The 132361-nt window shown below is 38.7% G+C and overlaps 10 protein-coding genes, 1 non-coding gene and 2 pseudogenes across 25 annotated transcripts; 9 read left to right on the top strand and 4 right to left on the bottom strand.

Annotated features, from left to right (window-relative positions):
• Positions 1-5101: 5101 nt before the first annotated feature.
• Positions 5102-5172, top strand: TRNAG-GCC (transfer RNA glycine (anticodon GCC)). Its single transcript has one exon. It is a non-coding gene; the product is annotated as a tRNA-Gly (tRNA).
• A 3240-nt stretch (positions 5173-8412) lies between these two features.
• Positions 8413-10897, top strand: LOC103714362 (zinc transporter 5-like). Its single transcript, XM_008801574.6, has 3 exons — positions 8413-9341; positions 9514-9663; positions 10141-10897. Exons 1-3 carry the CDS (start codon positions 8733-8735, stop codon positions 10444-10446), a joined length of 1065 nt encoding a protein of 354 aa, XP_008799796.4. The 5' UTR covers positions 8413-8732; the 3' UTR covers positions 10447-10897.
• An 8173-nt stretch (positions 10898-19070) lies between these two features.
• LOC103714363 (zinc transporter 8-like) lies at positions 19071-22588 on the top strand. The gene is made up of 3 exons (XM_008801575.6): positions 19071-19722; positions 20674-20823; positions 22079-22588. The coding sequence occupies exons 1-3, from the start codon at positions 19135-19137 to the stop codon at positions 22382-22384; spliced, it is 1044 nt and encodes a 347-aa protein (XP_008799797.4). The 5' UTR covers positions 19071-19134; the 3' UTR covers positions 22385-22588.
• Positions 22589-28503: 5915 nt separating this feature from the next.
• LOC103714364 (putative xylan O-acetyltransferase 10) lies at positions 28504-33809 on the top strand. Its single transcript, XM_008801576.6, has 6 exons — positions 28504-28804; positions 28886-29099; positions 31787-31958; positions 32040-32239; positions 32327-32485; positions 33367-33809. Exons 1-6 carry the CDS (start codon positions 28597-28599, stop codon positions 33704-33706), a joined length of 1293 nt encoding a protein of 430 aa, XP_008799798.4. The 5' UTR covers positions 28504-28596; the 3' UTR covers positions 33707-33809.
• A 6212-nt stretch (positions 33810-40021) lies between these two features.
• LOC103714404 (abscisic acid receptor PYL4) lies at positions 40022-40841 on the bottom strand. Its single transcript, XM_008801643.6, has one exon. It carries the CDS (start codon positions 40785-40787, stop codon positions 40155-40157), a length of 633 nt encoding a protein of 210 aa, XP_008799865.4. The 5' UTR covers positions 40788-40841; the 3' UTR covers positions 40022-40154.
• An 8783-nt stretch (positions 40842-49624) lies between these two features.
• LOC103714405 (protein trichome birefringence-like 34) lies at positions 49625-54658 on the top strand (annotated as a pseudogene). Its single transcript, XR_015968393.2, has 4 exons — positions 49625-51603; positions 51765-51967; positions 53120-53278; positions 53943-54658. The product of XR_015968393.2 is annotated as a protein trichome birefringence-like 34 (transcript).
• A 2943-nt stretch (positions 54659-57601) lies between these two features.
• On the top strand, positions 57602-63403 carry LOC103714366 (protein trichome birefringence-like 34). The gene is made up of 5 exons (XM_039124939.3): positions 57602-58660; positions 59538-59709; positions 60668-60870; positions 62142-62300; positions 62912-63403. The coding sequence occupies exons 1-5, from the start codon at positions 57900-57902 to the stop codon at positions 63258-63260; spliced, it is 1644 nt and encodes a 547-aa protein (XP_038980867.2). The 5' UTR covers positions 57602-57899; the 3' UTR covers positions 63261-63403.
• A 3857-nt stretch (positions 63404-67260) lies between these two features.
• SLP1 (Calcineurin-like metallo-phosphoesterase superfamily protein) lies at positions 67261-88721 on the bottom strand. 6 transcript variants are annotated; one of them, XM_039124941.3, is made up of 11 exons: positions 88393-88721; positions 87327-87752; positions 85899-85999; positions 82850-82963; positions 81076-81288; positions 77839-77974; positions 74887-75062; positions 74692-74780; positions 74486-74555; positions 73600-73707; positions 67261-67450 (listed from the first exon to the last, which is right to left on the bottom strand). In XM_039124941.3, exons 2-10 carry the CDS (start codon positions 87631-87633, stop codon positions 73621-73623), a joined length of 1293 nt encoding a protein of 430 aa, XP_038980869.1. In that variant the 5' UTR covers positions 87634-87752; positions 88393-88721; the 3' UTR covers positions 67261-67450; positions 73600-73620. The 6 variants fall into 6 exon arrangements, with proteins under 6 accessions (XP_038980869.1, XP_038980868.1, XP_088559587.1 ...); XM_039124940.3 differs by lacking the exon at positions 67261-67450 and adding an exon at positions 71791-72166; XM_088703461.2 differs by lacking the exon at positions 67261-67450 and adding an exon at positions 71791-72166 and having other exon boundaries at positions 87327-87715; positions 88393-88680.
• Positions 68288-71033, top strand: LOC103714365 (protein trichome birefringence-like 34). The gene is made up of 5 exons (XM_008801577.6): positions 68288-68826; positions 69462-69633; positions 69722-69918; positions 70169-70327; positions 70511-71033. Exons 1-5 carry the CDS (start codon positions 68345-68347, stop codon positions 70857-70859), a joined length of 1359 nt encoding a protein of 452 aa, XP_008799799.5. The 5' UTR covers positions 68288-68344; the 3' UTR covers positions 70860-71033.
• A 16273-nt stretch (positions 88722-104994) lies between the features above and the next one.
• Positions 104995-113614, top strand: LOC103714367 (MATE efflux family protein). 4 transcript variants are annotated; one of them, XR_003387037.4, is made up of 13 exons: positions 104995-105369; positions 105464-105573; positions 105801-105959; positions 106050-106219; positions 107094-107229; positions 111227-111323; positions 111458-111558; positions 112009-112172; positions 112285-112356; positions 112485-112606; positions 112688-112783; positions 112871-112992; positions 113068-113614. XR_003387037.4 is itself a non-coding variant. In XM_008801580.5 (13 exons), exons 1-13 carry the CDS (start codon positions 105056-105058, stop codon positions 113135-113137), a joined length of 1728 nt encoding a protein of 575 aa, XP_008799802.4. In that variant the 5' UTR covers positions 104995-105055; the 3' UTR covers positions 113138-113614. The 4 variants fall into 4 exon arrangements, 3 of the variants coding, with proteins under 3 accessions (XP_008799802.4, XP_038980865.3, XP_088559583.2); XM_008801580.5 differs by having other exon boundaries at positions 112485-112601; XM_088703457.2 differs by having other exon boundaries at positions 105090-105369; positions 105456-105573; positions 112485-112601.
• A 1862-nt stretch (positions 113615-115476) lies between these two features.
• On the top strand, positions 115477-119454 carry LOC103714369 (uncharacterized). 5 transcript variants are annotated; one of them, XM_008801584.6, is made up of 4 exons: positions 115477-115672; positions 116230-116283; positions 116552-116749; positions 118222-119454. In XM_008801584.6, exon 4 carries the CDS (start codon positions 118373-118375, stop codon positions 119162-119164), a length of 792 nt encoding a protein of 263 aa, XP_008799806.4. In that variant the 5' UTR covers positions 115477-115672; positions 116230-116283; positions 116552-116749; positions 118222-118372; the 3' UTR covers positions 119165-119454. The 5 variants fall into 5 exon arrangements, with proteins under 5 accessions (XP_008799806.4, XP_017700067.4, XP_088559584.2 ...); XM_017844578.5 differs by having other exon boundaries at positions 116549-116749; XM_088703458.2 differs by having other exon boundaries at positions 116549-117985.
• A 2570-nt stretch (positions 119455-122024) lies between these two features.
• LOC103714370 (exocyst complex component EXO70B1 pseudogene) lies at positions 122025-125840 on the bottom strand (annotated as a pseudogene). Its single transcript, XR_016396292.1, has one exon. The product of XR_016396292.1 is annotated as an exocyst complex component EXO70B1 pseudogene (transcript).
• Positions 125841-130445: 4605 nt separating this feature from the next.
• Positions 130446-132160, bottom strand: LOC103714371 (uncharacterized). The gene is made up of 2 exons (XM_008801587.5): positions 131287-132160; positions 130446-131197 (listed from the first exon to the last, which is right to left on the bottom strand). The coding sequence occupies exons 1-2, from the start codon at positions 132135-132137 to the stop codon at positions 130558-130560; spliced, it is 1491 nt and encodes a 496-aa protein (XP_008799809.1). The 5' UTR covers positions 132138-132160; the 3' UTR covers positions 130446-130557.
• Between the last annotated feature and the right edge of the window lie 201 nt (positions 132161-132361).

Genomic DNA, 132361 nt, shown 5'->3' with positions numbered 1-132361 from the left:
ACTTCGTTTTTGTCTTTCTCCTTCGTTCTTTTTGAGGGATGGGCAAGCAAACCCAACCTTCTCCTGAGAGATTGAATGCCCCTTACATCTTGTCCACATCCATCTACTAGTTTGAGCTAGTGAAGACAAAAGGAACACCTGACTCGAAGATTCCTCCATTTGTTTTTAAGCCTCCTTGCTCAAGCTTATCTTGCCTCACTGTTTCCGCATGAAAGTTCAAGCGTCCTTCTATCATCCCTGTATACTGATTGAACCATGGCCCACCATACCGGCCTGGCACCGATCCAAACCCAACATACTATACTGTACCAATTCAGTGTTTGTATCTCGTACAGATGGCGTACTACAATATCGGTATCCAATATGGATGGCGTGTACCACGGTATCAGTATCCAATATAGGTGGGGTACCAACACTCGGTACGTCAAAAGATTTCGTACTGTGCTATACTGACACAATATTAGCATGGCATCTGCATGGAGTCCGGTACCAAGACGATGAACTTTAGATTCTTCACTTCTCCGAGCTTGTGCCTGTGCATCCTCAGCCTTTTCATTGGACAACATTGCACTAAATGTCAATGATATTTTCTTCATATTATTATGACAAATTATAATGCCATTTCCACTGTCGGCAATCAATTCATTCTCCTAACCAATAATAATAACATGTCAAAATTATTCTGAGCGCTGGTTTCCTCTCTGCTGGTTTGGCTGAATAGAAATCTGAACCAACCCAACCTTGTAAGTCTTGCTTCACTTTGTACACTCCAACTACTACGCTCTTGTAAATAGCTTTCATTAATAAAATCGGGTGGCATGACCTCCCTTTTGGGAAACTTGTGTCTGAACGTAAGTGTGAATCCCGGTACAGGGTAGGTTTGTATGATCCAGTGGTCCGCCGTAGGAGTTTCATTGCATGTCCTTCTTCCCAAGAGTCTCCTTGGCCAGAATTTCCATAAATTAGAGGGGATTCTCAAACCTTGATATTACTTTGATTTGTAGAACTAATCCATTACATTGGGGAAAAGGATTGGTGATTGAGATCGAGAATTCATAGATATGTAATGTCAAGAAATGATGAGTTAATAACTTTTTCAATGTGATTTTAAAAGAAACTTCTCAAACCATTGCATCAAGGCAAAGAGAGCTACATTAGGAGGAGGTTCTGCATTCGAACATGAGGAATTTCCACCTAGCGTTTGATACTATTTAAGTCCATCATTCCCATGATACGAACGAAGAATACAACCCATTTATTCTTCTAGTGTCCCTTTACAAAAAGTATTTGATACTCTCTCAAAGTATACCTAAAATTTAGAGGATAGCTAACTAGCTTTCAATCCCTTTAGTTATAATGGAGAAAAATGAAAATTCAGCCCAGAAGAGCTAAGTATCAATTGATGATTGCACTTTGCTAGCAGATTTAGCATAAAAGAAACTCCCGTATGTTTCTCGAAAGAAACTCAACTATTCATGCGGTGCTTTGGTCTTGTCGGAGAAAAGAAAGATTTTACTCACCTGCTTAACTCGAATCTCTTAAAAAAAAAAATAGACAAAGATGGAAGAATTGCAAAAGTAGGGCTTAAGTCCTTTTTTTTAATTGATTGGTAAAAAAAACGAGTTACATAGCTTCTATTGATAATGGTGAGATACGGCCCTGCACAATTCAGGTCAGTTTCCTTTTTTTAATTCTAATAGAATTCTTTTTTCTAAAATAGACATCATTAGCAGATATAAACTTGAAAAGCTAAAATTCTTTTGCAAGTAGATCTCGAATTCTACATCCATTCGGTCTTCTGCTGCTCAGCCTGATTCTTCTTAGATGGAGAGATACATCCGACAAAATCTTACTCGAAAAGAAAATTTTGGATTTAATCAGTCGTTTCAGTTTTTAAATAATGAAATTTGGATTCGATCGCTAAGTATGCTATTCCTTAAGGTAGGATGCCAACATCGTAGATCTCAAAAAATCGTCAAATTTGAAAAAAAATAAGATCATCTCAATTCAACGTTGTATGACCAAGTTATGGCTTTGGAAGTTTGGTCTATGATTCGGTATCTTAATATGGTAGGTCTTGCTTCTAAATTTTGTCCATTTTTACTTTTAATGGCTAAAATAGTACGAGTCTGAAGATGTTTTTAGATTATACTTTCCAAATACTCCACTGTCGAGCTTTGGGAGAACATCGATGGAAGTAGCTGGAAGGCCGCAAGAAGCTCATATCCATGCTCTCGCCTACAGTGGTAACACCTTAGTGATCCTCTTGTACTTTTATTACTACACTTTGTACTTTTCCTGTACATAAATTTTTATATCAATATATTTTGGGGGGGAGCGTTTCATGCTCCCTCCGTTACACCTCAAAAACTAAAAAAAATTAAAAATCATTCCCATGAAACGAAAATGATTGATATGCTCTCCAACCATTATCCTCCATATTTTCTGCCAATGCCGCTTCACTAAATCAGTTCTTCTGTTCAAGGCTCGACTAAATATCTCTGGCTGCCCATCTTCTCTGTTTTCTGCTTGGTCTCAACGGAGAAGCACATGAGTATCCAAGTAATTTAAAAGTGGCTAGGATCTTGTCATGTTGGCAGCACGGTGGCTCATCTCGGAAGAAAAAACCGTATATTTAATGGCAACAGCTGTGACGCTGATGAGATTATCAGGCAAATTAGCAGCAGCTGGACTGAATGACTGAACTCCACCTTGGAAAAGAAAGCTTTGTCTTTAGTTTCTGTTAAGTCTTTATGTTTTCCTTAATCCCTGCTTCTTTCTTGTTTTTTTTTTCCACTTGAATCTATTCAAGTATACATGCATATATGTTTTCCTTAGTTCTTTCTTCCTTAGTCCCTTGGATGTATTTGAATGGTGCATTTATATTTGGTTCTACTTTGGTATGCATAACCTCTCATTGGTTCTCATGAGCTTTTGCGCCGATTAAAGACGACTTTCCCCAGTTAATTGGCTTTTGGTTTTACTGGAGTTTGTATGTTTGCATGAGTAAAAAACTTGTTGCTAAGATCACATGAAGTAGAGTTGCTGTGAGTGCCTGCGATATCTTATAAGGGTAGTTGCCTTCTTATTCTTCATCTCTCTCCAAAGATTTTGATACGAGGAAACCGAGACTTCAGTTCTTTTAAAATCGGTCAACTGCTGCTGGTGACCACACTATATTCTATCCATATGAGTTGCAAAGTAAATTTATGTGGTAATTTTTAATCAAAGTCAACAATCTAATCTTAGCATAAAAATATGTACTCTTATGGTAATGTGTCAGATTCAGTATTAAACATACCATCTGAGAAAGATTCCTAATGGTGGACTTTATTCAGCATTGCATGTTATGCTTGCGTGGACAGATTTGAACTTGCATCCGCTTATAAACATGTATTCCCAACATGCCTCTAAATAAAAAATATATATTGTCAGTGTTAATAATATAAATTATGTTCTTTTTTGACGTAAATCGGAGGAAGCAAGAAACTTCCCCCCTTCATTAAATAACAAAATTATTTACAAAGTATTTGCAGGAGAGCAGAGGAGTAGTGATTAAATTGTTACGGTGGCTGCGGAGATTCTACCCAAGAGGAAAGTGAAAATGAAATAATGGAGATAAGGTACCAGGGACTTTTCTATAGTATTTAACTTATTTATCGGAACATAAATTTCTCCAAAGATTGAAGGTATGAAGGGTCTCGTTAAGAATTGAGTTGATCAATGATCTTTTTTTTTTTGAAAAAACAAATTTTATGTTTCTCTCATTCCAAATCTGCCAACAAGCTGATCCTGATATATATATATATATATATACAAATTTTTTTGGCCTAGTTTCTTTGTATGTCTTGAAGGTACCCCTTGCATTCATTTCAAAATGTTTGAAGGATCCACTCTCCTTAAACGGTATATTCACTTTGGCGAGAAAGCTCGGTCTCTATATACAGCATGAAATGGTGACTACTTATTATGCTGATTTCATCCTCCTTTCAGATAGAGGTTTATGGGAATTTCAATCCAATCTATTAAGATATTAGAAAAATAAGTTGTGAATCTTGATCTTAACCTGGTTTTGGCAGCAGGGTTCAAACTTATGTTCAAATAAATATTCAACTTTGGATCATTTTTGACTAAAGGCTTGTTGGGTTGCTTGTAATTGGGCATCCAAACTAAGTTAGCATCACGGAGAGTCTTCTTGGCTCAAAGAGTAGCCCAGCTGAGTTTCCATTAAAACCAATGAAGGGCAATGTACAAGTCTCAGATGGTCGAAGCCACTTCAGTGGTGTGCTCTCACACAGCAGCCCACTTACACCAAATGAGCCCTGTTATAATCAGACCGAGCTAGGCTAGCTAACTCACTAAAACTAAATGAAAATGCTATATTACTTTTTACGGGATAACATGCAAATTAAGAACAGATAAAAATTTAAGTTTCTGTTTTTTTTCTTCAATATTTTCGTATAATGAACTTGTAGCTTGAAAACTTCTCTTCTATCACATTTTTCCTATAGCTTAATTTCCTCACTCGTCACTCAAACATTTTTTTTCTCACCCATTTTTCATTGACGTAATGAAAATCTTCAAAAAGAGGTCAAGCCTCAAAATAACAAAGAAAAGGCAAAATTCAGGTACTCAACAAGTCAGATTTGTCACTCTTTTTCCCAGCTTGTAGTTTTCAAGTATAATTTCAGTTCTAAAATGCCTACTCTTCCTTTCTCTTCATATAGACTGTTTCCATGTCAATGATGCATCCTCTTCTTCACTCGCAACCAGCAGCATTGAGCAACTAATCCCTGAATGTTGAAAATTATCAGGATAATTTGGGAAAAATGATCACTCAAAGAAAGTCATGGAGATTATTGTTTTTCCCTCTCAATAAAACATAATTACAAGCAGTATTTTTCTCTTAGTTCTTTGCCATAATGAATCCAGCACATTTCATTGTCCCTATGGATAGAATACATATATTATAAAAATTGGCTACTCCTGGTTCAATCTTTTAATGTATTTTTTTACTAAAATTTAGTCAATCCTGATTCAATTTTCTAAAAGTGGGACTAAAACGCACTCTTAAACATTATTAGCGAAACGCCATCTCATGGCACCAGTGGTCTAGTGGTAGAATAGTACCCTGCCACGGTACAGACCCGGGTTCGATTCCCGGCTGGTGCAAGGTTAATACCGTAGTTTTTTAGACTTTTTGCTGAGCACGAATATTGGCAACATGACGACCGCATTAAAGACTCCGAATACTAGCTGCATTCACACCTTGGTAATTCTATGAAACTCTGGGCATGACTAAAATAAATGCAGTTTTGGAGACATTTTAATAGCAGAGCAGATAAAGGGAGAAACCTTCCCCGTCTCTTGAAATTTCCATTATGGCAGATAAAGGATATAATTAAAGGAACCAGATAAAGGGACAATATAATTTCCATTATCTTGAAATTATAACATTTAACAAATAAATGGATGTTAAGTAATGGCTAAGTAACTTTCCACTATAACCCAAAATTAGGTATTCAGCTAGAGCTATAGTAATAAATTCTTGAATGACCAAGCGATTCTACCAATTATTCTTGAGTGGTCAGATAGATCAAGAACTACTCTGCAAGTTATTCAAAGCTTTTTAGGAAAAACTGATGGATTACAATTTAAGGACTTAATTGGAATTGTTGCCTCAAGTGTTTTTCACCAATGCTTATCACTTGTTCCACTGCTTCATGTTTGCTTTTACATGAACAAAATGCACCATTATGTTATATAACCTTACTTTTTTCATTTTCTTTTCCATATTTCTTTTGCACTTTTGATGAGTTTTCTTTTTGCATCATTTTTTTCTGAATTTTAGATGTTCATTCCGAGCCATATCACTCCCAAATGCCAAATTATTGCTTGACTGGATCACATGTTTTCAATTTTTTAACCATCTTTTATGCACAATCTCATAACATTATTGTCCGATTTCAATTCTTATCTAAAAAAAAACAAAAAATAATTTGTTAAAAAAGAGAGCAAGAGAAGCTTTGCTGCAATGATTGATGGAAAGAGTATAGTCCCATCTTGTTCATCATCCGATTCATTTGGTCTCTTCTCTCTCTGACTCTTAAATGATGGAGATCATATAACCCTTTCCTTTCTTTCTTCTTTGCTGCAAGGAAAAATTTTGGAAGGAGAGAAGGATTCTTCTTAGACTCAAAGTCGTCCTAGACGCGGGCAAGGGGATCTATTGTTTTGTTCCAAACAGCGCACCGTTTGATCATATCTTATTAGCTGTTTTGCCGTGAATCCAAGGCCATGCTGTGCGGTCAGGACATAATAGAAGGGGAAATCCGTTATAAGATGGTCGATTTTAGGATGAGGGCTAGAATTGAAAGCAGTACATGGAGCCTAAAACCCTAATAACTTTTCTTTTTTTTCTTTGACTAAAAAATATGAGACAAGTTATTATAATCCTGGATTCCGCATACTAGCTTTCATACAAATTATGTTTTGACTTAGATTAGTATAATGATTATTAAAACATATGTGCTATATCAGTTGTTGTGTTCCAAGTCTAACCTACCCGATGCTGAAAGATACAGTATTTTGGTGATGATATGATGACAAACAGCAACCAATTTAATTGTAATATTCAATTATATATAGATATCTGTATAATTTTATACCTTATATGTATGACTCCTTTTGCTAATCGAGCACCATTCATCCTTTGAAAATTCAATCTTTAATCTAAGTCTCCTTTGCTTTTAAAATTTATGAACTGTTTTTTCAGTTGATTTTTGTTCATTTATAATACTAATTCATTTCTAATTGAACCATATTTCCTCTATCCGTGTTTAATTTAATTCCGATGAGGATATTTCATGTTTCTTTTTGCAAGTCTATGTCCAAACCAATTTGCTTATATATTTGACTCATCCTCTAAAGCACTTTCACATTGATAGCAAATTTAGAGCATGATTTTTTTTTATTTTTTTTTTTCAAAACTCAGCAGTGCAGCTTTCTGCTCTATGTTTGACAAACTATTCTTTGAACGAGTGACAATAATGTGTTAGCTGACTAAAACTTTTTGCAAATTCACCATATACGCTATGATGTAAGAGCCAAATAGACTTTTCTTAAATAATTATCCAATGATCTATAAATCAAAAAACTAATTTAGATTTAAATCAAATGGATAAAGTCATAATTTTTGTTGTAATAAAGAGGAGCACTGTTACGGGGCATCATCTCTATGGAAACCTTAGCTCCTTTATTCAAAATGGGACCGAATCCTTCGCATATGATATGCTTCCCAGTGGTTGAACCTCAAAAGTCGTTCTAATCTCCCCTCCACCTGTAGATATTTGTGGGGTCGGCACCCCTTTCGAGCACACGTCTGTGTCCTAAAGGCAAAGGTGGGCGCATAAAGTTCGTCACTTCCGGATCCCCATGAGGGTGCTTGTTTTTTTTTTTGAGCTTAGGCATGATTGAGAGCCTTCCAAAGGGCTGACTAGATGTCCGTGCACCCGGGTGGGACCGTGGACCCTGAAACAAAACGGCCTTGGAATTAATTTGCAATTAAAGTTTGAAGCCACTATTAATTTAATTATTGTTTTGATCAGAAAAATATTATTTAGATTTTTTAGAATTATTATAAAAAAATACTAATCATAACAAACACAAGCCCTTATTTCTTTTAAAAAAAACTAGCTGAATGGTATTAAACACAAGTCTCCACAAGTTTTCTCCCTTATTTTAAGTTTCGGCATCTTCACCAAGTTAAGAGTCCTCACGTCCTCTCCTTTCAAGCTCAAACATTCTCACCAAACTAAGGATCCAAATCTATTTATAAGCACCATAAATTCAATCATAAATATCATAGTCAAGTTGTGGTCAATCTACGAGGGCTAGGTTTCATATCATTTGTAACAATTTAAGATCTCATCCAAAAAATTAATTGCAAGATATTATTTAGATTTTTTAGTATAGTATGAGTACTCAAATTCTATCAAATATAAAATCGATGTAGGGCTAGACATATGCTCATATAGGCCATATAAGATAGATGTGAACGAAGAAGAGATAAACCTACATGCTTGTTGAGGCATGGCATGGGCCGTATAAGCCTTTTTTTTTTTTTTTTCCAAAGAAGACCCTGCATCTAACTCACAATGAATCTTTGGCGTTGTTCACATTACACGCTGTGCGTAGGTTTATTATTAAAGATAAATGAAACGTATTTAATTGAAAGGTAAGAGTAGATTTTCCGAGATATATGCTAGATCGAAGTTTTTATTTTTCTTACAAAAATGAGAGGATGTTATTTCGGAAGTAGGGTGGTTTAATCGGAAGAATAACTATTTCCTTACTCCCTTTTTGAAAACAAATCCATTTGGTGGGCATAAAGTTTATTCCAAGACTTATCCCTGCTCGACACCCCGCGGCCAGCCAATGCGATTCCTTTGGTGTGCGGCCTCCGTCGCCGGTGTCGACATTGTTTCGACACCCTTCCATTCCTTGGCATATAAAACACCGAGACGACGCCACCATCGAGGCATTGACTTCCTACATAAAGAGTTGAAAACTATTCCTCCCCTCCAAGCTCTGCTATTCCCACCCTCCTAAACTCTCCAAGCTCCAAACTCGAACTCAACCCTCCTACCCTACTATTAGCGTAGTTACTCCCGTCCTCCCCACATCGTCTCAGTCCCTATTCTAATCCCCCGCCAAACTCGTCTTCCCTTCCGATGACCAAAACGAGTGCTCTTCCCCTCCTTCTCCTTCTCCTAACTCTTCTCCTCCTCCCCGTCCTTGCCCGGGGCGGAGACTGCGAGTGCTCCGCCTCTGAGGATGAAAACCGGGACAAGGCTGCGGCCAGACCGCTGAAGATCGGCGCCATCTTCGCCATTCTGGTCTCCAGCACCGCCGGAGTCCTTATACCAATATCAGGCAAGTGGGTGCCGTCTCTCAGCCCAGAGAAGGACGTCTTCTTCGTGATCAAGGCCTTCGCCGCAGGAGTCATCCTTGCCACTGCATTTATTCACATCCTCCCTGAGTCCTTCGAGCGCTTGACCTCCCCGTGCCTCAACGAGCATCCATGGCAGGAATTCCCCTTCGCGGGGTTCATAGCGATGGTCTCGGCCATCGGGACGCTGATGGTGGATGCTGTGGCAACGGGCTATTTCAGTCGGTCGAGCATTTGGAAGCCAGATAGTGGGGTGAGCGATGAGGGGATAGGGGACGCGGAGCAAGGAGCTGCCCGCGTCCACGCCATGCATGGTCATGAGCATGGTCCGGCCGCCTTGGTGGTGGATGACGGCCCGGATGAAGCCTTGCGCCATCGCATCATCTCGCAGGTGAGTTTATCTTCTAATATAATTCGTGAAAAATTTGAGTTTTCTCTCTGTGTTTTTTTTTTTTTTGTGTGTGAGCGAGATAACTTAGTTCAGATTTTAATGTAATTTTCCCTCTTAAGATTTCAACAAGGTGGAACTATATATGGTTGAGGATTGGATGGATATGATGCAGGTTTTGGAGTTGGGCATTGTTGTCCATTCGGTGATAATAGGAATAACTTTGGGTACATCAGAGAGTCCATCTAGCATAAGGCCACTTCTGGCTGCTTTATGCTTTCATCAGTTCTTTGAGGGCATTGGCCTCGGTGGATGTATTGTTCAGGTATGTTTATTTCAGATTCAACTGAATTAGCTTATCTTTGAAAAGAAATTAGTGAGAGTTATGTTTCATTAATATATGGAATATATATATATATATGTAGAGTGTTTGAGTTCATGAGATCGTACTAGAGAGCCTGCGCCTAGTAAAAGTTTCTTGTGGTTGTACCAGATATCCAAGCTCAGTTCCCTCCTTCATTCATTAAATTGCACCACCTCTGAGTTACAAACAGGCAGGCAAAAAAAAAAAAGAAAAAAGAAATAAAACGAATATTTTCATCATCCAAATATAAATGCAGATATTCAAGAGACCAATGAACTGATCAGAAGAATAATGCATGCAGTCAATTTCATATAGCAGATGATGCAATACAGCTACTATGATATTTCCTATAATAAATAATGCAATCAAAACTACGTAGGAGTTTACTTCTAGAGTCCCTTATCTATCATCAATTGGTATGTCATCTCTCTATTGCAGGCAAATTTTAGAGTTAGGTCCATGGTGACGATGATGCTTTTCTTCGCCCTCACAACTCCCGTTGGGATAGCAGTGGGCATCGGAATATCATCCACGTACGATGAGAACAGTCCAACCGCGCTCACCGTTGAAGGGGTTCTCGATTCTGCCGCTGCAGGGATTCTAATCTATATGTCTCTTGTTGATCTCCTTGCTGAAGATTTTAGGAACCCAAGGGTGCAGAGCAATTGGAGGTTACAACTTGTGATAAATGTCTCTTTGCTCGTCGGAGCTGGTTTAATGTCTCTCCTTGGTAGATGGGCTTAAAAGGATGGACCATAGATAGGGCAACTTGAAATTCATAAATGTTTCTCTCTCTCTCTCTCTCTCTCTCTCTCTCTCTCTCTCTCTCTCTCTCTCTCTCTCTCTCTCTCTCTGCGTATATGCATGCGTAGGTGCAAGAATGTCTTTTTAAGACTTTGTGGAAATATTAAAATGGGCTCCTTGTGGTTGGTTTTGTTTTTTTTATTTTTGTTCACTACAAAAAGGAAAAAATTTCATCGTCTGTAACCTGCCAATGCTAAAAAGAATCATCAATAATTTAGTCACTGCGCCGAAATTTGCCCACACTTTTTAGTAGCGTCGCTAGAAATTAAACTGAGATGATGCTTATAAGCGCTGTCGGAAGCCAAAGTAATGGAAACAGAAATTCCACATCAAATGGCTAAAAGAAAGAAAGGCGATAGAAAGATATCAGATTTTTTCATCTCTCCACTTTAACTAGAAGATCAGCCAGAATTAATACAATGTTTATTCATAAAATGTTCATTTCGAGTCCTCAGATGAATTTATAAAATGTTTGTAGTTGGTTTTGGTTTTTCTTTTTTCTTTTCTTTACGAGGAAATATTTTTTCTTCTTATATAGGAGGACATTTAAGACTATTATATTTTTATTTCAACCAGAAAACTTTGTTGTAAATTTTCATTGATAATTTTGTTATATGTAGGTGCAATTTGGATTAGGCTCGATCTAAACCTGCCTGACCAACTCGCTCGATCATTAGACAGGACTGGGCTAAGGATTTAATAAATTAGAGGCTTAGGCTCAAATTTCCAACTTGGCCTTCAACAAAGTGTGGGTTGAGTTGGTCCTTGACCCAATCCACAGCCAACCTAAATCAATCTAACCTAATTTAACTCGATCCAATCCGATAAATAAATATATCATATTTATATTTATATAGTTGACTGTTTCGATAAAAGGATGCCAATGTTCTCACCATTTCATGCAGGAAATGAAATGATCAGGGAAGAAGTTTATAAAAAAAAATGAGAGAAGGCGAGGAAGACACCCAAAAATAGCTGTTAGTTCAGTGGAAGAAGATCAAATGCAAAACCGCAGCCAATTCCGGGGGCAGATCTTAATTTTCTCTTTCCAAAACTACTAATAGATAGACCACAGATTTTTCTCTTTTTTCAAAGGACAACTTTTATATTGTATAGGCTAAGCAACCAAGTTGGTGGAGGGTGCTTGGGTGCGTTCTGCGTGCTATAGCCTATAGATGAGGGGGAGGAGACGTGTTCGTGCCGTTTCCACCAAACGACTTCAGAGCAGCGGTCGCCTTGTGCTATATATATATATCTCCATACCCTTTTTAACTTTTATTTCCCCTTTCAGATCACCTCCAAAGAAGGGATTCATTTCTTCCGGTCCTGCCAACTCTTTCGTTCTGATTCGTCCAGTCCACGGGAGATTCTTTGGCAGTGTTTTTTTTTTTTTTTTTTTTTTTTTTTTTTTTTTTTTTAATGATGAAACCTTGACAATGTTAAAAAAAGACTTCGTCATTATCCGATCTTTAACTTCATTCAAAAGAAAAGTAAAATAATGATTATAATAAAAAAAAATCTCTGTTCTCTAACCAGCAGATGAGCTTTTAAACGAGCCGACTTGGTGGAGCTCCTCACTGGCCTTCACTTTGGAATTTGGATAACTAAACGAGCACTGCTCCCATGCTGACGCTTTAGCGTTTTAGATGTGTATCAGAAATTTAGGTGGTAAAGATAGGAGCATTGACTAGGAATAACGGGGAAGAACGGTATCATGGAAGTACGGTGGAACACATGGAGAGCAAGAATAAAAGGTAAAGAAAAGAAAATATAGAACAAAGAGCGAAACAAAAGAATCGATCGTGGATATTTGCAATACTGTTACAGAAGTAGCAAATGAAAGCCTACGTGCATGGCTTTCATAATGTGCAGAAGAAAATAGAACAAAGCACGTTACTTGGGAAATATGAGATAATTGACGTCACAAATCCACAAACTTGTGTCTTCGGTGGGTTTTTTGTAAGGGTTGGGGATTTGTTCTTTTCTAATTCTCACCTAGATCCTTACATCATCTCTTGGCCAACATCATATCGCTGATGAAGCAATCCAATATGTACACAATTCTTATTTAATAAAACAAAAAGTGGCACAGCATCCCATTCAATCAAAAAAAAAAAAAAATCAATGGTGCCATTTAAGAGTGCTAAGGAGTTGAAACACAGAGTTTTTGCTTGGAGATGGAAAGAAAAGGAAAAAATCATTCATGATGAATTAAAAGAAAAATATCCTTCATGCTAAACTGACACAGATCTTGCTCTAACTCTCAATATGTTCGTGCATGAATCTCAAAATTTCGGTATCGCATTCACATTCAACAAAAATAAGAACTTTTGTTTCTCCTGCATTGCAAGCTTAAAAAGTGCATCAAGATAAGCACGCATGAGGTGCAAGCTTCAAGCTCCCAATAATCAAATAGTTAACAAGGATTCAATTCTACTGGAGCTTTAGGCATGGATATAAGGAAACTCCCGCTGTACATATTATGTTTAGCCACCAGAACAACTTTTTTAGTTACAGCCCAAAAACAATTTGGTGTTGAGACCCACTCAAAACCAGATTAGTAGTTTTCCATCCACTTTGTACAATAATTTTAGCCTATTTTCGGTCCTTTGATTAGTTATACATGAGCAGCTTTTAATTGCCCTGAAATCTTTTCTGTTTGAGTCCAATTTTTTCCCCGGAATTCGATCTAGCTCCCAACATGAGCCACCTTTTACTGGATAACTTCGATTGCTCGGGACCCATTTTGGGTGCACTTTTGGATGGAGTACTAAGTGCAAGTAATGTTTGAGCGGAGCCAGGATTTTTTTTTTTTTTTTTTTTTGTAAGATGGATGGATCATAAATATTTAGTATGAATCCGTTCAACATAATCAGAAAATAAAATATTACAAAGAACCAGGATTCAAAAAAAAAAAACACAAGTTCCAACTTTTTTTTTTTTTTTAAATGTGGTGCTGAACAGGGCAATAGATGTGGTTGGCTTGCCTAACAGCCCACAGTTGCACGGCCCCATTCTGTCAACTCCCAACCAAAGTTACGGAGGAAACATCCCAAGAGATTTTATCAAGATCCTATCTAAAATTCCGCACTCCTTTTCACATATAAGTGAAAATGTGGAGGTTTTAGTAGGTAAGAAGAATCCGTGGATTTTGATATACCATGTTAAGATCCTAATTAAAAATCTGTGTATTTAGATGAATGATCTCAAAAGGCTATAAACACCACAAAAAGTCCTTAATCTATCCTAAATGAGATTATTATTCCTCAACAGATTCAGCAATTAATCAGGATGTTTATACATCCTATAACTACTCTGCTTTTTTTTTTTTTTCTCCACCCTTTCATGCAGAGAAATTAATATTGTCATTCAAGTGAGTCCTCCTTGGCCTCGTGCAAATGATTTCTTTTCTAAAATAATAGCTTTGTGTGAATTAAACACAACACAGAAGCTATGATCATTTAGTTTATTGCTGAAGTCAGAATCATTACATAATCTTTGAGACCAAGGACTTCCCTGGAAGAATCAGAAAGTTGAACGGCTGGGTGATTTTTCATTTAAAAACACCTAATCAGAATAAGTTGAAATTAATTTAAAAATAGAAAAATCTTAAGTTCGATTTTAATCAAAGTGGCTGTTGGTGGTCAAAAGGTTAGCCTTTGGGACCCTACCTAGGGATTCCAATGTTCTAAAATATTGAATAGAGCAACGGAAGTTTTCCTCCAACCAGCCTTCGGTCGGTCCCCACCATCTAATGGCTGTTATTTTCGGCGTGCCTCGGTGTGATCTTCTCCAATTCCATTTTAGAGGGACGGATGTCCAATCATAGGCGTTTCTGATTTGGATGATAGTTGTGATTAATGTTACAATTGAGCCGAATCGAGCCGAGTAGCTAGAAGTTTGAGCTCGACTCGATTCCAAATATTTGAACTCGAAATTTAATTCAAGAACAATCAAACTTTGGTGTCTAAGATTAAATTCAACTCAATAAAAAAAAAGTAATACTCGGGTTTGACAAAAATATCAACCGAGATACAATTAATTGAGCCCGAGTCCGGACTCAAATTCAAACCCTAATCAAAATATAATAAAATATAATATAGTATTTTTTTAAAAAAAATATTAAAATAATAGAATAGAATAGAATATTATTAAAAATAAATTTTTTTGATCCAGCTTGTGTGTTATCGGGTCGAATATTTTGCTATTCGAGCTAAATTTGAAAAATTGTTCAAACTATTCGAGCTCAACTGGAGTGTGGTAATAGCAGAATAGAGCTCCTCCAGCTTGCAGATTGCTCGGCTCATTTGCATCCCTAGTCATGATTGGATGGAAGGTGCCCCGCCATACTTAAATAGATGCGAGGTAATATTTTGGCAGTGGCAGTTTGTGGCCCATTGGATCCATTACACCAATCGGATTACCTTGAAAAATTTCATATGTTTAACTATATAAAAAATTCTCGCAGTACCGTACCCACCGCGAAGAGCATCTCCTTTTGACGTAAAGCGAGGGACAGGAAGCCATTGAAGGGAACCCGGACCACGAACCATCCATATGATCCTCGGCTGTCACCTCTTTCGCTCGGCACCACTCTTTCTGGGTCTGTACGAAACTTCCAACACTCAAAACGCCAAGGGGGGGGGGGGTGCATCCCTCGCGCGAAAGAAGGATTCACCTTCCTTCGCGCCCTTCCACCGTTGGATCACCCGTTGCACAGCTCTCAAAGCGATCAGCCAATGATCCAACGGTCGATGGGCGCGAAGGATACAACTACGATCCGGTCGCTTGCACCTACCAAACTGCGGCAGCATTGTGCTGTAAGAGTCTGACGTGATGTGATGACCTCCACCGCGTGGGTCGCATGGCTCTCACGCGGCGTTCACACTCTCACGTTGACATTCCCTGCCCATTTAAACCAGTGCTTAATTGTACCGAGGAGAAAACTACGTAAGATGGAAGACTCCGTTATGCTTATTCCTATACGAAATCATACCCTCTAGAGTTTAGACATATGCACACGCAATAAAATAACCAAAGAAATCATAAGTATGGAATATCTTTTTATATTTTCAAACAAATCAATGATAATGTTATCGCCATCCCATGAAGACTGCTCGTAGATGGACGATGAGTTTGTTTAAGATCAACGTTTCAAGTGTGCAGCCGAAACCATCCAAGTTGGCAGATGCGTTGATTCCACCAGACGACTTTGACCAGGTTACCTTTTATCTCCCCCTTCACACCATTTTAAAGAAGGGAGGAGCTTCGTTTCTTTCTGGGCCCCTCCTGCCACTCCTGTTCGGATTCGTTGAACGAGAATATCTTTGGGAATGTTATCAAAAGACTTCATCATTGTCTGAACTCAGTGATAGAAACAAAATTCTCTGCTTTCTGAACGCAAGATGAGGTTGAAAAAAAGCCCACGTATTACGTGGGGCTCGGCACTGACCTTTTCCTTTCGAGTTCGCTATTCCACCGGAACTCAGTCTAGTTGCAAACGTGACCCACCGTTTTTTACTGGATAATTTCCTTCACTTGGAACCCATTTTATGCGCACCTTTTGGGTCGAGTTCGGAGTCCAGGTAATGCTTAAAGTGGCGTCTCGACTCGAAAAAGAAACACAGCGTTCCCTCGGGGCCGGCCTATGCGATCGGCGTCATTAGCGAGCCACGGTTTTCGTGGCGACATTATGTCGACACTCTTAAACTTAGGAATTCTATACCGACTTCCACGATTAGTTCAGAAATTTTAGACCTCCTATAACCACTCTCCTTTTTTTTTTTTTTTCTATTTTCCCCGTCCGCCCTTCCATCTAGGAAAATTAACATTGCCATGAGCGTGATTCCAACTGAGCCTCTTTTTTTTTTCCCCCCTCTCCACCCTTCCATCTAGAGAAATTGACATTGCCATGCGCGTGATTCCCTCACCACCCTTCCATCTATAGAAATTAACATTCTCCCTCCACCCTTCCATCTAGCGAAATTAACATTGCCATACGCGTGATTCCTTCTGAGCCTCTTTTTTTTTTCCCCCCTCTCCACTCTTCCATCTAGAAAATTAACATTGCCATGCACGTGATTCCTACTGAGCCTATCTGCATATAAACGGACCGAATTGATACATGATTTTCAATTAGGTAAGCTATGGATTTCATAAAACTGGATTCGAATGCAATTTTACTCGATCAAATATCTTTTAAATGAGACTCTCTTAAATGTAAATACAGCAAGCGATATTTTGGTTGCATGTCTCACTCACGTACCTGAAATTAATTAGAATCATATTGAGGTCAAGCTAAACCTAGACAAAATTTATCATGATGAAAAAATGTTGGACATCTCAACCTTAGATTTGACTGATCTCCTTAGCTTCGGTATTAATCGAGGTGAATAACTTCAATAAAAATCGAGGAGCCACTCCACTCGTACTAATAAAGACCAATAGCTATGGAAATACTGCAGTTAACGCACGATTAGCGTAATTATTGCGCATACTGTTCACGTGGGACGGTTTCCACATTATAAACGTGCCACTGATTGTTGTCTTGCAATTAAAGCACGTCGCATCAATCAGATAACGGATTGGTATGCTATCCTATATAAAGAGGTGGCCCTGGAGTTTCCAAGTAAGCTCATTCGGAGACACTACTCTACAAAATTTTTCTCTTCTGCACTCTTGCCCTACTATTCTGACTTAGGTATTGGAGGATCCTCATTTAGAATTTTTTGGCAAGTGGATTTCTTGCAAAACATCCTCGAAGGCAATCGATTCTTTCTTACCTCGGTCAACTCATTCAATTCGATTCTCTCCGACCTCAGAGCAAACCGAGCAGCACTCTGACCTCGGTTCAGAATTTAGCAGTAACAGATTGGTACTAGAGGAAGAGCAGCTATATCGACACCAAATGAAGAGAGAAATCAATAAGTGCGCTTTTGGGGTCCTCAAAAAAAATTCGGGATTCATGGTAACACAATGAGACATCAAGATAAATTCGGAGAAAATCCGAGCAGTATAGAAAACATAGCCACCAAAGATTGTCAAAGAAGTTCGATGCCTAGTTGGTCAAATCGTAGGACTTGAAAAATTTGTGTCCAAATCGGTGGAGTGAGGTTTGAAGCATCTAAAGAATTTTCAGTGGACCGAGGATTGTCAAGTGGCCTTTGACCAACTGAAGGAATATCTCAGCTCATCACCTCTGCTTACAAAGCCATAGGTAGGAGAAATGCTTTATTTATACTTAGTTGTTTCTCCTTCTGCTGTAAGCTTAGTCTTGGTACGAGAAGAAGAAAGATGTCAGAAAGCAATCTAATATACAAGTCGGATTCTGCGAGTTGCTGAGACATGGTATTCCAAGTTAAAAAAGATGGTCTATGCCATCATTATCTCAGCTCGGAAGCTCCGGCCATACTTTTAGTTTTATTCAGTCACAATCCTAACCAAACAATCAATGAAGCAAATTTTATAAAAACTTAAAAATGTAGGTCGGCTGGCAAAGTGGATGGTTAGGTTCAAAAAGTTCGACCTTGAGTATTAGTCTCGACCATCAATCAAAGTGCAATTGTTGATAGACTTTCTGGTAGAATGTACCATTCTCGATGTATATCCTTCCGAACTCTCAAAAAAAAAGAAGACTACTGAACATCCATGGATCTTACAGTTCAACCTCAAAAGTGGGAGGCAAGTGATGGGAGAAATGTTGGACATCTCGTCCTCGGATTAAATCGATCTCTTTAGCTTCAGTATTAGCTAAGGTGAACAACTTCGGTAAAAATCAAGAAGCCACTCCACTCGTATTAATATAGACCGGCAATTATGGCAACATTGTAGTTTACGCACGATCGACATAATTATCGATGCATGCTGCTCATGCGGGACTATTTTTACGTTGTAAACGTGTAGCTGACCAGTATCTAGACCACATGGCGCCAAATCAAATAATGGATTGGTGTGATACCCTATATAAAAAGGTGGCCTGGAGGTCCTTACATAAGTTCATTCGAAGACTCTATTCTATAAAATTTCTTCTTTCAGCACTGCTGCACTACCATTCTGACTTAGATATCGTAGGGCTCTCTGCCGGAAATATTTCGGCAAGTGGACTTTTTGTAGATCATCCTCGAAGGCGACCAGTTCTTCCTCACCTCGATCATCTCATTCAATTCGATTCTCTCCGATTTCTGAGCAAACAAAGTAGCACTCCGACCTCGATTTAGAATTTAGGGGCAACACATCTAGATAAATATTATTAAAAACTGTATTATAATAAAGCAAGATAATATGTACCTATCAAAATTCAAAACCCAAAAATATAATTCGACTTTGCCAAATCCAAAGTCGACCTAGCCCTTTTGCAGCAAATTATCATGGAAAGACACGGAGAGGGTGTAGATTAAAACCTGATGTAGTACCATATCAGTCTCGCCGAAAAATCAGCACCACACAGCTCATAGTTTCAACGCTTCCGCACGTCCCCCCGGCCCGAACCACTAAAATGTGCTCATCCCAGCGATATTTCCAAATAATAATTTCGAACCTCTCTCTCCTATAAAAGACCCCCACCCCCCTGCTCCACTCTATATTCCAACTTCTCCGCCTGCCTCGCTTCTACCCTCTTTCCAATCGACGATGAGACCCCTAGCCCTTCTCTTCTTCCTCTCCCTCCTCCTCTTGCCGCTTTTCGCCGTCGCCGGAGACTGCGAGTGCTCCCCCGATGACGAGGGCCGCAACAAATCCAAAGCCCGGCCGCTCAAAATCGCCGCCTTCTTCTCCATCCTCATCTGCGGCGCCATCGGCGTCTGCCTCCCGATCTTGAGCAAATCCATCCCCGCTCTCAGTCCGGAGAACGATATCTTTTTCGTGATCAAAGCCTTCGCCGCCGGCGTCATACTCGCCACGGGCTTCATCCACATACTTCCGGACGCTTTCGAAAACCTGACCTCCCCGTGCCTCAGTGACGACCCATGGGGGAAGTTTCCGTTCGCCGGATTCGGTGCCATGATTGGTGCCCTCGGGACGCTGATGGTGGATACTCTGGCGACGAGCTATTTTAGCCGGTCGGCGAGGGCGGTGAACGATGAGGCTAACAAAGGGGATGCGGAGATGAATCGCCCCGCGGGAGATGCTGTGATCCACGTCCACGCCACCCACGGGCATGCTCATGGCCCCGCCGTCGATGGCTCCGATAAGCTCGTGCGCCATCGCGTCATCTCCCAGGTGCGTTTTCCGCGCATTAACTAGCGGAAAATCATAACCGCCCAATCCAAAATTATTTTTAAATATTTATACATATAAATTTAATTTAACCTATAATTTTATAATTTTGTTGGTTGTATTGACCTAATATAAAATATTCAGAACAGACTCTAATTTTTTTTTTATCTTTCTAGTTATTTTTTATATTACGTAAAAACTCCTTTTTTTTTGCACGCTACGCCTAGAATGGAGGATCGTGATGCGGTTCTCTTTTTTTGTGGTTTAAAAAGGTTGCCAGTTTTGTCTGACAGCTGATATTTTTTAGTAAGTTGAAAGTGGGATTGGAAATGCCGTCAGCTTTGACAATTATATTAGAATCAATACAGTTCAATTTTGAATTTTTTAAATTATATTTTTTATACTAATCATATATTTTTATATATATTTAGTTTTTATATAATTTTATTATTATTATTATTATTATTATCTCATATTTTATACACACATAATATATACATATATGTACATATATCTATCTATATATGTACATATACATATATGTACTTATATCTATCTCTATATGTACCTATACATATAGACATACATATATCAATCTATATATGTACATATATATGTATATATATACATAAATATTTTTTAGCTAAAATATATATATATGTGTGTGTGTTCTGATAAATTGTGGGGGAGAAGCCAGGTGGACTGTAAATTATGGTCCATCTAGATTTCCTGCATCATCCTCAAAAAATAATAAAATATATGGAAATATACTCTTATAAAGTTAAATCAACTGTTTCCTAGACCAATTTTTTTTATAATCTTTTTTACTGAATTTGTTGAAACTATAAAATTGTATTGCCTTTGAGATTCAATTGCAAAAAGTAATACTTTTTAAGAAAGATTTTCTATTGTCGCGGTAAGGTAACTTGCAAGGATTGGATGCATGTGGTGTAGGTACTGGAGTTGGGCATCGTGGTCCATTCGGTGATAATTGGGATATCTCTTGGTGCATCAGATAGTCCCTCTACCATAAGGCCCCTGGTAGCTGCTTTGAGCTTTCATCAGTTCTTCGAGGGCATGGGGCTTGGGGGATGTATTGCTCAGGTATGATTTATTTGGATTCAAATCTAACAAATTATTTTTTCAAGCAAATTTCAGGCCAATAATTATTATTTAAAATATAGAGATTAATACTATATTAAGTAGACCACAGTTATTCAAATTCTTATCTAGATTAGGTCTAATTGATCCCATTTTATTAATCAATAACATGTATAGTAGATCCCTCCTAGTTTGCTTTAAAGAAGTGTAAAGCTTTAGTAACTGAGGATATGCTCAGTAGCCTGCTAGTTGAGTTGATTGGACTTGTTCCAAGTAATGCTATTTGGCTCTCATTATGACCATGTCTAAGTTTGCCAGTTATAGTTGTTGAATTATTAAAATATTATTATCTAACATTGGAAGATAGTATTGGGGATTTCAACCAACTTGCAATGCCCAAAGCTTTTGCAAGGTAACTAATTAGCCTAGTAACTAATCTTGATGACTATTAGTAGTTTTATAATAGCTTTTGGAGGTCATGCTCCTATTTGCTGTAGTATTACGTTTTCTTTTTATTTTGAAGAATGATGACGGGATAACATCAACAATTTCATTCAAATGTTATCTAAGTCAAATTCTTGGAAAATAACATTGGAACATGGAATTTTAACCCCCCCCCCCCCCCCCCCCCCCCCCCCCCAAACAAAAAAAAGCAAATTTGATAGGTCATATGGTAATTGATATTGGTTGTAACATTATATATTTTATTGATTTACTAAAACAAGAGGTTGGGATGCCTGCTGATATTGCCCTTTAATTTGGAGAGGAATAAAATTTGGCACAAATTTGTTATGTTATATCATACATTCATATAAAGCAAGTGGCATAAAGGTTTTCACCATTAAATAAAGGCCGAATATTGTGGTCCCTAGATTTGCACCCATGCTTTTCATTTTTCTTCTTTTACTCAAATTCAATGTGATAGATGAAATATTAAAAAGCTTAGTTGCAATGACCTCGCATGTTAGATTCTGCACCTTAGTTAAAAAATTTATTCTTGCTCCTTCCCTATATGTTTCTAAGCTTTTTAGAGCACTGAAAATTGTCTAAAGCTACCATGCCTTTGCTAAAGGTTTGTTTTTCATTTGATTATGTAATGCGTCAAGAAAATTTCTCCATTGGAGCTTTAGTTTATGCCATGATTTTATTCAAGAGCCTATCAAAAAACAAAAAAATTAGTTAGTGCTACTTGTGGTATCCTGTATTACCATCCAACTTTTACCTTTTACCAATAATACTGAACTATTTTATATTGCAGGCAAAATTTAAAACCATGTCAGTGGCAACGATGATACTCTTCTTCTCGCTCACCACTCCTGTTGGAATAGCAATAGGTTTTGGAATATCATCTGTTTACAATGAGAACAGTCCTACTGCTTTAATTGTCGAAGGCATTCTCAATTCAGTAGCCGCAGGAATTTTGATCTACATGGCTCTTGTTGACCTTCTAGCTGAAGATTTTATGAACCCAAGGGTACAGAGCAAGGGAAAGCTACAATTTGCGATAAATGTCTCATTGCTTATAGGAGCAGGCTTAATGTCTCTTCTTGCTAAATGGGCTTAGAGAGAATTGAATAGATGGGGAGCTGGAAGCAGATCTGATCATAAAATTTTTCTCCTAACTCCTTTCTTTCCCTCCTCCCACCCTCAATTTATGCTTCTTCCTTGATAACAGGGGATATTTTCATTTTTTTTTCCTCTCTTTTCATGTGAAGCAAGAAGATTGACGTCTTTAGTTTAAAATAAAGGTGTTTAGACCATTTGTGAATGCTTGGTTTTGAGATTTTACTAATCTGATATGTACTTGCAAGATGGAAACATGCTTACATTCGGGGTCCAGTAGTTCTAGATCAAAATTTGACAAGAAATTTATAAATTGGATCCATATGGTACATACATACACACATACAGACATAATGTATGTATGTATGTATGTATATGGAATGACAATATGTATGTATGCATGTACATATGTGTGTAAGTGTGCGTTTACATTTGTGAGTGCACACATATATATCCGTATGCATATTCATATATACATACATACATACCTGCATAAATAAATGTTGCTATATATATAGATACATGCCGATGAATATATATTTTTATATGTATGTATGTGTGTCATTATTGAAAAAAAATGGCATAGAAAGAACTTTCATATTGTTAAAATGACAAAAGGACTCTATTTTAGTAAAGAAAATATGATTACGTTGGAAGAATATATTCCATCAATACTTCAAGATGGTTCTTCTTAGATGTCATCACCACTTTCTACGATCGCCAAGAATGCCATGATTGCAATTGTAGCCTCCTCGCTTCTCATAACTTCATGTTCATTCTCATTGCTACCCTCGTTTTGCTTGCTGAGAACCTTAGGTAGAATTTAGTCTCCTTAGAGTTGTTTCCTTGATCTCAATTTGCAATCTACCCATGAACACCAACATGAGAGAGAAACCCAAAAAAAGGGACTTGGTTGAAAAATAATTCATCTAAGGTTTTGGAGGAAAAAGAATTGAGGCATTCTTGCCATAAAACAGAAAAGTATTGTTAAAACCAAGGAAATTTGCATGAGTTATGAACGGTGATCCTTCCTCGTTTTGTTGCCATGATGTGATCTGAAGCATTTTGCATGGTAGGCCTGTAGAGCTGAACCAATGGCCTTCCATATCAAGGCCCAGCCTCACTTTAAGTTGGACGCTGGTATGCTCCATTATTGGGCTTAATGGTCTGGGCCATCCTATTAACACTGCGCCAGCTGAATTCATCTCTCAATCTAAATTGGAAACTACCCAGCAGAAGAATAACATAAAACAACAAAATAATCAAATATTAAAGACTAATAAAACATCCTTCTCTGAGGATTAAAGAGAAAATTCTACAATGAGAATGGTGCCATGCCCCTACTGACTCATGGGCCTAGAAGATTAAACATCATGCTAACTCATTTCTTTGGAAGAGAGGAAGGTCATCTACTCTTGCATCTATTCTTGCATCAGGCACAAAAAGTATCACGCCCCCAACCCAAGTACGCGAGCCAGAGGTCACGGCAGCCACCGTATATTTATAAAAAACTCTTTCCACAAGAATGTAAAGCATCTCAACATGATTTCATATACAAATAGCATAATAAATTTAAATAATTAATATACAAATTCTAATTTAAATAACAAAATTAAAAATCTTACAAAACTAATAATATTTTAAAATTATGCATCAACACTAAAATAAAATTTAGTCTAAAAAAAGATGTCGAAATCTTATCTTTAATCACTCTCCCATGATAAATCTCCGAGTCAAACTAATTCTTTGGATCTCTAAAAACAATAAGAAATCGAGTTAGACAACTAATTAAGTAATAAATATTTTAATTAGATAATTTATGTAATAACATATGATATAATAATACAACACAAATTACCACGAATCAATATAAAGACATAACCAATTCTGTTTCAAAAAACAAATCTATTAAGATCCATATCTTTCAAATATTTATATATATAATCATAAATCTGATTTGAAACAAATCATATTCAATTTAACAGTTTTTAACTATGTCCACACTTATACCTAGTGGCTAGGCCAAAAATAGAAACACACTTATACCCTGCAGAGTGGGACAGAATATTGCACTTATATCCTGCAAAGTGGGCGAGAATACCACATTTATACCCAGTGGCAGGGCCAGAAATATAATCAATGAGCTCAATAATTATCGAGGTAATAGTGTATAACCACCAATTGGCAGGTCCACACCATAGTCAGCTGAGAGTTCAAATTTGATACATGTCAAAGTTCTTTTTACAAATAATATCCATATCATAGTCTACTTAAAATATGCATATAGGATGTAAGATCAGTAAACAATATATTAATAGTTCGAAACATATTACTTCAAATTACAAATCTATTTTTTACGAAAACACCATCTCGTAAAATGCATAAATCACATATAAATTGATTAGCAATTTCTTTGATGTAAAAGTAATATTATATAATAAAAAATCTAGAAAAAATAGATCATTACTTATCTTGCACGAACAACGAGTAGGCAATCCAACTAAACCTGAGATCCTCCTTCAGAACCTAATATCCAAAATTGTATTATTATTTTATTAAAATTTAGCATGATTAATTTAAGAATAAAAAATTCTAAGTTCTGATATCCTTATAGGGCTAACTAAGCAAAAGTGTTAGACATCCTTGTTGGTCCAATCAAAGCAAAATTCATTTGATCATGCTCAGATTAGGTTATAGGTGGTTCAATAGAGATCAAGGATGATCAATTCTAATAGTGTCTGTAAAAGGCCAAAGGGGGGGCTGGCGTGCTATCCAATGACCATGGATTAGGACCATTCACTAGAACATATCCAAAATCACTAAGAGAAGTACCTTATAGATCTATCATCTCTAAAGAGAGTAAAAATCAGCAGAGAGAAACAAGAGAGAGAAAGAATAAAAAATTCTAAGTTCTGATATCCTTATAGGGCTGACTAAGCAAAAGTGCTAGACATCCTTGTTGGTCCAATCAAAGCAAAATTCATCTGATCATACTCAGATTAGGTTATAGGTGGTTCAATAGAGATCAAGGATGATCAATTCTAATAGTGTTTGTAAAAGGCCAAAGTGGGGGCTGGCGTGCTGTCCGACGACCATGGATCAAGACCATTCACTAGAAAATATCCAAAATCACTGAGAGAAGTACCTTATAGATCTATCATCTCTAGAGAGAGTAAAAATTCAGCAAAGAGAAACAAGAGAGAGAAAGAATGGGGAAGAGAAAAAAATAGAGAAAAAGTGAACATATCCTCTCTCTCTCACTAGCCAAGGAAGAGAGAAAGATGGAGAAAGGGAGGCTGTAGTGGTGCCTAGGATCAGGGGACCTATGGCTGACTGCTGTGGACAACAGCCGATGGTAATCGGCAGCTAGTAGCGAGGGAAAATAAACTAAAAACAGGGTTCCAACCTCCTTAACCCATGAAACCAAGACAGGGTCAGGGGACCTATGGCTGACTCCGGCCTTCGCTTTTAACCACTGCGGAGAGTCAAGGAAAGGCTCGGGCGACGAGTGCTGAAGGAAACAATGATCAGAGAAAGAGAAGGTCCCGACTTCCAAAAATAGGAAAAAACAGGGTGTTGCCCTTTTCAGCCAAATTCCAACGATCACCGACCAACATCAGGGCCCCAAAGGGTCCAAAAGGAAGAGGAGAAAGGTAAATCGAAGATGGCTGCATTTTTACCTGGTTTTCGGCGGCAATTAGATGCAGCTATGGCATGAACGATGATCGGCGTTCGGAAAGAAAAAAATGAAGAGAACGCTGACGGTGGGCTCAAATCGGGTTAGATCTCCGGTGGGATGAGAGAGGAGTCGGTGAAAACCTCTAAATAAGCCTAGTCGCGACCGGAATCCAGCTTAGAGTTGGATTCCTTCCGACCATCTCGGAGATCGGGAATCTTCTTCCTCCGTTGTTGCACGTGCGTGGCATGCATATTCCTTTTTTTTTTTTTGGTCCAAAAGGATTGGGCCGATAAAGTGGACTAGGCCCAGTTTACTAGATCTCACATTGAGGTAGATAATTTAGAGAAGACCAAAGAAATAATAACACATCTCTATAGTTATTATCTGCCCTAGACAAAAGCCCCACAACAACAGATCGGACAACTTAAACATTAGTAACTTTGAGATTCTTATAATCTTGTCACGTGTAGCATGTCCCTGCAATAATTTAACAATCCTTTTTTTTTTACTTCATAGACAGACATGCTTGACCTTAATAATCTACGCTCAGGTCCTATTGATTAGTGGATTTGGTCGCCCCTCTTTTTCATTAAAATAAACTCTAGACTAAGGTCTCGTCCAGCCAACAGCTAGACACAATAAATAAATAAAATAAATTTTCATTCAAACATAAGACATCATGGCTCTAATGTAACTCCTATTTGGATGCTTAATTTCTCCATCTTCATGGTATGTGCCCAAATGGTTGGAAGAGTTGAGGAGAATGTAAGAGGCACGAGGAGGATCCGTTTCATTCAGCAACCTTAAGATTTTAAGGGCACTATTATGATTTCAAAAGATAGTTTCTGATATTCCAAAATTGTTATGACTGTTTTACTTGAAGTTATTAATTAGGACCGAAGATGCTGTAGCCTCCCCCATTTCGTTCGTACCCTTTTTTGTTTTTGTTTTTTTAATTCTGATTGCCTCAAGCTTGTGTAAAGGATATTAAAATAAATGAGGGATATGAGATCCAAAACGAGCTTCAAAATCACACCATTCACCGCTAATTATATATTGGATTGAATAACTTAACTTTTAGGATGCATTTGGTTCTCAACTAGAATCAACATCGAAATAAATTATAATGAAATTAGGAAAGGGTATATCGTCTGATATATTTAGTTTGTGATTGGAATCGAAATCGTAATAAAATTTAAATACTAAAAGGGAGTAGGAATTAAATTTTGAAGAATCAGACATTTCTATTTCCTTCTGAAATTATAATAAAAATAAAATTTTCTTGAACCAAACGGCTGGAATAAGAATTACACATTTTCATTTCTATTTCATAGTTTCATCCCTTCCAACCGAAAATGCTCCTAATTTAGCTACTTATCAGGCTGCGCATGTTGAAAAAAAAGAAAATTACCTATTATTTAAGTCATAATGGCCAAGTATCACCTTCCTTTTTTTTCTTTTTTTTTTTCCACTTAGACAGAGGGTCGGGTCTGATTCCATTTAGAGTCCACGTTTGGAAGATGATGAGGTTAGTGCAAGATAATAGAAAGAAACTAGGTAAATACTAACCATAACTTGGAAAAAACTAATATAAGAAAGACATTAGTGTGGATAGAAAAAGGATATAGGTAATGAAAGCATAGTAAATACTTAAACACTAACCATATCTGACTCTCATATATGAGGCTCTAATTCAGTTTTTTTATTTGAGGATTTGGTATAACGGTTCCATTAGCTTGCCGAGCCCCTGCACATCTCCAGCTCTTCCACTCGTCAAATCATTATGGATGACCCTACTATGTTTCAAATTTAATATGCATATGCTTTTCTAAAGCCAGCGAGCCTAGGAAGACAGCTTTTGATGACTGCATGTGTCGCCACAGGATTAGGTGGTTGATGGAAGGAGTAAAAGATTCTGGTATAAAATAAAAGCCATGAAGTCTGCGATCCAGCTCCATGTTAGGAGACCCATCTTTTCCCAACCTCTGATGCTGAAAGCCCACCAAATTCCCCATTAAATTTCCCCCCCCCCCCCCCCACACACACTCTCTCTCTCTCTCAAAACCTCACCCAACCTTTTCTTTTTGCCACCTTGCGTCTGTCCCACCGTCCCAGAGAGAAGTCTTGGAACCAAAGAAACCCCACTTCCTTGTTCCTCCTTCCATGACGGTCCCACCATCACCTGTAATTTACTTCGTTCTCCTTCCATCTCATGGCGAGATGTAATGTAACCAGGGTAAACAGAGGGTGTTCTGGAAGCAAACCAAGTAAAAAATTTTTAACAGCGTGGGAAGAATACATTTGGACCGGCCAATTCATGCTGGGTAAAAAAAATTATTTTTTCCATTCCATGTGAAACCGACCGTGGTGAAACTCGTGATATCCAATGGAATGAAGATAAGATTTTGCGACTTACCCTGACTCCTTCTATTCAGCAGGAAAATTCCAACAGCGGTGGACGCGGTTGTGTCCTTCTTAACATAAGGACCGGACCTCGGCTCGTTTGTCTGCCATCCCGGAAAAAGTCAATCGAGATGAAGTCCTCCTCCTCCTCCTCCTCCTCCTCCTCCTCCCATAGAAAGTGCCCCTTCTCCTCCTATCTCATCACCTTCTCCTTCATCATCTTTGTGGCCATCCTTTATGGCGAGGACTTCAGCTGCATCCTTCGCCAGCATTTCCTTCAATCCCAACAGCTAGAGGATTTCGAACAACAACAACAACAAAACATTCCAAAGCCAAAAGGTAAAAATGAACCGAAATCTTTTCTTCTTCTTCTTCTTCTTCTTCTTTTTTTGGTACTTGGCTGACTTGGTGTTGTATTAGAGAAGGATGAGGTGGTGCCATTTGCAGTGGGGGAGACGGCGAGGGGCTGTAACATTTTCGAAGGGGAGTGGGTGTACGACGAGGAGAGGAGACCGCAGTACGAGGAGAAGGAGTGCCCTTACATCCAGCCCCAGCTGACTTGCCTGGTCCACGGCCGCCCGGACACCGGCTACCAGCACTGGCGATGGCAGCCCCATGGCTGCTCTCTTCCCAGGTATGCATCTCTCTAGCATTATTTTTCTTAATTAAAGAGAGATTATCTTCTCAACCAAATCGGATTATTAATTACTGCGCGTCTGTTTGTGTCTCACCTCCACCATCACTTCCTAATTCAAGAATTTTAGCTGCCAATTATTATGATTATTATTATCTTTTAAAGATATCCATAGATTCATTTCATGATATGAGAAGTGAATATAGGATTAGAAATTCCGAAATCGGCACAAAAGTCTGGAATTAAAGAAAAGATTTTTTTTTTTTTTTTGGAATATAAGAACTTAATCTGGGATGTCACACTTTTATGTAAATAAGATTGGCAAATTGGAAAGATTGATATGGATGGGTTTATCTTTTGATAACAGCTGTTTGTGGTTGGCAGGGGAGGCAGTTTTCCAAGGATTGGTGTCAAAGTTAGGTACCGAAGTAGCCTAAGTTTGGGTAATGCAAGGGGCTGTATTTTTTTTGATGAAGAGGGTAATGGAAGGGGCTGTAGAGCTCGAAAGAAGGGGAAAGGGAGCAATATATGATGACAACTTGGGTGACGACAAATCATCTCGAAATGACTTGTTTAATGGTTGGGAATCACGAATGATAAGAAATGCTGCTTTCACTGCTTTCTTTGATAACTCTGCCCAAATGCTTTCTAAATAATTTTCATTGAGATTTGGTAGGGTGGTGAGGACTGAGGAGTAGATTTCCAGGGACCAACTATGAGAGGGACGGTTGCATTAAGATTTAAGAGTCACATAAATGGTCTTTGTGACATATAGGCGTGCAGATAACTTCCTCAACTTTAATTGGGTCCTGACAGCCATAGATGTAACCAATAATCGCCACAGTCTCCCCAATTCCTATGTGGTAAAGCAGCTGGTTGCATTAAGAGTCACATACATGGTCTTTGTGACGGATAGGCATACTTTCTCAACTTTACTTGGGTCATGACAGCCATAGCTGTAACCAATAATCACCAGAGTCTCCCCAATTCCTATGTGGGAAAGTAGCTGGTCCCAATTGGAAGGAGCTTGACAAGCTGATTTAGAGGAATGATACAATCACATGGAGTCTGATGACATAAATTTCATTGGCAAATTAAGCCATGTTTTGATGGAAGGTTTGTGTCTATGGAGATCATTGGCCTCCTATTTAGAGATTCTTCATTGGGATGGATCAATTGAAGTATTTACAAAATAATTTTTGAGCAGAATATTAGTCTCAGAGTTTTTGCCAAAATGGAGAAGATGTGAGAGTTCCTATAGGTGGGGTTTGCCATATTGTTAGCTCTTTTTCCTTAGGCAAAACACACAGCTACTTTACCCTTTCATCTCTGCCATGGAATTTTTCACTAAAATTTATACCATAAAAGCCATTGTTACATTTTCAGCTTTTGATGTGGCATAATGCTATGGATCAATATGGAAGTTTCTCGGCCTCATGGTACAAGCAGATTTGTGTTGAGTCACGGGAATTAGCCTGATATATGGGAGTGGTAGAGTAATGAATTGCCATGTCAAGGCTAGCAGTCATGGGTTTGAGACCATGGCAGCTTTTCATCCGCATAAAATGGATGCTTCATAAATATTTTTTAATTTAGTAATTAATTTAAGAATAATATTTTGAGGGGAACAACTAGGATGGAATTAGCATGCAGTTCTTGCAGCGTCGTTAAATGAAGGCTACACTTAGAAGTTCATTAACAATTTGTAGGTAACAATTCTCCTTAAAAATGATTTGTACGTAAAGGTAGAAAATATCTTGGTAGTCTTATATAACAAGGGTTATATAAGAAGTAAAATGAGAGAGAGAGAGAGAGAGAGAGAGAGAGAGAGAGAGAGAGAGAGATGGCTCTTTTTATCACCAAAAAGAAAAAAAAAAGAAAGAAAGAAGTAAAATGAGAGAGAGAGAGAAAGAGAGAGAGAGATCTAGAGAGAGAATTAGGGGAAAAGAACAAGAAATCTTATCTTGTAATTAGAAGATGTTAGCACGTAACATATACTTGGAATGTGGGATGTCAAACAGTCAAAGTAATATACTACAAGATTTACTCCATACTTAAAAGAATAATTATAAGCAAGGTGTTAGCTTATGAAGCTGCTAAAGTCCTTAGTAGTTGGATTAAGTGATTTCAAATTAAATCTTGCCTTCACTAGGATTTTGAAGATTGAGAATCTCCTTATGTAGCTTACTACCTACAAGCCCTTTTATTAAAAAGAAAAGAAAAATAATCATATGATAATAAGCAATTTGGAAAATACTCGTGGGAAAACAAGAGAATTCCCCTTGCATTTTAGATGCAATTTACCTGAAAAAGTGTTCTTTTATCCAAGAGGATCATTAAACCTGATATGAACCACTCTAGCTATTACGGGCAAGTTTGGAGAGTGGGATTCATCATATTAGAAAGTCGAATAATATGCCAATTTTTCATAGACCCTAACCAGCCCATGTAAAGGCTCTCTTGAGTAGGAGCTAATTGTGCCCTGGTATGCCTCAATGAGAGGTCCGATGACTAATAAGTATTGTGATACACAATTGGCCTAGAGGATTTAGCAATGTAATTGTCTCCAGCAAATAATAAGATGAAAGCATGCCCAGAGGTTTTAGCAATGACATTGTATTTTCGATCATACTGCTGATTATTCCATCAACTGCTAATTGCAAGCATGGGCTTGCCGCAATTTACAGCTTCAATGCCACTCTAATGCTCGAAATGCTCCGAGGGAAGCGGATGATGTTTGTCGGGGATTCCTTGAATCGCGGACAGTATGTATCTTTGATCTGTCTCCTGCATCGAATCATTCCTGAGAGTGCCAAATCCATGGAAACTTTCGACTCACTTACTGTCTTCAAAGCTAAGGTAATATCTCAGAAACATCTTTATAATTATCTAGCTTGCAATTTACTGCATCATGAACTAATAACCAATGGATTCTCTTAGGATTACAATGCTTCAATCGAATTCTATTGGGCTCCTTTTCTTGTTGAATCCAACTCCGACAACGCCGTCATACACAGGGTTGCAGATAGAATTGTTCGAACGGGGTCAATCAACAAGCATGCTCAGCATTGGAAGGGAGTTGACATCTTGGTCTTCAATTCTTACCTTTGGTGGATGACAGGAATGAAGATGAAGATATTGTACTTTCTTCCTCAGCTCATTTCCTTATTATCATCTCTTGTTAGCAATTGATCCTTAATGTTGTAATTTATTTTGGCGATTCGCAGGCGAGGGTCCTTCGAAGGTGACATGAAGGAAATTTTAGAGATGGAAACGGAGGATGCGTATCGGTTAGCATTGAAGAGAATGGTGAAATGGGTGGAGAAGAACATAGATACTCACAAGAACAGGGTATTCTTCACCAGCATGTCGCCTACTCATACGACGTGAGTTATCTTCCCTACACTACTCTGCTGGGGCCCATCCATCTCAACCTCTTCTTACATAAGTTGCATTTCTAACTCCTGGTCCTCCAATGCACTCAAAACACTGTTTCAGTGGAAGAGGTGCTCACCTCCCATTCCCTCCTACGTTCACACAATATTTTAATAAATACAAGTTTCTATATAAATTATGATAAAGAGAACAAGAGTATGTTCTGCTAAATCAATATATATATATATATATATATATATATATATATATATATATATATATATATATATATATATATATATATAATTCATTTTAAATAAATTGATCGATGATGATCGATGCTTACCATCAAATACTTTCTTCTTTTAGATAAAACACATGCACGATATATCCAGAATATTCACGGCACATTAATGAGAAGCAATTTAGAGGGTAGGTATGCCTCTTAGCTCTTAGTGGTTTGGATCAAATGTAGCCAAATGATGAATTTATTTCAACAAAAAAAAAGGGAGACCCATTGATGATAGGTAAGAAAACAGGGAATAGACAAGAGTAGCCCTTGCCTAGATACCCCTAACCCCTAAAACTTCTTTGTTCCATGGATTGCATTTCCTTTCTTCCTCCTATCATTAATTGGTCATCCACTGGATTGCATCCTAAACTTTTTTTTCTTCTGTTTTTTCTCTAAAGAAAGAACAATATGCACTGTAATTTTCTTTGCACCTGGGAATTAGATTGATAGCTGATTTCTTAATATGCGAACTTGACGAGGAGGTTTGATATCCTTGGGCCCATGAACAAGTTATAATTCCTGGTTAATAACCCTTGAGGTTCATGGACAAGTTATAATTCCTGGTCCTCATTTCAAAGTCTAATTGAGGAGGTTTGACAGGAGCAAGGAATGGGGTGGTGAGCCAGATGGGAACTGCTACAACCAGACAACTCCAATCAAGGATCCAACCTATTGGGGAAGCAGTTCAAGCAAAGGCATAATGCAAGTAATTAAGGAGGTGTTTAGTAAAGCGAAGGTGCCCATAACTCTCATCAACATCACTCAACTATCGGAGTATCGCAAGGATGCACACACACAAATTTACAAGAAGCAATGGAGTCCATTGACACCAGAGCAGCTTGCTAACCCGAAAAGCTATGCTGATTGTGTGCACTGGTGTTTGCCTGGACTGCAGGATACATGGAATGAGCTCTTGTATGCCAAGCTTTTCTTTCCCTGAGAAGAGAACAAAGTCATTTATACGAGTTATGCTTCCATTTTTCTTGTACTTAATATTTGTTGCATCGATATATTTTAAGTGAAACTAATCGTGGCCTTAAAAATGTGTAGCTGATTTTTTTTTTCCCCATGTTATTTGGTCTTCTCTATCAGTTGAGAACGAAACACCTGCTATATCTTCTCTATAGTAAGTAAGAAGAGAACTAGGAAATTTTCACTTGAACACAAAGGAAAAGTAAATATCTTATGAAATAGTTTCGGAATGAGCAACATGATGCCACTGTAATGAGTCGGCCTTATAAAGGGTCATGTCTTTGTTGAGAGATGGAAATCAACACCTTCTCTGTCCTTTAAGTATCCCTCTTTATTACATATAACACAATCTAGTAAAGTGGAACCTGTTGTGGTTAGCATGTTTCAAAATCCCGAACCTGGATAATTATAATGTAGATGGATCTCCCTCTTTTACTCTCAAAAAACGACACTTACCTGTTTTTTTTTTTTTCGAACCATGCTGATTTCTATTTTCTATCTCATTCTTCTTCTTGCCATAAAGCAGGTCACCATGTATTCCTTTCTTAGGATATATTAGCAGGATTATTCTTGAAGAAAATTATGAAACCGTGGGTTCCCGCTGATCCATTAGCTTCGAAAGGTCAATTTTCTAATTTTTAATAAACTGGGTGGGCTTTGCCCTCCCCTTTCATTAAAAAAAATCAAAGTGTCAATTTTTAAATAGTAAAACATAAAATTTGCTTAAAAGAAAAGCATATATCCATATTATTCTGTAATTTCTACGAAATATTTGCCTTCATTTTCTTTCTTAGATTTTTTATTCTAGGATTTGAAAAAAAAATAACACATCTTCCTTGAGCTTGGGCTGATTATGTGCCAATTTCTACTCTGTTATGAAAAGTCAAACAAAAGTTGACCTTGGACATCTAAAGCAAGAAAATATAGATGGTCACCATGTATGGAGTCGTCATCAGGCAAAAGTTTTTATTAATTTTGTTAAACAACTTTAGCTCTAGTGCATAATATGCTAGCTAATTACCTTAAAAAAATAATATACTAGTTAAGAACTCCAACATGCAAGCTTTTTTTTTTCAAAAGAAAGATTCAGAATGGAAGCTTACTTTAGGCAACTTGATATAAGCTACTTCTAGAAGATCGTAACATTGGATTTGGCAGAGAATGGTACTAATGTTGAAGGCAAAGAAAGAAGTGCCCATATATGCACTTGATACATCTGACAAACAACTTATCAATTTTATAATGAATTATTCTACTCATGTTTCACATACAAACATGGAGTGAACAGGTTGACTACGATTCTTTGGATCTGAACTCTTATGGCCACTTGCGGATCCTCAGCTGTAGTTGCCTACTGGTGGTCCTTATGTATGGAATTTAGACAAGATTGAGCACCAACTTCTATTAAATGCTGCAACAGAAAATTCAAAACTTGTTGAGACTAGAACAAAATCAACTCACTCTTGCAAATTCCCTACATTTACCAAGGTGACTGCTTTGATTACTCTTTCGACCTAGGCCCCAGAATGACACTTGGTCATATATGTACTTGTCATGTTATGAACTGCTTTCAGCCTAGTGTCCACACTCAAAATGTAGTCAAGGACTTAAAGTCATCTTTCTGCAGAAATGCAGATATTGGTTAATTCATGTAAACTTCTTTTGGTGGTGAAAAGTCCTATCAAAATAATCAACTGTCCAACCAAAAAAATAGTAAACCTTATATATCCTAGAAGTTCAAATCTTTTCCTAAACTTACTAGCACTAAGATTACTAATCATGAAAAACATTAGTCAAATTTAGAGTAGGTGCTACGTCCAACACAGCGTACGGGTTTTTGACTATCAGAAATATCAAGGGAATGCCTTCTTTTTGCCTGATCGAGCAGATAATACATAGCTCGAGTCATGCAGTGACCTCTTAATTCCATGGTGTTTAGGGTAGTTTTCAGCATTCATATTTCAACTATCTGGTAGTCTGTTGTAGGTTCATTGGTGCAACCACCAATGTCCAATATCTTCTACAATTTTGATGATGGGTTAGGATCTGAAAAAAAAGTCGACTGTCCACACAAAGAATCCATCATTCAATAAGTTCAAGAAATGAATAGCTTCTTCAGTATTAGTTCATTAACAGATGGGTGACATGAACTTCCATGCAACAACAATAAGGATGGGAAATTATTCGGAAAATTGATTTCTCATGCTACCTTAACATGACTATCCAAAAGCTTATTTTGTGATCGAGGAAAAGCATCTTTAAACTCATCCAAGAGTTGCACTGAAGATCTTCAAACTCATCTAAGAGTTGCATTCGAAAAGTAGGTAAGACCAACTGGAGCTTTTGGGTGAGCCACCACCACAAGTATATAAAGTTCACAATACGACGTGCATTTTTTGTATAATTCTATTGGACTTACCTTGTTGAACTGTAAGAAGAATTAATAGTTTCTCGAAAAATACATTTTTAGGTATGTAATGTTTTTTGCTCTAAGTTCATGGTGAAAGATTAATTAGTAAGATCAGTTACATAATCAACTTCCTCTAAAAGAAGAAGAGGTTCTGTTTCAACTACTGTCTTAAGTGGAATCAGATGCAAGAAGCTTCCAAATTGCACTTGATGATATCGAACTGAAATGTGTTAAGCACGATGTGCATGATGACGTTATATTTGTCGATTAATGTAACCACTAGGGAAGAGTCTCCTAATCTCATTCATGAAATGCCGAGGCCTTCTTTCCTGGTCTAAACTGATGCAACTTGTGTTTGAGTTTTGTCGTTCGTGAAACAAGACTAATTTCTCATTTAGTGTTCATCATACCTGCCAAAACTACGTGAGAACGATCGCAGGATCTCGGTAAACAGATGTAGCCTTTCTGATAAAGTAGCATAACGTTTTTCTATGTGCAACAAACCTGAAAGGATAACCATGGATGCGAGAGTTTGATGAGGAATCCTAACAATTTTCCTAAATTTTTCACAGTGGTGATATTGTCCATCACATGACAAGTCTAAACACTCTTTGTTTAGAGAAAGTCAGCGTTGGACTCAATAGTGGCATCAAGTGTAGATTCATAATAAATCATCTGCATTAAATTCGTATCCTAAGTAAGAGCATAATTTCCTATTAGGAAAAGAGATGTTAGCATCCTAAACTGAGTGCAAAGAGGATTTCTTAAAATCAGCAAATGTGGAAAGAGCATATAATACTCAATTGTAGAAGTCAAATGTTGATAGAAAGTTCTTGACTTGATCAAATGCATTTTTTTATACTCATTAGCGTGAGATACGAGTTTCTCCTGATAAGTATATCGAGTATTCCCTTGCTTATGCAATCTGTTAGGGGAAAAATATAAGTCGTCACGACTGCGAGACCCTCCGACCTGGAGGCGCCGAGCATACCCTCCGACCTGGAGGCGCCGAGCATACCCCCCTGACCCGGAAGCGCCTGAGCAGCCCTACTGACCCAGAGACGCCGGACTCGCGCTGTGGTCACATCCCCCCGTAGCGCGACCGAAAAACCACGCTTTGCTTTCGTCAACAATCAAAGCGTATGGCTCCTGCAGGCACTCAGCTTACTCAACAATTAAAGCGTATGGCTTCTGTTGTCTACGGACATCAAGCCTCTTACAGAAAACCTGCTTGGCTATGAATGATGGTATGACTCCATGATGACTTGAGAGCTTCGGCCTAATCTCCTACAGTAACGGCATTGATTCACACGATCGAGCATTGATTTCTACTGCATGCCCAATCGTACTACAGACCGTTTGCCCCGTCACATCACAGGTAACCCAGCCCTCTCTATAAAAGGGGAACTTTCCCATTTTAGAGAGGGAGGAAGGAGGAAAAACTCTGAACATTGACTACTCCCGTTCATACACTTGCCCCCTCTAACTTAAGCATCGGAGCGCCGGCGCCGGAAACCCCGGCCACCGGCTTCTTACAGGTTTTCCAGAGGACGTCGCGCGCCAGCCAGACCGCCGTTCGTCGAGTCTCGCCAGAGCTCCCCCTTCCTCAGCCGACGGTCGCCCCCAGATCCAAATTCCAGCAACACAAGCCATCCCCTATCCAAAATAATCATCCATAATTTCTCTGAAGCAGGAAAAGAATGTGTGGTCTGAAACTAACCAGCCAGTTGTAGCTAAAAACATCGGTGAACTATAATCCACCGATGTCTTATATTAGTTTACTCTGTGTCTCTTTCATCATTCGCTGTATGTATTCCTGAATCCACTAAGTATCCTGGAATCATCCAACTGAACCATGAATTAATTAGTTTCACATAATAAACCACGAGCAGTGCATGCAGCCCTAGCAAGAATTGTTCTCCTACAAGGTTGGTATAGGGTACTCATAAAACTAGCTCAGATTTTCATTTTTAATGGAAAAATAATTAGATTTTTAAGCATGGCTTCTAACCTGAACCATATTTATCCAAGTAAACTGGTGTGGTCTAAGTTCAGAAATCAAGACTGAAACCTTTTCTTCTTATTTTCCTTCTCCTTTTCTTTTTATCCGAGGAGAAGACTGAAAAACTTTTCCCTTCCGGTGTTAGTCCTGCTTCAAACAAGTTGCAACCCTGTCTTAGAATAACAAATGATGAACCAAGGACCAGGCCTAGAATAATTTTTGGTGGTGAATGGTTATATGGTCAATTCACTGCAAAGTTTCAGAAAGATACAGAGGGAGGGTTGAAAAACTGGGTGGCGTGAGAAGATTTGGCTGCAAACAAAGCTAACACGGTGGGATAATCAAAAGCTTCCCTGCCAAATTGCTGTCCAACTCGTGAGCCATCCTCTTCATTAAAAATCGAAAAAGGAAAACAAAAGGATGAGGATAGAAGAGAAGACAGGGAAAGGAAGGCAGAAAGGCTTCTAAAAAAACTAAAAACCATATCAACTTGGCATTTCTTTATACCACAAGTTGAAGTAATTAAAGGTCAAGTTGCATAGCCATCTAGAAGCTGATTCCACATCACCAGAAAAAGATATTTCAATTGCAACAAGCACCAACATGTGCTTAACTTACAGGGGCACCCATAATATTTCCATTATAGTGCCTAAATCTGAAAAGTTCCATTTCAGAAACAGAAGCGAGCCATGGTACTGGCAGATTGAGAAGTAAACAAGTAAATTAAAAAGAATTCATCTGCCATTGCACCCTTTTGAACTATGAGCGGGGGGATGGTTATGGATCAGCCACTAATGTACCAAGAAATATTGTTTTTAGCCCCCCATCATGCATCAATATTCAAGAATTTATGGTACATGGCAATTGACACAGCAAGCATCATGTCATAATTAATGACATGGTTAATTAGTCAGTATCAAGAAAATTAATGAAGGTGACTAGGACGAAGTCATGTTGCAGATGTGATATATAATCTTTGGCTATGACCTAATGTATTATTATATTAGTCAATTCCTAGAGATTCTTGCCTCATAGATATTTGGGGCTAAATTGAAATAAGAAGAATGTCAAAAGATGAATTATTTTAAAGGATTCTCTGCACATCACCCGCTTACTAGAAGTTATCAATATTTTCTGTTCTCTATTACTCAAAAAAAAAATCTCTCTTAAAAAAAAAATCCTAAAAATTGATTCACTTCCACAGTGATATTTAATCAAAAGAAATCATGATGCTATTTACCTTGCATGGTGTTTTCAAGCAAGCATAGCTCAGCGCAACCACTGGAATAGGCCCCACATTCAATCTGGACGGTGGCATTCCACCATATTTCTCAAAAGCAAGAGAGAAGGAAAAAAAAAAGAAGAGGAAAATAAAGGTGGTACTCTAGGCAAAGAAATGACAACCATGGAGGCAGCTTGCATCAAGGAAAGGCATGTCGAACTCAAAGAAAACAAGACCTGATCTCAATCTAAAAAGAATGGCCTCTACCATGATTAGAGGCTCCAACATCCCATATGCTTGGCCAAAGAGGCTAACCAGGTGGTGCATCAGCCTTGAATGCTACATATAAAATGGATGGACAACACAACTCATCAGAAGCAATTCATTTTTTTTGGTAGAGCATCAGAAGCAATTCATTGCCAAACCACATTGATCAAAACCAAGAGGCACATTCACTAAAGACAAACAAAAATAATAAAAGTTATGTACTCTATTAATATATAAGTAGATAGAGCATAAGAACATTTATAGGATGTATGAACAAGCTAGACTAAGAACTATGATATTATTCACAATGGGGTTTGCATCACTATAAAGCAAAAAGAAAGAAAGATGGAAGAAAAGAAAGATATAGATGAACTATATAATGCTTAGAATAGGCTTGTTCCGATGAGCTCAGCAGTACTCTTTTCTAGTCATCGCCGTTGTCGTCTCCTTCCATGCGGGTGCGGGATGGCGGAAAGCGGGGAAGAAGAAAACGACATCGAGAGGTTGGGAGATAATTACGCCGGTGCCCCTCCGTTGTTGGCCAGGTTCTCGGAGGTACGGGCCAGCGACCGGAGGTTGAGACGGACGATGGTGTCGACGAAGACGCGCGTGTCGTCCCTCGTGTTGCCGTCGGGGATGTCGACAACGTAGGACTCGACGACCACCGTGTGGTCGGCGGCGGCGGGTGGCGGCGAAGGCGCGGGGTGGAGGGTGGTGACGGAGCGGTAGTTGTTGAGGCGGTGCTCGCCGCCGATGACCCGGAAGCTGAGGACGTGGCGCTCGTCGTCGAGGATCTCGAGGCGCTCGCGGCTGGTGACCGCCGGGAGGCCAGAGACGACGCGGACCTCGCGGAGGGTGCCGACGTCGCCGTCACCGTCGAGGACGTTGCAGCTCTTGAGGAAGCGCTTGTAGACCTGGGGCTGGTCGAAGCGGCGGACCACCGACCAGACGGTGGCGACGGGGGCGGCGATGGTCTGCACCACCATCGAGCAGCATTGGTGGGGGCCCACGAAGTGCTCGTGGTGACGCGCCACCGCGTCCGGGACGTCGTGAGAGGTGCACCGCTGGGAGGAGGCGGCGCCGCTTCCCTCCGGCCGACCGCTGACGCGGTACTGCAGGGGGGAGGGCCTGGGAGCGGGGTGAGGCATCGTCGCCCCTTCCTCTCTTTCTTCCCACCGAAGGAGAAGAGATGGAGAGAGAAAGAGAGGGGTTTAGGAAGAGGATAATTTATTGCCGTGTTGGAAAAAAACTATTTATTTGATATTCTCTTTTCTTTAAAAAAAGAGAGATATTATTACTACTTTTGTTGTTATGCAACTTGTGCTCGTTTATTTCAATATGATATTTTCACTTGGAGGGTGGTTGTGGGAAACAAAGGCTGTGAGATTGGTTAGAATCTATTAAAAATTACACTGACAAAGAGCTAATTGCTTGCATCAAGATTACTTGAATACCCTTTTTTAGGTGAAAAAATATTACATTTGCATTGTTCTAGAGATAGCTCTTATAAAATATATAGAACTATGTTTTTCATTCAAGAACTATGTTCTATAAATATTTAGGAGGTTGTTGTAATCACTAAAAGTTTGGATACTTTTTCATTTTTTTTCTTGAGCACTATAATATATTAATTTTTTTTTTGTTAGATCTGATTGATTTTTTGTTTAATAGGCAAATGGCACATCATCGGGTCAAGAATGCACGGCTATATAGAATTACTATATTTAAGTATATATGAAGGTATCTATATATATATATTTATATGCATGATTTGTTGTCCATGCCATTTTCATAAAAATTGGTAGATATGTTTTTATATAACATCAGGCATTCATTATCAAAAAGATAATGAAATACTTCCAAATAGACATGCTTTTCAGGGCATGCCTAGAATAATTGTAAAATTCTGGCTTTCTATAGGTTAATTTTAAATATATATATATATATATATATATATATATATATATATATATATATATATATATATTATTAGGGAAGAAATGAGTTTAATGATGATAATCAGATGAGATTTTTTCAGACATACTGTCACAGCTATATATCTTTCTTGGTCAATAGTCAACATGCTCCTTCCATCTAGACTATAGTGTAATGGATACATGATATATATATATATATATATATATATATATATATATATATATATATATATATATATTGTCTAGTTTGAAGATTATTCTTACAAAACTTTGCGTGAATCTAAATTCTTAGAATATATCATCTCAACATTAAAAAAATAGTAATGATCAATATACCAAACGGATATATCTATGATTTGATATCCGTATCGTTTCCATGACAACCATTGGACCCATCTACAAATGATGTCACTCCATTTTTCTTATAAGGGGAATGATGTAATATGCATATGGATAGACATGCTTTTGGAAGGAGATATCAGAGTAAGTATGGAATTATAAAATTTGCTAGTTAAATAAAAGAAAATAAATATAATTTAATAAAAAGAGAATTGATGACGCTAATCGAATACGACATTCTAGGTGTACTGCCATAGATACAACTGTACATCTTTTATGGTCAACGGTCAGCATAGCGGTTCAATCGTATTTGAAATAAGAGAAAAATATCGCTATGCATTTGAAATAGGGGAAAATTAATACTCTTTGATAGGGGTATGCAAAAAAAAAAAAACCCAGCCAAATGATGGATCCAACCTAAACTATTTTTTTAAAAAAAATATATTTGGTGTCGGTTTGAGAAAGGCTTGAACCAAAAAAATTTAGTTTAGTTTCGATTTGAATTTTCAAAAAATTGATTCAAGCCAATCAGACCCAACCAATATGTATCTATATATAATATATATTTAAACCTACCTAACTCAATCCAACCTATATGTCTGTGTATATATTTCAAATTTTATTTTTATATTTTTTCTTATATATAAAATAAATTTTTTATATTTAGATTTAGTCCAATCTATTTAGTTCAATCCATTGAACACCAACTCGATTAACCGAACCAAACCAAATTAAATATCTCGAGCCGGTTTCAAATGGTTTTTATAAATGGTTGGTTTGATTTTAGTTTTACAAAAGTATTTTAAATTAGTTCACTTCGAGTTTATCTTTGATCTGACTCGTGCATACCCCTACCATTTGATTGTGATTTTTTACTCATACATAACGAAAAGAAACTACAATTTAAGAAAAAAAAAGTAATTAATGACGTTAATTGAATGGGACATTTTAGGCATAACTGCCATGGATACAACTGTACACCTTTTATGGTCAAAGTTCAATACAGCCCTTCAACATATTTGAGATAAGGGGAAGAAGACAGATAAATTTGAGATAGGAGGAAAACCTTGATACTCTTTGAGCAGGATTTATAGTCATATACGAAAGAAAAATTTATAAGTTTAAAAAGGAGGCCAATAATAGGAATCAAATGCGCCATTCTAGGCATACTACGATGGATACAACCGTCAATGTTCTATGTAGTCCTTCAACATATTTGAGATAAGAGAAAACTTTAATACTCTTTGGATAGGATTTTTTTGTTATGTATAACAGAATAAAATCATAATTTTTTTAAAAAAAAGATTACTGATGCCAATCGAATGCGACATTTTAGGTATACGACCAAGGATACAACTATACACCTTCCATGGTCAAATATTCAACATAGTCTGTCAACATAATTTAGATAACAAAAAAAAAAGTAAAGCATACATAAGATAGGAGAAGACCTTAATATACAAAGAATAATCTACAATTTAAAGAAAGAAAAACAGATTAATGATGCCATTTAAGAGGAAAAAAGAGAGACATTTGAGATGGGAGAAAAATTTTAATACTCCTCGAGCCTGTAGATGTCGTTTTGAGGGCCAGGCTTGCATGTAAAAGTTGGACGGCTGAAGTTGCCACCAAGGTGATAGCCTAGTGGTATTTGGGTGGGATTCTAATCTCATGGTCCCAACTTCGAGTCGCTGCGGCGATGATTAAAATGTGGCTTTGGCCACTGCTTGGACATGAGATATAGGATTGCTCTTGGACCGCTAGTAGCTAGGGTGGTGTCATGTGTGACGTACTCACATGTGGAACTCGAGCCAGAGCTCAGAGGGGTAGCTGAGCCGGGCTCACGGGTGGGGAAGGCATGAGTAAAATCGGTCAGGGTGCTCAACATACGGACATTTTTGTCCGCATCGAGCATTCTCCTAACGGAATGGGGGTCCAGTGGGGGCTGTTACATGGGGGTGGGCTTGTCCATTCCTTTCCCTACTCCTCTCAAAAAAAAAAAAAAAAAAAAAAAAAAAAAAAAAAGAGTAACCGAAGTTCATGTGGAGGCGTGAAGACGCCTGCGCAGCGCCTCGCGTCCAAAAGTTGGTGGAGCGAGAAGAAAACTGCAGCCTTCCTTTCGTGCGCCCTTCGGCTTTTCTCTATTTTGTCCTCTTCCTTCCTTATTATACACACGTGCACGGTGGTCCCATCGCGTTTATTAAAATTATTATTATTATTATTATTATTATTATTTACATCGGCGGCTCGCGAATATGAATGCGGCCGAAAATCTAAAATCAAAAAGCTGCATAAGGACTGCATAGTTCAGTTATTATGTTAGAAGGACTCATGAGATTGAGGTTTAGTTGAATTAAGATTGTAATTATGGTTTCTGTTTCTATAAACTATTTGTGGGGCACAATAGTTAATTATGAGATCAACTTTTCTTTGATCATTTTCATCTCATGTAAGTAAGTTGAGACAATTAGAGATCAACTTGACCTTTGTCTTGATCTATTTCAGTTTATGCACTTGAAATGGGGCACAAGAGGTACGGCCTATTAAAATTGTCAAATATCTAACACATGGAACGTATTTATAATTTAGGCAATAAGAAAATTGGTATTATCCATAGTTTTCCGGTCTTAATTTGCTCAGTTCTTCCTAGAAGTATCGACATCTTAAAACCATGGATTCAATTAAGCTACATTTAGCGACCAAAGACTACATTATATCATTTTAAATTATGCATGGAGCAGTTTGTTATATAAATAAGATATTTTAGTTAGAATTCAATATATTTTTTTACTTTTCTACTTTTTTGAATCATTTTAGAAGTCATTTTAGACTAAAATTTCTGCAAACGCTAGGCTTGGACGTTATGAGGCTTGTTAAAAATTTGGCTTTAACAATTCAAGCCCCAAGGCCGGATTTTTGGGCTAAAATCTTTGGGCCGAAACAGACACCCGATTGGCAGCCCAAGAAGGATAAAGGAAAGGCTCATTTGCTATGAAATCACCCTAAAGTAGGCCCAACGATCACGTCTAATTGTTAAAACAGCCATTCAATCTACTTCCAACCAGGTCTCTAAAACTTGGTTGGCTTTAATCTATGACCTTTCTAATATCTAATAGTAGCCATACAATATATGTAGAAGAATGTATCTGTTGCCATTAGGAACCAGTCCAACTAGGGTGCCAAGCTAATGGGTCGCTGAAGTGCTTAGCTCGCTACTGCCAATATCAGAAAGGTCGGCTAGAGGTCGTTGCGAGCTTCCATGGCGACGGTCGGTTAGTTGCTACACTCGGATAGCGATGGCTCTAGCGTCACATAGTTTCGAGCTGGCGATAGATGGCGGAGGTCTCGCTTAGAATACTAGTCCAATGCAACAAAAAATAAGAAAGTCCACCTACCAAAACATATCCAGCAGCAAATTCTTTGATGCCTAAATCAGATATGGCTCTCAGGGTACAGAAAGAGGCTTAAGACAAAGGCAGAGTGGCAGCGTATAAGAGTTAAAAGAAAACTTACCTAGAGAATCCTTGAGAATCCATATATATATAGACGAGGTAAGTTCGCTACCAAGCAATTCAAGTGTGGGTGTAGGCCATTATCACCACTCTTCCCTCAGCTAGCAATAGTGAACTATAGGACATGCTCCGATTGATGGACTTTCTTGTTTTTGTTATTTCAGGTCAGACCTAGCGTCGGAGCAACATTCCGAGTGAGACTCTACCATCTATCCCCAGCCCTAAGATGTATTGTGTCAGAACCATTACCACCTAAGCGTAGCAACCACCAGGCCGTTACCATAGACTCTTGCAGCAAATCCCTAATCAACCTTTCCGATCCAGGCAATAAACGAGTCGAGCACTCCAACAACCCCATCAACTCGGTGCTCTAGCTGGATCAATTCGTAGCGTCAACAATATCCATGTTCCAATCAGGAGAAAACTTCTGTATGTCATCAAAAGAACACTTTGCTTTTGGGGTGCATGCTCCATGTACTAGCAGGCGTTATCTATCAACTAGAATTAGGAAAACCAATGCAGATAAGAGCAACTGTCGGTAGTTGTGATTTGGCTGGGAGCCAATGTATAGTGCGCAACAAGAGGTGATGTGAAAGAAAATATGATCTTTTTAGGCAAGTGGCAAAAATGTGGAGGAATTTAGTTTTTTGATGCGGATATCCCGAGGCCTTACTCCAAGCATTTCTGATATTAATGGGTATAAATTTGGCATTCAAAGATAAAGAAAACTAGATGCTTTAGGTCCGGTCATTTACATTATGGATATGAGACCATGAATTCATTCTATAGTGGATAATGCAAAAAAAACGAAAATAATTATATATATATATATATATATATATATATATATATATATATATATATATATTGATGAAACGGGATACCAATGATCATCCAGATAAAAAAATAATAATATTTGTCAAAATAAACTTGTGCTTATAAAATATAAATATTTACTATGATAAATTAATTGTACCTCAGCAAAGTCACTCAAAAAGTAAACTTGTCTGAGCAATGTATTGATTTCCAATAAAAAAAACAAAATGAAGGAATCAGCAATCCACTCCCCAGACCGTATCTCATGACCGCCAAATATTTACGTAATCTGGAGTTAGCAATGCATGCGCCTTCAAAAAAATAGCCACAAAAATCCTAACACAAGCATTAATGGGCCTCTTCCTACCATCGAAACATTAGTGTGCACACGTCATGGTCACCCCCCTCCCATTGGCTCACTCATTTCCAACGCAAACGCCATCACCTTTGGGTAGTAAACATGGTGACTGGGAGGAACAAGCTGGCATCCCATGGACCATGGCGTTTTTTTATTTTATTTTATTTTTTTATTTTTTTATTTAAGAGTACCGTGGGAGTGACATGCTATATAAACAGCCATCTAATCTGCAGCCCCATTGGCTTCACGATATACATACTTGGTCTGAAAGGCCTCTCCATCCTATGGTGTTTTTTGGGTAGCTGTTTCAAAGCCCTCTTGGTTGCCTTCTTCTTCTTCATCATCTTCACCGTCTCCTTGCCATCGAATAGAGAGAACCAGATCAGCAGCAATGATAGAAGTCGACAACTCGGACGAGATCAAAGGACGAGCAGTGTGACTTGTTATTTAGGGCGGTGGATCTATGATAACTTGAGCGACCCCTTATACACTAGTTTGAAATCCTCGTTTATGAATGATGAAGTCGCTTGCGAGAAATATGGGAGGAGCGATCTCAGGTATCAGAATTGGAGATGGCTGCCTCATGGATGCAACCTTCCAAGCTATGCACTAGGAACTTCTTTTACCATTCTCATTTCCTCACCTAGAAGGGCAACCACAAACAATTCTTGTGGTGTTTACTTAAAATTAACGGAGGACGCAGCTGTCTTGCACTGTAGAGAAAGTCGAGTTCCAGAATGGAAATAAGAATGGGTGACCCTACTCCAACCATTTGGATGGAAAAGTTTCATTGCAATGCCGATTTCAAAAAAAAATAGAATTGCTCCAAACTCTTAAATTTCAATTCTAATTCTTTTTTAATATTCAAATCTTATTTTGATTTTGTTCTTGGTTCCAATCACCAACCATGTGCATCATGAATATGGCCATTCTGTACTTTGATTTTGATTTCGATTCTGATTTTGTTGGTGAACCAAATGCATTATGGGGATCGAGGTATTTTCTGCTATGTCGGTACTGCGGCCAAATTTGGCGGTGGCTGCAATATAGAGTTGATCACGGGCCTTCTGGCCTGCACAGCCCATCCAGCTCGGTCCGAAATTTTTCGGGCTTGAATATTAAAAAAAGGCCCATGGGTCGGGCCTGGGCAGGAAAAGCGGCACGACTAAAAAAATCAGGTCGGGCCTGGTCGGGCCATTCTGGCCCATTTTCAGATTCCAAACAAAGAAAAAATCGAGCCTGTCGGATCGGGCCGCGCTAGACAGACCTAGGACCAGATTTATAAAATCGAGTCGGGCCTGGACAAAAATTTAAGCCCGACAGTCGGGCCGGGCCGGGCATGGGCAAGGCTATTGGGCCTAATTTCTGTTGTAGAGTCCGGCCTGAGCCCGATCCAGCCCGAATTTTGATCAGCTCTACTGCAACAGCGCGCCAATAGTGTCTGCAGGCTTGTGCAAAAGTAAGTTGGCCAGCAGTTACCGAGCGTTGCAATGTTCGGTTTGATGACGCGACAAATCTATGTTTATATCTCCCGTAAAACAGCCCAAGATTCTTTAGCAAAAAAAAAAAAACAGCCCAAGATCTAATTACGCCACGGGGGATGTGCCTTTAAAAAATAAGAATATCTATTGATATTTTTTTGATAGAATATCTATTGATATTTGTAGCGAGGAAGTGCGAGAATGCTTGCTATTTCAATCGAGAAGTTTTGTACGGCATTTGGTCCGCGAACAGACCACCGGGAGCTGTTCCGCGTTTCCACAACACCTTTTTAAATATACAGCCTCTTAGCACGTGCCGTGCACGTGATGGATTCCACCGAGTCGCGAAGAGCGCCGCCCCTCTTCCTCGCCTTCTCCAAATCCCGATGGCTGCCCCCCCTCCAAATCCTCTCTCCTCCCAAAACCCTAGCGTTCAATCCATACCGAGATCCTTCGACTATGTGCTCCTCGACGAGTTCTGACCCCTCTCCGGTTCCCGACTCGCGGATTAGCGTCGATTCCGGAGATTGTAGGAGGCCGAGGGAGGTGCTGGATTGGATCAATAGCTTGGAGGCCGGGAGGAGTTTTAGTGGGCCGTATCACGCCTTTGTTTTGACCGGTAATTAGGAATCTCTCGAGCTTTATATCTTGCCGAAGAATTGCTTTTGTTTTCCGTGCTTTTCTTCTCGTTCTCTTTGTAATTGGCTAATGTTCTAGTGTTTCTTTTCTTTTTAAATACATTGAGCAACGCGAACCTTAGGTTCTCTTCTATTCCTGATACTTCGATTCTATTGATGTTTTAGTTACCAATACGGTACACTAGTAAATTTGCTTTGCTTGTAAAAATGTTATCTTGTTCCATTAGAGGCTCTCTCTCTCTCTCTCTCTCTCTCTCTCTCCCCCTGGGTACGTTTTTTAATTTATTTGATGTTTTAGTTAAATGATTTAATCTCTGTGCTTCAGATTTATTTGATGCAGTATATGGGTAATGAATAGTGTTTGTGGAAACCGCTCTATTAATTAACAGAGATTTTCATCATATCTAACATTAAAGAATGTCGGCAACTGTTTCTGTCATGATGTGTTCCTCCATTACTTCTAGTTCCCCCCCTCGTTTAATGGCCTCAAGTACTTGAACTTGTGTAGTGCTTGATGTTAAAATTAAAGTTACTTGGTAAGTGATGTGATGAAAAAGAGGAGATAAACCAAAGTGCCAGATTGAAGTATTATGACCTTAGATTACAAAAATTTCGGGACATTTTACAAAATACGTAGAGAAACCGCCTGGGTAGCAAAAGGTCATTTAAGTGAGAAAAAATACTCATTTTGATGTTAATTTTATATCACGAGGGTTCTTCTTTAAGAAGTCATCACCAGGACCTGGCCTCTCATGGGTCGTGGGATTGAGGTCTTCTTTTGGCTCTCCTGCAGTCCTCTTGTTTGCTTTCCTTTTGTTCTCATTATTGCTGTCTTCCTCTTGCTGAAGAAAGAGAGCTGATATCTTCTCTTTGAGTAAAGCTGATCACCACCAAGGGGAGGAACAAAAAGTCTGTCAAAGACCAAAGGGTCACAAGTGTTACTTATTTTAGGAATCTGGCTTTCCAATAACATGAACAAATCCCTTATACTCTTGGTTGCGGTGCTTATTTCTGAACGACAAAGTGGCGTATGGGATATATAATGATTAAGTATAAGAATTAGAGGTGGCAGGCCCATGGGCTGTAGGAACTTCTTTTTGATTGCTTACATGCTTTGTTCTTTTAGAAAGATTAGTGTGAAAAAATCTTTTTCTTCTTAATGCCTCACAGAGATAAGGACATACTGTCGATTTTTCTAATTTCTTTGTAAAAGCATGGGGTCATTGGAGCTATTTTCAATCTTAGAGACCTCATTCTCTGTAATTTCCACTATCAGGTTTGGTGCTTGGTGTGATCGAAAAGGAATTATATTTGGTAGCTTAGTCATTCAGAAAAAGGGGATTCATTCTTGAGGCAACCAACCTTCTAGACCATTTGCTTCCGGGTTTTTTGCATGGATACCCTTCTAAATATCGGATTTTGCATGAATACCTTTCCAAAATTGATATTTACATGTATAGCCTCGTAAAACTCTGTTATTGTACAAATGCCTGTAATATAACAGTTGTTCTAACGGTGTTTAAAAAAATCATATTTATATTAATTAAAAATAAAATAAAATTTTAAAATTATGCTATTGTCCCTGTTTTCTTTTTCTGCTCTCGAAATCGTAATCTATTTGCATGTCTACCTATTAAGGGTATTTTAATCATTTTAATTTAAAACCGTTAATTTTTTAACGTCGTTAGATAGCATGGGTAAATATGCAAAAATAAAAATAAAAAAAGGATAGAATGGCAAAACAAGTGTTTTACGAGGGTATACATGTAAATACCAATTTTGAAAGGGTATTCATGTAAAATCCGATATTTAGGAGGGTACCCATGCAAAAAACCCTTTGCTTCCCTAGTTTTTTGTTTTCAGTAATGAGGATTAGCTCCCTGAAGCTCGGAGTAGGTGGCTGAACTTCATATCTGGACATGTAACTCAGCTAATGTCTAGACTGGAAGGGCTCAGGTGGAACTCCAACCTTGGCATCAAAGACCTAAACTGTAAAGTAGGCCATACAATATAATGTAGCAAAGGTTGGCAGGTTAAGGAAATGGAAATATTAGAAGTTAAATAGTGACTTTTTAGAATTAGAATTAATAAAATGTGACTGATGCTTCAATGTATGTTTCTTGGTTGAGGTTGTTGTCTTTCTCATAACATTTTTTAAAGTAAATTTACTGACCTCTATATCAGTTTAACATAGTTTCACATACAATTAGAATCAAATAAATGCAGTGGAAATTTGGTGTATTAGAGTAGAAGTGATAGGTTGGGGTGCAACAGTTCTGAAATTGCTTGTAGGAGAATTCATCCTATCGTGGCTTGGTCTGTAAAAGTTGTATTTAGAGTATGAGATTCATTTTGAGAATGAAATAGCAAAAAAAATTTATAAAGGAATTTGCAAAATTCTTTGCTGATTCCAGCTCAAGGAGAATGCTGCCATTATGGCATCTGCTTGGTACATGGATTTTTTCATGTTTTGTGTTGTATTATTAAGTTGATGCCTTTAAAGTGGTAAGAGGAAACTGATTAAGCTGTGAAGTTTCCTGCCAGGTTAGCAGGAGCTCCTTTTTGAAATGAAAATACAAAAGCATTGGTGTGCCTAAAAGCAACCACTTCTAAGCATAGCTGACTGCATTGGTTGATAAAAATGAATATGGTTTTTTATATATTGCTGTTGTGTTATATGAGATTTTTATGCTGTCTTTTTTAACAAACATATTTGATGCCAAAAGATTTCTAAACAGGCTAAGGGGAAAAAGGTTGGTATTTGTTGGTGACTCTCTCAACTGGAATCAATGGGTCTCTATGGTGTGCATAGTGAAATCTCTAATACCTACTCATCAAAAATCTTTGGAATGTAATGGTTCACTTTTGTTCTTCAAGGCCAAGGTAATTTATAGTACATGACTTAATATCTATTGAAATAGAAAGCTGAGCCATTTGCAAGTGAACATAAAATAAAATGTGGCCTCATACCTGACTCAATAAAATTTTACTAGATGCAATCAAGGAAAACTTCAATTGGTTTCTCTTTTTTTAAATCATTTTAGGAATTCAATGCATCAATTGACTTTTATTGGTCACCATCGCTAGTGGAGTCAAATTGTGATCATATATTTAACCACCGAGTATCAAGTAGAATCATGCAGGCTCATGCCATCGAAAAGCATGCAAGACACTGGATGGATGCTGATATACTTGTTTTCAACTCATATCTTTGGTGGAAAAAGCCCAGGATGAAGATGAAGGTCTTGTAAGTGTTATCTTGCATGCAATTATTTGTGCGTATAAGCATGCAATGGTGTGTGTAGCCTCAAAATTAATCATTGCAACAGCATTTCATATTGCCCACACTGGGGTCTGGACCAGTGACCTCCCGCACGTAGAGAGGGATGCCAAGTGCCTGAACTGGGTCTGGTTGGCCAATATTTCAAATCATGACTATTCATTTTGTTCATGTTTTTTAGGAATCATGCAATCCAAAAATTCAGCAATTCTAATATTCTTGCAAAATTTGCAAACCAATCAGCTGCAGAGTCACAGGCTGTTAGTTCCTTCAACATCTGATTTTCAACAAAATGGAGTAAGTTCTTTCACTAAATCACCAGGCATGTACTTCAGCCATAATAAAATATGAAAAAATACTATGCATAATAGATCATACATCATACATTTCTAAATTTTTATCATCTTATAATAAAGCCTTATAATTTATTCGATATTGCAACCAAGGTCAATCTCGTGATGTTATAGATGGAAGTACAAAATTAGGCTGGGCCAGAAAATTGCTTACTGCATTCATTATAGTGAGATGTGGCAGGAGACAGTTGATCTGATTGGACTAAAGGTGGCTTCTTTATTTTACCTAAATGTGAATCAGGCCAAATATAGTCTTTTATGAACCTAACACCTGAAGCCAACCATATATAAGTTTAAATATTATATACGTTATTTAGTAGATACAATAATCTTTGTGTCTAATTTAATTGTGTAATAATAGTATCTGCACTTTGGACTAGACTTGCACTAAATGGCCTTAACTTTAATCAAGCCAATATTTCATTTTTACAGACTTCATAAGTTGAAAATTGGTTGAGTTTGGCTCAAGCTTGGGTATCAAATATGCTAACCAAATATGAGTTCAATTTTTTTTTACTAAAGGAGGGAGAAAAAAGTATGATATCATCTTTATCCCAATCTTATCTGTACAAGAACATTGCTAGTCATTCATGTAATCAACTACTTTCCATCCATTTATGATTAGCATGCCGAATCATTTCTTGCCATTATATTTCATGATCGGGGGTCATGTCTCATTTTACAAACTTTAATTTTGTTATGTTTAATCTTTAACATCTCAATGGACTTTACCATCTTATAAGACAAATGTGGTCTCATTGATTAGGTATGGCTCGTTTGAGGATGAACCGAAAAAATTTGAGGAAGTTGAGATGATTCATGGCTTTGAACTAGCATTGAAGACATGATCTAATTGGCTTGAGTTGCACGTCAACACTTCAAAGACCCAGCTCTTTTTTGTGAGCTTGTCACCAACTCATGTCCGGTAAGAAATTCTACGGCACTATTATTTTAGATGAGTTCAGAAAAAAAAAAAAAAACTAATACAGGTGGATCATGTCGCTTTTCACCATTGGTACATCCTATGGAATTTCAAGACAAAGGCAGGGATGCTGCTGCTGCTGCTGGGTCACAATCGTTACAGTTCTCAAGATTATGACCAATTTTCTTCTTTCAACTTCTCTCGGATTAAGTTATCTAATAACAGAGGCAACAACAAAATTACTGTTGCTTCTGCTGCTGTTGTTATGTTTAGAGAACTTTTGAGAATGTGGTGGTTATTCGCCACCACACATGTGCGAACGTATGACACCATTGTTGATCTGCTTTTGGCCGTATGAGTGAGTGGGGATTGCTTGAATTGCATAAGACAAGCCTGCTCAAGGGTGTTAAGTCTTGCTCTCACTTGAAGAGGAAGGTAACTACCACCTGAGATAATAGCTGTCGATGTTATGTTAGATTACTTAAAAAAGAAATTTTGTTTTAATCTTGATAACTGCAGCTACTGTGACATGGCAACAAATTTTTAATCGTTCTGACTATAGTTTTACATAATTAAGGCATTTTAGTATTATTTCCCTTTTTTGACATTGACATTTTAATATTTTTTTCACCCAACAATAGAAAAGCAACACGTTAACTTTTTGCAGGGGTGAAGATTGGGGTGTGGCAAGCAACCGGAACTGCTACAATGAGACACAGTCCATCACTAAAGAAGGATATACAGGTTCAGGATCAGATTACACAATGATGCTGATGGTAGAGGCTACAATCGAAAGACTAAGAGATAGAGGTGTACTTGTGCAACTTCTTAATGTTACTCAACTTTCAGAGTACAGAGAAGACGGGCATCCATCTATTTATAGGAAGCAGTGGGATCTTCTAAGTGAAGATCAACTTGCAAATCCTACTAGCCATGCAGGCTGCAAACATTGCTGCCTTCCTGGCGTTCCTGATGTGTGGAATGAACTTTTATATGCCTATATTATTTCTAATGGATATTATTGTCGGTGATAATCCCTAATACTAGGATGCAAGATCAGAAAAGCAGGTTTAATTTGGGCCAGGAAATTTTAGATTTTCTCCATCTTTACATTTATTTTGATCTATGTGGCCCAGAGAATATTTCTTATTGGTCGGCCGATCTTCATTCTTTTCTGTCTTCTTCTTTATTTTGTGTAAATAGCCAATCATAATGTTAGATGGAAGAACTTAGTTCTCCCAGAGGGAAAATTTCATTAGATTGCAAAAATATTATTGGTTGGACTTCCATCACTCACCTATGAGCCAGCATGTCGAGGTGAAATTCCCCCTTCAGTTTAATAATTTCTAGAAAATGATATTTGGATTTGCAGATTATTAAGTATGACGATGCTTCACTTTTTTTGTGCTTATATTCAGTGCTTTAGTTAAAATGAAGCGCCACCTGATAGAATGCATTTCATTTTCTAAATACACAAATTTCTGATGGTTTGCCAATCCATTACATAGTTGTTCTGAATGATTTACTGCTTGGGTGGAAATAACGAGGACTATATATGTGATTGCAAGTGTGCTTGGAGTTAATTTTAAGTTCAAATTCAAATAACTTGGATAGATTTTAGGAACTAAATGAACAAGTAGGTAGTTGCTTTATTTATGATAGGGCGCTGGTTTTGAATTTCTAATATTTAAGATTTGTTTGCTTTGCCTAAAGAATTATATTTCACTGGAATCTTTTCTGAAAAGTTAATGCTTGGATATATTATACCTAGGAAAGTGATTTTGGCAAATTTTGTTAGTTAACCGTAGAAAATTGGTATAGAGAGTATACTTTTCGGAGTGATTTATGTCTAGTTAAGCATTTACTTTTTTGAAAATTTTGTGAAATATCTTTTATGGCTTTGATAAATTGACACCAAAAAAAAAAGTATAAGCCATCAAGATTAAGATTTTTTTGGAAAAAAAAAGAATTTTATCTTGATTCTCGATCTTAAGGAAAGTGAGTATTTTTTATCCCATATGAGCTTTTATTTTCTATAGGAGGTGGAAAACTTATTTTTATGAAAAAACTATTTTTCTATATTTTTACTTGAAACATCCAAACAAAGATAAAATATTTTACCATCGATCATACTTTTTCTTCTTTCTCTTTCTACAAGCCAAATGAGTCTGACTAAATGTTCTGACAAAGTGTTCTATTGCTGCTCTGAAATCTTTTTTCGCGTTTATATCATCACACCCATGCAGGAACGTTCTTTTCTTTTAAGACAAGACTGGAAAAGAAAATCATACTGAGCATCTTCTCCTAAAGAAGTTTATCTGTGTTTTTTAATTAAGTGTCAATCCATACTTGAAACATCCATAACCAGACCTGATGCAAGACAAAATTTGCCACCCAAGAACCGGTTCAGATGAGAATACTATAAAAATGTTAGATGCTGACACAAATAAGAATCTTACCTCATGATGTTGACTGCTGCCTTGCCAGGACTCTCTCTCTTTGGTCCTTCTTGGCGTGCAGTCTGATTTCATGGGAATGTAGTGCTGTGGATAAAGTGGCCTTTACATGAGACTCTGATGGGGGTACCAATTATAATGGGGGCGTTGGGTCTGTGCTCTTTCCTTGGGGTTGGTTTGTTTCCTAATTCGCATGACAGTGTGTTTTGATTGGCTTTGAAGAACAACTATAATGGGAAGACATTGGCTGTTGTTTCCCCCCCATGTTTGTTTGAGTAGACTTCACCCAACCATGCTGGTGTGGCTTAGTTGTCATCACAGTTCCACCTCCCCAGGGTCCTGGTATTGTTTAATATAGCAGCAAGTGGACTGAGCAGTAACAAAGTTAGCGATGTGAAAGTTCCATGATGGTGTCAAAGAAAAGGCAAGGGAAAAGGGACATGACAACAAAGACAATGCAGTACTCCTTACAAAGCATTGATAACAATGCTCATGTTGCCAGGTTGTGTGGTGTAATGTCACTAGCCACCAACAAAAATCCATTTCCATATATACACATACATACATACACACATATACACACGCGTACATACACATCGTATATATTTAACTGGAATGGCTCACCAACCCTATTATCATATTGAAAACTGCTAAATAATTCTGAAACGTCTGGCATTGGTAGCTCATCATCATGTTAGGAACAAAAGTAATATGCACTCGGATTATATGATTGCCACCCTTTCCGTTAGATTGTTGGGAGCAGCTCTCTTTGAGGAATTTGTTTGTAACCTCTAGGCTCTTGGCTGGTAATTGGTTAATAAGATATCCAATCTTAGGAATCATGTTGGTGATGAATCCCGAAACCGGAATTTAAAGCTTTTCTTATGTAATTCTGAAAGTAAGTATTCATATACTGCTCCTATCCCATCTCCTAATTGGATCAATGAGTGTCGAAGGCTCTTTTGTGTTGGTGGAATGCCATTTTTCATTCTCAAAATTATGGAGCAATCAGAGATAATGTTTGCTGATAGAAGATTAATCCAAATGGCAAGGAAGTTGGTAGTAAATTTGCCAAAGCTAGATGTGCTGCACTTTCGGAGATGATTCTTTCTTATCTACTCCAATATAATTTTGTGCTGTTCATTAGACAAGCATGCAGCCATTTTATTCAAGATTTGTTCTTCTGTGGAGACAGCTCATCCATAAGCTGCATCTCTCTCTCTCTCTCTCTCTCTCTCTCTCTCTCAGCCTAAACTGAAACAGGACATACGTAATGAAAAGACAACTATCTATTAATATTTGGATTTTTTTTCTAAAGAAACTGATTACCAGCAATCAAAATATATAACTAAATCATCTGAAAAACACCTAATCTTCCACCAAATAGATGAAAGGTACAATGATATAGTCAATAGGTTATAGCCCAAGTTGCCTCTTTTTTTTTTTAAGCATCCCCCGACAGAAGAAAAGTGGTTTGACAAGAAATATGTGAAATTAGCTCATATGTAATTCATAGCTCATATTGTTGACATATTCCTGTGCATAGAAGAGGTCCAGGATTCAAGCCTGCATCTCTACCATGTATTTCACAAAAAACAAGATGAATTTGTTTCTAGTGAGGATGCCTGCTAGAGTCACTCAAAATTAAAAGGAAAAAAAAAAAATAAATTTATACTATGAAAGATTTATGGTGCTTGAGAAAAATTGCTTCCAAGCATATTGTCAGGGTTCCGAGTCGGTTATATATTCTAAAATTTTTCTGGTGCAAATTCTAGATTTGTGTCTCAGACCAATGGATAAGACTTTCTTCCTAATCTAATAATTAAAAAAAAAAAGTGGTTACAATCGTAGACCGTTTGTCCACCAAATCAACCTACCAAATGCTTTTTAATTTTGCTCATGCCCACCCCGGCAGCAACCCTGTTGATGTCCGAACCTTCAAACCTTTCCTTCATATCGTGTTTTTTAAAATTTGGTACATCTTCTCTTTGTATCGTTTGGTGTTCTCTCTCCTTTTCTGCAGTAGTTTGGTGCTTTCTTGCGCTATAAAGAAACCAGGCCATCGTCCAAACAAAGAGCGTCCATGTCCTCAGCTGGCCGTTTAGCCCGGAGAACGAAAGCAAGCAGCCATTAACGAAAGAATCGAAGAGAAGAATAGAGGATAGGAAATGACCACCTATTACGGGCCATTGGGACTGAGGAATTTTTTCAGCTCTCTCATCACCCTCTTCCTCACCATCTTCGCCATCTCTCTCTTCTTGAACAAAGCCCATCTCCCGCAAGAAGAGACACCAAGTACTCCTTCCCCTTCTTCACCACCCATAGTTCTAAATGTATCCAAGGTCGAGAGGCAAGAGGGGAGAACCACCCCTATCCTCCCACAACCTGCAGCTCCCAATATATCCAAGGTCCGAAGGCAAGAAGAGAGGATTACCATCCCTTACCCACCACCACCTGTAACTCTAAATGTATCCAAAGTCGAGAGGCAAGAAGAGAGGACCACCCCTATCCTCCCACGACCTGCAGCTCTCAATATATCCAATGTCGAAAGGCAAGAAGAGAGGATTACTATCCCTTACCCACCACCACCTGTAACTCTAAATGTATCCAAGGTCGAGAGGCAAGAAGAGAGAACCACCCCTATCCTCCCCCGACCTGCAGCTCTCAATATATCCAAGGTCGAAAGGCAAGAAGAGAGGATTGCTATCCATCACCCACCACCACCACCTGTAGCTTCGAATGCATCGAAGGGCGACGATAAGTGCGACTTGTTCTCCGGCCGCTGGGTATATGACAACTCGACCCATCCATTGTACTCCGGGTTCAATTGCTCCTTCATGCATGAGGAAATAGCTTGCGACAAGTTCGGAAGGAAGGATCGGCTCTATCAGAAATGGCGTTGGCAACCCCATGGATGCGATATCCCAAGGTATGTCATGGAAATTAGAAATTACTATTGATATTTCCAAGGTGTGTCATGGAAAGTCGAAATTAATTAGTATCGCACATAGATTAGCAACAACAGTCCACTCCCATGGCTTCTTCATGAAAAGATCATCGTTCATCTCTAGAGAACTGCTCTAGCTTCATGGATTAATTCTCTGTCATGGGGAATTGTGGCCTAGACTTTGGATCGACCGTCATTTAACATTTAAGACTCCTTGATTGAGTGTTTTAATTATTGATTGTTGGTTTTAGTGGTCATTTTTTGTTCTATCTTTAGCTCTTGTGCAGAAATAAGCATTGGTGTGTATGGAAACAAGATAGTTGGATACTTCAGTCAGCAAATAATGACTTGAGATATAAAAACACTAATTTAGTAAAGCAAAAATTATCTATCGTTCTATGCATTGATTATGATATTTGGTGCTGGAAAACCGATACTCAAATGTTAAAGAAGAAATTTAAAATCTTTAGCTAGCCATTAGCCAACAGGACTTGGGTCCACCGCTAACCACCCCTCTCCTTTGTGCATGTGCTTGAGAGAGGTTTCAGATCGGAACCTAAAAGGTGGCTTTTCCACCATCTCTCTCTCTCTCTCTCTCTCTCTCTCAAAAAAAAGAAGGTTTGAGTACATATGCAAAATACCTGCTCGTTCACCAGTTAGTGAGAGAGTTGGCTCCAGGATTTTGACCAAACAGATTATTACATCCAATAATAGTCACTGATATTTCTTATTTAAGATAATTTCTGAAGAAATTTCTTATGCTAGAAAAATCTGAATTAAAAATAAACACAGCTACTAGTTGATAGGTTGTAAGAAATTTTAGTTAAATTTTTGATGCTTCTTCGCTGTTGACATGCAGGTTCGACGCCACAAAATTGCTAGAGAGGCTCAGAGGGAAAAGAATGGTATTTGTTGGGGACTCCCTCAATAGGAACCAATGGGTCTCCATGGTGTGCCTTGTGGGGTCATCTTTACCTCCCGAACACAAAGCTATGAAATTTAATGGCAGTCTCTTGTCCTTCAAATCCAAGGTATGTATTATTTAAGGGTCATCACTTCATCTCTCCTAGATGTGGAAAGCCAAGCGGTTCCTAAGTATCCATAAGATTAAATCCATACCCAAGACCCGTGCCTCCTCGGTTTCATAAACAGAGGCTTTGGAGAACAAAGGACCTTCGGTGTAATTTGATTTATAGAATCAACTTAGCCATCTATTTCGCATTTGTTTTCTAAGACAAGTTGTTTGCAAAGAAAAGTACTGCTAGATTAATATCCACTGCCTCCCTCCAAGGATTCTTTGATCTTATGATTCTTATTGCTCCATTACCCATCCATTTATCTATTCTAAAGACCCACTTAACCAACATTTTCTCACATATATTCTACATGTTCAAACCATTTTACAAAATTTTTCGTTGTTCGTTTAACGTCAAAACCATGCCTTTGATGTGTGCGTGTGTATGCGTGTGGACGTGCATGAGAAAGGGCAATTTTTCGTTTTGACCTTCGTAAGAGTACAAAAAATTCATCCTGGCATCCCTATCTACTGCCATCAATATCTAACTTCCTGATCATGAACCAGCTCAATGATGTGAAATGGTGCAAGAAGTGCGAATGATATCCAACACTCTCGTGGATTGCACTCTGATTCTACATTTGATTCACACAGTGCAGTTCATAGGGGCGGTTGGATTAATTATAGTCCACTTTACTGTTGCACCAACCAACATCATGTGGCATCTGTGCTGAACTGTTTCCAACTTTCCGATAAACTCGATAAAATTTTATCTTTTAATTATCTCTTGAAACTATTCTAAAGAATTCTGCCGATTGGATGATCCATTAGAGGCTACTCCATCCACCCATTTTCACTGTTATCTGGCTAGAAAGCAGGTTCTTTGAAAATTCTTTGCATTCAGGCCAACCTCAACAAATCTTAATTGTGTTTTAAGTAAGTTCTTTTTATTGAGGGGGCTGCTTAAATTTCAGGAATTCAATGTAACGATTGACTTTTATTGGTCACCGATGCTGCTGGAGTCAAATGGTGATGATCCAATAATCCATCGATCACCAGATAGAATCATCCGGGCTCATTCAATTGAAAAGCATGCAAAGCACTGGACAAATGCTGACATAATCATATTCAACTCTTATCTTTGGTGGAAAAAGCCAGGGATTAAACTGAAAATTTTGTAAGTATTAGTGCATATAATCATGCATGTGTTTCCTTTTAATCTTCATAAAAAAGGGTTGGGATCCGGCTTTTTGTTAAAAAAATGCAAAAGAAAGAAGAAGAAGAAGAAGATAAAAGAATTTTTTTTTTTTAAAAAAAAGTATCAGCATTCATCTTTTGCATATAGGCTTAAAATTTCATTAATTACACCAAAAATCCACTTCATTAGTAGTCATGTTATATAGATTCAGAAACAAAAATCACCTCAGAAATTATTATTTATAGCATTCTATCTGATGAATTTTGCCATTTTCTACCTCTTTAACCCATTCAACATCCCAAACTTTTATTAAACAACAAAATCTCAATCTTTGCGTTAAAGAAATAGGCATATATATTTATGATAAGAAAATACCAAGATATTAGCATGCAGTCATGCACTTGTCATCCACATGAACTGGCATCTCGATCTGCTCTCAGCTGAGTTCTATGGCTGTGCATTTCCAAGATAGCTGTGTTTTCTCCTTCTTTCTGTACCCAAATAACAACAACAACAATATGCACCAAAAAAAAAAAAATATACCACCAACAACAACAACTGCTGCACACCTACTCCCAAATTCAATAATTAGAACTACAAAATAATAATCTGAACTATCAATATGTTGTACAATATTCAAAATGTCTATAAATCAAGGGTAATTTTGGAGTTGCCTTTTTACTGATGGGGAGATAATCCACTGATTGACTGTAACTATAGAGATTATATATGATGAAAAATACGAAAGTAAAACTTGAATCCTGAAACATACCTCCTAGTATATGAGCTTGGAAGCCCTGACAAGCCAATCTCTATCATTTGCCTTTATCAAAGGTTAAAAATATACATTCATACATACAGACATACATACATACATACACATACATACATAAACATACACATAGAGAGCTCTAAAACTCAAGTCCTTGTCACATAAGGAATAAGAATTTTTCCTTGCCTGAGTAAATCCTGATAAGTATTTTATCTATTATTAAATCTATAAATGCAGCCCCAATAAAAGTGAAAATTGAGATGGTATTCAAAAATCAATTCTCGCCCAATGATACATGCATCAAGAGGACAAGTATAATGGAATCTGGTGCTCAAGTGGTAGTATAATTGCACTCCCCAGTAGGACTCAATAATAATAATTATAGTAGTAATAATAATAACTTTTTTTTCCTTCTTTCCATAAGCACTTCAATACTGCATGTTGCATACCTACTAATATCATAGATCCTTATAATTAGATATGGTTCATTTGAAGACGAAGATAAAACTTTCGAGGAAGTTGAGATGGGAAGTGGTCTTGAGATAGCATTGAGAACATGGTCTGAGTGGCTCGAGTCACATGTGGATACTAACAAGGCACAGATATTCTTCGTTAGCGTGTCGCCTACTCATGTCTGGTGAGAAATTCTTCATTTTGTACACTTTTTCTTTGTAAAATTCTGATGGAAGTGGCCCTAACTATTTTGATTAAAGAATGATGAAAAAATTATCTTATAAGAGAAACATTTTCCGAGATTTGAAAACTCCTCACTTTAGGAGAGTTTACTCTACGTTTCTTAAAGAAAAACTGAGGGAGAAGGAGAGAATGGATCATGCTGCTGGTTTCTGCAATTTATGTGAAGCAACAGATCCACTCAATTCTTGTTCCCTATTTCCTTCAATTATTTTTCCTAGTAACCACTATCTCAAGTTAATCCCTGAATTAAATTCCCTTCAATGACTTTTCCTAAATGTCCTCTTTTCACTTGTTTTGCAGCACATATTTCTTTTCTTTTCTTTTCTTTTCTTTTCAATTATACCCTTAGCGAATAGTATCTAGCCTCAGTCCTGACTAACTTCAAATTTGTGTTTTATGATTGTTCTGCGTTTACTTAATGACACTGGCCAAATTTCCCCACATCACTGGCTATCTTTCTCTTTTTTATAATAAATATGGTATATATCTTGGTACCACCACGTTATTGCTAATTCACCAAGTTATACTAAGCTGCATCTTGAACTTCGGAAGGGCTGATGAATGGGGTATGCCAAGTGATCAAAATTGCTACACTGAGACTGAACCAATCACTAAAGAAGGGTATGCGAGTAGAGGAACAGATTATTCACTGATGCGGACGGTCGAGGCAGCAGTTGAAGGATTAAGATATAAAGGTGTACATGTGCAAATACTAAACATTACTCAGCTTTCAGAGTATCGAAAAGATGGCCATCCATCTATTTACCGGAGGCAGTATGTTCCTTTAACTGAAGACCAACTTGCAGACCCTAGAAGCTACTCAGATTGCACACATTGGTGCCTTCCTGGTGTTCCTGATACATGGAATGAACTTTTGTACGCATATATTATGTCCAGATGACAAATATCGTATTAGTTGGGCATCAAATTACAGATTTTTAAAATCCTTATGTCCGTATTCTTTGAATCGTGTGATCGTTAGAATATGATTGTAAAGTTGGTTGCTAATCGAGCAGAATATCTTGATCTTGATCTTGGTCGAAACAGTCGATTAAAAACAAAAGAGCTGCATGCCCGATAGAGAACCTACCTAATTTAACCTGGATGGACTTTGGAACTTGAAGTCGTCCATTTGCATGCAGCAATAGATCCCTACTTATCATAATTACGACAATTTGATGTGTTTTCACATCAAATTAAAGTAAAAAAAGCAAGAAATAGAAGCTTCTCTTGCAAATTTTCTTTAGTAGAGAGAATGCAGGGCTCCACCATAATGTTGTTTCTGATTCCATATTGGTTTGTCTGCATGAGGAGGAACCATTTGCACATGGTGGATCAACCGCGGCACATGGGATGCATGTGAGCAGCAGCAGGATGGTCCCATGGATGACTGTGATCTCAATCTCATTATCAATGGATTCTCACTATTTATTGATATGCCTCTCTTTACCTTTTCTCTTTAAAGAGAGGGAGGAAGCTACATGGACGCCCACTCCAATGATACAGTAGTGCTCATCACGCTTACATGTGGCATAATAGCTACGAGAACTTGATGAATGCTCTTTCCTCACAAAGATATGCTGCCCGATACAAGGGAAAAATTACAAGCATCTTTCTGATGAGGTTTCGGGTTGTATTTTTCATGCGAAAAAACGATTCATCTTTTTTTCGCAATATGTACCATCTGGTCGCGCAATACCCGCTGTAAAATCTATCAAGACAGATGAAATAGAAAATCTAAAGTGCTTTAAAATTTGTGCAAGATATAATCTAATAATTGATCTCACGAAAGAAGATCAATCATTTTTTTTTTTTGTATTGGTTTGGTGCAAAAGATACAATCCTAACACTTCATCTGAAGGCCTCATTCGAGATCCTCTTAAGAGATTGCAATAAACTTCTCGAGCATTGGGTTGTCATTTATAATAGTGGAAGATAGCCACTTTCATTATATAATTCTTTTCATTTTCCGGTTTTTTTTAGGTGGCGACTCCATTTCTATTTTAGGGTCCCTAACGAGCTCGCTATGGTTGGACTTTCCGAGTTCGGCTTGGGAGTCCGAAGAAGATTAGTTCAATAGCCAAAGCGGACCAGAGAAGGTTAGTTTAGTGACCCGCGGAGATAGACCAAAGAAAAGCTGACTGGGGTAGGAAACAAAAGAAGAAGTAAAGAGAAGGGAATGCGATGACCTCCTTTTCATTTTAGGATTTTTCCTTAGCCAAATCTCGGCTCCTTTCCTATCGTATCATCCACTTCAATCAATCCGACCTTCGTAACTTGGTAAATCTTAACCAAGCCCGCATTGTAAAGCTCTTAAGCTCTACCAGATAGTCTGACTCAATCATTCATCCGGGCCTCCCCAGACTCACTCTACCTTCCAACCATGAAACCATTCGAGAGACCAATTTGACGGGCCTTCGCTCGTGGAAGAACTGGGCCGTAATAACGAACTCTTTACATAACTTAAAGTAAGTCAACTTGCTCGATGTGGGCTTGCTCCTCTTGGCAACCTTCTTCGAGTAGGCTTCTTTCTTTGCTAACGCACCTCTTTCCAATAACCCTAACCCTGCTGGATACTTGTCCTTTGTAAGTACAAGTATGTAGCACGTAAGGATCAGTAAGGCTCTCTTTCTAGAAAAAACCAAGAGTTTAATCCATTAAAAAGAATTGCACTTTAGATTGGAACTATTTTACAATTTAACTTACATGAATATTAAAGTAGTACTCCTATCCCACTCTTTCCAATAAGGAAAAAAAAATGAGCACATCATTTACTGATCAGTATATCCGCTACCTACCACAAATCACATTTTATTGTTATAAGTCAATTAACAAGCATGAGCATGCATGAATGGTATCTTAAGCTCTCGGTAAGAAAACCTCATTGGATTTATACAAAAATATTCGGGAGATCTCAAACTCTCCTCAAGATCAAACAATATATATATAAAATTTCTGTTTGATTTTTTTTTTTTTCAGGAGTTACTAGCAACTGGCGGTCAGTGCTAATGCCATTACTAAGGCAACCAGAAATAAATTTTAAGAAACCCACTATACTTTGATCTCAAGTTACTTTAAAATAATTTTCTTTGAACTTCATATTTAGTAGCATAGGATTGTTGAACTTTGATTTGAATGGTACAATTCTTTCCCACCTAACATCCTCTTCGGTCGTAGGGCGCACAGCAAAGTGCTGCGTAGCCTTTGATGACCACCATCAGAAAATGAACAACCATCAAACAACACACGCCATATATAAAATAATAGCTTTCATAGATTGTTTTGTTTGGTGGCCATATCCATCTCTTTTTGGTGGCATAACACTCTACGGTGCAGCCCGGATCGGTTTCGGTTCTATTGCACGTTGCTCCCTATGTCAACCCAACTTATACCAAACCCAGTACCTGAGCCGTGGGCTCCAGCCTGGATGGGATAAGGTGGGTGCAAGATAATAGCCTCTCTCAGTCTAAAAACTATTAAATATGATATTATTTAATAGCCTCTCTCAGTCCAATACAAAGTGTGCGAGAAATCAATTTTAATAAATGAAAGAAGACTACTAAACTCGTGCAGTTGTTGAGATTTCTGAAATATTTAAAGATCTAAAGTTAGAGATGCTAACTTCCTTTTCTAACTATACAGATAATGCCCATGCATGAGTCTTTTTGTAAGAGAATCTTTTCTCCCATCTGTTCTTATGGAAGCTACCAAATTTTGGTTCAGCCGCATGCTTAGAAGGCATTTTTGGCTGGGCCACTGCAAAGTTGATTTGACCAAATCGTTTGGAATATGATATAGTCGACAGCAGGAAACGACCATAAGATTCTTTGATCTAAGAAACAACAAACACCAGATTCTCAACACAAGAAGAATCTCGTTTTGTACAAGTGCTAGGTCTCAACTTTACTAATTTAATATGGAGTCCAATAGGAGATTCCAAAGTTTTGAACCATCATTTCGCAGCCAAACTTGGGATTCTGAGAAAGTTTAACCTATGCTCTTCGCAGGACACTGACAGTCATAAATATGCTCACTCTTATCCTCTCTCTGGCGTACTACATCCACTTAAAGCCTGAGATGTTATACCTTCCTCTTTATCCATATTCCATCATTGTAAATTCTTATAATACTTTGTAACTTTTTATCCCTTTAATAAATTTTAGAGGAAGCTCTTTGCTTCCTCCGTAACTTTGAGAAGAGAGAGAGAGAGAGAGAGAGAGAGAGAGAGAGAGAGAGAGAGAGAGAGAGAGAATCCTAACTAGATATGATGAAAATGAGCCAAACTTGGCCCATTTTCTTTACAATTTAAATTATACAAATTAGAAATCCATACTGGCTCCTTAAGAACTTTATGTTAGTGAATGATTTATGTAGTTCGGCTCGACAATTTGCATGTTCTGAAGTGTCTACGACATTAGTCCTATCCGAGTTTAAGCTCTGATATTTAGCTGGTTGATAAGTGAATTAAGTGAGACATAGTTAATCAGTACCATTCAACTCTAATTGGCGAGTCATAAATAAGCCCTGTACATCCAAAGGAAATAGTTGATAACTGCGATATATCAAACATTTTGTCCTTTCTTAAAGAAATACAGTGAATTCTCCATCATAGGATTGAAATCCCAAACCCCATGAAATAAACTCCCTCTATTTAAGAGGGGTGACCAACTGAACTCCAGTCGGCAAGCGATATATCAAAGCCTTGGCAAAAATTCTTTCTTATATTGAGTTGATTCCCATGACACTAAGCCATGGCTCTAGAAATATTATGTGGGTCAAATGCTTTGAGATTGACATATATATGAATTCGAGCATGAGACAATTATATATAAGTCTCGCTAGATATTCGAAATATTTCACCTTGTAAAAGATATATTTTCATCCTAGAAAGAGAAGCATATACCAAACATTCCGCCTTTTTTTGATAGGCTATGATTCACCCTGAAGGAAAAGGATGCGATACCTGTTTTCTATAGCCTCGACGTTGCTTAAGAGGAAGACTTCACCCACTGTTGCCGGTGCAACTTGACTATTTTAGCAGTTCCACCTTCCCCTCCTGGTCCTCCTAGTTTACGACCATGGCTCCCAGTTCTGGCAGAAAGAAGTGGTACAACAAATCATTGTTTTTATGGGAAAGCGAGGCCAAAGTTGAGGATAAAATATTATATGATCAGGAGAGAAAATCTGGAGAAAGGATAAACTAACAAAGACAGCAAGAACAAGTCAAGGACACCAAATCGATACAAAGGACAAATAAAAAAAAAACAATAAGTCAGCAGCTACAAGAAGAAGAAGAATATTAATTAATGATGTGTTTCCAGGATAATAAACAACTTACAATTACATCATTAAGATATTATATTCTACAAATGCCATTTGACTTCAACAAACCAAATAATAATAATAATAATGTCCACATTAGCATCTTATACGAATCATATGCTTAAAAATCTGAATTTTCTGAGATTTTCGGAACCAAATCACGTTTTTCTTCGAGACTAATTAAAGATGAGATTTGTGCCACAATTTAGGTTCAAGTCATGTGATGTTCCCCTAACCTTTTCACTAATTTGGAGCCTATTGTTTCATAGACAGAAGTTCAATAAATATTCAATACAATTGGATTTTATTTCTTTTCTTTCAGAGCAAGGCTGGTTTAGGTGCACCAAAACATTCAACAACGCTTACCTAATGCGCGCCTTGATGAAAGAAAGGCCTCGACCTTCAGAAAAATGAGCTCGCCTCATAAAATCTATGAATAGTTGGTAACACAAGGCCCTCCAAAGTGGGTATGGAGAACTCCACTACCACCCCAAATAGTAGGTGTACCCTTTTAACTAATTCCTCACTGCTTCAGTTTTAGACTTGGCCTTCACTCCAAACTTCAGAAGCATGTCTATATATACAATTCAATTCATCCATCAGGACGTAATATTGGTGACAAACTATAATCTATAAGCTAGTGGGGCATTTTGGGAAATCTATATGATAGAGCTTCCGACCATTCTAAGAAGACTGCGTTGTTCTACTCTCATGAACCTGAATGCTGCTGCCAAAAACCTGATACGTCTCTCGCGGGCACAAAGAAAAGCAAACATCCCTCTGAAGGAAGAAGGATGGGTGTGTGAGATGGAAAAGAAGGGCCAGTTCGCCATGAGGCCATGGGGGCTCAGAAGCCGATTCAACTCCGTCCTGGCTCTCTTCTTGGCACTTATCATCGTCCTTGCCGTCTTCCTCACCACGAAGGATGACGGCCGGCCTGATATCCCGATGCCTGTATTCGAGAGCTCAGCTGTGACCTGTGACTTGTTCTCAGGCCGATGGGTTTACGACAACTCGACCTACCCCTTGTACTTGGAGAAGGGGTGCAAGTTCATGTCTGACCAATCGGCATGCGAGAAGTTCGGAAGGACAAATCTAAAGTATCAAAATTGGAGGTGGCAGCCCCACGGATGCCACCTTCCAAGGTATGTCCATGGAACTATATATGTTCTTTGGTATGCATGTTAATTCTATACGCAAGGGTTTTAATTTAAATAGGTGTATAGGTGAATAGTAAATCATGATGTTTGTGGAATTGAGAAGGCTAGGGTTTTTTTTTTTTTTGTTCGGTTAAAGTTATGTTGGCATTCAAAAATTTTTAAGAAATGTCGAATTGAAATTTCTGGTGTTGAAGTAATAACTTGATGTTCTTCATAGTTGAAGTACTTTGGATGATGCACCAGCCAGTACCCCTTTCATTTAATGAAGGAAAATAAGGTTAGCAAATTGAAAGGAAAAAAAAACAGCAATTAATATTCCATAATTCTTTCTAAAGTTCGGCAAATTTTGCGTTTAAATTATTAAATAGCTAAGGATGCAGATTTCAGGATCTTCATTAGAGGCCATTTGTCACAAACAAGTATGACTAGTTTCTGTTTGTGTTTCCATCACAGTGCATATGGCACAATTATTAAATAACTAGTGTCCTAATAGTTATCCTTGTAATAACAAACATTGGCATTATCTTAAGCTTAACTAACAAACTATGATACTTAATTCCAATTTATACTATCTGCCCTCCCTTCTCATCTAAAATTATCCTAATCTTAAACAAAAACAGGTTCAATGCCACAAGACTACTGGAGAGGCTGAGGGACAAAAGAATGGCCTTTGTTGGGGACTCCCTGAATAGAAATCAATGGATTTCCATGATCTGCCTCCTGGGCGCTTCCATACCTGACCCCTCCAAGACCATGGAAACCAATGGATCTCGCATGTCCTTCAGAGTCAAGGTATTTTAGATCATTCTGTCCTTGATCTCATATTAGTATACAATATTGTTCTGGAGATCTACTTGACATTGCAGACCACACAATGTAGGAATTCAATGCAACAGTTGATTTCTACTGGTCTCCATTACTGGTGGAATCGAACTCCGACGATCCAGTGCACCACCAGATACCGGACAGGACCGTAAGGGCGCAGTCCATTGAGAAGCATGCAAGGCACTGGACTGATGCTGATATACTGGTCTTCAACTCCTATCTGTGGTGGAGGAGGGACACCATGAGGGTGTTGTAAGTACTCTGCCTCCTTTTTCGCATGATCCCCGTGTGCTTGATTGAATCTTCTCAGGTCAGGCCAATTTGTCTGACCTTGTAGTTTGAGTGGCATGCATTACTTTGAACCAGATGTGCACATCTCTGTCAAACTAATGTCAGAAACTCATCTCCATATTGCTGTCCCACTCATTCCTTGATCTATATCCAAACGTATCGAGTTTGAATTAAGCCTGCTGGAACCTGAATGGCCATCTTGATGGACTAGGTGGGGATCATTTGAGGACAAAGATGGGATCTATAAAGAGATCGAGGCTCACCGTGCCTACGAGCTGGCTCTGAAGACATGGTCTGAATGGCTTGAATTCCATGTCGACCATCGGAGGACCCAGATGTTCTTCATGAGCATGTCGCCCACGCATTTTTGGTAAGTGACACATAATTGCAACCCTACAGGTGAACTTTTAAGTTAAATCTTGTCTCTACCTGCACAAAAGCTTCAGACTTTATAACACAATGAGCTGAAAGATCCTGACGCAAAAATAATTGAAGGGAGCTAACTCATGAATTATTAAGGTTTCTGCAAGCTTATTTTGCTTAGTTCTGGCAGGGGCGAGGAATGGGGCATACCCAGCGATCAGAACTGCTACAACGAGACCGAGCCAATCACCAAAGATGGGTACTGGGGCAGAGGATCAGATGGTGAAATAATGAGAATAGCTGAGGCAACAATAGAGGGGCTCCGAGATAGAGGTGTAAGTGTACAAATACTCAACATTACTCAACTGTCGGAGTATAGGAAAGATGGCCACCCATCGATCTATAGGAAGCATTGGGAGCCATTAACCAAAGAGCAGCTTGAGAACCCCACTAGCTTTGCTGACTGCATACACTGGTGCCTCCCCGGAGTGCCTGATGTCTGGAATGAGCTGCTATATGCCTACATCTTTTCCAGATAACAAAATAAATGTTTTTTTTTTCCAAGATATATTCAGATGAAATGATTCTTTTGGAAATCACATCATCCAGATGATGAAAAGACTTCTGGTCTCTTTAAAATGAACATTTCCGTTGAAAGATTTTTTTAATAAGAAGAAGAAGATACTAAGCCCAAGGCCATGGTTCACTGGAAACTGTGCTTCTTATTCCACTTTTGTTCATAATCTAATCCAGCAAATTGTCAGAGGAGGAGGGCGACGAAGAAGACGATGCTAGGCCAAGGCACTGAAACCTATGCTCCTTATCCTATTTTTGTTGATAATCTATCCAATCCAGCAAATTGTGGGAAGAAGAAAAAGAAATTTTGGGGTTCTTATTGTCCCTGGCATCACACGGTAATATGATACTGAGCATTTAGTTTTCATCAAAAAACAGGAAGAAGAATAAGAAAGAGCAAGAAGACACTAACCATTTAGATCACAGTAACACAAGAATGCAAATCTAATTTTCCTGCCTGATCAATTTCGATAAATTGACCGAACCCCTTCATGAACTAATGTAAAAACATTACAGGTCAAGTTCTGCATACCAGAACTCATTCTCGAACCCAAATAACCAAGAGGGTTGTCCACCTGTATCAAGTGGTTTCGATATTTGACAACTTCTGCTTAACAACTACTTCTGGATATCTTACCTACATCTTGCAAGTAATTTGCAGCTCTTTGCATGATTATTAATCCATCCTGCTTCTTGAATTTCATGTCAACTACTTCAAGATTAATCAGGCAAGGAGAAATTATTGGATGGTTAAGAAAAATAATTAACTAGGACATATTAGTCGCTGAATAAAATCTTATATGGACTTTTGTGGCGAATTTGGCGATAGTTCTGGTTTGAAAATCCATTCTACAGATTACCATGGTAGCTTGTAGTCAAATTCTCCAATAACCATTGTGTAGTAGAGCTTCAGAGAAGTCATGTTGAAATTTTTATCAAAGTTACAAGTATGACTGTTGATTTGGAACCCTTTTTCAGTGTCAATCTTAAAATAGTACAAAATAAGACATAAGATATATTGCTTCCTTATCACTTATGTATCCAGTACATCAAGTTCTATACATGTACAAAGAAGAGAGAATTTGCAGTAGAACCCAAATAAATTCCCCATTTGCTTCCATATCTGATTTCAAGTTTCATTTGGAAGTATGTATACACTGTGTGAGTTTATGTCTTCATATATGAAATGAGAATTCATGATTAACTTCCCCCTGCAGCTTTATGTCCATGTTTTGCCATACATAATGCCAAAGATGAAGAGGACACAGATCTAGAATTCAATAGAAAGGCTTCATAAGAACAAAATGATTATTGAACAAAATCAAGATTAGTTTCAGATATTATTTCAAACACTCGAGCACATTTAGACTGATGTAAGATCATGTCGTATGGGAAGCTTTGTACATACCAAGATTGATGCATAAAAAGATCTCATGCAAAAACATCTCAAGTATCATTTGAAATTTCAGCTGCAATGTTTTGCTATCGTTATTGTGATCTGAAACTTACATATACAACAGGTACCAAATACAAATTGTGCAAGATTTGTACAGTATTACCAAGAGAAAGGTAATTTTGGTGCAATGAGATCCTTGAAATCACTACCTCCCATCATATCAACTCCACCCGGTCCTTATCCCTCCTTCCCTATACCACATGCATGCACTCTAACCTCTAAGAGTTGCATCTCCATCAACTTATCAGTAGTGTGATAGTAGCAGTTCAAACACCAAGTTTTTGATAAAATCATAAAATACACATTAGAAATTCGCATTATGTATTTTAAGGATTGTGGGTCACTAATCACTCATTATTGCATTGGTAGCTTGAGATTGTATCAGATAGCCCAATTAATCCCATAATAATCCAGAACTTAACGAGGTAATCATGGGCGTGACACTTACAGATGTGAATGTCGGCTACAGAGATGGGTAAACGCCATTAAGTTTTTTAATTAGGTCGCCATCATAGAGTTTTGCAACTTCACAATCATCCACAAAACTCGTAGCTAAAACCGGTTAATCTGCAGATTGATTTACTTCTCTGTTTTTTCTTTTTAGTAAGTGATTTGCTTCTCTTAATGATATTCTACTTCCTACTCCGAACAAAAAATCCATGCCTCTATCTTTAGGTTTCTTACCAGCAAGGTACGCCATCTCAATACCGATCCCTCTACTGGTGCCACCCTATCACTATGTCAACATGCCCTCCGTATCATGTACCAGTATCAAACCGATACAATACGATACGCTCCATACTATTTGGTTCAGTGTGGTATGGCGTACCTTGCTTGCCAGTTTAGACATTTCCAACAAAATGATGCAAACAACTACTAGCACCAAGTCTTACAAAAATAATGGAGAGAGAGAGAGAGAGAGAGAGAGAGAGAGAGAGAGATGTGATACCATCTTTAGGTCCTTTGTTACCAAATATCATAGATTTTCAAGTATAACGTAAACATTGTTATAGTTATTCTCAACAAAAACATACAGATAAGCATGAGTGCATGAAATTGTGAGTATCAAATCTAAGTTTAACATTTCTACTGGAAAATGTGTGCACTTTCAAAATTCTCTACTAAAATTGGCAGATAAGGTCGAATTGAACTTCTGAAAATATAAAAGTACAAACATAATATGATCTCATATCTGATATGTAGATAGAAAGCATTAAAGAAAGAAAAGCAAAATGGATTTCTCATACCTTCTGCCATAGTGCATGTTCTCATAGATAATCCATGACTTCAAGTTCATCGAACAAGTAACTTTGGTTCCTCAACACCCTTGCTTTATTATCTTTAATTTCTAGAACCTGGTTGATCAAAATTGAGAGTTAGTGGAAATTAAAGCCCCAAAATTCACTATTTTGAAATTATAACTAAACAAGGAACAACAAAACTAACGGACACCTCAAGATATTGGAATCACTGTATGCAATAACATGTAGAATATCAAACAAATGAAACAACATATCACATTAATATCTTGCCTCTGACAGGAGGTAAATTTTGTCTTTTTGCTCACAGATTTTGGGTTTCAAGATCAATTGGAAATTCCTCATCACTTCCAATCACCTATGGCAGATCTTGATAGTTCAAAAACTACATTCCAGAAGGATAAGGATCCAACTCAGGTTGGTGATCACATACAATCATAGTCGAGGACTCAAGGTTTTAATTTTCGGCTGAGGTCGAACCAAAACTGACCCCCTGTTTCAGGTTTCAGTTAATTTCAACCATAAACAGTTCTAGTCCAGCTTTCGTGGTTTTCATAAACTGCAGCATGGAGGATTTGCACATGGGCCTATCACAATAAAGTTATATACTGGGAAATGATAACAACCGGGCTCCAAATAGAGTACAGCAGGGTCAATGTTGTTGGGATTTTTAATGTAACTCAGAGTTCTAACTAAAGGTCATGTGCATCTTTGGTGAGTTAGAACATTCAATTTTTCCAGAAAGATACATCACAGACATCACTAGCCATAAGAAGAACAATATCCAATTTAACTACCCAGAAGATGGATATACCATGCAAGAACTGAATGGCATGCTTGAGTGACTTTTATCTTTACCAAGCAGAAACTTTACCTCTGGTCTTGAATTAAGGACTCCACTTGACATGCCAACATCAATACACCATATTCTCTGATTATATCTACTGCAGAACATGAAGGAGGAACATTTTGAGCAAAAAAGCAACTGTATAATCAAGTTTCATGGAAAGAAATATTGCAGGTCTTGCTTCCAGGTTGGCTCATTTAAATAAACCATATTTCCACAAGAATAATTTATACCAATTAACACCGTTAAACTGTGGAGTATGACCGACCACCATCCCCTTAGCTCCTACAGCTTGTAATGCCTCTTCCACAATGGAGGAAATCTAGAAAGAACATAAACTATTTCAGAAAATACCATCCAGAACTTATACATCGTGGATTCGATAAGTATTTCAGGTCACTTTGCTTCTATACTATGAGATTACTTGCCTGCCAAGATTGGTATTTTCTGTCTGCAGAATCTCTTGAATATAAGCGATTCCAAACAACACTATCATAACCTCTGGTAGCTATAAAAGGAATTTCAGGACTATAATCATCATCTTCACTGAACCCTTGCATCCAATGAGATACTTCTTTGTTCATCCTCTCTATACCATATGCAACTGCATGTATAAAACCACAAAATATAAGTGATAAGTAGAAATATTGAGTATTTCTTCTAAATCCAGTGGATGTCAAGATGTCCTTCAAACAATGATAACAAAAGCATAAAATTCTAGTGTTTAAATTCTACGTAAAATATAAAGGAGAGAAATGAGATATAGATTACCATATCATTACTCAATAGAACAATTGTTTTAGGCAGTAGGGTTAACAATATCTAACTAGTTTATTCATATGTTGGCTAAGTCTCCGACCCTGAAAGATCCTTTTCAGTTAAGGATGTTGGTTGATTAACATCAAGCAGCTGCAATTAATGCTGATTACATGAAGTGGCTCCTTGATTGAAGTGATACATAATTTTAAGGGTCGCCACACTATCATAACAGACTTGGTAATTCAAGGTTCTAAAAACAGTAAGCAACATATGGGTACCACATAAATACCTGGAGAGAAGATCATAGTTGGCTATCAAACTTAGCCACTAAGAATCACTGCTTTCTCATCGGAGTAATATGATGACTATCATAATAATATTTTTCCTAATCAATATTGAATATATCGTAGGGGATGAATACTATTCATTTTCTCCTCCAATGGAGAGATGAAGCTGGTCTGTTGTATAGATTGCTAGTGAAGTTTATGACACACCTCAATTCTAACTGAAAGTAGATAAAATCTAATAAAAAATTTATAAATAAAAGAAAATTTTTGATCATGCTAAGAGGATCAAACCTCCTAACCACTTTAAGGGTAATTAACATCCTTAACTAGTTATGTCTACTTTATTCTTTTCAAGACTTTGTTATAATACTCCAATTTGACTAGCCACATGCATATTTCAACAAGAAAACTAAGGATATGACATCCTTAGCCGTATGGGGAACCTTATCAGCTTTATCACTAGTATAACATACCAGCTCTGAAAACAGTAATCTGGAATATTTAAGGAAAAAATCTATAGAATTACATTTTTAAACATCTATAACCCTGTCTCCTTAAGACAACCATTGTCCAAAGGCTGTTTAATTCTCTGTGGGTCTTATAAAAACAGATATCCACAGGACCTGGTTATGTGTGAAACAGATTTTACGAAAAAAAAAGGGAGGTAGTTGTTTTTCATAAAAATCAATTATCAGGTTTAATGACATGTCAATTTTCCAAACAAGTTTAGATAGTTAAGATTTTCATGATAAAAGCATCCAATATACACCTCAAGAACCAGGAAGAACTACCTATCACAATTACAGCAGGATCCCTTATTTAGTCCCTTTTTTTCTGAGGTGAATGGGCCATCCAGTTATTAAAGGAAGTTAACTTAATTAAGTTTTTGACCCATATCCATAGGCATCAAGCAATTGATAGAAGAGATTGCTTCTTTTCCACTAGAACAACATCTCACATCTGTCACCACACCCACCTACATCTTTTTGGTAGTCAATGCATCCGTCACCACCCACCCATATCCTTACTACCCATCAAATTATATATCAAGTTGTTTGAGAATATGTTATATTTACACCAAAACTGGAGAGCACTTTTTTCTCTCTCTTCATACGTGTCTACGTGGAAAATTATCGTCAATTGATATAGTGCCTGGTATGAAACCAATATTGGCTCCTCGAGATCTTTACTGATCACTTATTTGAGTGCTTTGTAACCAGTCTCTTCTTTTTTATTCCAAAAACCTCTCCCATAATTTGCATTGCTCATAAGTTTAATACTTCATTTTTCAATGCTTAGGATAAGTCCCAACAAAAATACTAAAAAATAAAATAAAGTTGGTAAAATGAAATAGATAACTGATTTGTAACAGGTCTAACTACAAAATGAATTGATATGCAACTCATGTAGGTTGTAAAATCTGATAATGCTTAAAACTTCAAGCCCAGCTTACACCATCAAAGACAAATTTACACTGAAAAATAAAGTTCAGTTTCATAAAAATCCTTTCAGCAAGAAGCATGGAACCCCATGTCCAACTATGTATATGCATGGTTTGAGGTCTCATCCAGAACTCCCAATTTCAACCACAACCAATCTGAAACTAGGCTTAGCTTTAAAGTTTTGAACAAGTCGAACTTATGGCCCAAACTTTAACGTACATATAGGTGTCTTGTTCCAATTTATAGTGTATCTTCATTTCCATAAATGCCACAGCATTTTCTTCAGACTAGACACAGCCTTTGCAAGTTTTGAGAAGATTTAGAAGCACCGAAATGCAAGACTCCAAAGAGATTATGAGGGAAGGGTTTTTTTTTTGGCATAGGTCTGGTTATCTTAAAGATCAGATTTTGTAGGCATCACTATTATCATGTCTTAAATTGTAAAGTATATAATACACTATAAACATGATATTTCGAACATTTTATTTTCAAAAAACAATTTTTCAATTGCTAACTGCAAAATTACCAAAACGATACATTTAATAATCCAAAACAATATAGTGCAAAATCTAATAATCCAATTTATTTTTCATGATGAAAATATTTCTTTATTGTTTTACTTTTCTTAATTTGATCTAATAGATTTTTTGAATTTCTTCATAATTTTCAATAAAGCAGCCAAAACCTATACTTATCTGTTCCTATCGAAGTCGCTACCAAAACCAAGCTTTTGTACATTGTTAGATGTAACTCATTATAAATGTATGAAGGTCTATATTATTGAAAATTTCTTTAAAATGCTTGCTGCTTTAAAAATGACGAGCATAAGTCAGTTTTGAACAAGAAGAGCTTTTCTTAATAAACATTAGATATTCATTATATACAACTTTACCATGATGAGGAAGAAGGCCACCATGACAAAAAATCCAATCATCAACCTTAAGGACAACTGCATGTTGAGCTAGTTCACAAGCCAAAGGACCCCCTGGTCTTAAAAGTGTTGATCTAGCGATAATCCCCTTCTGCCTCTGTTGTAATATTTTCAGAAATCTGTCAGCATAATGAGGAAAACTTTTAGAAAGAAAACTAATGTTCAACATGCCCTTTTACACGATGTGTCAAAGTCAAGCCATTAGGATATTTAGTGCACATAGCATCTACAGACATAGGCATACACATGACCTATTATATAAGCCACATTTACTTATAGAGTCATTAATGAGTTTACCAATATAGAGGCCCAACTGTTATATCAAAATATTAACTGAGGAAATTGTGAGAACATTGATCTGATAGACTCTATATATGGAGGTTTGCTAGTATAAAAGAAATTTGCAAGAAGGAAATGCAATGCTAAGGTTTGAATCAAGAAAAAAGAGTAAAGACAAATGTTGTAATTTTGCACGCACATTATACAGGTACAAATAAGATGATTATGCCACAAAGGAGCACTTTAATAAAAATACAAGATATTATCTACTACTTCAACCTATGGATAGAAACCTTTATTTTCTCTACATTTTCATGAGCACAACAGAAAATTTATGAGAAGTTAAGCTGTATGTTAATCAGATTCTGTTGCCTAGTAGGCAGCCCAAGAGGGGGGGGGGGGGGGGGGGTGAACTGGGGCTTAATTAAAAATATGGAAATTCAATTTGTGCTTAATCTAAAGTGATAGTTAACGATATGAGGACAATGAGACAATAGAAAAGCAAAGCACAAAGACACAGGATTTATAGTGGTTCGGAGCTACCCTTGCTCCTACGTCCACTCCCCAAGTTCTACTTGAGATTTTCACTATAATCCTAGAATTACAGCACGGTTGTTTTACAAGCTCACAACCTACCTTGTTGTTTTCACGAGATCACAACGAAATCGGTCGATTTTCACAGGCTCACCAATTAGAACCAATCCGACTGTTTTCACGGGCTCACAATCCAACCCAGTTGGTTTTCCCCAGATTACCAACTACAACCTAAACCCTTCTGATTCAATCCCTTGATTTGAATCAAGCACCCAAATATGAGAATAAATGTATAAGTACAAGCTTCTAAGAAAGCAGATAAAATAGTTTAAATGAATAAGGGAAAAGAAGCTTCTCAGATGATTTTAGCCAATCGAGACGCTGCTTCTTTTCTTCTGGATCGTTTTCCAGATCAAACAGCAATGAAGGATCTTTCTATTATGGCTCAGGTGTGGAGAAAGAATGGATTCTCAACAAAGACTTGCTTTTTTCCGATTTTTCTTTGAATATCCTTTGAGCCCTTGTTTCAAACTGATTTGCTTTCCCTCTTGTTTGGATTTTTCGTTCTTATTTTTGTTTCACTCTGAATGGGTCTTTTTATAGCTTAGTTTTGAAAAAACTAGCCGTTTTGTCGCGCCTGTCATTTCTGACAAAAGGATCCGTTGAAGCTGGAGACGTCTCGCCCATCCAGGAGTCGACTCGACTAAAGTGGGAGACGTCTCGTATGAGTCTGGAGTCGGCTCTTGCTGGGAATCCTTCTGTCAGGTTATCGATCAACTTTTCGTTGGAGTCGGCTCGCGTGGTTCGGGAGTCGTCTCGCATCTTCGTCCGCCGAAAACAAGTTTTCTGTCTTTGTCTGAGAGAAACGTCCCGTACTAGTGAAGAGGCGACTCGTGCTTCGTCCGCGGGATAGGAGATGACTCACGCTTGACTCGAGTCGACTCGCGCTTTGCGACCAGAAATACCTCTTTCTGTCTTTTTGAGAGAGTCGACTCACGCTTGGTGGAGACAGCTCGAAGGTGTGCCAATATTCTATGCTTGTGCCGAAGTCGACTCGAACTTCCTGGAGTCGACTCGAACTCTGAAAAATGCTTGAGTGGTTCCAAAGCTTGACTCTAAGATCCATGAACCATTTCTAAGTTATTCTTTTGAAGTTGTAGCATCGTTATCCTGAAGATACTTGTTTAAAACTGTTAGTCCAACAAAGAATACACCCTCAATGTTTTGGCACATCAAAACCAAGTTAGGGATTAATCAATTACTCAGCAGATTCTTTGGCTTGTACTAAAGTACCCACAGCCAGCACGTAGACATAGAAACCTATATGACACATGGGTATCGGTACACAAGGGGAAATTATGAGAATCAAAGGATAAGACAGACATGCACCCCTACCCTACACTCTTATGGTCATATTCAAGTCCATGAAACATTTTATCTGACTCTAAACCAACCAGTTGCCTGCAATACGTGTCAATGTTGAGAGAGGAACTCTGAATCCTAAACCAAAAGAGTCTACTAATGTGTGCTATAGTTTTACCAAGTCAAACAGACCTCCATGGCTCTCATATCCAACACATTAAATTTGCAACTTCTGTCAACATAGCTGCCACATCGAGAGAGAGGAGTTCCGCTACCTTTTCATATTATGAAAACCACATGATAGTAGAGGTACTAATTGGATATCAGGTTACTTGTTTTGGCATACTACTTGAAATCAGGGCCACTAGGAAAAAAACACGTTGCAGGTAGACTTTGTGGAGGCACATCTGATATTTCATATTATTAAGTAAAACATAGTCAATAAATAGATATTACATATAGTAACATTTTGACAACAACAAAAAAAATGCCAAGAATTTTCTCTACTTTCTAAGGGGAAAAAAGAAAAAGAGAATGATGTCATGGAACTTCAAAATTCCTAAAACACTTTCAAAAAATAATAATAATAATAAATGCCAGATATGGATCACAAATTAAATGCTCAGGAAATGAATACCCATTCAAGACAACAGTTCATGTAATTCAGCATGACCAGACATACATACAGGTGCAAATAGCCAATAACAATATAAACAACAAAGTACATATGCAGTTTCATGTGCACATGCAATGGAAATGTATATATGCCCTATACATATGATCTTATCTTCTTTGACAAAAGGTCTCATGGTAAACTTTAAAATTTTTAAAGGAATTCATTAAAATGGTAATCATATAAAGATAGAGTTAAAAAAATAGCAAATAACAAAATTCATAAAACAATTTACAGAGCGACGTTTCAATGGAGATACCATGACTTGTGTGAAGTGATGGTAAAAGAGCTTTGAACTTCTAGATTAAGGAAATAAAAGGGCAGTATAGAAAAACATTCTAGGTCCATACCTTCATAAGATTCCAAGGGTTCCAATAATTTTGGGACATTCTGCGATTCTCTTTCCACCTTTCACAAACATTGATCCACCCAACAAAAGCATCTTTCCAGTTGCCTTCGTGTTCATTCAAGTATTCTAGGAAGTCTATGCACTCATCAAATGCCCCATGGTCAACATATCTAAAATCGCCCTCAACATTCATGGTTTCATGATTTCCATTCACCTACCACAAATTAGACAATGCTTCATGTCCAAAATACATTAGATGTTGTACTAGATAAAAACATGCCTTTGACTACATCAGATATTTGAAAAATACTGAGGGCTTGTTTGGATATTTCCATAGGATTGGGCTGAAAATTCCGTAGGAATCAAGCTTGTTGGACCATCTAGCTTGCATTTTCTAAGAGCCTATTTAAACCCAACCCAGATCCTAGCTTTTGAGCTGCAAGAAAAAAAAAGGACTCATGGAGATTGTTTATTTCTTCCCACAAGATTTAGGTTGGGTGGTGTTTGGTTGATACATGGTCATGCTTAAATGGACGACCCAATCCACAAATCCTATATGATTTTCAACCCAATCCTATAGGAATATTACAACAGGCCCTAAGTGTTTTTGTGATGCCACATGGTAGAGACAAATAAACACAATATATTAAAAGGGAGAAGTGAAGTTAAAGTTCTGTTTCTTATAATGAAAATTTAAAGGAACATATATTTAGGTTATTGGAATCAGAGATGACCCATTTAAGACACACCTAAACCTTCAGGCTTTTGCATCCAGCTTACTATTTTATTCCAGCCAGAAAATGAGAGATCACAATTAAGCAGCTGCCAAGCAAAACTAAAACATCCATATCCATACTTGATACTTTGGCATATGAAAATGTGCTCAAAATAACGAACCAGGGTAGACAAGCATGATGCTCTAAAGTCTTAAAATTTCAAATTCAACTAAAATATGGATGTTGAGGCAGATACAGACATTTTGCTTTCCCAACATAATGAAAATTAATACAAGTGAAGTACAATTCTCCAAAGATAGGCAAGAGATTGCTAAAATAATCTTCTCCAATAGGTATAACACTTTTTGAAGGTATCAGGTCTAGGAAATATCACCTCCATTGCTCTCATGTTTTGCTCTTCCATTCTTTCTCCCTTCCTTATTTTCTCCCTTCATAGGCACAATGTTCATGAACTTCCTTTCTACACAATTAGGAAAAGTAATTTGCAGTATCTTTGCACTTGATACACTTGTTTTGTTGCCCATGTTTTCCTACTTTCTTTGTCCTGACATAATCATGCTAGATGATCATGCACTTACTATCCGTGTTCTCTATGTCTTTAGTGAAATAGCAAGTCAATAACTAAACATTTCACTTTGTACATGTATGTGTATTTTCCTTTGCAAACAAAAACATAGGAACATATGGAAAATCCCAACTGTTTCACTGACTGGTTGTTTTTGTTAACCCATGTTGCAAAATCAACTATATAACAAGAGAAAAAGTTAAAGTTAATCATCATATTTTATATAGCAAAAGCACACTAACCATGGATGAATCTCACATATTGTCATGCTTGAGCATATAAAAAGCCTCACAAAGAAAATAGATACACTAGCCACTATATGAATAATAGTCAAATAATTTGAGAAGTGACAAAAATAAATAAAAAATGGCTACATAACAATTGCATATCATGTAATAAGGTACATTGGAAAATCCTTCAAAGTACGATATCTAAGAAAAATCATGAAATCTTGATTTCAAAGCAGACCAGACCTGAAAGACTGCACCACCATCAGATTTTGCCTGAATATTTAGTGATCGTAGTAAAGATAGGATAGCTATTTCGTCTTCACCTCGATCAAGGATATCTCCAAGTTGAACCAATATCTACGAGAAAAAAGGCATGCATTGCTTTCTTCAAGATTGAATTTACTGAGAGAAATTCTTCCCAAGAAAATCCCAAAGAAAAAAATTAACTTTAAGTTCAAAATTGCATGGCTTGAGCATACTTTGATGCATGAGAAACATAAACAAAGGAAAATGATATTGATGAATTGTGAAAATGATAACCAAAAAGGAGACAAAAATTTGAAAATAAAAGAGGACAAATAATTTGATATTAGAGACAATAATTGATCTTTTTTCTTAGAAATATATTCCAGTCGCTAATAATAAAATATTTCATAATATGTAAGAACCAAACTTAATTTTTTAACTTCATCGCTTGGAGATCTTAATCCATATTCAGTCTAAAGATTTTTCTGAGATCCTAATGTAAGACTGAAAATTGTTTCTCATAAGAAAAACAAACTTTAGTGGCCAGAACCTAAGCCTTTCTCTCTCTAACTCATCCTTTCTCCTTGCTTAGCTTCTTAATCCATTAGTTTGTTCCACCACAAAACATGGTTCCCCTCTTTTGTGTGAGCTCCAGCAGAACTGACGCCCTCTCGCCTCCTACCAATTAGATACAAAGAAATAATTCTCTTCCATGAATGTAGAAATGTATTTTCTCTTTCTTTTCTATTTTGATTTGGATTAAAAAACTAAATCCAAAGCTTTGTGTACTAGATTAGGCTTTTGCTATGGTACTCCAAAGGGCATTTTTGTCCTTCTACCACTGCCCTATCCCTAGCCGTCTGATTCAACGTGGACTATTTGGATTTGTCCATTGGCAACCGATTGTAGCCGGTTATGTGCATGGCTGGCATAGTAATATTTCAAACTTCACAATAATTTTACTATTGAAACAAGTGGTACGTCTGGTAATTATTTCGAACTTCAAGGGCTTTTTTCCAACATCTCTCCTCCTCAACCCTGATGCCTGCCTTTGTACCAGAGAGAGAGAGTAGTGGCAATGCCACAGCAACAGCGAGCTCGATGATGAAGGAAGGGCAAGGACCCTAACGGAGGAGGGGGTGTTAGGGGGTCGTCTTCAGGTTGCGGGCCAGCTGCCATCAAGAGAGGAGAAAGAGGAGGGGGGGAGTTGGGTCGTCACTGATGACAGGGGAGGGGGGCTCGGTCATCGCCAAGGGAAGAGGAGGAGAGGGGGCTCGATCGTGGCCAAGGAGGAAGAGAAATGGGGATGGGCTGGGTCATCGTTGAGGGGTTGGGTCGTCGCTGAGGGCAAGGAAGAGGCCAAGGAGGGGGGCATTAGGTCATCGATTGGCTGGGTGTTGGAGGACATAACGTTAGCCACCTCAACCACAAGGGCGTGGATGCCGTAGGCATGGTGGCCGCCAACAATCTCAATGCAGGCAATGTAGTCGGCAGGCTCATCAGGGTTGGCAGCAGTGGTGGCAGAGAGACAAGGAGTGGAGATGCTATGAGGGAAGTTAGGGATGGCTTGAGGAGGAGGGCGGAGGAGGGGAGATTAGGGTCAAGGAGGGCCGCATCAGGGTGGGGGAAGGAGCAAAGGCGGCACTAGCAATTCCAGATGGGGGGCTTGAAATCATGGCAGTGACGATGGCTGTTGGAGATGGTCTGAGGTGGTGGGAGGAGTTGGTAGGCATATATGAGTTACCTTAGGGGTTGGGACTATGAGCGTACACCGCAAACGAGGAAAAGGCTGGGTCATCGCCGCCACAGAAGGGGGCTAGGTCAAGAGGGTGAGGTCTGTGGTGGGTGGGAGACCATGGCTTGGTCGTTGCTGTCATAAACAAGAAAGAGGCTGAGGAGGAGGAGGAGAGGTGGGGGACGGCGACAAGTTGGTGCAAGCGGCCCACACTATTCAGAAAAATAATAACTAATAAGGGAGGTTGTCGAACTATAGTTAACCTACTGCTTGTCAAGAACAAAATTTCCTACGTACCCTCATGAAATGAATGGTCAAGATATCTCTTACTTTTTAATAAAATAATATTAAAGAGTACCATAGCAAAACTCTTACTACTATCATTACTATCTTACCTTCTATTTCCAATTTTCTTTTAGGGCCTGTTTGGTTGTAAGGAAAATACTGTCCACTGACCTTCTTTTTCTTGGAAAATCTAGTTCTACAACAGTTTGTTTCAACATAAAATTGACAAATTTGGAAAGCTTATTTCTAAGACTTTGGATAAATTGGATTTCTCCATGGAAAAGAAATTTTTTTCCAAAAACAGAATTAAGCTTTCCAAATTTGTCAATTTTCTATTGAAACAAATTGATGGAGAACTATATTTTCCAAGAAAAAGTTCAGCGGACAGTGTTCCTTGCAGCCAAACAACCCCTTAAAATATTCACATCCGAAATCTTTTGCCTCTCTATCTAATGTCACCAAACTCTATATTTTAGCTTTCTCTTGTATTCTTCCTGTTGTTTTATCGCTTTTTTGCCTTGTTCAAAATGTTTAGCCACCAACCTGCAGCTCTCCATACTAAATTCTCTCATACATCCTTGATCCTACTACTGACCCACCCTAACTTTTATTACCCAATAATAATCACTGGAATTTATGGTTGATGTATCTGCTGCAATGCTAGAAATATCAAACTGATTCTAGACACGACATTTTTGGGACATTTTGTCTAGTGTGATATACTTGATAATTTGAATAGAACAAGACTCCGAATTTCTGTAACCATATTCTCTCAAGTTGGCACCATAAGATTTAAGTAGCCGCATCCGCCTTGTAACAGAACATAGACATTTGCATCCTTTAGAAAATATAATGTCGTAATGGTAGTTCTGTGGTCATAAAAACCTTAAAAATGAATATGCCATGATCTTCAAGACTTGTTTAGCCTTTTACACACTCTAAAAGTTCAAAAATAAATGGTTTCACGTGCATATTTTAAATATGAAAAAAACTATATCAGAATCACATGAAAGTAAGGCCACATACTGTCTCTCCACCAATCCACAAATCTTGACCATCTGGGCTCAAAACACCAGCCAATTCAAGCGCACATCTTGTTTGAGCAAGGTCCCCATGTAGATCACCAACTGAAATTCAGAAGAACAATCTTCATAGAAATGTCAAATAAAACAAAATGAACATGAATAAGAATTGTACATACTAGAAAAAAATGAAATACAAGAAGCTAAGTACCAAAGGAAAACGAGCAATGTCAATGAACGTGGCATGTAATTTCTTTTTCAAAGAATAGCATGCACGTGAAACCAAAGAATAGCATGCAGCCCTGCCTCCAACATATATATGTAAAGAAATTCAAGAATAACAAAAACACATACATCATTTTTGATAGGAATAAGGTGCTTGAAAAGCTCATTATGCTGAATAGTGCAAATAAAAATAGTGTATAGATCTTACAGAAACTGTAACCAACAATAAAAATCATATATATTTTTTGTTTTCTTTTTGCATTATGTCAGTGTGTATGACACACATCTCCAACCCTTACATGGCTAGAAACATCAAGCTCTCACAGAGAAATAACATAACTTGTTACCATCTTTTTGTTGTGTACAAAAACATTTTCGTTCTATCATTTCCGAAAAGTCAATAAACTAGGTGGATATGCAAAAGATATTTTGTTGTTCCCAATTACTTGGACATGTATTTAAAAATATATATATATATATATTGTGATATTTCATTTCGTACTGCATTTTCAACTATATATTGCAATGGGAAGAAGTTCCATCCTTTATAATCGAAAAGAAAAGTCTAAGTAGTTTTTCAAACCAGAGATGAGTCTTTTCATTTTTTCTCTTGTTTAACTCTCCCAATTCTCATTTTTCTCTTCTTTAACTCTTCCCAAGTCCCAATTATCTTGATACCTGTCAAGATAAGAATCTTCGTTTAAAGTGAAAGTAAAATTTCCCTTTTAAGAGTTGCTATGCTGTAAATAGGAGACGCATATTCTGTATATTGGACCAAGAGTAATGGCAAAATTTATATCATTTTCAAAATTGCTGCATAAGGTTATAGTTATTTAAAGTAATGTACATCCTTCCCATAAAAAAAGAACAAAATTAACCAACCTAAATGAAGACAAATTCTTGAGCTAAATGCATTCACACTTGCAGCCACCAAGCCATCTAGACAACCCTCAAATTTAACCCACCAAAACTGATCAAGTAAATTTAGCTATTAAACCAAGAGGTAGATCAGAAGGAAATATTTGGATTTGCCAAATATCAAGCACTTGAATTAAACACTAAACCAAATTATAGCAATGAAAAATCAAAGTAAAATATATTAAGAAATGGCATCTGCTAATGTGTAACAGCTCAACCAAATAAACCACAGAAATAACTAACAATTTTGAAAATGCACATGAATGAAAGAAAGGAACAGTCAAGTTACCAGCAACAATTCGGCGACCAGGGGCAGAGACAAATGTTGGAGGATTGCCAGTGACCACAATCGGTTTAAGGACTCCATTGACATGAGAACAATCAGCTGCCTTCTGGTGTTTAGAAGGAGGTACAGGCAAGGAGTTGAGAGAAAAGGCAGCCATTTTTGTTGCTGACCCTTCCCTACAGCCTCTCACAAAGCTCCGTCTTCTATATACTGGTGCTGTTATACTTTGCGCGGCAATCTCAGCCAAACGTTTGGGATGAGTTGAGGTCCCATCACCGTGTGTGAGCTTACCTCCGTCGCTTGACGTCATCCGAGTCAATTACGGAGCACGAGACTCACCTTGTTTCATTTTTGAGAAAGCCATCCTTTTTTTCTTCTTTTTCTCCATTTTTCTTCTTGAACCCGGATAAACAAAGGCAACATTGGACGCTGCAATTATGCTCATTAATAATTAACATCGGCTTAGAATTAATTAGATAACAACCATTAACAACCTTTCAGTATTTATCACGAAGATCGAAGTAATGCAATAAAAAGCCATAAATTCAAGAAAAAGGCATATATTCACCTCTATCAGCAATCCGAAAACTCTGCTCTCATAAGAAAAAGGGGGAAACAATGAAGCAATCGACAGAAAAATCGTTCTCTTTTGGACTTCTCACGGAAAAAACTAAAGAAAAATTCACTTAAAATGAAGAACATTCAAGAAAAAACTATCTTTTCACCTCTTTCTGCAAAATAAGAACAGACTAAGCGAGTGGAGGGAAAAAAGATTCATTCTTCTTCTAGGAGCCGAAAAGATCCATTCTTTATAAGATTTATCACAGGAAACCTATAGAAAATAATTAAGGGGAAAAAAGTACTTCAAAAAAAAGTAAAGAAAAAAAAACAATCGATACGCTTCTGTCGCCTGTCGGCAATCTCCCCTCCCATAAGAAGAGATGAAGAAACAATTAATTAAAGAAAAAATCCATCAACAATTGACTACGGAAACATCAAGAAACAAATTAGTTTAAAAAAGAAAAAGAAAAGAAAATGAAGGGAATTCAAGAAAACGCTATCGATTCACCTCCTTCGGCAATCTCCCCTCTCGCAACAACAGGCGGAGCGAATCAAGCTCTCCCTCACCGGAAACGGACCTCGTGGCGCCGCCTGGAGATCGGAACGATGCCGCCATCTCCTCCACTGTCAAGAAGCCTCGTTGATGCCGCAAGAACTTGCGAGAAGACGAGATTGCTTCAATGGCATCGGAATAACAGGACAAGAGAATGTGAAGCTTTTCTCGTTTGAAGAGGGAACCTAGGGTTTACCCCGGCCCTTCCAGCGGACGGTCGGAGCGAATTTCGGCAATCGGAGGGCCTCGGAACTCCGGGAACAGGGCTTGCCTGTAGATATAGTACTACGGCCAGTTTCGCTGCACTTGTACGGTAATCTTGAAGCGGCATACAAAAGATCATATGGTCCAGCTTTGTCAGCGCGTTTTTAAGATGCCAACAGCCGAGCGTTCCTCATCAAGATTCGTGCACTTACTTCCAGCACATGGATTGCGCTTTTTTTCCAATAATTATATATATATATATATATATGTGTGTGTGTGTGTGTGAGAGAGAGAGAGAGAGAGAGAGAGAGATAGAGATTTAAAAGAAAAAAAGCTTCGTGCACTTTTCCCCTCAAAAAAAAACCACAAACAAGCAAACGGTTTGATTTTGAACATTGAAATAAGAAAGAAATGATTAGTTCCATAGCATCAAAGCACCCAAAGAAGAGAAGTTATCATAAGACATTTGTAACATAAAACTTTTTTGATAAAGATTAGCGTAAATTAATTTCCGACCCTCCCCATAACTACAGTATAACGCTAAATCCCTGTAGACCCAGACCAAGCTTTTCGGTCCAAAATTATCAGTTCTTAATAGAGGTTTGTTTTATGTTTTTTTTTCCCGAAGATGCCCTTTCGTTGCCGTTAAGGTTTAAAACGTGGAATCAGTTGGGAAATCGACCGTAAACAAGGGATATGGTTCGAATTCTTCTTCCCCTATTGGGAGTGAGGCAAAGGAATGTTAGATATTATAGGTGAAGAGATGAAGAAACTGATTGTTTCTTATTTGTGAGTTACCGAAAATTCAGATTTCTCTTTATTTGTCATGGCTTCAAAAAAAACAAGTGGACCTGTTTTCATGGCTATTTGTTCTTATAGTGGCGAAGTTCTTATTATTTCCATCTCCGAAGACACAAATCTCGATCAAATTTACAAAAAAATAGTGAAAAAGTAAAGACATCTTTCTGATACAATGGTAGAGGTTACATATTTTATTCCAAACAAGTTTAGAGAATCAATTGGAAAGCTAAATTGAGATGGTTTGACACATCTATGTCACCTTGCACAAAATTCTGAAGTCTATTTCATTGCCAATAGAGCTTCTATGAGCTAAGAGAAGGTATTTTGGACTGTTGAGTTCCACCAGACTTGAATCCAGGAGATAGGCAGTAGGTTACCTTTTGTCGAGTTGCAATTGGCAGTAGGCTACCTTCCTCCTCCTGCCTAAAAAATGATAAATGAGATGATTTGTTTATAAGTTCATCAGTTAAAACATCAAGATTCATTATGAAAACTAACTAATCGATGAGTGGGATTAAATAAAGCTTTTGTTTTTTATGCCTGAGGAATAAAAGTACCAAACTTATTTAACCAATGTTCGTGATTTTTGTCAATTATTTGTTGTAGTGCATTAATATTGTATGCATTTAATGCAATGGAATTAAAGTATTCATGATTCCCGAGAAGAACCCGTCCGGGAATTATAAATGAAGGGAATTAATTAGACATCAAGGAAGTTTCATTACTTGCATAGAAAACTAACAAACGATGAGTGGGATTAAATAAAGCTTTTGTTTTTCATGTCTGAGGAATAAAAATATCAAACTTATTTAACCAATGCTCATGATTTTGTCAATTATTTGTTGTAGTACCTTAATGCTGTACCTATTTAATGCTATGAAATTAAAATATTCATGATTCCAGGGAAGAACGCGTCCATGAATTATAAATGAAGGGAATTAATTAGACATAAAGGAACTTTCATTACTTGCATAGGTATTCCACCTACCCAACATGGAATGGTGTAGGAAAAATCATAAGCGGTAGAATATTTTATAGGACAAAATTCTTATTTTATTATAATTTTTAAGCATTTATTTTTTTAAAAAAATTAAAAGTTAAATAAAAATAAGACTCTTGTTACTAACGAAATCCATCAATATCATAATTTAAAAAAAAACGAGATGATTAATTGTTGGGTATGCATCATCTCGCTTGTAGTGTTAGTCGTGTAGTATGTACTAATAAAAAGCATGTTCTAAAACTTTGTATCAATTTATCTCAAGGCATATATTGGATCACTACAAAATGTGTACCACATAAGCTTATAATATATATCAGAAAGTCAACGAATGTATATCACCAGTCATGTTGTGTGTAGTGGTGAATATGATATTTTAGAAATTATGTATTAATTTGTTTGAAAGTGTGCATTGGGTTGTTAGATGACTAATTTGCTAAGTATATATCATCTGACTATATATTGTATATTGGTAAATACTGTCGTTCTAAAAATTATGTATCGATTTACTTAGATGTAAGTATTGGCTTACTAAATAATACTACAGAAAAAAGAGGTTTTTCCGACTATGATCTGCCGACGCTAAAAAGAAGCGTTGGCAATTTAGTCACCATGCCAAAATTTGTCGATACTTTTTACTAGTGTCGGTATATTACAATGCTTAAAAGCATTAGAAGTGGAATAAATCGAGAATTAAACTAAGACAATGCTTATAAATGTCGTTGGAAGTCAATATTAAGACAACTCTTATAAATGTTGTCAGAAGCCAATATTGAACCCAACCCAGCACCCCTAGCATTCTGATTTCAACCCTCTTTTCTCTCTGATGCCCGAATCGATTGACCAACCCGTCGAGCTCCACCTCTACTCGTCCGCGCAGGTATCCTTCTCCTCCTCCTTCTCTCCAGCACCTCCTTCTTCTCTGCCAACATCCTCCTTCTTCTCCCCCTCCTTGCTACCTATACCCACAGCTAATCCGCGGTGTTCTTCGAAGATCTAGCTAACCATCCTCCTCCAGTCGACGGCCTCCTCCGTTGCGGATCTCAGCCGACCTTCCTCTACGCTAGTAAGTTTTTATGTTCAGAATATTCTCCTTTTGAGTTGTTATTTGAACTTTGGCCTAAAATTTTAGAAAACCTAAAAATTTCTAAAATTTTGTTGCTAATATTTCTTATATTTATTTGTATAGAAAACATATTCTTTTTATTATAATCTTCTTCAAATAAATAATTTTATTCTGAAATTTTGTTGCTATCGGTTTGGCATCTTAACTAAAGATATGAGTTACGACAGCACAACAATGGAAATGGTAGCTCCATGCGGCACCAAGTGTATCCTATGGTAGTATAAACATTGAATACTTATAAGCATCAAACAAGTGCAATAGACAAACGAGCTTAAGATTCTGTATTTATGATAGCATAGATCTTAGACATCATGTGCTAAGAAAATATATTTGTCATTAGATGATCCAGACCTGGAAAGTTGCATTCGTGACTTCTTAATAAGATTAATAGTAGAATAATCAAGTATTTTTTTTTATGTAGACCAGGCCACTACCATGTGAGATACATGAAGCTGTATTAAGATTAAAGTTGAAGTATACTTAAATATATTTGAAGTATACTTAATAGATCGATGTCTAATTTTGTTTATCTTTTTTAAATAAGTTGCGTTCAATTGGTATTCTAATAGAATAGATAAAAATTGAATAAATAAGTTGAGATTTAGCAAAAAAATATTTGGATGGAGTTCAGAATTTTATTAAATTTATTTTTAAGAAATCTAATATGAATGAAAAGATTTTATGTCCATATTGAAAATGTGTAAATTATTCTTCTCTCACTCTAATAATTGTTGAAAAATACTAGGTGTGAAATGGTTTTGTAAAGGGTTATACTAAATGAATATTTTATGGAGAGTCCATATTGTCGTCTCCATGTAACCAACCCTTCTATTTAGAACACACTTATAGTTTTGGATCCAGTAATATGAAAAAATATTCTGTAGGAAAAAATGATAAAAAGAGCTTACTCAGAGATGCCCTTGGATATGGTATTGAAAATTCAACAGATTTTTTTTGTGTATTTATTTTTTTAAAATATTTGAATGGTTGGTTTAGCAAGTATTTAACTATGCTGCTTCAATTATTAGAAGATGCATTTTCAAAAGATGTTACTTTGCCATCATCTTCTTATGAAGCCAAGAAACTAGTAAAAAATTTAGATTTTGGATACAAGAAAATATACAGTTGTTCGAATGACTGTATTTTATATCATGATGAAAATGTGAACTAAGAGTCGTACCGAATATATGGATATTCATGATGGAAAAAATATAAAAAAGAAGAGTATGATTTTTGAATAAACTGGATGATGCACGGACTAAGAAAAAATCGGCCAAAATTTTGCAGTATTTTTCTCTCATACCTAGATTGAAAAGGATGTATGCATCATCAAAGACAACTTTCTCGATGAGATGGCATGACGAAGATCGTACGAAGGATAAAATATCAAAATACACGGCAGATAGTTTAGCATGAAAAGTATTTGATGATAGACATCACGAATTTGCTTTTGATGTTTGTAATGTTAGGCTGGTTTTAGCTACTGATGGGTTCAATCCATTTCGAACGATGAGTTCTACATATAACACTTGACCGATTTTTTTGATTTCATATAATTTATCACCATGGATGTATGAAACCATCTTCGAATATATTATATTGTTTACTTTTTTTAGCAGACATATTCTGACATTGGTAGAGCTGCACGAGCATCTCCGGCAATTCCTTACATATTAGACTCGAAGAGATATGCTAGACATAGAGATGAATTTGTAAGTTTCTTGGAAACTCTTCTATCATAGATTAATTCCTATAACTTGCCAATATACTTTTTATTGTAGATGGAAGAGTATGGGAGGGAGCCTGGTAAGGTGGAGTTCCACAAGATGACTCACACCCATTGAGATGACATCTTTGTCCGAAAGGAGTCAAGAAATATAGTTGTATGTATTCATCTTTAATTTATGCAACGATTTTTTATTAGTTTTATTTTATTAAACATGAATATGTGACCTTTTTTTTCTAAAATATAGAACAAAGATATATCCCTTATTTTAAAGCATATCGAGGAGGCATCATCATCCGACAAGACCGATCACATCGAAGCTCAGATGTTCGCCGAGTTGATGGACCCGAAGTGTTATGGTCGAGTGAGGGGTTATGGCATTGGAGTTATCCCCACTCAGTTATCTGCAGTGAGCAGATATACCTGAAATGCCAGATAAAGTAGTAGCACTGCAGAGGTTTGTAGTCTAAAGAAAGCGATGAAAGAGATAAAGCAGAGCCATCAGACAAAGATTGAGGAGATGAGACAGAGCCATCAAACAAAGATGCAATCTTGAAGGGCTCAGCTTGACCAGATTGCATCTATGTTGCATAGGTTTGTCCTTTCTCAGATAAATAACTACATCTATTTGAATATTTTGCATAATTATCATGTATTTTTGTATGAGCTTAATGATTTTTGTGTTCTTAACTTCTAAAGTTTCTATCTTTTTCTTGTAGGTTCTTGATGGTCGATAGCTCTTAGACTATTTATTTAGGAGTTTTATGTGTATATTTTTTATGTTTTTCGAAGCATATTGTAAATATAAATTGATAATGTAAATGTAATCATATTTAACAATATGAATATTTTGAATGATCTAATTAATTGTGATATATATTATTATATAATTTTTATTGTGTATGTGTTTGGTAAATATAGACAAAGTTTTTTATTTTTTATTTTTTTTTTAAAAATTAACTATTACAATGCTTTAAAGCACCGTTAAAAGATATATTACCGACGCTTATTAGCGTCGTTAATTAGAGATACGGCAATTAGCGATGCGAATAAGCATCCACAATTAGTGACGCTAATAAACGTTGACAATTAGAGACGCTTTCAAAAAGCATCGTCAAGATAATTATTGATGTAGCATAGCCGACGCTTTTGCATCGCTTTAGAAAGCATCGGAAATAAAACTACTGATGCTTATAAATGTCGATATATACATTAAAAAGTGTTAGTAATGCCTAATTTTCTTATAGTGCAACTAATTTGCTTAGCATGCATTACTTGGTCACATAGTATGTACTATAATTTTCTCTCCTTTTTTAATCACAAAACTGACAACTCCGTTAATATAAAGAATCTATGATTTTTGAGTTTATTTTTAATATGTGCACTAAAAAAACATGGAAAAATAGGAAGTGCACCTCATATTTTTTTCTATGGTCCCCGCCCCATATGATTTTTGTTCGGCAGGTGCATGTGCAAAAGAAATAAAAAATCATTACATAAATCAGACCCCATAAGACTCCCACCAATCCATCCAACTAGAGCAATGCGACGACAATACAGAATCTTGCACACATGATGGTGTATCTTTTCTACTGCATGCATTATCCTCGAGAGAGATTTTAGGGTCCGAATTGTATCTTTCATGCTTATTTCGAGATATCAATCTTCGATTGAATCCTGCATAAATTTTAAAGCATTTCGAATATGTTCATTTATCCATCTATATAAATCTTGAAGTGACTATTGTACGATATTGGATCCATACGAAGGAATGCTAATTTTTCTTTTAGCACGAAAGACATTAACCCCCGTTCAAGAGTGGGGAGGAATGGAAAGCTACACTCACATTGTGTTAGTGTTACATGTTTGTGTGAGAACATGTGTTGCCCTCCCATTTCTCTTTGCAGGATCAAACTAGACGGGGGATAACGCCAACAAAGACCACACCACGTGACTCCTGCGTACCTCAAGCCCTAACAATTACCTCTAAATCAGAGTGCGAGTCCCATAGACTTTATTGCAGATTCTCTTCATGGTCCTCCATGCGTGTCTTCTCTTTGGAACAAGTCGCTTTTCCTACCTCCCGTTAGATATTTTAGGTAGTGGAGAGACTGCAAATCATAAGGGATGGGCCCGGGGGTCCGTAATGGCTATTCATCCCACGCCCACATGGAGCATTTATAAGCCTTCTGGTCTATGGAGAGAGAGAAAGAGTAAGAGGTGATATGGATGTGATGGTGACTAGATGACCTCTTATCATAAGCGAAGGTACAACCAATCCACTAGGGTGGACTGGGCCGGCCGGCCCCGGCAATGGCCGGTCCGGCTCACAAAACATCCGGCGTCCGAGTACTCGACGCCGGCGCACTTGCCGAAAGAATCAAGCAAAAAAAAAAAAACATAGTAGAATAAAAATGGCAATATCATCTATTCATAGGACTACTTCAGAGTGCCAAACAACAAACGAGACAATCCAGTTAGCAGTCCTGTTTCAGAAGCTTACATAGCAGAGAATTGGGTAGTTCTATATACACCCCCCCTATTGCTCAGGACACCCCCCCAAAAACCAAAAAAAAAAAAAACCCAAACTAACCTTTAGTGTAATTACCATATTGCCCTTGAAATTTTCTCATACACCCCCCCTTCCTCCTCCTCCGTTTCGTTTTGAAAAGAAAAAAAAAAAAACACCCCTCAAACCCCCCTTAAACCCCTCCTCCCCCGTTCCCCCTTCTCCCTCTCGTCGCCGGCATTCTCCCGATCTCCGACCACCTCGCCGGCTTCTCCCGGAACCACCTCGCCGGCTTCTCCCGAAATTTTTTTTTTTCACGGTTCGTGCTCCGTTCGGCACTGGATCGCCGAACAAAAGGCTTCTGTTCGGCTGAACAGTGCCGAACAGAAGCCTTCTGTTCGGCAACCCTCAACCGAACAGATATGTTCGGCTGCACAGTGCCGAACAGAAGGCTTCTGTCCGGCACTGTTCAGCCGAACAGAAGCCTTTTGTTCGGCGATCCAGTGCCGAACGGAGCACGAACCGTGAAAAAAAAAATTTCGGAAGAAGCCGGCGAGGTGGTTCCGGGAGAAGCCGGCGAGGTGGTCGGAGATCGGGAGAATACCGGCGACGAGAGGGAGAAGGGGGAACGGGGGGTTTTGGGCGTTGGCGAGGTGTTTTGGAGGGGAAGAGCGGGGTGGGGGGGGGGTTTGGGGGGTGTAGAGAGCAATTTAGGTGAGGGGGTGGGGAGGGTGGGGGGTAATTTAGGAATTTTTAATTTTTTAGGGGTGTCCTTAGCAAATGGGGGGGTGTAGAGAGTATTTAATTTTTTTTAATTTTTGGGGGGTGTCCTGAGCAATAGGGGGGGTGTATATAGAACCACCCCAGAGAATTTTCTACTACTTCTCTTTAATACCCCCGACGATTTTCACATTCCTATTTATATCCTTTGGCACGAAGGAGCCAGGGGGTAAGTTTCCGTGTCTTACGATGGTCTCAGCGAGATTTGATGATATCCCGATGGCATTTCCGGAAACATGGGAGTCAGGGCCTTTATCCTCAGTGGTCTGAAGGCCTGAACGGAAACCGGTGGCGAACGAAGTAACACCGAGAGGTGTTCTTGACTAGTCAGGATTGCTGAATGCTAACATTATGGATAAATACTTCAAAGCTTTGCTGTATATTAGAGCTGCTGCATCCCAGGGATTCATAATGCTAAGGATAAAGAGATACTTGATTGCACTTGGGAAGCAAACAAGCAAGTAGCAGGTTGCCTGGCTCTGTCAGTTTTATGAACAAGCTTCTCTGAGCTTGGCTCAACTAAGCTCTAAGTAGGGCTTTAGTTAAACCAATCCGAGTTTCTCAACGATATTTGAGCAAGCCTCGTTTCGGATCTGGCTCGTTTAGAAGCTTAGTGTTGAAGCGTGTTTGAGCTTGAGTTGACAGTAAGACAAACGAGTCTAGCTCCCAAACATGTTTGAGCTTGGCTTGTTTCTAGTGGAGCCGAGCTCAAACGAGCTGATAGCAAGCCAAGGCCGAACCGCTCATGCACAGCTGACTTCGTTTGCGCTTTAGATTTAATTATTGTTAAATTAGATATTCTTGACATAACTATTACCGTTTCTTTAAACTAGCTTGTACATGTTGCTGAATTGGCCAACATGTATTGCATCCATTCAACTCTTTTTCATGATGCCAACAATTGTTGTTTTGGACAATTTAGCGATCATAATAATTATTTTTTTTAGAAAGGAGGCGGCTTGGCCCCCTGTTTGTTAGCAGAGAGGCTTAGCCACCCAATTTTATTTATACAAGAAAATTTACATTGGTGAAAGAGAAGAATGTACAAAGCTTTTGTTTGGTTACAAAACTTAGTAACAAGACCGCAACTATAATTTCAATACCATGGTTGTTATATACTACATGAGATATCTGGATTACTCAATGATTTTGAAACTTCATTCATGAGGTATCCCATGTTATATACTACATGAGATATCTGGTCATCAGTTGTCTCGCCAGCCTTAAAACGGTAAAAAGGCGAGCTAGAAAGCCAAGCTCGGTCACAGAAAGTTTGCACTCACGTGCGGTGAGCACAACCACATCATGGCACAATGACAGGCTTACCCTCGAAAAGGTCGCCCGGGCCGGGATCGACCCCGTCATTCTCGCAGCGGAGTGGGGAGGAGCGAGGGAGGACATGGCATTAGTTGTCGTGTCAGCTTGGTCAGAGCCAGAGAGATAAAAAAAGTAACTCGGAGGAGAAAACTTGGTAGGGGCATTCTTGTCCTTTTGTTACTTGAAGGAGGCCTTCGTGTTGGAGAGAGGGTACGAAGAGTCGGTCCCGGGAGAGCCACAAGGCCGGGGGGAGGGCTCAAGTTCCAACGCAAGGCCAGGGCCGGCCGAGTCAGTGGATATTTTTTATCAGAATTTTATGGAGGTATGGGTTTTGGCTCGGTGGGAACAGGAGGGAATTTTTCACAAGGATGCATCTCCCTCTGCCCAACTTTGCCCCCTCTCTTCCCCCAAATTTTTTTCCTTCTCCTCCATCGCTTAAGAAGTGGTTATGTTACCTGATTAGCAATATTTGTGTTATTTTCTTCTCCGCCCACCATTCTGAAAATTTTTTCTATTTCCACCTTGCATCTGTTCCCTTACATCTGGATTGCATCCTTTTTCTTGACTCCAATAGCAGTGCTCATGCGATATTAGTGTGAGCAGCTGATGTGCCCAAAAATAAATAAATAACTAGTATAAATGGTGCATTGCTTTTTTTGTCTAAATTATTTTTTTGGTCAAAAATGTGCATGGCATATGTGAATTACAATATTAGTAACCTTCTAAGTCGTCGAGGATTTGGCAAACGTCAAGAGTCATGATTTTCTGACCATTTTACCTCTTTTTTTTAGAAAAAATATATTCATACATTATTATTAATTACTCAATACTCTCAAATTGTAACTATAGGCAACTACTTTAGTATGTCTAGAGATAGTAATAGAAATATTTGAGATAAGAATAATATAAATGAGCTGGTAGTGCTATTTGGTTTTGAAACTTTATCTATAGAAATGCTCGAGTAAAATCAGATGCAGGTGCAATAAAGAGTCTCGATGTCGTTTTGCTAGATGCTGTAATTGCCGATGACTTTTTGAATTTTGTTTTTTGATAGTTTGATTGTAGAACATCTTTCGTGAGCAAAACATAGCATATTGTCATAAGAGTTCATAGATCTACTAAGTCTTGGCACAACGCGCGCGCGCATAAGAGTTCATAGATCTACTAAGTCTTGGCGCACACACATATATATATATATATATATATATATATATATATATATATTTAGCAGTCTTTTAGGATGTTCTGTCATTGAACTTGAATTATTAGTGAACTTACAGTGAAGATGGTAGCTTTAGATCGACCAGTAAGGAATATCCACATGCTTGATCAAATGCCATTCAATGAAAATGCCACATCTTTCTAGAAAGCAACAAATTTTGCTTAGCTAGCTAAAACCCAAGGAAAATGATGAAGTGTTAGCTTCAAAGGATAATAATTAGCCTTTGGTCTAATACTCAAGAAGACATTGACATATAAGCTAAGCATTGAGACAACTGAAAAAACAGCTTTATAAAAGAGAAAAAAAGGGAAAAAACTAAACTTTGAAACCAATTCCAACTTGCAAAACCTAAGACCCTGTTACCAAATCTATGACTTTGGCAACAAGCTCATCTAGGTCATCCACCTGACATTGACTGGTCAAACACCGTCTCATGTACAGCAGTACAGGCCATAAGTCTAGTTTCATCACGATCTGACAAACTCCAGCTGTCTGATCAAATGCCCTGCCCCGCTTTTAGACGGCTATAAAGGCCAAGGACTACAGTCAAGGTATGAGTCAAAAATCTGCGGAAATGATTGGTGAAACTTAAATTCTACCGACTCAAATATTCATAGATCCTGACACCATATGTTCCCCTTTACTGCTGAAACCTAATCAAACCACAATCTTTTAAGGGCATTTTAGTAACCATGGAGAGATTCAAAAAGGTGAAGAGCTTTTTCTAGTGTGTGTTGATGGTACCTTATCTCATGGGGAGAGGAGAGGGTGACCAGGACTACCACCCCATGAAGAGAAAATTTTGCTTGAAGAAAAGGAAGAAAAGGACCTCCTCCTCTTCACCCTCTATGGCTCCATCTCTCCCTCTTCCCTCTCCCTCTCTCTCTCCATGCCAAGTCAAGGCTTCTCATGTCCCGAGAGACGTCACTCTTGTCTCTGGCTTCTCACGTCCTCCACACAGCCCTATCACCCACCCATGGACCCTCCTATAAATACACCCCCCATGGCCCCAACCCCTCCTCAACCCCTTCTCCCACTGCTTGTATATTAAGCCTCCCTTATCTCTCTCCCTTGGAGGTCTGGTTACCCTCTCAATCTCTTCCTCCTCCTCCCCTCCTTCTCATCATCTCTCAATTTGGTAGAGAGATGAAGTTAAAAGAGGGAGGCTGGAACATCCACCATCACCTTCAAGACTAGGAGGGAAGTGGTATATATAGTCTGACGCGTTTAGCAGATCAAGATCATGAAAAAAGTATCGAAGAATCCGTAAAGCTCAGGAGGGATAGCGCCATGGATGATAACAAGGGGACTGTAAAGATGAAGCTCAAAAAGGTTCCATTCATCTAATGCGCTATCTATCCTGAGTTTTATGGCTTCTTCCTACTCCCAAGAATACCCTCAAGAAGCGTCTGAAGGGTTTGTAGTCTCTTCTTTAATTTCTTGCTCTCCTCTTCTTTTATGTCTATTTCGAGCGGACAACAGCAACCAGCGTTTGGCTAGCTCAACTGGTAGACCATGGCTCCTTGCTTTCCTTCTCGGTACATACCATGGTCAGCTCCCTACTTTCACAGGTCTGAATTACTGCAAGTGGAGGTAAATTTATGAAGTAATTTATGGTCTGTATGGTCGTTTTTGGACATAACTTATTGCAGGCATTAAAGCATGTCAGTGCTCTTATTCTTGAACTATCTAAAGCCCCCTTACAATATGGATATATACCATCATCAATGGTGTTATTCTCGCAGATTTTGATGATGAAGACTCCTTCCTTATCTCAAATAAAAGTTCATGCAATCTCGAGCACATCAAATGGAGATGATCTCACATGTATTACCTCCATCCTATATGCTTGGGATCAACCATACAGAGGCTCTCTCACTTGTAACCAATTATATTATCCTCATCGATGCGACTCCTAACCTTATATGTAAGGTGTTTGACACTACTATAAACATGAGTTTATGAAAGTGTTAATTAATAAAATGGATACCTGGTATATCCGGCAAGGTTACAGAAATATGTCTATCTATAATCTATCATTCCGTCAAGTCAAGTGACAATCGTTGAAATGCTTCAGCTCCAATGAGAACCCATATGTGGTTCCCATGACTTCACCCCATGTGTCATGTTTTTTGCGCTTGGACAGCGTCCAAAGCCTGAGGTTCAGGGGGGACTCATTTGCTTAATATTTTTCTCTCTCTCTCCTTACTTCCGTAGGCTTGCGGACAAGGGTGGTACTTCAGCTACGATTAAACTAAACCAGTCGAAAGAAGAAGGGCTCGGTAAGAGAGGTGGGGCCCCGGAATCGATGGAGATGGGTTCCAGCCAAGGGGGGACGTTGACCTTTTGCAAACTCCGTGCAGGTCACGGCTTTTGGGTCACTTTTCACCCCCAAATCATGCTGACGCCATCTCCATGGTGCTTATAAATTTTTCTTTTATGGGCAGGCACTCCTTGATATCTAATACTTGGGTACGTACTGTGGGGACTGGGACAGGGTTCATGTGAATTACAGTAATATAATACTATTCTGCTGCTTTGCCTTTTTCAGTTCTGGGTTCCGTAGAAATCGATGTGGCAGGGTGGTGCCCACTTCTTCTTCTCCATCTCTCTCTCACACACACACACAAACAGAAGTCAGAAGCACATGAGGGGTTTAATGTTGTTGTTTTCTGGAGGTACATTAACGACCATGGAGCTAGAAACCTCATCCCATGTTTACTTCCTTTTTTTTTTTCTTTTATTTCGGGAAAAGAAAGCCATGGGGATTGTTCAGCCGTTGGGTAATGGAAACAGATATGCAGGGTGCAAATATTGTCTGGTGCAATCAAGAATGTGAAGTCAGTGGAGATTATTTTTCATGTAGAATTACAATGACATTTGTTTTAAGTTTGAGTAAGATACACTTAAAATTCTAAAACTTTAAAATATTTCATTTTGCTATCAAGATTTTGTTTTTGTTACAATCCGACCCATCTGGCTATCAGAGGTTTAACATCGAAGCCCCAATAGAACCAGAATGGTGAAAATCGAAAAAAAAAATAAAAAAAAGAGACCGAATCAAGGCAGTCAAGAATATAAACAGAGAGCAAAAAAGATATAATTCAGAGACTAAGAGTTAGACTAATGATGGGTGTGTTTAAAGGTATAAAAATTGAGAAAATTTGTAGGGAAGTGGATAAAAAACACAAAACAGTATTGGAGAAGGATACGTTTCTCGTACATGGCAGGATAATTTTATTTTTTATTGAATATTTTCTCTACTTTGTTAATTTTTAATGTAGGTCATGTATCTATGAGAGTCACTTGACTCTCCTTCCCCTCCTCTTCAACCACCAAAATAAGAGCCCTGCTAAATTTGTAAAAAAAGGTGTTTCTAAAATTTTACAAACACTTAGTTATCATGTGATAATCACGTGATAACGTTTTGTAATAGAGATATGCAAAGAGACCATATTGCAATAAAAAAGTAAAGTTTTAATGGCTAATTGAAACTTTTAAATTTTTAGGGTCCGAATATAAATGGTTTGGATCCGGGATGCTTGACTGGTTAAAAGTGCACTGCCCAGGTCTTCTTGAATGGCCAACCACTGATATCAGTGAAGCACATGCAGGAACATCAGTTTAGGACTGATCTGACCCAATTTAAAACGGTCCAGAGTAGAACCGGACCCAGCCACCCAGGGTCAGACCCATGCTGAAATTTATTGGCTGGTTCGATATCTTGAGCAATTGCACACCAAACCAAGTTGGGTCCCAATAAGCTTCTACTCATCTTGATGGGACTTCAACTCTAGGTTTGGTCTCCGACGAACCCATGCACAATGTCGTAGTTATCTTATCTACGTTTGGCAGGGCCCCATGCTGAACCATGACCAAGAGAATCCTCAGTCAATTCCTTATGAATTACTTCTTAAAATATAGTGCACTTGGCTATGCTACAATAGTAGCAAAATTAAGTGCTATTGTTGTTTTCTGCTGTAAAAATGTACCGACTGCGAACTGGATGCTGGCCATCTACAATGACTTCATTTTGTGTCAGTTAGGCAAAAAAAGAAAAAAACAGCAGACCGTACTGCCAAGGGTCTATAATTAATATGAATTGATAACCAAATGAGATACAGTAGTCTAGGCCTGACCGAGTCATTAAGTTCTGTAATTAGAGGACCTGGCTATGTTAGTATCAATTAATACCACATGAAAACGTTGCAATTCGCTGCAGCAGAGCAGGTGGCAGCCACCTGAGTATCTTTGCCGGGATTATGTAGGACCTACCATCAGGTAGCAGCTTAAAACTCTTCAGAGTGCCTCTAAATTTTGCCATTGTCATCAAAGTTCACCTTGACGTGCCCTCGGAAGAGGGCATCCAACAAAAAAAAAAAAAAAGGACCGGGACAGAGTTGGTAGGCCCTTGCAGGATTTGAGTTCTCCGATGTACCAAATTAGGGAAACGAAAGATGGATGAACAAATGTAACGGGCTACCAATTTCGTTCATTTTTTATGTAGGCTATGAGATCGTCCGGTCAAAGAATCGGAAGAGTGTATTATCTCGAGCCCATGCAATATCTCGCATCTATGAAGAAGGTACACTGAAGCCTTTCCATGGCGATTAAGAGATGGTATAGCAAGGCGATCGAAAATCACTTATCGATACTAATATATAACATATACTCCGACGATGCATCCTTGCATGAGGCATGCTTGATTGTCTGCATTTCTCTATCATGTTTTTGCTCATCTCATGCATTTTCTATCTCCCTACCCCTTATTTTATGTTCTAACCATGGCATCAAAAGTCCGAGCTCTTTTTACTAACGTTTTTTTATGAGTTATTTATACAATTTTGTATTAAAATAAAATAACAGATCAAAAATTTGAATCCTTCTTTTAACATTTAATTATTGTTTCAATTTATATAATTTTTTTAATTAAAAAAATAGTACGTGCATTATATGCGCCACAGAAAGAAGAAACATATTAGTAGGGCTAAAAACAGGTTGGATATTATCCAACCGTCTTCATCCGTCATTGTTAAGTTGCTTAGAACTTCCAAATTGACTTGTAGATAAGTGAACTTTAAGGGGCCCAGGTTGGTAACATAAAGTGTCCTTATAATGCCCTTTTTAGTGGTGGAATTTAACGGGCTGGATTGGACCCAGCAGCCTGCACATCTGACCCAGAAAAACTTGGCTTAGGATGGATTTTCATCAAGGCTATTGATTTCCAGTCAAATTTGGAGCGAGCTTTTGGTAATCAATGAACATGAGCCACTTTTGATTTCGGTCCACTTTGAAAAAATGCATCAAGTAGATTGAGTGCAATGTTACTATCATTCTAGGCTGTCAGGATGCACCATCCAAAAATCGAACTCAGACTCTTTAGTTGCTAAGCAGACGAGTGGACCACCAAGGCAAACCCAATCACAGTTAAAGCCTGTAATCTTGATTCTAAGATTCTGGAACTCTTCTCATTAAATGCGCCATGTTGGAGCTACAGAAGGGCCTCCAAACCTCTTTTTCCAATCCTATCAAAGGGTTATTTAGAAGTCATGATCTAGATGTGTGTAATTTCTTGCTCAGAAAAGGAGAGGTGGTAAAAGCTTGAAGGAGGACAGAGACAGTCCAGAATTCAGAGCTTTTCTCCAAATTAGAGGATTAATTTGATTTAGGATGCAAAGGACCTGCTTGTACATGGTGTAGCAGTCAGTTTGGTCAGGATAATCCACATATGCCAAGATTCCATTTCTAAAGCTTTAGCCACCCACTCGGACTCAACTCGGATCAGTTGAACTCAAATCAACACAAGCCCACAACGGCAGCACCAAGTCACAATGGCACACATATAGGGGAGAGGTAAGAACACTGGTGGGTAACCGTATCCCAGCAACTTCTTTCCAAATAATCTCCGTCGAGTCCTTGGATAGGAGGAGAGGATGAAAAGCTTATGGTTGCAGAATGCCGGCAACCAACGGACCGAGTTCTTTCCCATCCCCCACGCAGCCATGGCGGGAACCGGTCTCTTCCTCCGCCCGCTCATCACTTCCCTCCGCCCGACAACGTCAAACTTCCCGCCACCCAGGCGCAACCCCATCCCTTCCCGCCTCCGCTTCCAAAAGCCGCCGAGATTTGCCTCCTCGGACGAACAAACGCCGACCTCCCACACCCAGCCCAAATTCAAGCCTCCAATCCGAAACCCCATCGGTGCATCACTCCTCTCGTCAATCCCACGCTTTCTCGATCGTATTAGGTAATCCAATTTTGTTTGGAAAAGGGTTGAAGTTCTTGAACTTTGATATCTTTTGATGCTAGGGAGTCTTCTATGTTACATTTGAGATTGTTAGGGGTGATCAAATTGGCTTGGAGATAGCGAGTGTTGCGTTGCCGGTGGTACTGGCTCTCGCCGCTGATCCCATTGCATCGCTTGTCGACACCGCCTTCGTAGGCCATCTGGGTAAGTAATTCGGGACTTCAAATGGTTCGGAAACTTCAGAGTGCTGAATACAATAACGCTTACACTCTCCAATACAATTCATTGCTAGGTGCTTTAGAATAGTAGTCTCAAATATGATAAATTTCTATGCTGGTGTGATGTAAAATGGGGTTTTGTTTTCCTAGCATGTACTCAATCCAAGATTGGGGCTGTGTTTATTGTATTAACTCGCTTCAATTTTTCATCAGGATCCGTTGAGTTGGCAGCAGTGGGTGTCTCGGTTTCGGTATTCAATCTGGTTTCCAAATTGTTTAACATACCCTTGCTTAATGTTACTACATCTTTTGTTGCCGAACAGCAGGCATTGGACAGTAGCATGCAGAACGATGCAAATAGTGTTGAAACAAGTATATGAATTTAGTTTAGGTCTTTCAATAGTGTTTGTCACCTTTTGCATTTGATCACAAGTATTATAATTGAACTAAATTTGTTTATAGGGGACAAAGTTCTGGGGTTGAAATTGAAGGGCAGGGGTGATTCAGATGGCAGGAAATTTCTTCCAGCAGTGTCAACATCATTGGCTTTGGCTGCTGGTATTGGACTTGCAGAAGCGATAGGATTATTCTTGGGCTCAGGGCTCCTGATAAATACCATGGGTATACCTGTTGTATGTCAAAATATGCTCATCATACATGAAATTTTACTCGTAGCTTTCATTCTTATTATTGGGTTGAACTTAGCTAGGCATGCTTTATCAGAAGAATTATATTTTCAATTTATTTGTTTGTTGTTGATGTCACATTGTCCTGCTTCCAATGGTTAATTTAAAGCCAAGGTGGTCAACTGTGTAGTAAATCCTTATATGACCTGTTTGATGGTTTCTTGTCCTACTTTTCAACACTCAGAAACACGATGAATGCTGAAGAATGCGCTTAATTCTTGAGTTGCTCCGCTTCTAATAACTCAGAGCTATTTGTCATTGCCATTTCCTTTACATGTTCAGGGCCCATAATTACTGTTGCTTGCTCTTTTTTTTAGCAACACCCAAGATACTCTTGCTCTTAATGTTTATCATCTCTTACAGTTAAGATCATATAATAATAATATCCATTGTGTGATAGCTAGCATCTTCATGGTGTTATTTTTTTACTTTAGATACATCTTAAACTTTTTGGTCAATTGCAATATTTGGCACCTGAAATCTAAAATCTCATGATGTTCAAGTTGGTAGAAGAGTCATTGAACTGAGATTTTTTTTAGGTGTTGAAATATTATCTCCACTTTCCCTTGCCTAGCTTTAAGAGTTCAAGGGAAAGCTTCTTTCCCATAGATAGGGAATAGAATATATTGTTTTCCAGTTATACTTGTTCCCTTTAGATAGGAAAATTAAACCAGACAGGTAGGGTAAGGTCTTAAGGGTCTATATGTTTATGCTCATGATTTTCTAACTAAATAATATTTAATGCTACTTTTTATGATCATAGTTTTATAGATACTAAAAAGTTTGTTCAGAAGATAACACATGTTTATGATCTATACAGGACTCACCAATGCACATACCAGCTGAGCAGTTTCTTACTCTAAGAGCATATGGTGCTCCACCTATGGTAATAGCACTTGCAGCGCAAGGCACGTTTCGTGGATTTATGGATACAAAGACACCATTATATGCTGTAGGTAAGTATTTTTGTAGTGTCAGAGATTAGTTTTAGAAAGTAAACCTTGTGATGGAATAATTCAAAATTGTATTGCACATTCTTTTGCATGGGAACATAACTTAGTACAAGTAATATGAATGGAATGCTCAAAATCCTGAGTTTCTGTTATTGCATTTTTGGATCCAGAAGGTTAATATTTATATGAACTGTGCACACAATAACTCAAGCTGAATTTGACAAAATGCTAGGTGAATTCTTTAGAGTATTAGAAATGATTCGTTAGTCATTGATGTGTACTTATTGGCCATTTATGTCTTCATTTGGTGCTTGGATTATCTTTCCTCTAGTTAACCACTCTTTTAACTGATTATCTACTCTTTAAGTGAATGGAACCATATTTTTTGAAGGATTGAATGAAACAATATGTATATTGCTAGGGGGCATATTCTTGCGTTGCTATATCCAAACACAGTTTATGGTATTTGCAAACAATTCTTTGCATGTTTAGTTTCTTCTCCACATCATGGAGGGTAGATGGCCTAGCTAAAGGCCCAGCCTGGCCTGATTGAGATAAGGACAATGAGTTATGAGCCCTCACCTGTCACGCCCCGAACCCATCATCCGGGTCCGGCACGTGACCGGCCGCATGAGCCCTAGAGCAGTGCCCTAAAGATCATGTAAGGCCTAAAATAAACAACAATTCAATAAATCCACAACTAATTAATTAATTCAAATTGACAAATCCGACATGTCCAAATAAACAATCGGTTCAGTTACAAGATTTTCAAATGTTCATCAATAAAAGATAAGCTGCTTCTAACTATCTAGCAGTCAGACTCCATGCTGATCTCATTTCTCGTCCCACCCGATGAACTCTACAAATCCAGTGCCTCTGAAAAAAAAGTAAGAGTAGTATGAGCTTTTCCAGCCCAGTAAGAATCCCAACAGCCACACAGTAATAATAATAAAATGATCAAAACATCAAAATAATATCATTTCATTATTTCAAAGGCTCAACAAACAGCAAATATGTGTAACCATTTCATACACATAAATCCTTTTTCACATTATGTGATCATAAATCCTTTTTCACATTATGTGATCAATTCCCGTATTACTCTGATTCCCAAGTTTTCAGACTTTTCACTTCTGGCTTTGGACTAACCAAGTTCATGACCCAGTCCAAGACTGCACAAATCCCACGCATAAGCTCGTGGCAGCTATCCCACGCGTAAGCCCGTGGAGGCTATCCTACGCATAAGCTCGTAGAGGCTATCCCACATGTAAGCCCGTGGAGGCTATCCTACGCATAAGCTCGTATAGGCTATCCCACGTATAAGCTCGTGCAGCTATCCTACGCATAAGCTCGTAGAGGCTATCTCATGACAAGGTTAGTCCAACCCATTTTACATGTTTAGTTTTATATGTTTAATCACATTTCAATCACGTCACATATTTTCATAATTTCTCAAAAATATGTTATTCCTTCCCAATTTAATTATTCCTATACTTTCATAATAAACAAAATGCACACCTCATAGTGTCATACAAGCTCAAAAATTAATAGCAACATACTGATAAAATATATCCAACGATAAATCCAATATATGCATAAATAAAAGTGCTCAGATGTAGGGATTCTTACAGAAATTGTAGAATGATACAAGCACAGATCCGAATCACAACCTACGCGCTGGGGTGCTGAGTCCCCTGATCAAAACTCCTGGCACAGCTGACTTTTCCCCTACAACATCAATTATATTTCACAGACTAAATTATTCAATATTTAAATATTCTAAAATATAATTCACATGTACTATGGGGTCCATCACCAGGTCCCCAAATATCTCAATCCCTCAAATCTAGGGCAGTCGGAGTGGCTTGACTCCCATCCTGTACCACCGATCTATGTCGTCGCCAGCCGTGGCCGCTGCCACGCCGGCGATGATGGCCGGTCCCGGTGAAGAGACCAAAAGGAAGGAATGATCCCTCTCTCTTCATGGTTGGGAATACATCTTCCTCCCTCAAATCCTTTTTGATCCAAGGGCAACAACCGTGGTGGCTGTGCCCTCTCCTTCCCCAACCCGACAACACCACTGGCCGAACCATCGCTGGCCGTCTCTGCTGCAGCCGCTGGCGATGGTGGCCGGCCAAAAGAAAGAGAGAAGAGGAGGTCCCTCTTCTTCTTCTTTCCCCAACACCCGAAAGGGTCCCCCCCCCCCTCTTCTTCTTCTTTCCATCATCAGCCGAAGGCCCTTCTCATGGTGGCTCGGCCTCTTCCCCCCCCCCCACCCGACGGCAACCCAAGCAGCCTCCCCCCCCCCCCCGACCGCCGTCATCGCCACCGGTGGCCAACCCACGCGAGAGGAAGAGGAGGAAGGGATGGGATCACGAGGAAGAAGACCTCGGATCCACCATCCCCCATCACCAACCAAAGCCCTAGAACCTTACTTCGACCTCCCACAGTCCCGATTCAACCCCCAATGCCATTGATCCCGGCCAACCCGGCGGCCAGCGGTGGCGAAATCCGGAGGAGAGAGGCCGAAACAGGGTACCCCCTGTTGCGGACCCTTCTCCGGCGATTTCACCAGCCAAAACCCAATTTTACATAGCCCTACCCCTAGCAAAGGAAGCACAAGGGAAGAAGCCATGCTTACCTTGGTCCGACGGGGTGTTCCGGCGATCTTTCCGGCAAGAAATCGGAGGAAGCGAGCTTGGATCAAACTCCTCTCTTCTTTCGATTTGTGGATGGTCTTCACCGAAGGAAAGGAGGCTTTGGAGCAAGGTTCGCCGTACCGGTACCGAACCCCGTACCGGTGCCGCACCCGTATAGGCGTACCGAGTGTCGGTACGGTACCGTACGCTCGGTACCGACCGTACCGACATTGGTGTACCGATACCGGTACCCATCGGTACGGGTACGGTACGCTCGGTACCGACCGGTACAGCGAACCTTGCTTTGGAGCTTTCCCCATGGCCGGCCGGATCTCGGCACTCGGTCTCCTCTCCGGTGTTTGGTCCCCTTTGGCGATCAACCCTAGCGCCGCCGCCGCTCTCTCTCCCGTGCCCCTCTCGACCACAATTGTGCCTAGGGCACGATCGTAAATGGGCCCGGTCTTTTCGGGCCGGCCCGTCACCCCTTTTTTTTTTTTTTGGGTTTTACATCACCAGTGGGACAAATATACGCCTGTACACTGATAGGTTTGTTTCTGTCATCATACTACCCTCCATAAATCACTGCCCGTTCCCTTTAGTTGCCTAGAGATCCTCATTTCAGCCTTCATTGCTCTGCATTCTTGTGCTATGCCTGATTTGCCAGTTTGGTTACTTGCCAATAGACTTCCCAGGCTAGCCTTTAAACTTGCCAGAAATCAACTATTAGCTTATTTTACCACCAGTAGTGACAGCCTATGTGTTCATTTCCCTATTTAATTTTAAATTTTATGCAATTGTTCAGTCTGCAGCTTAAGACTTTGCAAGGCAGTGGCAGAGGCTAGACCGCCTTGCAAACTTTGCAGCTAGTATTCTAGAATCAGCACCGTGTCCCATTCTTGTTCATAAATTCTCATACTTTTGTTGCAGGTCTACCTTTCTTTGCCTCTCCATTTCCAATCCAATTATAGTCCTTATGTTATTGCTAGTATTTTGTAGAATTGTCTGATATTGTGCATACCAAGAAGTATCACATATACAGAAGCACCTAAGTGAGATGTCTTGCATATAGGGAGTTAATTCAACTTGATTGGAATGACAGGCTGTACATCCAATTCTTTCCCACTTCCTATTTTTCTCTTCTTTCTTTTTACTTCTTTCATCTTCATCGTTTTAATTTTCATCCAAAAAATGGACACCTAGTACAATTTAAATTTCATATAATTGAGTTATTATATTAATTACTTATCAGCTTCACATCATGACAGCATGGGTTGGCACCTGATGTATGTCTGTGAAATGGTCTGTGATAGACTTCTTACCTCCTTCAAATGTGCATAATGTAACGATATCTCAAAATGCAGGAGCTGGCAACTTACTGAATGCTCTATTGGATCCCATATTGATATTTATCTTTGGTCTCGGCGTGGGTGGTGCTGCAATAGCTACTGTTATTTCTGAGTATGTCTACCACCGTTGTAGGAATAGTGTGAAAGCAACATATTTTTAATACTTTGATGCTTCATACAATAAAAGCTTCTCCTTCTGACTCAGTTGTTAATAACTAATGTTCTTGATCTCATCCATCTTACTAGGTACTTGATAGCTTTTATTCTTCTTTGGAAGCTCAATGCAAAAGTAGTACTTCTATCTCCTGATATTTTCAGGGGTGGATTTGTTCGTTATTTGAAATCTGGTAGGTTATAATATTTGTTTTTAAAATTTTTAACTGAGTAAATCAATAAATCCTGAATAACTCTGCATGCTCGCTTTGATGGCAAAGATGTCTTGACACATAAATTTGCAGACAAATCTTATTTGTGCAAATTATGTAGATGGAAAAATCTCAGATTTAAAGAAATCATGTCCTTAGGAATTGTTTCAGTGAGACCCTAAGAAAATAAAAGGAACATGCTTTTGATGGATGTATATGCAAATCCACAGAAAAATCTTATAGCCAACATGTTCATTGAATAACTTCAGTTTTCAAAGAGATGCTCGTGATAGCTGGGACATAAACATAAGCATGCACCTGCAAAATCGATGTTCATCCCCAGTTTTACTTTGTCACATAAGCATGCACGTCCACATTCTGCACTATCCTTGTTCACTGGAAAGCTTTGTCAGTAATTCTATACTGATGCAGGTGGTCTCTTAATTAGCAGAACTATTGCGTCTCTCTTTACTATGACACTGGCAACATCCTTGGCTGCAAGGGAAGGGCCAATTCCTATGGCTGGTCACCAGATTTGCTTGCAAGTATGGTTGGCAGTCTCCCTGCTTAATGATGCTTTAGCGCTTGCCGGTCAGGTTTGTTATTTCATAACCTTATATGCAGTTTTGCATCATTTACATCTTGACAATTACATTATCTTAATGTCTGGGTAAATTTGACTTCTATAACTGGACAGTTCTTTCACAGGCTTTACTTGCACGTGAATTCTCCCAGAGGAATTATGAACAAGCCCGTGTTATAATATACAGGGTTCTACAGGCTAGTAACATGCCTTAAGTCAATTCCATCATCGTGCAATTTATATTCAATTTATATTAAACTGGGTTCACCCTTTTCTTTCCTTTGACATGCTGTTGGTCTTCTCAATACTGCTGAATTTCAATCAGATTGGGGCCACAACTGGAATAGCACTGGCTATCATATTGTTCTTTGGGTTTGGGCATTTTTCGTATTTATTTACCACTGATTCAGCTGTTCTGGACGTTGCTAGATCTGGAGTCTTGGTAAGGTTGATATTGCACGCTATTTATCATGTTTTATATGAAACTGGAATCTGAATCTCCATTCTTAAGAATGAGAGTATTTGCAGTTTGTCGCTGTATCGCAGCCAGTCAATGCCCTTGCTTTTGTAATTGATGGGCTCTATTATGGTGTCTCAGACTTTGCATATGCTGCATACTCGATGGTGTGGATCTCTGTTTTTGCTAGGTTCTTCATATTGCAATATGCTTTCTCATAAGCTTATAACTAGTTATATTATAACTTTGCACAGGTGCTGGTGGGATTGGTCTCATCAATATTTCTGTTGGTTGCTGCTCACATGTTTGGTCTCGCTGGAGTCTGGACAGGGTTGTTTCTTTTCATGAGCTTGCGAACAGCTGCTGGATTTTGGAGGTAGAAACTAACTCCCAGTTTCAGAAATCAAAGTATTATTATTATGGGTTACACTACTGATATTTGCCATTCCAGGTTAGGAACCAAAACTGGACCATGGAAAATGGTCTGGTCTGAGATGGAGACACAGATAATGGAAAAATGATGATTATGAAAGAAATCGCACAAGAGCCTTTTTTTCTAGACCATTAGCTGGCCTTATGAGTTTTAACAGCAGTTTGTTATGTCAAGTTTAGAAACAATTCATTGGCAACAAAGTTAAACGAGTGAAAGAAATCAATGGGGATGAGAAGGGTAAACAAGCGAGGATTAACAACAGGTAAGTCAATGAAACAATTTTCATGCTCGGGGATTTGGATGGACAGCAGGCAACATAGCTGCAAGGCAGGATGCATAGCTTTGATAGTCACATATTCACCGATGCTGATGAACGGCAGAGCATGGCAGAGTACTGATTCTAACTGAATATGGCAAGCATCCTTTTCAGAGGTCTACACTAGATGTATTGCAGCAATGCTTCTTCCATTGGCCAGCCATTCGTGGCATTACCTGTAAATCAGAATCAAGCTTCGATGCTGTTAAAGGTTATTTATTATATATCCATATAAATTTGTTTTGTGCATATGATCCTGTAGGTGAATATGAATTGGTTGAACTTACTCATGGGGTAACCTAGCCCACAGCATAGTTTGAGTGGAGATGCAAGGCAGGAGAGTTTGAAGACAAAAACTGATGCCTGTATCATAGTATCTTTTCCATGATTTATCTGCTGAAAAAAGATAAACTAATAGCAGGTGTAGCATGCCTTTTATTCTATACTACTGTTCTGTTTAAAGATTTTCTTGTATCTGAGTGGAGATAAGATGATGAAATTATATCGCATATGAAGAAATTATATTTCACACCATATCACTACAGGAATAATTGGAGACAAGATGAGGGGGCGACAATCTGAGATGAGTTATTGGATAAATGGTGTCCATAGAAACAAGAAATCTGATTAGCATGGTGCATTGCTGGTGTGGTGTGCTCGGGTATAATTTCTCTAGGGGAAGATGGAGATAAGGGGCTTCTCCTCTCTCTGTCCTTCGAAATCGGTCTCGTGAATCTCAAAGCAATATCATCCCATCTGACAGGCTGATTGCACTAACGTTCTTTCATGCAAAGGATACAATGAGGACCCATTAATGAATGCGTGGGATCATCTAGTGATTTTATAGGCCATGGCAATATCTTATGTTTAATGTGTAATGTCATGTAGCCTTTTGTTTCGACGGAAGACATAAAATGGGTTTTTTCTGTTATTGGATCTAATTCTTTGATAGATTGGGTTAGGCTTGGATTGGTTCACAATTTGGCCCAGAGCCAACCGAACTTGGCCTGTGAGAAGATATGATGAGGGACAGACCCGTTCGTAAATCGATTAGCTAAGGGTCGGTGCTTTGACCTGACTCAGGTCATGATAGTACATCAACATGGGAATGGATGGGTTGGATCATGGGCATGATATATGAATTCTAACAGTTATAGCCATTTTTTTAATACTAGCTAGTTACACCATCTCACAGTTGAGTCACTAAAATCCATACCGGATAGGTGCATCACTAATTTTAGGTATGGGTCATGTCCAACCGAAAAAAGGTGGCGGATTAGTCTTGTTGGGTCGAGTTAGGTCATGGACTCAATGGATGGCAGGACGGTCGTAGGGCAATGCTTTCTATGGTGCTGCTTGGGGCTTCCTAAGGAGAAATTATTGCACCAATTGACCGGGCAATTTCTATTCAATGGAAAGAAAAGCCCATTGGTAGCATCGATACAATCACATAAATCGTAAATATATGAATATGATCAACCAAAAAATTTGCGGTTTCTATTGGGACACTGAAGACGGACCTCCTCTTTTTAACTTAGTTATTTCATTTTTTGCATGTCAAGTAGTCGAAAAATAAATAATCGATGATTTCAATCGGCGCGCCCATTTAGACCTATTCGTTTATGTATGCGTGGACTCAATGGATGGCTGGGCTAAAGAGTTCCTGCACAACCACAGGTTTCCACCATGATGCCGGTCGTAGGGTAATGCTTTCTATGGTGCTGCTTGGGTCATCCTAAGGAGAAATTATTGGGCGCACTACGCTGGTGCACGCCATCAATCACCGAGACGTGTTAGCGCGCGGCTAAATGATGAGCCCACCGCAATACATCTATCCGAAATAATTTTTCCCGGCGAAGGCCGGATTTCGGATCTGGGACGACGACGGTGAGGAAATGTTATTTTACACCAAGCTTCGTGGCCAAGGAAACGATAGGGGGCGGGGGGGATCGGATCGGGCTTCGTTGTCGCCTCTGGAAACTCCCACGCCACGTGTTAAAAGCAACGGCCCGGCGTCGGGCCACGGAAGGGGCACGGTCAGAGCCACGTTATCAAGATTCGTGCTGGGTTTTGGAGTTATCCAGAAAGAGGCGTCTATAAATAAAGTTGCGAGTCGAAGGCTGGGGGAGTTTTCTTCGCCAGCAAGTAAGAGGAAGGAGCGGGGAGGGAGAGAGAGAGAGAGAGAACGGAGAACTCGTGAGAGAGAAATAATCCCAGCAGAGAAAAGATCAAAGAAGATAGAGAGATCAAAGGGCTTCCAAATTCTTTTTCTGGAGGAGTTGTTCGCCGTATGTCGGGGAACGAAAGGTGAGAAAACTTCGATCAATCTTTGATTCTGTTCCGTTTTCCAAACTATGTTTCTTGCGATCAATCTTGGGTTTTTTTTTTTTTTTTTTTGTGCTGTCGTTTCGTCTGGATTTTTGAATTCTTGGAGCAGTGGCATCTGATTTCCATGAAACTTTTTCGATAACTAGTTGTTCGTCCATGTGATGGGTGATTTTTTGAGGGAAATATTTGATTTTTGGTAGAAATCAATATAGTGATAGTTAACGACTGAAATCTTAGAGATGGATGAAGGGTTTCACTTTGAACTATTGAAATCGGTTATAGTTAACTCTTGCTAGAAATGTTTCATTTGGGAGTAGAAGAAAGGGGGGAGCAAGATCTTAGTCGTTAAAATTTAAAATAATTGGGTGGAATGGGCTAGGCTTGGTCATAAATGTTAAAAAGCGTAAGGTGGTAAGAAGTTTAACGTTTCTTGCAATTCTGTGTATATTTATCCTCAGTGTATTCTTTTCGCTACTTTTCTCTGTTTATGGATCACATGCTCTTCTGATTTGTGCTTGTGACTTGTGCGGAACTAGATTTGGGAGAGCAGGAATGGCATCGGGGGTGACTTGATTGCATCATGCTACTAGGTATGGATTTTTAAAAAACCCAGTTCTTTTATCTCCATATCGGCAACATCTACTCAAAAAAACAAACAAAAAAAAAAAAAAGCAAAAAAAATCTCCATATCAGCAGCATTTCGTTGAAATATCGTTTCGCCATCAATCATCAGAGACTGAACATGTAACAGCTTAGATTAAAAAACTCTATGCATACAAACATTACACATTACTTTGTCTACTATGAGTAAGAATTTACTTTTTGCAAAACTCATTCCTTTTGTATTTATGGCAGCAGAACTTTTGTTGGACTGTGCTTTATCAGCCACATAAATGCCACACGTAGGTTGCTTTAGGAGAATTCAACATCAGTACCAGCTCCAACACTTTCTGGTATTAAAAGTGAGATTGTTTTGTTGGAGCATTGAAGGCTTTCCATTGTTCAGACTAGAGAGTTAAATCTCATACCTTTCTTCCGACACTTCTCCAGATAGTTGTAAGTCCTTTTTTTTTTTTTGGATGCATTGGAAGCATCAGGACTTCAAAGTTATGAAGGATATGTGTTACAATGAGATATGACTAAACCAAATGTATATACTCTCATGAAATTAAGACTAGTATCTCCATATTTTATCAACCAACCTTAGCTCGTTGACACCCCTATCCACTTGGGAGAGGTCTAGGGTTTAAAACTTTGGTGATGGCAACCCCACTGTTTATTAGGAATAGTAGTATCTCCATATCCTAGGGTTGCCTTTGGTGGTAAGACTACAAAAACTCTGGCTCTGTGACTGCTAGATTGTGTGCTTTTCTTCAGAAGAGAAGTTCATAGGTACACATATAAGCTTAGTTGTAGGAATAGCTCCGAGTCCAACCTTATTATATAAAATGAGGTGGAGGTCTTGTGCTCTCTTTCTTTTTATTAAAAAAAGAAAACCCTCTTGGATGTAAAGATGGAGACCATCACCAATTTACTAGGATCAAGAAAAGGGTACATTAGAGGCCTTAAGTTTGAAGCTGTAAGAAGGGAAGCAAGGGAAGGAGGAAAACAGAGTAGGTTTGAAGCCGTTAGAAGCCCCATAGTCTTTGAAAGTTTTCTCTCGAAGCACAGAAACCCAAGAAGATAAAGAACCAGCATGCAAGCTTCCAACGTTTTTCTATCATGCTCTGTGTTGTTGAAGAATTAACTGATCCCAAACTGGTATAATCCTTGCTAGAACAGCTCTCTCTTAGATGAGCAAAAACTTCGAAGGAGGGAAGGCTGATGATGATACCCAGAAAGCCAAAATATGCAACTCCACGATATCCCAGGGTCATGACATATCAAGGGAAGGGTTCAGGATGGTTTAATCTTGGATGCGACAAAGTCTATACATGTATTATTCCCATGTATATTCCTCTTGGATAAATTATCCGAAGTTGCAATCCTATTTTGTAAGAGGAGCCAAAAGACAATTTTGATTTTGAGCTGGCTATTAATCTCCCAGATAATATGGAAGTCTTGAGTTTAAGAAAAGGCTGCTCCGATTCATGATCTGTCAATTGGATATGTACTTTGAAAGCGACCATGTAAGCAAATATGTATATGATCTTATATACAATCAAGTAGTATTGGAAAATTGGTTGCAATTAGCTAAAATATTCACGCTAATCTTTGATATAGATAGTTTGCCTCGGGTATTCTGCAGAAAGTCTGCTTCTAACGTCTCTTTGGATATTTGTGCTTACAGAGGTAAGAGATTGTAGCAAGGCTAGCTATTTTTTTGTTGATCATGGAAGTGGAACGTTGTTTATCTGATATTTTCAGAGATTGTTTGAATATTTTTGTTTATTTTCGTTAAATTTGCCAATTCACTTCTCCATGTTATCCAATACTGAGTGCCGTGCGTACTACTCTAGTATTCTTGTACCTGATGATCCTTTTATCTCCTGCTTAATGGCTTGTCTGTCTATTTGCTTTGCTTCCAGGAAGAAAAGGGTGCGAAATCGGCACGATGGCTCCCATCCTGTAGCGGAGGTAATTGCCAAGTGGAGAGAGCTAAACAGGCAACTGGACTGCTCCAGTGATGTTGATAAATATGCCCGGAGAGTGCCTGCTAAGGGTTCTAGGAAAGGATGCATGCAAGGAAAAGGAGGCCCAGAAAATTCGCACTGTAATTACCGTGGTGTGAGGCAGCGTACTTGGGGCAAGTGGGTTGCAGAGATCCGAGAGCCCAACCGGGGCAGCCGCCTATGGCTTGGAACCTTTAACACTGCATTGGACGCTGCTATGGCCTATGACGAAGCTGCAAGGGCTATGTATGGTCCCTGTGCCCGCCTCAATCTCCCTGAATGCGGGATTGCAGCTAAAGATACAACCTTGGCAAATGCAGCATCCTATGAATCTACAACAACCATGTCACAGCATTCCAACGTTTCTGGTGTTGAGGAATCAGGAGTTGAGGCTCCAAAACTAGAAGCAGGAGATGAAACAAGAAGTGTCAACCCTCCACAATCAACTGCAGAACAACCTGTTACGAGCATGGCGAAGACTGAGGCAGATGAGGAGCTTTTTAAACATTTTGATTCCTTACAGGATCTACCCCAGGACATGTTTGGCATTGAAGATATACTGGCGAATATGGACTCGTATCCATCGAATAGCACCACTACCACCCAGAATATGAAGAGCGAGGAAGACCAGGTTGGAAGCGTGGATGCAAATACCATCGGGCATTACGGCACTCCTTCAGCTCTCACACTCGGAATTCAGAGTTCAGATGGGAAGAGCCTGGGAACCTGGTGTCCAATGGAGCAAACACCGGCTGACATGGTTGATGACTGCGATTTTATCAGACATATGAATCAAGATATGGAATATGGGCTTACCAATGACCAGGGCATTCCTGAACTGGAATTTCACGACTGGTGAGGCTGTTCCCAGAATCACCTAGGTTGTAGAGTTAGAGAAATTTATCTATACAATTTATCATCTGTATTTATACTCAAAAAAGGTTATTTGTAGTATTAGATAGAAATAAGCTGGTTCTTCCTGGTGTTTTTTTTTAAATTTTTGTCAGAATGGGAACTTGGCTGCCATGTTCTTGCAGTGCAAAAGGGTTTTTGATTTTTGGTATACAGTTAAAGTGAAAATTTTGATTCCTTACATACAGGTTTGGAATAATTGAAATGAGATACACTTTTATATCCAGTCTAAATAAAGCTTCAAGTGGATTATACATTTTAAGATTTGAGGCAGTATTAATGAAGTTATTCATAGTGTTCATGCTTTTAACTTTCTTGTTAAAGTTTGGCTACAGCCCTTTTCCAGAAAATTCGCTCTTAGGAGAGGTTTGCAGTTTGTAAAACGCATATATTTTGACTACATTCTCCTTCTTACCTCCCTAGGAAGACATACAAGAGCTGCGGGTAGACAACAAATGTGAAGGATTTTGTGTGGGCGTGCGATGCCTCCCAGAGGACAGGGAAGCCAGGTCCTAAAGTCTATATGCCCTTGACGCCGCGTTTTAAGGTGAAAAACGGAGGGGCGCAGCCTCAAAACTAACGCGCTACGAAAAAGAAAACGGCTGCGCTAATACGCAACGGCAAAAGCCGTTGCTTGTTCTTTCGCGCCTTGCACTATCTGTCGGGGAAACAGACTTTAAGTGTTTAGCAAGAAATGAATGCAGCTTCATTCTTTTGCTGGTTTACATTCTTAAAGAGACATGCAAGAAACGACAATAAATCTTGTCGTTAAATTATTTTCATTTTCATAATATTATTTAATATTTCATGTTAATAGAAATTTTATTAATATAAATAAAAAAGAAAATGAAATGAAAAATGAAGGATTTAAATCTAGGTCACTGATATCAATATCTAATGACTTCATCAACTGAGCCATTTGACATTCTCTCCAAAACTAGTATAAAACCCGTTTGGCGTTTGTTTCAATTGGTGCGAGGAAATTTGTATCATTAAATCGCCACCCTCTTAACAGTGATCTACTCTGAATGGTGCTTTTCTCATTGTTTTAATTGACAAAGAATTTATGGCACTTCAGTCCTCTGTTTCGAGACCTGGCAAGATCATCATCCCACCTTCTTGGGCTTTTGGTTTCAGCCTACTTGGAGGATTTCTTTCTTTGCTTTTAGGCAAAGAAAACATTATCTTGTACCCATGCTCAAATATAAAAGAGAACCGTGGCTCAAAGGGAGCGTTCATTTACTTCGAACCAACATAGGCTCAAAGCCGTCAGGCCCCTTAAATTATGCCTCCCCGGGGGGCCATTGGACCCGCTTGCCTCTCAAATCATCCGCGCCACTTGTGATTTTAAATATAATTTTGCTTTCCCACAATGTTGATGCTGTCAAAATCACAATTCACAACTGTTATATTTACCTTGGATGGGGTATATTTGGAAGAAAATATATATATAAAAAAATATTCGATAATAACAATGTTGAATTAAATGAAAACTTTTCTGAGCTGATAATTAGATTTTAATTTTAAAAAAAATGTAATTTTATTAGGTGAATGGTGAAAATGTTAAATAACAACCATCATTGTTCCTGTGTAACTGTCATTACGATGAAATAATAGTTATTATTAAAAATTCATTGTGTATGATAATGGTTGGTAGGGGCGATGCAGCTATGGCCGTAATTTGTTGGATAACCATCTCAACTCCGTCACCTATATTGGAGGCAAGTGAGAATTATCTAGTATTAAAGAATCATAAAATATCAGTCTCCTTCTACTCCCGGAGTCTAATATGTAGGGATCTTGCATTATTTATATGCTTAAAAATAAAAAATATGTTTCAGCAGTTTCTAACCTATGCATCAAATAGGTTAAAAAATAATCGATTAAATTGAGATCACATCGTATTTTGCAATCATCTAAGCATTATGATCTATTAATTTAATATATACATTTTAATATTCATAGATAAGAGTTAATAAAATATATTTTTAATTTAAATACTTTATCATATATTTTAGCACATGAGTATGATAAAAACTTTCTACTTGCAATCAAAAAAAAAAAATTATTTCATAGTATTTAAGATTATTTAATTTTTTGTCAGTTTGATGCAAATATTAGAAGTATCTAAATTTATAATTTTTAATGTATAAGCAATTTAGAAATAATAGATCATATCCTATAATTCGGATCAAGAAAGATTCTTATTGTCCAATTTATGCTTGATCGGATCTGAATAAAGATTCACCCTACTGTAACCAAGTCTCCAAATCTGATTTAATTTTAATCAGAAACTTATTTTGATGGATGAAAAGCAGCATTCTATGTAGGAGATGCTGCAGCAGCACCTGCTCGGTCCATTGATGCAGAGAGGCTAATAGAGAAGAATATTCTCGGGGATAAGCTCAGCATCGCATCGACGTCATTGCCATGCAAAACTTCCAATGTTGGTACAAGTTTTGCATGATTGATAACTGGCACATTGACTTCCAACTTCAGATTGGAGTATCATAAAATATCTTTCTCAGTCCATCATATTGGATCCCACAGTCGACCATTTCTAGCTTGCACCTTCCTCCATGATAAACCTGTGATCTTTGCATCACGTCGGATTGTCCATTCCAGTAGAACGACACGATCGAGACCCTTGTCGTTGCACATTATGAATGACGTATCCATTATAATGGGGTGCCAGGTGATTGAATGGATGGTTATGGAACAGACGATACACAATTCCTCATTGTTAACTCAGTAAGTTATTAATGGTAACCAAAACCTTGAAAAGAAAGCAGCCGGTACGAAATCACTGGAGCTCGAAAAATATAGTCAACTAATAAATCATAACAAATTTCACAAATTAGTATCTCTTAGGGCATTCCACCCCTAATATACACACCAACTACATCCCAATTGCTACAATCCAAACTAACTCCAAAGCCCAACAGCCAATGTACATAAAGTTATATTTGATTAAAATATAACCCAAACATCTAGTTTATTTGCCTAATCGCCCTACGATCTCTTCCCCGTTCCCTCGAACAGCTCCCCAATCCTTGCTTCCACGTCCTCCTCGCTGTACCGGGCGTGCTTCTCCGCGTGCTTCCCCATCTCCCCGGCGTTCCGGTACCGACCCAAGAAATTCCGATACGCCGGCAGGACCAGCTCCGACACCGATATCCTGAGCTCCGTCTTCAGCTGCTCGTCCGCCACGACCCACGCGGTCTGCGCCCGATATATCTCGTCGAAATACGCGTTAAAAACCCGAAGCCGCTCGCGCATCGCCTTCGCCGACGCCGATCCGGTCGCCCCGTCCGTCCGTAGCACCGCGATCACCTTGCTCCACGTGGCCCTCTGGTACTCGATGCCCCACCGCCGGACCCTCGCCATCTGCCGTCTGATCCACTCCTCCCCGAGGAGTACACTCAGCTCGCTGTCCCGCACCTTCTGGATGATGTACCGCCCGTTGTTCATCAGAAAGATGTAGCTCAGCGACGGCTCGCGATAGATCCTGGACTTCACCTCGAGATTCCCCTGGAGGACGTCCATCATCCACGAGATCTGGACAGCGAGGGAAGAGGACGGACGGTCCGGATCGGGCGGGGAGGCGGTTCCGGTGTCTTCCTCCATGACCTCCTCGAGGGTTCGCCGGGAGACGCAGGCCGCCCGGAGGTAGTTCATCACGTAGCGGGTGATCGGGTGGAGGCCTCCACCGGGCACGGAGGCAAGCGCCGGATCTCGCCGGATTAGGTTCTCCAGTTCCATGAAGATCCCCCGGATAGCCGCCGCCAGGGACTTCGAGACGGTCGCAGCCTCCGTCCGGAGGAAGGTGGAGTACTGGTCGGAAAAGAGGAGGTCGAGGTCCGGGATGAGGTCCCGCACCGCCTCGTACATGTCGACGACCCGAAAAAGGCGTTCTGGTGCTCGGTTCCCGATGGCGACGGCATCGGCGAAGGAGAGGAGCTGGATCGCCGAAGCGCGAGAGACGGCGGCGAAGGCGAGGTCGGCGAAGGGGGGCAGGCCAGCGAAGATCCGGTCGCAGAGGCGGCGTTCGCTGGGAATCAGGATGCGGAAGACCATCTTGAAGGCTTTGATCCAACGGGCTATCTCTTCCTCGAGGTCGGCCCGACGCGTGCCCTGGACCTCCTCGGCGGTACGGGGGCGGATACCCAGCCGGGCGACGCTCTCCTCGACGAAATCCCGGTGGGCGAGAGCGTAGACCTCGGCGCACTCCCGGCCGAAGCCGGCAGCCACCATCCGCCGCGCGATCTCGTGGAGGTCGGAGACGGTGCCCGGTGGGAGGGCGTCGATGATGATGTCGTAATCCGTGACCGGGTGAGCCACCGGGACCCGGCCGTCGTCGCCGTCGCTATCCTCCCCGTCCGAATCGAACGGCGACGACACCGCCGCCGGCGCATCCAACGGCAATCCAGCGTCTGATCGCTCGATCAGCGAGCGGAACTCGTCCTCGAGCCGGAGCATACATTTCTGGAGCAGATTATCCGCCCGGTCGAGCAGCGGCTTGTTCCCCGGCGCCGGCGGTTCGAGATCATGGATCGTGGCCAACAGATCGTCGACCGCCTCGAGAAACGCCGACGCATCGGCGGAGTTGGACCAGATCAACCGTTCCGAGGCTACGAAACGGGAGATCTGGCGGTCCAGAGACCGGAGCGTCCGGTCGACGGACGAGAGCGATAGGCGGTCGTCGCCAGCGGCGACGCCCCCGCCTCCACCATCGCCGAGGATGCCGTCTTCTTGCTGCTTCTCGGAAAGCCTCTCGCGGGACAAGCGGCCGTCGAAGGTGGAGAAGATCTGGAGGATGTCATCGGCCATGGTCTCCGTCCGGCCCAGCGTCTTGGCTATATGGCGGACGGCGGCGAGCAGCTTATCCTCGCCGTTCTCCGCGGCCATTCCAGTTGGAAACCTCTCCACCACTCCCTTCCCACTTCCGCCACCGCCAACACTCCGGCCGTCACTTGCCTTCGTCCTCCATGGCCAGCACGCGAGAATTAGGGCCTTCGAAGATAGGGTTAGGTTTAGGGTTTGGATTGGGTGGGGGAGAGTATCTGGGGATAAAAGAACGCGGTTTTCCGAGTAGACGTCAGGTGGTTGGCAGACGAAAGACGAAAAGGAAATAACGCGGAGAGAGAGAGAGAGCGGAAGAAGAAGAAGAGAAGGTGGAAACGAAAGCGACAGCTGAGCCGCCTCCATAATGGCAATTCTTGTAATTTTATGACTAAGTTTTACTTAGTCAGTGTTACAGCTGGTGCTCCTCGTCATTGCTTTAATCTAGAATATGTCGCCCTCTTCAGTGAGTATGAACCGTAGGATTAGTTCCGGATTATCTGGTAGATGGATGTCGGCGTGGGAGGATTTGAGGTTTCTAGTTTGTCTGCGGAGTATATTACCGCTTGAGATCGGCTCTTTGAAACTCGAGAGAGCTGGCGCGCGGCCGGAAAACAACGGGAATCCATAAGAGTGCGTTGTTGAGATGGACGGTAGGGATCGGAGCTGGGACGTAGATCTGGGGGAGACTTTCCTACAGGGCCCAGCTACTGCACCAAACTTGTTCTCCATGTCATATGGCACCAGCTCATTGGTGAGATTCTGGGATTTCCTGACCCATCGGATTTATGATACGTGTGCAGGAGATGCATTTGGTGACATGATTGCGCCCCAAAATACTTTATCGGATAAGACAGGGACTAAAGGAAAAGATGGGAGCTGTCGGAATTTTCTGGAAAGGAAGATACCGTGATCGACCGTTCAGCCAGCGGATGTTTGACTCTTCAACATGCTTTTACCGCTTATAGTTTTATTCTCTCGTGACCTTCGGATCTTTTTAGTTTATTTTTTTCCTTCCGGGAATAGGGTAGGTCTGCTTGAATGCACGTCAGGTTAAAATTTATCAATCCAAATGAGATCTATTCATTAAACATAGTAAAATCCAAAGCTTGTTTATAAGTTTATCTTATAGAGAATCTAAGTCAACCTAACAAGTTGAACCACGTCAGGTGGGATAGACAAGATTTAATGAATTTTTAATGAATTAAATGTATTTAAATATATTAAGTAGGTTGCAGAAGCCAGGATACAAACGGGTTAAATAGATTTTAAAGGAGTTAAGCATATCTTAAATGAATTAAATGATCTTAGTCATGATCTCATCTTACTCAACTATTAAACAGGTTAAAATAAAAATTAAATAGTTCAAAGGTCTAAATAAATTTTATCCGTCTACCGTCTATCAATGAATCTAAGCAAGTTGATCTGATCCAAATCTATCCTCTATTGAAAAAAGTCCCAACTCTCTAAGTCCTTATGAAACCAGAACCAGGCCTGATGTAACATTCTTTGACGGCATCATAGTAAAGCAACTGGTTTGGGACCATGGTTTTCACGAAACCACCCTATTCTTAGTTGCTGACCGAACTTGAGATTAATGTATTGGTTTACGTAAACCATACAGCTGTAATATATTGGCCAACACGGTGAGGGGTGGTCTCCTACGTAAGTCCATTTGGACTAGTTTAACTGAAACTAAATATTACATAGATTAAGACTATTTATCATAGTCTTATCAGTTTTATAACTATCAAATATCAAAATCAATATATAATTTTACCAAAAAATCGACGTATAAGAAAGTCATAACTATATCATTTGAGAAATTGGGATATCTTAATCATTCTAAAAAAATTCTAGTTTTCTATCTTAAACGAGATAATTCTCATATAAACAATGTCAGATATGTATGTTTTATTGCCTAGGTTATGTTGGACCAGATCCAAATTGTGTTATGGAATGTTATAGTGAATTTTGTGAATCAACAATGAAGGGATCACCAACATATATATATATATATATATATATATATATATATATATATATAAGGATCTGATGGTTTTCAAAACTAGAATAACTTGCTGAGTTACTTGCTTTTGTTTTCTTTGTGGTACTTGAGTTATAGGTGTGCAGCCATCAAAGTTGAGTTTAGTTTCCACACTTCACCCAGAATTTTTTTAAAAAAATGGATGTCCTTTATTATCGGCAGTAGTTAATAAACTATATATGCATAAATTAAATCTATTGTATTAGCTTTTTTGAGACTTTTAGGATGAGCTATATGATGAGAAAAAGGGACATCACTTTTTTTTTCTTTTTTTCTTTTTTGAGTGGTCTCTTGGAGAAGAGACCAAGATGTATCGGTTTGTTATTTTCCATAGATAACTTGCCATTCACTGGTGCCATCGGACAGCTAGCTTCATGCATAAAGGGGTTGCAAATGAAGTGCTCATTCATTTGGAACCTCAAACATTTAGCATCGACCTTGATCAGTAACCAAACAATGCTTGAAAATAAAGTTCAACTCAATTAGGCTATTGAAAAAGTTAGGGTTTTTTTTTTCATGAAATAATCCCCATAAAAAAAAATATCAAAATTAGCAACCATTTTTATCAAAATTTCTGTTTTAGGCATCCAAATCCTAAAACTGAACTTGTTTTCACACCATAGCCTTCTAACTTTGTTGATAATGTGGTGATTGCATTGATATACTTAAATCATACAATTTTGATGTCATTTGAGGATCTTATCTGATACTCCCTTTCTTGCTCATTGTGTTTGAAATTTAGTTTGTCTCAGACCTTTTAGAGTTTCTCATATCCTTCAATGTCATGAGTTGTTTCTTCTTCTTCTTTGGCCGATGAGCTTATGTATAACTATGAAAGTGGTTGCTGCCAAAAGCTAGATGATCTTATATCATGTGTTATTTCTTCTGCTTCATTTTGGATGACAATGGTTGTCATGATATTTCTCCACCACCTTTATTGGTCACACCAATTTGTGAGTTACCTCTCACCCTAGCCCTCCCCCACCCCCTACCCTTCCTTTGTCCCCATGCCCTGCCCCACCCTCTGCCCTTCCCCCACCCCACAAAAAAACAAAGGGTTTTAACCTTTAACCTTTAAATAGCTCTCACAGTTATTAATCCATATTCACCTCCTCATCAAACTCATATCCATCATGAATGATTTAACAGTTAGTTTCAGCACTGCTGAAATGTTTTTGCACCAACATTATCATATACAATTTCAAGCAACCACTTGTTTCGACAAGTTCTCATTGCCGACTATAGAGGTTGGCTCTGACGAAATGAATAAATTCTCTCTGCCCTTGCTCATTTAGCATATTTTCAGTAGTGTTTGGGGCTTAGATTTTAAATAAGAGTGGCAGATAATTCTCATAAAACTGCCGAAGTGTTTAGATATTCTACTGCTTTAGAATGTTACCTTGGCTGTCCATCATTAATTCTTTGCAATCCATATCTTCTAGATTGACTTGCATTTACCTGCTTCTTTGCTAGTCCTTGAAGTAAAGAGAGACATATGCAAGGGTGCTGGAATTTAATGTAATAATATGTGGCTTTCCGAACATATGCTGCCTGCCTATGGACATGCTTCCACCATAAAGACTTTTTGTTCTGCAATTGTAAAATCTCAGCAGAGCTTCAATTTGTTTAGTATTGTCGATTTTCATCCTTTTCTCCAGCTAGCAATCTGGTAACTGGCTGTCACAGAATGAGTTCTGCTTCTTTTAGATCATTTTGATGTGAAATATTCTTATTTTTTAATCACTTTGATGCTGCCAGTTGCATGGATCTTGATTCATTCAGCATTATCTATGTCAGCACTTTTCTCCAAAAGTAACTCCATTAATTGTGTCCATCATCTTGCTGCAGGTGGCCATGCCTTTTAATGCTTGTGGATCACTTTTCATCTTGTTTTCCTTTTAACATCTTAGTAATTGGCCACATATTTTTCATCTTGTAATTATTTATTTTAAAGTAATCTGAATAATATGTCTAACAATTTGCAACTGAATCCATATTTTTATTCTTCTTTTTGATCAACCTGATATTTTCTTTGATTTTTTTTTGTCAGGGACAAGAAAGGGGGATTCAAATTAGAATGTATATTATGATCGTAACTACTCGGTGTCCCTTAATAGTTTCTTCTAATTATCACTTACTTTCATCATGTGGACACACCTTGTATCCGAAGCAACAATGGTCATAACATGTGGAATTAATACTGATTTAAGCTTACCAACATATTGCTGCTTAATGAATTTGCTGTATTTTTTTCTTAACCTTAGCTGTCAAGTCTGTGATCTGAGTGCTTTACTTTTTGTTCCAATATCATTTTGGGGGGGAACCAGCAACCTGCAGCATATGGTCAACTAGTTACCATCTTAGGACTGAATCCTGATCTAAACAAGAAGCTTAGTGCGGCAATTGCTACAATTTTGGAGACCAAACTGTCTATTCCCAAGTCCCGTTTCTTCCTCAAGTTCTGTGACTCAAAGGCAAGCAACCTCAGCTTCTTCAGTGACCCTAAGATGGGTATACATAATTTTTGATTATTTCTTCATTGCAATTTTCCTTTTCGTTAGGCTCATCAGACACAAGAATATGCTCATGAGTGTTCGCATGCTTTACATCAGCAATAGACATGGATATCTACTATTTCCATGTCATGTCATCTTCTTAGCTTTGAGATCCCTCCATGTCAATCTTTATGTATATAAAAGAATATCTACTGACAGATTTATCCGTAACTATTATCACAATTGTCAGTTGAAGACTCTGATATATTCTCATCTTTCATCTCTTCTTCCTACATCTGCAAATGCTAGCTTCAATGTTTTGGGTACCCTTATGGTGTGTAAAAGCAGTATAATAATGCTCTTGTTTCAGTCTTACTGCGGCACCGAGGATGAGAAAAGGGTGCATTCTGCTGTTTAGCTTATCTGTCTAATAATAGGATGGGAAGAACATTCAGGTGTCTCACTTTATGTTTATCTTAACTCAGATACAAGATACCAAAAACTTTGGCATTATAATAATTGCTAGTTTGATTTTGACCTTCTGATGCTATCATGCCCATATTTTTGGTATGCTTTCCATAGCTACTCTGATAGACTAGTTTCCTAAATGTTCCGGAATGGCACTATTTAACAACAGGGCAACTTTTGTCTTCTAAGCTCCTTAGGTTGATACAAATGCTTCCATACAGTACTAGCAAATGATCATTCTTGCTTGCTATGACATAGTCAGATGCTACGAGATGCACACATTCCCTTCAACTTCTTATCCCATTTATCTGTAATACTCACAAGCTATTAGCATCACAGCATGTTGCTTGATTATTACGTTCTGTGTTCTTGTATTCAATCAAGGCTTGGTCTTTATTCTCTAGTCATTTTGGATCATTATTTTTGATTTGCAGGAGTGTTTAGAAGCAGGAGAATGTAGCATAAACTCAGGCCCTATATCTACTTATTTTGCTGACAGAATTTAATGGCATGCAGAGGGACATGTGGTCCTTCATGTTGCTAGCGTTGGCGGTCGCGCAAAATGTTCTGAATTCCAATTCAACTCCAATTCCTGAATGCCTTTCCAATTCGGTCTTTTGATTAGATGTCCGAGAGACTTCTATCATGTAGGAGAAGATGTTGTGGATGCGTGAGTTTCTGCATGCTCGCATGCATGCGGGACGTGCTCGAAGGTGTGTGTTTGGCCATGCGGGCATGCATTGTGTACATAGATCAATAAAGAACTTGGTGAAACTGTGATTTCAGTTTGCCATGTATTTCCAGTCATTTTGAATGTCTGATTTTTTGATTTGACATCCTATTTTCTGGACAATATGGCCTTTTATTAGTGAAAGAATGTGTTCATCCGGTTAACTCAAAGTTCGATATAGATTTAGCTGCATTGAATTTGTGAGGACCTGTGCGAGTGTGTATTTAGTCCCACATCGGTTATTCGCCGGGTAGATTTTAATTAGGTATTTATACAGAATCAAGTAATCCAAATAATACCTTTCGATTAGCCATTTTAACTGAGATTTTGGGTTGTTACAAATGGTATCAGAGCGGACCCGGCTCATAACCTGTGTGGACTAAGGGACACTGCAGCACGGATCCATTAGGGCTGACCATGAGCCGATCGTGGTGTTTGTGATTAGATTTGAATCCTTAGCCTGACGAGGATGTCAAGGCTTGAACAAGGAAAGTATGTGAGGACCATGTAGGCGTGTGTTTAGTCCCACATTGGTTATTCACTGGATAGATTTTGGGTACTTATACAGGATCAAGGAATCCAAATAATACTTTTCGGCTAGCTATTTTGGGTGAGGTTTCGAGTTGTTACATAAACAATAAAGTCAGGATCCAACAATACTCTCCAATTAGACCTGCATTATACAGAATGACTAAATAAATGACACAGTTTTTATTTTTAGGGACCGAGATCTAAAAGACAAGGATCTTGATCCTGAGCTATTTGTCTAGTGAAAGATAAAGTAATTCCCTGAACTCTAACCCCCTAATTTCACTGTGAAAGGTTCTTTGCTTGTTAGGCCAGTAGCTCAACCAAATCCTCCCTCTGAGTTCCCACTCCATGGTCTTCCCTAAGGCTTCTTCACTCACCTTCCACCGCACACTCTCCCCATACTCGTCTCCAGCAAAGATCACCCCTCCTTGTCTTGTGAAAGGTCTGGAAGCCTTCGAGTACCTGTTTCTGAACCATGCTTTAGGTCGAAATAACATCAGCTTCGAAGGCTTGGAAGAGAAGATCTCTCTGCCATTGATGCCACCATGAAGAAACCAATTCAGGATCGCGCTGTTTCCATGGACTGATTGCTCAAATCTCCAAGGCTTCATGCTCATCGTGAAAGTTTCTGCAGCTGTAACTGAGAGTCCCAAAGCCTTTGGGGGTTCGAATGAGCCCTGGAGGCTCGTCCCCGTGGAAATTTCCTGGATAGGATTGTCGGTGGATTTGCTTACCGATACCGATAGCACATCGGACTGAAGGGTTGGAGTGAGTTGCAAGGTTATTCGAGAAGGGAAATGCTTCTCCTCAGGTCCATAACCTCTTCTAGTCATCAGACTATCAGATACTAGTGGGCACACATCACACCTATTCATGGGGAAAAAGAGACATATATTAAGTTCGCTTCGACTTCTATGATTCTGAAAACTTGGAAGTGCAACTGATATTCTACTGACCTTATGTTATCCACGCTGACCGACACTTCGATCCAGCTCGGACGAAAGATGATTTTGTACGCAAGCTGAATCACACCTTCGAACTGCTGGTACTTCAGCGAGAAATCCAAGCGATCGTCTGGAGTCGTTGTGCTCGAATCTTCGATGCTCATGGCTGCCATTGGGCAGTACAGCTGCACTTTCCATAGCCTGCTCTCTGACGAGGCGTATGAGAACAATGCGGAGGGCGATGTGAAAGGACTATTTGAAGCTTGGAGCTCCATCATCCAATTAGTGATGCCAAGGCTGATAGATCTCATCCATTTTTCTTCGAGGTTGGATCCAAGGGCCCGCATCAACAGCTTTGATGCTTCTTGGGACCTCGAGCTAGCCAGTTGAAGCCTCAGAGAGTCTGTGAATTCTGCGCGAAGGTCCCGACGAAGTTCGTAGAGGCAAACTAGGAAAGTAAGATTGAGGAATGCCAGATTGAAGATGTCTGAGGAATCAACACTGATTTGCATTGCTGGTTGTCTGATGGGGCTTTTCTTATTGGAGCCATACCTAAGGACTGAATTGATGATGCTGCAGAACAGACGAGTTATGAAGTCTTCATCAAAGTACTCTTGGACCTTGGTGTTCAGGCGGAAGGAATTGGATGTCCAAAGGTAAATAGGCATGTGGAAGCCTGCAAAGATGGAGAAGGTGACTTGTGGTGTTTGTCTGTGGAGGCTTTTGATGACTGACAGATTAAGGGATCGGCTTGTTGACTCTGAGGAACAGATGCAAAGAGAAATGGTGTTTGTATTCCATTGATTGGTGGAGGGAAGGTTTCTTATCCATCTCCAGATATCAGGAAGACAAGTAGAAGCCATGATATGAATCGATTGCGGAATTCATCACATACATCATGGAATATAAAGCATCTGAAAGAGGAGATCCTCAATGATAGGGGAGGAAGCCGAAAGCAGCCATAACACTGATTTTCCAGAAATGCATATATAATCATGGCAGTACGTAGCCTCCAGATATGAATATAATTGAGATTTGCAAGATAAGCTCAGAAGCGTATAGTTTGAAAAAGCTTACCGTAGATTGC

Source organism: Phoenix dactylifera, chromosome 8 (genome assembly GCF_051530095.1).
Source record: "Phoenix dactylifera cultivar Ajwa chromosome 8, Ajwa_hap1_PhDact_Kaust_v1.1, whole genome shotgun sequence".
NCBI lineage: Eukaryota > Viridiplantae > Streptophyta > Magnoliopsida > Arecales > Arecaceae > Phoenix > Phoenix dactylifera.
This window is presented reverse-complemented; position numbering and strand designations above follow the sequence as displayed.

Excerpts from the sequence above, each read along its gene's own strand:
- LOC103714362 (XM_008801574.6), top strand. The coding sequence starts at position 8,733 with ATGACCAAAACGAGTGCTCTTCCCCTCCTTCTCCTTCTCCTAACTCTT. Across the intron at positions 9,342-9,513 it reads GCCATCGCATCATCTCGCAG|GTTTTGGAGTTGGGCATTGT; the intron begins GTGAGTTTATCT and ends GATATGATGCAG. Across the intron at positions 9,664-10,140 it reads TCGGTGGATGTATTGTTCAG|GCAAATTTTAGAGTTAGGTC; the intron begins GTATGTTTATTT and ends TCTCTATTGCAG.
- LOC103714363 (XM_008801575.6), top strand. The coding sequence starts at position 19,135 with ATGAGACCCCTAGCCCTTCTCTTCTTCCTCTCCCTCCTCCTCTTGCCG. Across the intron at positions 19,723-20,673 it reads GCCATCGCGTCATCTCCCAG|GTACTGGAGTTGGGCATCGT; the intron begins GTGCGTTTTCCG and ends CATGTGGTGTAG. Across the intron at positions 20,824-22,078 it reads TTGGGGGATGTATTGCTCAG|GCAAAATTTAAAACCATGTC; the intron begins GTATGATTTATT and ends TTTATATTGCAG.
- LOC103714364 (XM_008801576.6), top strand. The coding sequence starts at position 28,597 with ATGAAGTCCTCCTCCTCCTCCTCCTCCTCCTCCTCCTCCCATAGAAAG. Across the intron at positions 28,805-28,885 it reads AAACATTCCAAAGCCAAAAG|AGAAGGATGAGGTGGTGCCA; the intron begins GTAAAAATGAAC and ends GTGTTGTATTAG. Across the intron at positions 29,100-31,786 it reads CATGGCTGCTCTCTTCCCAG|CTTCAATGCCACTCTAATGC; the intron begins GTATGCATCTCT and ends CGCAATTTACAG.
- LOC103714404 (XM_008801643.6), bottom strand. The coding sequence starts at position 40,787 with ATGCCTCACCCCGCTCCCAGGCCCTCCCCCCTGCAGTACCGCGTCAGC.
- LOC103714366 (XM_039124939.3), top strand. The coding sequence starts at position 57,900 with ATGACCACCTATTACGGGCCATTGGGACTGAGGAATTTTTTCAGCTCT. Across the intron at positions 58,661-59,537 it reads CATGGATGCGATATCCCAAG|GTTCGACGCCACAAAATTGC; the intron begins GTATGTCATGGA and ends GTTGACATGCAG. Across the intron at positions 59,710-60,667 it reads TCTTGTCCTTCAAATCCAAG|GAATTCAATGTAACGATTGA; the intron begins GTATGTATTATT and ends CTTAAATTTCAG.
- LOC103714365 (XM_008801577.6), top strand. The coding sequence starts at position 68,345 with ATGATAGAGCTTCCGACCATTCTAAGAAGACTGCGTTGTTCTACTCTC. Across the intron at positions 69,634-69,721 it reads GCATGTCCTTCAGAGTCAAG|GAATTCAATGCAACAGTTGA; the intron begins GTATTTTAGATC and ends CACACAATGTAG. Across the intron at positions 69,919-70,168 it reads AGGGACACCATGAGGGTGTT|GTGGGGATCATTTGAGGACA; the intron begins GTAAGTACTCTG and ends TTGATGGACTAG.
- SLP1 (XM_039124941.3), bottom strand. The coding sequence starts at position 87,633 with ATGACGTCAAGCGACGGAGGTAAGCTCACACACGGTGATGGGACCTCA. Across the intron at positions 77,975-81,075 it reads ACCCTTGGAATCTTATGAAG|AGGCAGAAGGGGATTATCGC; the intron begins GTATGGACCTAG and ends ATATTACAACAG. Across the intron at positions 75,063-77,838 it reads TGGCCTTCTTCCTCATCATG|TTGCATATGGTATAGAGAGG; the intron begins GTAAAGTTGTAT and ends TTATACATGCAG.
- LOC103714367 (XM_008801580.5), top strand. The coding sequence starts at position 105,056 with ATGAAAAGCTTATGGTTGCAGAATGCCGGCAACCAACGGACCGAGTTC. Across the intron at positions 106,220-107,093 it reads ATACCATGGGTATACCTGTT|GACTCACCAATGCACATACC; the intron begins GTATGTCAAAAT and ends TGATCTATACAG. Across the intron at positions 112,357-112,484 it reads TAATATACAGGGTTCTACAG|ATTGGGGCCACAACTGGAAT; the intron begins GCTAGTAACATG and ends AATTTCAATCAG.
- LOC103714371 (XM_008801587.5), bottom strand. The coding sequence starts at position 132,137 with ATGGCTTCTACTTGTCTTCCTGATATCTGGAGATGGATAAGAAACCTT. Across the intron at positions 131,198-131,286 it reads GTCAGCGTGGATAACATAAG|GTGTGATGTGTGCCCACTAG; the intron begins GTCAGTAGAATA and ends CCCCATGAATAG.